The sequence below is a fragment of the Staurois parvus genome, unplaced genomic scaffold (genome assembly GCF_062004578.1).
Source record: "Staurois parvus isolate SC_StPar_1 unplaced genomic scaffold, SC_StPar_1.0 ptg000071l, whole genome shotgun sequence".
Taxonomy (NCBI): Eukaryota; Metazoa; Chordata; class Amphibia; order Anura; family Ranidae; genus Staurois; species Staurois parvus.
In genome coordinates, this window is record NW_028317867.1 from 78,615 (window position 1) to 220,832 (window position 142,218).

Below are 142,218 nucleotides of genomic sequence, written 5' to 3' on the forward strand. Positions count from 1 at the left end.
GTGAACCAAGCCATCTGATGATGTCTAATTTCACAGCCATTAATGGGTACACTGGCCATCTGAGGGTAATTTCTGCAATGACCTTTATAAACAGCACTGCAAAAATAAGCATCACCATTTTTAAAAAAATGTTTGTGACAAAGCATTGGTGATTGTACTAGGAATGGACAAGTGAATATCTTGACTGTAATTTGAATGTGTTCACAAACAATAGTTGTTTGTTGCCTGAATTATTCAGTCTCAGATGGATCAGGTGACAATTGCCAGCTCTATGGTCACTTTCAGATTGAACGCCCCCGGCCAATAGTTCTTGGAGGAAGAGTCCAACTTGACTGGAGTTTCAAAATTGCAATTATTATTCTAAAGTTGGACAAGACCTGACAGCAAAGTTGAGTGTGTAGCCCAGCTGGCTGCCATGGACTTTACGGGAGTAAAGGAGAGGCAGTGACCATTTTGTTGGAGACCAGGGGAGGATTAGCACGTGCGTGTGCGCCCCCTACCTGGAAATGCGAAATGACATATATATACGTGATTTTGTGCACCCATGCTGTCCTGTAGCAGTATTTCTGCTATAGAGCGGTCAGGAAGCTGTTAAGGAGGTTTCCACCACTATTCACTATATATTTATGAATTATTTGAAGAGTGCTAATTTTATTTATTATATTCTTTATTTTTTTTCATGTTGCTTTAAGGTGTAGATTTCATTGATGAAGTACCGTATTTTTCGCTCCATAAGACGCACCTGACCATAAGACGCACCTAGGTTTTAGAGGCAGAAAACAGGAAAAAAAAAATTCTGAACTAATGGACTGCAGACATAGTACAGGAGATGACCAGAGACTGCGGACATAGTAGAGGAGATGACCAGAGACTGCGGACAGTACAGGGATGACCAGTGACTGCGGACAGTACAGGGATGACCAGTGACTGCGGACAGTACCGGGATGACCAGAGACTGCGGACAGTACAGGAGATGACTGCTGACCTTTGGGGAGGGAGGGGGAGCGGGTACCTGAATTTGACAGGTACCCGCTCTTACTTCCGCGGAGTTGTTCTTTGATCTTACCTGTTCCTCTATCCAGCCGCGCGCTGTCTACCTGGCTTCTGCAGTGTGGGCGCTCGGCGGACAGCCGGATGCCCAGTGCGCATGCGCGAGAAGCGCTGCGCTTTGTGATTGGTCCGGCGGCTTCTGGGATCTGTCATGTGTCCCAGGTACCACCTTACCATTCACAAAGAGCACCGCTTCTTGCGCATGCGCACTTGGGACCCGGCTCTCACGCACACTACAGAAGCTGGGAAGACAGCGCGCCGCTGGATAGAGGAACAGGTAAGGTCCCACTGCAGAGCTGAATGGCTGGCCCGGTATTCTGACACGGCGGCGGTGAAAATACCGGACCGGCCGCTCCATATTCGCTCCATAAGACGCACTGACATTTTCCCCCCTTTTTTTGGGGGGAAAAAAGTGCGTCTTATGGAGCGAAAAATACGGTATATATCACATGATACGCTATTATTTTTTTTTGCATAATACTTAATTTATTAGTGAGCTTGAGTTTATTTCTTTAAATTGTGATGTTAAATGATTATCACTGTGATATTAATAATGCCACAAAATGTCCAGTTACAATATGCCCGACATCACCTTGACATGCCTCACAGGGTGTTTGTGTGGCATTGGCACAGTAAAGGCTCCTTTCTGGCAACTCCACAATACAGCTAATTTTTTTTTAAGAATTGTTGTATTATGCTCCTTAAAAACCCTGAGGTTACCTGTGGGTTTTTCTTTGTATCCCAAACATTTCTTCTGGTAGTTTTGGCTGCAATCTTTCTTGGTCTACCTGACCTTGGCTTGGTATTAAGTGATCCCCAAACTTTCCACTTCATAATTATTATTATTATTATACAGTATTTATAAAGCGCCAATAGTTCACTCAGCGCTGTACATTAATAAGTGATTAAACAGTACTAACTGGCATATTCAAGGCTTTGGATATCTTTGTATATCCTTTTTCATCTTTATAAAGTTCCATTACCTTGTTGCGCAGGTTTTTGACAGTTCTTTTCTGCTCCCCATGGCTCAGTATCTAGCCTGTTCAGTGCATCCACACGAGAGCTAACAAACTCACTCACTATTTATATACTGACACTAATTGTAATTTAAAAAGCCAGATGTGGGAAAATAACCTTTGTCATTTTAACCTGTGTCACCTTGTGCATCTGTACCAAACATTCCAGGGTATGTGAACGTTTGATCGGGGCTATTTGAGTGATTTCCGTTATCATTATGATTTTAAAAAGGAGCCAAACCATATGATCACTATCCTTAAATAAAAGACAGGTTTTTTTGTCATGATCAGTCATATTTTCAATATCAATGCCAAAATTTCACAAATTATGCCGGGTATGCAAACATTTGAGCACAACTGTAGGAAACAATTGTTTCCTATGTGTCCCATTCACACTGCAACGCAGCATATGCATGCACAGAAATGCAGACATGCTGCATTTTATCACAGCACACCACACCAAATCGTACGGCTATTTACAGCAATGCGGCTTCGATGTACACTGCCATGAATGAAGTGTAATACATCAGGAGCAGCCTATGATTCAACTACATGGAAGGACCAAGAAATGTTATCTTTTCTCAGGGAAATATGTGGAAGAGTAACACAGACACCCACATAAGGGAAAGGATAAAAGAAGAGACTACAATACAGAAACATAACTTTGGTAGAGGGGAAGATAAAGGGGGGGAGATGATGGGAAGATAAAGGGGGGGGGGAGAGATGAGGGAAAGATAAAGGGGGGGGGAGAGATGAGGGAAAGATAAGGGGGGGAGATGAGGGGAAGATAAGGGGGGGAAATGAGGGGAAGATAAAGGGGGGGGATGAGGGGAAGATAAAGGGGGGGGATGAGGGGAAGATAAAGGGGGGGGGAGATGAGGGAAGATAAAGGGGGGGAAGATAAAGGGGGGGGATGAGGGGAAGATAAGGGGGGGGGAGAGATGAGGGGAAGATAAAGGGGGGGGATGAGGGGAAGATAAAGGGGGGGGGATGAGGGAAGATAAAGGGGGGGAAGATAAGGGGGGGGGGATGAGGGGAAGATAAAGGGGGGGGAGATGAGGGGAAGGTAAAGGGGGGGGATGGCACAAAAAACTATCCTGTGTAATATTGGCAGTGGAAGTCTTGTGTCCTCAGGGATGCACCAGGTCTAGCAGTTATGGAGCAGTAATTTTGGGAGAATGAGAAGGCATTCCCGTAGAACCATGGTTTCCGCTGCCGTTCCTCTTTCCACTTCATAGTGGCGGTGAGTTCCTCCATCAGCTGAATCAATGACACATAGAGGGAGGCTCCATACACTTCCATATCTGGGACATGCAGACCCTGGCTGAGGTGGAGTCTAGTTTTATCTTGGTAGGGGGACATTCCTCTAGATAATTATGCGGTGGTATAAAAATGTTTCGAGATTAGTTCTGTTACATGCCAACAGATGGCAGCAGAAGATTACACGCACAGTCACTGGGAACACCAACCTTCATAAGTCAGTGTGCCAAAAGACATGGTCCTGTGTACATCAGGAGCTGTGCAACTGGTGCTATTGTGACTATGTACATTACCACGTCTGCTATTTCATCATGGACATTAGAACAAAGAGCAAAAGTGAAACCCGTACACCCAAGTTTTGTCACCATTAATGAACCTCGACATGCACAAGTGCTGAATGGTTTTGAGATTTTTGGGGGTTGAGCTCGTTGAATGCCTTCCTGATCTCTCGTCATCTGCCAGTGATGTTCTTCCACTCTTGAAGCGCGCATACCACTTAAAACAGCTCAAGCTACTCATTGCAGCATCACTGTAAACTTGCCAAATCATGTCAAATGTCTCTGCGGCAGAGTTGCCCAGTTTCACACAGAATTTCACGTTTGCTCTTTGTTCTAACTTGCTGTCCATGATGAAATAGCAGACGTGGTAACGCATGTGGTCAGAATAGCACCAGTTGCACATCTCTCCACATACACAGGGCGCTGGCTCTTGGCACACTGACTTATGAAGGCCAGTGATTCCTGTGACTGTGCCTGCACCCTTGTGCCACCATCTGTTGGCATGTTACAAGACTAGTCTAGAAACTTTTTGATACCACCTTGTATACACACTATGGTGGATTTACTACAGGCAAACAGGCTGTGCGCGACACAAAGTGCATTTTCCCCAGAGTTTAGTAAATGAGTGGAAGCTCAGCTGACTTCCAGCATCCAATCAGGTACAAGCAAAAATGCTGTTATTTTCCTTGCATGTGATTGGGGATTCCTTGCAAAGTGAAGCTTCACCTCATAAACTAAACTGTGGAGTATCTGCTCCTGCAGTGTGCACAGTCCAGGTGTCTTCTGTAAATCCCCCATTGATTGTGAATTCATCCCTGTGACTGGAAACCCATCACTGACACCCTCAGACACCCCTAACAAAAACAAGAGGGCGGGACTCGCATCCCCTCCCACTTTCCATACCTACCAATAACAAGGCTCCCACAACAGCTGCTCGTGACGTCACCTCAAGTTAGTCTAGGGGGCTATTATGAGCGGAGCGTCCATCGATGACCGATTTACCAATAGCTTCATCGATTCCTGCTTGTGGGCGGGCCGTCCCTAAACGCGATCATGACGTCACCTACAATTTCGCTCCCCTATCGAAACAATAAGATCCGCCCCGGGTTCCCGCAACCTTCCCAGCCCCGCCTCAATCACTCGCAACCAATCGGGGAGAAAGAGGGGAGGGGGCTCGGGAGCCGTCCACCAATCCGCAGCAGCGGAGGGCCGGGCTGAGCGGTGTGCGTGTGTCCTGCGAAGTGAGTGCGGGTCGAGGAGCTGAAGTGGGGGGACCGGCTGCTTAGTGGCTGTGTGTCTGCGTCACACGAAAATGCACTCGGATGCTGTCAGTAAGTACAGGCCGCGGCCGGCTCCCCTCCACCTACTGGCTGTCATTACAGGGTGCCTGGAGCCGGGGGGCGCTGTGGCACGTAGTTCCGAATCCTGAGCATGGAGGGGCCCCTGAGTGTTAGAATGGGGAGAGAGGTGGTGCGGCGGCTCCGGCTGCTGCGTAATAATAGCGGCCGCCATGGTTGTCTGGCGCTCCCACTCCCCGTGTGGGATGTGAAGCCTGGATCCTCACCCTCCGCCCCAATCACTACCTCAGGGCGCCTCCTGGGGGAGGGGCGGGATAAGGTGCAGGTGCGCCTCCTGCTGGTGGGGTGTGGAGAGGCAGCTGCTGTCAGACTTCTGGTTCAGCTATATAGGATAGTACTGGTATTGGGTATGATATGCCTGCCATGTCTATGGAGGTTAGTGGAGTCTGCTATGATTTATGTACTGGAACAAGAAGCTAATTTAGATGGACGGTGTAAATGGGCTGATCCATGGGTGGTGCATAAAGGGGTCGTTCTATGTGGGGTGGGGGGGGTTTGCACAAGTGGACTGATCCTATGGGCTGGCGCAAATGGGCTGATCCTACTGGGGAGGGGCATAAATGGGCCGATCCTACTGGGGAGGGGCATAAATGGGCCGATCCTACTGGGGAGGGGCATAAATGGGCCAATCCTACTGGGGAGGGGCATAAATGGGCCGATCCTAGTGGGGAGGTGCGTAGATGGGCCGATCCTAGTGGGGAGGTGCGTAGATGGGCCGATCCTAGTGGGGAGGTGCGTAGATGGGCCGATCCTAGTGGGGAGGTGCGTAGATGGGCCGATCCTAGTGGGGAGGTGCGTTAAAGGGGACGATCCTAGTGGGGAGGTGCGTAAATGGGCCGATCCTGGGGAGGTGCGTAAATGGGCCGATCCTGGGGAGGTGCGTAAATGGGCCGATCCTGGGGAGGTGCGTAAATGGGCCGATCCTGGGGGGGTGCGTAAATGGGCCGATCCTGGGGGGGCAGGGGGTGCGTAAATGGGCTGATCCTAGTCGGGAGGTGCGTAAATAGGCTGATCCTAGTGGGGAGGTGCGTAAATGGGCTGATCCTAGTGGGGAGGTGCGTAAATGGGTCGATCCAAGGGGAAGTGCGTAAATGGGTCTATCCGGGGAGAGGTGCGTAAATGGGCCAGTCCTAGTGGGGAGGTGCGTAAATGGGCCGATCCAGGGGGGTGCGTAAATGGTCCAATCATAGCAGGGTGCGTAAATAGGCCCCTCTTATGGGGGGCACGTAAATGATCCAATCTTAGGGGACTGTAAATGGGCTGATCCTAGGGGGGAGGCGCGTAAATGGGGTGATCGTGGGGAGGTGTGTAGATGGGCCGATCCTTGAGGGGGTGCGTAAATGTGCCCGAACCTAGTGGGGAGGTGCGTAAATGGGCCGATCCAGGGGGGTGCGTTAGTGGGCCAGTCCTAGTGGGGAGGTGTGTAAATGGACCATCCTGGGGGGTTCGTAAATGGGCCGATCCTAGAAGGGTGCGTAAATGGTCCTCTCATGGGGGGGCATGTAAATGATCCAATCTTAGGGGGCTGGCATAAATGGGCCGATTTTAGGGGGCTGGTGTAAATGAGCCGGCCCTAGGGGGGAGGTGCGTAAATGGTCCGGTCCTAGTGGGGATGTGCGTAAATAGGCTGATCCTAGAAGGGTGCATAAATAGTCCCCTCTTATGGGGGGGGACATGTAAATGATCCAATCGTAGGGGCTGCGTAAATGGGCCGATCCTAGGGGGGAGGTGCGTAGATGGGCCAATCCTGGGGGGGGTGCGTAAATGAGCCGGCCCTAGTGGGGAGGTGCGTAAATGGTCCGGTCCTAGTGGGGAGGTGCGTAAATGGTCCGGTCCTAGTGGGGAAGTGCGTAAATGGGCCGATCCTGGGGGGTGCGTAAATGGGCCGATCCTAGAAGGGTACATAAATAGTCACCTCTTATGGGGGTGGGGCATGTAAATGATACAATCTTAGGGGGCTGGCGTAAATGGCCCAATCCTAGGGGACTAGTGTAAATAGGCCAATCCTAGTGGGGAGGTGCGTAAATGGGCCGATCCTCGGGAAGGGGGGGTGTAAATGGGCCAATCCTGGAGGGGGTGTGCATAAGTGGGCCGATCCGGGGGGGTGCGTGAATGGGCCGATCCTAACGGGGTGCGTAACTAGTCCCCTCTTAAGGGGGGGCATATAGATGATCCAATCTTAGGAGGCCGCGTAAATGGGCCGATCCTAGGGGGAAGGTACGCAGATGGGCTGATCGTGGGGAGGTGTGTAGATGGGCCGATCCTGGGGGAGGGGGGGGGGGGTGCGTAAATGAGCCGGTCCTAGTGGGAGGTGCGTAAATGGGCTGATCCTGGTGGGGAGGTGCGTAAATGGGCCGGTCCTAGCGGGGAGGTGCGTAAATGGGCTGATCCTAGAAGGGTGCGTAAATAGTCCCCTCTTATGAGGGGGGGCATGTAAATGATCCAATCTTAGGGGACTGTAAATGGCCTGATCCTAGGGGGGAGGTGCGTAAATGGGGTGATCGTGGGGAGGTGTGTAGATGGGCCGATCCTTGGGGGGGGGGGGGGGGGGGCGTAAATGGGCTGATCCTAGAAGGGTGCGTAAGTAGTCCATTCTTATGGGGGGGGCGTAATTGATCCAATGTTAGGGGGCTGGCGTAAATGGGGCGATCCTATTGGCTATGCCTTCCACAGGAATCCCCCCTTCCCAATTGAAAAGGCCCCTTCTGTCTCCCTTGTCCTCAGATTCATTGTGTTTCAGACCATCTAGGTTTACACACTGTAATGATTACTTTGTTGTTTGGTGATTATGGTCATTGTCTCGCTTCTCTATAGTCTATTCCCACTCTCTAAGCTGAGTTCTGCCTTCTTACCTCAGGGTTTCCCTTTCTGCTAAGCTGGGCCTTGTCCCCTGTAAAATGTTGGTGTCGACTCCAGTGGCCACACTCCCCCCTGATCTGGCAGCAGTACACAGATCCCCCTCTCCCACAGAGGAGCCCAGCACTGCTTCTGAAATGAAAGGCCTCTTGAATTCTAGGCAGGAGGAGGCAAATTCAGTCTTTCACTCCTTCAAAGCAGTTTTCTCCAAGCTAGGACCCTCCATATTGTATTTGTTCTGTAGCTAGGCACACCTAGTCAGTCTCAGGTTTAGAGGAAGGAGATTTGGAGAAGATTTCCATTAGAGGACAAATACGTGTCTGAGCAAATTGAAGATTTCATGCCTGCACACTCTGTGTGAGATATGGGGGTTTACAAGAGTGAAATGCTAGGAATTTCCTGTCCATCATTCTCTTAAACATATGTTTTCATATAAATTGTATGTGGCTGCACACTCAGATTCTTAAAGACACAGATCTATCATTTGAGGATCCTGGCCTAACTTCTGCCATGGACTCCTACTAGATCATCTTCATAGATGGGATAATCCGTCAACCAGTTCCTGTGTGGTTCCCCAATGTATCTTTGGCATTCCATAAGTTACAAGAAGGGACTGTCCCAATATTTTGCAGTACTCCGATAAATCAGAGGATAGAACAGCTCAGTGTTTTGTTTTAGATTGTGATGGTATCTTTTGGGATATTTTGGACTCAACAAGGAATTCAGAAGTTCTAATCATATTCCAGTTGCATTTGGTGCCCTGAAAAAGGGGCCCTATAAAGCCGTCAAGGTTCCTTATTCAGATGGATTAGTCAAGCGACTCTTTCACATAAAGTACCATAGGGCTTCAAACTCCAGGTTAGGGTAAGGGACATTCCGGAAGCTCTTTGACGGCAGTATGTGCTGGAGCCTTTTGGAAATACATCTCCAGAGCTTTGGTCTGGTTTACAAACAATGCTTTTTTGAAGCATTACAGAGTAGAATCGTTATCCAGCCAAGATGTGAACTTTGGTTGAAGGTTTTACAGGGTGTTTTTCCTTCTCTAAGTTATGATACTTTTCTAGTTTATCCTCTTGGGTAGCAAAACTACAGTTCGACACCAGTAACTGTATTTCAATGAGTCTTCCAGAACAGCTCTTCTGTTACCACCCCTTGTTTCTGGTTGGTGTTGGTTTATCACAGTTTCCTTCTTTGAATGTTGGGGAATTGTGCAAAGAAATCAACCTGAATTTCCTGTTCGATTACTTTTTGTAATTCAGGGTAGCACACATTGTAGTGCATTACCTGATATTGTGTTGATATGGCACATCAGTGTGAACCTGACTTTCAATCGGAATTAAACCTACTGATGTAAGCCTAGTGTAGATGGCTGTATCAGATTTATACAGGCCCTTGCTGACCGCATGATCTGCACAAAAATGTGTACAGCATCTGATCCTGTATAGACATAAACCCATGTCCATATGAGTGGGAATACATGCATTTTGTGCCGCCACTTATCCACTGTTGACAACCCCCGTTGAATGAGTCACTCATGTGACCTCCTTCAGAATGACTGAAGGCAGTGGTCATTCTGCTCCGCAGCTGAATGGATGACTTATATAAGGGAAGATGTAAGCATCAATAGTGTATAAGCAGCCACAGTGCCTCAGAGTCACCTCAGCCTTCTGTTTTTGAGGATGGCCAAAGGCCAAGGTCTTTCTCCGCCTGCCCTGCTGCCGCCGCTGCCTACAAACTGTTGATGTTTACATATTGTCCCTGAATTCATTATGCAGTGGCGGCACTGGTCAAAATCGGAGCCTGAATGCAATGCTTCTAGTTTTAGAAAGAGAAGCATTTATTTTCATTGCAAAATTAAAATGTACAATAAAATTACATTGCTACTTCTCACTTTGTCTCTCACACCTGTTCACCCCTATGGACCAGAGCAATTTTTAAGTTTCTGCTATGGACTCGTTTATTCAGCAAAAAATTTGTAATTCCTTAAAATAACAAGGTAATACACATATTTTTTTTAAGGATAAACAAGGCTTTCTTGTCATGCTATTGTTTTGCGACAATGATTTTTTTTCTTCTTTTTCACAATCCTTAGACAATAAAATATAACAAAAAAAAACACGCTTGTTCTGAGTAGTGTAAGGTTAAAAATAAATAGTGTTAGTGCACATAAACTGTGCACATTTTATTCTATACTTTGTCCTCTTTAAAATGACACTAGACTTATGATTCTGGTACAAAGCATTGCAAAGTTATTTACAGATGAAGAAAGTGTGCTTTTTTAAAATGGGAAACGTACAACTATATGTTAAATGTGTAAAAATATTAAAACAAAAAATTTAAATTTGAGTTGTTAAAATAGACAAAAAATCAGTAGGAAAATAAGTTTGAGAGAAGACAGGAATTGGTTAGGACTGATTAGAGTAAACTAAGGGTCAATAAGGGGATTGAACATGATAACATTTTATTAAAAAGTAAAGTAAAAAAAAAAAAGTTTTTATTTTTGTCAGGGTGTTTTAATTTTCATCATGTGCAAGTTCATCTCTTTGATCTGCATATGAATGAACACAAATCTAGAAATGTAACACTGTTACATTGTATCTTTGTATGAGCAGTGCTGTGGTAAGGCTCCATGCACACTGGGCTTTTTAATAATGCTGGTAACATTAGATGTGTAAAGTTACGTTAAAAGCGTGAGTTTTTTTTTAGCACATTTGCATTAGCGGTTTCTGTTTACCAAAAACATTTTTTCTTGTGCTAAAAAAAGTCTACAAATGCCAGTTTGCCACATTTTACCGCATTTGCTGTATTTTTCAGCGTTAGAACATTTTTAAAGCTAAAAAAACTCCTCTAGAAACCTACTAGATCTGGGGTTTTTTTCCAGCCAGAAAACACCCCTGCCAAAAAACGCTGATTGCAGTCTATGTGTGCATGGATATATAGGGTAACATGCTGGGGAGTTTACTGGTTGTAGAAAAAAATGCCAAAAGCCAAAAATAGTAGCTGTGAAAATGTCCAGTGTGCATGAGGACTAATACGGAGTCAGGCTGCTTTTTCACTAGTGAGATGGTATGCTGGGAGGGGGGTCGTTCTAGAAGTAGGGCAGCGACAGTAGACCGGGTGTGTGTAGCACTGGATGTGCTACACACACCCTGTGTAGAATGTTTTTTTTTTTTTTTTTTTTGGCGTGTGCAGCACACCCAAAGTCTGCAACTAGTAAAAGTGTAAGTTCATTTTCTCAATCAACATTGACCATTTTGAGTCCTTATGCTGCTTAGTAAATAGATAAGAAAATATACCATATTTACTTGTTTTAAACTTTTCTTTAGTTATTTCCTAGTTTGCAGGCCTAGGCAAATTATGTACATATATCACTGGAGTCTTCAGGAGGGGAGGAGGGTTTTTTTCTTAGCCAAGTACTCTCCTGCCTGCATGCCTCATCTAAGAGCAGATTGATTGCAGGAATTAATTGCTACATGAATCATCTGTCATTACTCAAGATGGCCACGGACAGAAACACTAGGGGGTGTTTTTCTAAGTGATTTCTCAGCAAAATAAAGCATGGAAACATGGATTTATGGGGTAATTTGCTTTGAATAAATGGAGCTTTTGGTTTGTGTTGCTCCGATACAGTGTAGTTCCACTTTAACGTAGAACTACATTGCATCTGAGCACAACAACCCAAAAAGACTATTTTTAATTTATTTTTATTATTCAAAGCAAACTCGCCCATCTATCCATGTCTCCATGCTTTATTTTGTTGCGAAATCGCTTTGAAAAAAACATAGAAAACTATATAAAACGGATTCAACCTAAAAACATCCCATTAACATTTCTAGCTGTGGCCTTCTTGAGTAAGGGCAGATGATTCATGTAGCATTTACTTTCAGGAATCTGTCTGCCCTTAGCTGAGGCATGCAGGCAAGAGGGTGTACTTAACTGAGAAGACCCCTCCTGAAGACTTCTGAAATGTATGACATCATTTGCCCAGACCTGGAAACAAGGAAGTAACTGACTTGTTTACAAAAAAAAAATGTTCAAAAGTGAATATAATATACTTTCCTATCTATTTACTAATGCTAGCAGCAGAACGATTAACTGCCCTATAGTGGAACTACTGCTACAGGGTGGCAGGGCTGTGCAAAATCATGTATGTATACGTGATTTTGTATTTCCAGTAGGGGGCGTGCCGCCATTTGGCGGCTTTAGCTGTAGATCACCGGGTCCCGGCCGGAGATTCCCCGCCGGCGATCGCCGAGTATCACTGATGGGTCTGTATGTAAACAATACAGATCTCTCCCCTGTCAGCTCTAGGACGCTGCTTTGTATGGCTTTACATAGCAGAGCCATACAAAATCGTGTGCTTACATAGTAAAGCACAGCACGCAGTAAAACACACACTGTTAACCTTTTGATCGCCCCAGATGTTAACCCCTTCCTGCCCAGTGTTATTAGTATAGTGTCAGTGCTTTTTATTAGCATTGATCACTGTAGCCATGTCTTTGGGGATGTCTGTTCCCCCACAATGTCAGAATGCCCACTGCAGTCCTGCTATAGGTCGCTGATCGCCGCCATTACTAGTATTAAAAAAATTAATTAATTTACACTTATTGGGATTTTTTAGCAAAGACATGTAGCAGAATACATTTTGGCCTAAATTTACAACTAAATTTGATTTTTGTTAATTTTTTTTACTGGACACGTTTAATAGTAAAAAGTCAAAAATATTGTTTTGTTTTCTCTCAAAATTGTTGGTCTTTCTCTGTTTATAGCGCAAAAAAAAAAAAAAAACGCACAGGCAATCAAATACCACTGAAAGAAAGCTCCATTTGTGGGGAAAACAAAGGACATAAATTTAATTTGGGTGCAGTGTTACATGACCGAACAAATTGCCAGTTAAAGTAACACAGCCCCGTATCACAAACAAATGCCTTGTCAGGAAGGGGGGTAAATCCTCTGGAGGGCAAGTGGTTAAAAAATAGTCAATGTTGATTGAAAGACTGAAGTTCAGATTTAAAAACTTAAACTCAACTCCACCCTTTGACAAATCCCAATGACACAGGCCTGCTAATACTCACCAACTAGATTTAATTTTGTATTTAAAGCCCTTGGAAAGAAGCTATCCCTTTCAGTTTATGCTACTTCTGTGCCATGTGATCCGGTGCTGGCAAATGCACTGCGTGTGCAACCTACGTTTGGGGTGTCATTGACTTAACCACTTGCCTACCGGGCACTTATAACCCCCTTCCTGCCCAGGCCAATTTTCAGCTATCAGCGCTGTCGCACTTTGACCATTGCGCGGTCATGCAACCCTGTACCCATATGAAATTTTTATAATTTTTTTTCACACAAATAGAGATTTCTTTTGGTGGTATTTAATCACTGCTGGGTGTTCTTTTTTGCGCTATAAAAAAAAGCAAAACATTTTTTTTGTTTCTATAATAAAATTTTGCAAACACTGATGTGCGTTGATGGGGCAGCACTGAAGATGATACACTGATATGCAACAATGATGGGCAGCATTTATGGGCACTGATGGGTGGCACTACTGGGCACTGATGGGGGGCACTGGTGGGTGGCACTGCTGGGCACAAGTGGGTGACACTACTAGGCACTGGTGGGCGGCACTAGTGGGTGGCATTGCTGGGCACTGATCAAAAGGGCACTGATCATCGGTGCCAATCCATCCTCTGTCAATTGCCGGTTATCGGCAGTACTTTCCTCATGCTGCGACAGCATAAGGAAAGTGCAGCTGATAACCAGCAACTGCGTTTACCCGATGATCTGCTGTGTCATTGGACACGGCTGATCACGTGGTAAAAGGCTGCAGTGATTGGCCTTTTACCACATCATGTGATCAGCTGTGTCCTTAGGACACAGTGATCACGGAGATCTCCGAGTGCGCGCGGGAGAGGGCATTCTGGGAGGACGTCATATGATGCCCTCCCAGAACTGGACAACCGCGCTGTAGCCATCATTCGGCTATAGCGCGGTTGGCAAGTGTTTAATATTGACACCCACTGCAGAACGCACCTGTTGCATCTGTTGAGATCTTGTCACTTCACTGGGTATATGTAAGGGTTTACAACCACTTTGTCTAGGTTCACACCTAAGCATTTTCCAGAAAGGCACTACAGTCCATTTTACATGATTTCCTATGGGACATATTCACATGCGTTTTCACCGGGTGCATTTTTTGGAAAGGGTCAGGGACTTTTTTTAAACACAAAAAGTTGCATTTTTGGTTCTATAGACTTCAATGGAGACGCTGCAGAAAAGCATGTAGTGCATTTTGCTGTGTTTTGCATTTTAATCTGCCTAGCAACAAGAAAAAAAAAAAAAACGCGGGAAAATGTGTCAAAAGCGCATGTGCAAAAATGCACTGCAGAAACCGATCAAACACAAACTGCATAGGTGTGAACCTAGCCTTAGGGAGTATTTAAATGGTAGTGTGTGCGCCTTAATGAAGTCCTCACCCTGGCCTGTATTCCCAGCCACCTTCTACGGATTTTGTTTTTCTTTTATTTATAAATTCCCCTGAATATGATTCTTTAGAAGTGAAGCAATATTGGCTTCTTAAAAATGTACTCCTTTGGAAAATTGGCCTCTAATACCTGAAGTGGAATGTTTTCTGTTGTGCGTGGTTGCAGTTATAAACAGGAGTGGGTCGTGTATTTGTGTAGAATTGTAGCTATGGTCCACGTTGGTGCTTGCTGTCTGCAGTGTTTGCTTATACAAATTTAGAGTAGTTGGGCTCAGTGTTCTAAAACGTTCGTTGTCTGGAAACGTTTGCCCATTGGGCTGAAAGACTTTTTGACTTTTTAAGGTTAACCTAAGATCTATTGCTAAGCTTTTTTTTTTTTTTTTTTTTTTTTTTACCCGTTGAAGATGTTATTGCACATTTTGCTTCCCATCTTTTACAAATGGCAATTCTGGGAAAAAAAAGCATACATGCCAGTATTACCAGACCACATTATTTTGAGTGTGAACACATTTTCTCATCACATCATGTGGTCTAAAGTTAAATAAAAGATCTCATTATCTTTGGAGAACTGTGGGTGTTTCATATTATTCGAAATGACATATACCGTATTTTCCGGCGTATAAGACGACTGGGCATATAAGACGACCCCCTACTTTTCCTGTTAAAATATAGGGTTTGAGCTATACTCGCCCTATAAGACTACCCCTCTTCCAACGCACACCAAATAAAAATTAAAAAACATCAGATTTTATTTCAATATGGTATGGTATTTCAGTATGGTATTCCAATGATGGGGTGCTATTCCTCCCACTGACACCAATGATGGGGTACGATTCCTCCCACTGGCACCAATGATGGTGTCCCATCATTAGTGTCAGTGTGGGAGGAATAGTGTCCCATCATTGGTGTCAGTGGGAGGAATAGTGGCCCATCATTGGTGTCAGTGGGAGGAATAGTGCCCCATCATTGGTGTCAGTGGGAGGAATAGTGTCCCATCATTGGTTTCAGTGGGAGGAATAGCGTCCCATCATTGGTGTCAGTGGGAGGAATAGCGTCCCATCATTGGTGTCAGTGGGAGGAATAGCGTCCCATCATTGGTGTCAGTGGGAGGAATAGCGTCCCATCATTGGTGTCAGTGGGAGGAATAGCGTCCCATCATTGGTGTCAGTGGGAGGAATAGCGTCCCATCATTGGTGTCAGTGGGAGGAATAGCGTCCCATCATTGGTGTCAGTGGGAGGAATAGCGTCCCATCATTGGTGTCAGTGGGAGGAATAGCGTCCCATCATTGGTGTCAGTGGGAGGAATAGCGGTCCCATCATTGGTGTCAGTGGGAGGAATAGCGGTCCCATCATTGGTGTCAGTGGGAGGAATAGCGCCCCCATCATTGGTGTCAGTGGGAGGAATAGCGCCCCATCATTGGTGTCAGTGGGAGGAATAGCGCCCCATCATTGGTGTCAGTGGGAAGAATCGTGCCCCATCATTGGTATCAGTGGTAGGAATCGCGCCCCATCATTGGTATCGGTGGCAGGAAGAGTGCCCCATCATTGGTGTCAGTGGGAAGAATCGCGCCCCATCATTGGTATCAGTGGTAGGAATCACGCCCCATCATTGGTATCAGTGGCAGGAAAAGTGCCCCATCATTGGTGTCAGTGGGGGGAATAGTGCCCCATCTTTGGTGTCAGTGGGGGGAATAGTGCCCCATCTTTGGTGTCAGTGGGAGGAATAGTGCCCCATCTTTGGTGTCAGTGGGAGGAATAGTGCCCCATCATTGGTATCAGTGGCAGGAATAGTGCCCCATCTTTGGTGTCAGTGGGGGAGGAATAGTGCCCCATCGTTGGTGTCAGTGGGGAGGAGGAATAGTGTCAATAGTGTTCCAGCATGGTGCTGCTGCACACTTACTGGCCGCTCTCTCACTCGATTTTCGCGGGGCGGCTCGGCTCCGCCTCCTCGCCGGTGATTGGCCGCCTGTGTGCTTTTCCTGAGCTACAGTTCTGGTGCCCAATCACCGGTGAGGAGGTGGAGCCGAGCGGACACGCGGACATTCAGCAGCCGAACAGAATGAAGGAGCAGCTGCGCTTCCTGGCCCAGATCGTTACCGGGACCGGAGCCAGGTAAGAAACAGCAGCCCCCTGCCCGCCCCTGTACTTAGTGTCTCTTCTGTTGGAAGGGGGGGGGGCGGCACCGCGCCGCCCGCCCGCCGAAAAAGTGCCGCCCTGACACCGGCTCGCCGTATACCGGCGTATAAGACGACCCCTGACTTTTCAGAAGATTTTCATGGGGTAAAAAGTCGTCTTATACGCCGGAAAATACGGTAATCTATTTTTCATTAGACTTATTGGTCTCCCTGTCTCACTGCGGGGACTGACAATCCTGGGTATGTAATCAACTAATATGGCAGCTCCCATGTAATTACATCATTTTATACTATGCTTAGAAGCCATAGAATCATTCACACAATGGGCACAATTATTTACATGATGATACAAGCACGTGTCTATTTAAGAAACATAAAGTGGTGTTTAAAGGCAAACCTCACATTCGGGAACATGTTACATTTCACACCCATTTTTAGGGTGGAACATGTAACATATTCCCACTCCTGTAGCTCTTTAGCCCTGAATTTTCCAACCACCCCTCCCCCTGTGGCTGTGAATGGGAAAACTACAAGTACTGTCAGCCTTTACGGCTGCCAGCATGTAGTTCTCCATGAACTACCAGGGAACTGGTGAGCACTCTAGGTGGTTCATTGATTCTTCCTGTCAGTGTCTCTCAGCATTTCTCAGGATAACATAGTTACAGCAAGGCAACGTTTCGGAGTCTCGCAGGACCCCTTCATCGGGGTCCTGCGAGACTTCGAAACGTTGCCTTGCTGTAACTATGTGATCGTTCATTAAAAGCTTTGGACCCATATTGGTGATCCTCGGGGTGCTGGTGACATTCTCCCTTGCTGATTCTGTTCGGTTCCAGCCTACGGTCGCTGCAGCACCCACTTATACACACAGTCATTCTTAACGCAGGAATGTGTGCGTTTGGATTGTACACTTGCATATGTAGGAAGAAGCCTAATGACACGTTCCAGCTTTCTCAAAACTGTAATGCCATACTTTTAAATTGTGACCAAAAACATTATGCTTACTTTAAGAATGAATTCTTATCTGAAAGAAATGAGGTTACACTGACTTATTTTTTTTTATATTTAGAAATTAAAATGAAGACTTAATTAAAAGTTACTTTTTGTAACCATTTCATGTTTGTTTATTGATTTTCTTTTTTTCATTTTAATATCACCACATAAAACCACTTTTTTTGCTATTATAAGCGCTTGAATGCATAAATTGGTATAATAGTGATGTAGCGCTATAGATGAACTATTACCTTTTGTACAAGATATACAAAATAATACTCAGATCTATTCAGGTGACATTTGTAGGTATATCCGTGCAATACATATCAAATTACAAGTGCTAATACAAAAATCCAAGTGGCACACAGTGACTCCCTATACAGGGATATAGGTCACCATCTATAGGTGATATTAATGCAAATGTCCACAGCAACCGGTGATTCCACATATAACAATAGCACACACAATTCTTCAAAACATGCTCTTGTGTTGGTGCAGGTGGTAAGAGATAATCCTAAATGGCAGGCATGCCCGCTCACCTTCCCCCTGTGACCCACAGGGGCCACAACGCCTTATGGATCACCCAGGATCCTACACGCTCCTTTCCAGGATACAGATAGCTCCACACGCCTCAATATGCCTTTACTCCACCTTCAGTTGTTTTTTTCATAGACAGATGACACTGTATATACCCTTGTAAACTCGTGATGTGTTGGGATCTTGTACACCAATAGCCAGACTTCTGCTGACTATTTATTTGTCCGTCTTAAGGTGAGGATTGGATGTTAGCAGCTGTTTCTATCTTTAATAGTCATAGCAGCGGAGGAGGATTTACCAAAAGCTTGAATGCATAGCTACGTTTTTTCATTTGACTATAATGCAGTAATTCAACTTCTATGCCTGATAGTGGCGCTCATGGGCAGGTGTTGGAAGTGGCTGATGAAAGTAATCCATACACTTTTTTTTTTTTTTTTTTTATTATTCTTTGGTAATATTCTTCCTTTAAAGCAGAGCTCCAGGCTCCCCCCAAAATATTAAAAGTCAGCAGCTACAAGTACTGTACAGTTGCAAGAAAAAGTATGTGAACCCCTTGGGATTACATGGAGGTTTGCATGAATTGGACATAAAATGTACTCTGAACGTCTCCTAAGTCACAACAATAGAAGAACACAGTCTGCTGAACATAATACAACACAAACATTAGATGTTGCCATGGTTTAATTGCATATAACATGTAAACATTCACAGTGTAGGGAGGAAAAAGTATGTGAGGCCCTAGCTTAATGACTTCTCCCAGAGCTAATTGGAGCCAGGAGTGAGCCAACCTTGACTCCAATCAGTGTGATGATATTGGATGTGTTGCTGACAGCTGTCCTGCCCTTAAAAAACACACACCTGTTTTGGGTTTACTGGTTTCAAGAAGCACTGTCTGATGTGAACCATGCCTCGCAGAAAAGAGCTCTCAGAAGACCTACGATCAAGAATTGTTGACTTGCATGAAGCTGGAAAGGGTTACAAAAGTATCTCCAAAAGCCTTGAAGTTCATGTGTCCACGGTAAGACAGATTTTCTACAAATGGAGAAAGTTTAGCACTGTTGCTACTCTCCCTAGGTGTGGTCGTCCTGTAAAAATGACTGCAAGAGCACAGCGCAGAATGCTGCATGAGGTAAAGAAGAATCCCAGAGTGTCAGCTAAAGACCTACAGAAATCTCTGGCACATGCTAACATTTTTGTTGACACATCTACAATAAGGAAAACATTAAACAAGAATGGAGTACATGGGAGGACACCACGGAGGAAGCCATTGCTGTCCAAAAAAGAATATTGCAGCACGTTTGAAGTTTGCAAATGAACACCTGGATGTTCCACAGCACTGCTGGCAAAATATACCGTGGATAGATGAAACCAAGATTGAGTTGTTTGGGAAGAACACACAACACTGTGTGGAGAAAAAAAGGCACATCACACCAACATCAAAAACTCATCCCCACTGTAAAACATGGCGGAGGGAGCATCATGGTTTGGGGCTGCTTTGCTGCCTCAGGGCCTGGACGGATTGTTGTCATTGATGGGAAAATGAATTCCAGAGTTTATCAAGACATTTTGCAGGAAAACGTACGACCATCTGTCCGCCAACTGGAGCTCCGCAGAGGATGGGTGATGCAACAGGACAATGACCCAAAGCATACAAGTAATTCAACAAAACAATGGCAACAGCACAGAATACACCTTCTGGAGTGGCCCAGTCAGAGTCCTGACCTCAACCCGATTGAAATGCTGTGGCATGACCTTAAGAGAGTGATTCACACCAGACATCCCAAGAATATTGCTACACTGAAACAGTTTTGTGAAGAGGAGTGGTCCACAATTACTCCAGATCGTTGTGCAGGTCTGATCTGAAACTACAGGAAACGTTTGGTTGAGGTTATTGCTGCCAAAGGAGGGTCAACCAGTCATTAAGTCCAAAGGTTCACATACTTTTTCCTCCCTGCACTGTGAATGTTTACATGTTATGTGCAATTAAACCATATCAACATCTAATGTTTGTGTAGTATTATGTTCAGCAGACTGTGTTCTTCTATTGTTGTGACTTAGATGACGTTCAGAGCACATTTTATGCCCAATTCATGCAAAACTCCACGTAATCCCAAGGGGTTCACATTCTTTTTTTTCTGTAGCTGTTAACTTTTAATATAAGCACACTTACCTGTCCCGGGATCCCGCAATGTCCTCGCTCGAGACGATTTTTCAATCAGCTTTGGGTGCAGGAGCTGACGTCTTCAGTAGGGGAAACTGGAAATGAAGCCTTGCGGCTTCACAGCCGGCTTCCTACTGCGTTTGTGCGAAGTGAGCTGCGTTTTGTGAATGTCCACAGAAGACTGCGGGGCAGCAATAACCTCAACCAAACGTTTCCTGTGAAGTATCTCAGAAGGCTGCTGGGGAAGGGGGTGGTGAACTTCCAGCTGAGATCGCCGTGTATCCAACTGGAAGTGGGATCGGGTACCTGTCAAAACCAGGCACATGCTCCCCCTAAAAAGTGCCAAATGTGGCATTTGAGGGGGGAGGAGGCAAACAAGCGGAACGTCCCCTTTTGGGTGAATTTCCGTTTTTAAGTGAATCTGTAAGATTAGAAAAATGGTGACTACCTTTTATAGACTTGATTAAAAAAAAAAAACAAAAAAAAAACAGGATGCTTCCCTTCTTAATGAATTACTGATCAGGCACAAGTATGCAGCCTTTGAACTCTTGCATGCTTGTTCAAGAACACCTATTCAGTAGGTAGTGTGGACTGGACAAATCTTTCAAAAATGTAGGAGCCAGCTATAAAATTTTGGGAATCAGCAACTTTGTATCATTTAATGTCAGGAATGGATTCAGCACTGGTGGTGGGACTCTCCTGCCGTGTGGGCTGCAGTACTAGAGCTGACCAGCGGGTGCTCTCAGCACTGGTGGTGGGACTCTCCTGCCGTGTGGGCTGCAGTACCAGAGCTGACCAGCGGGTGCTCCCAGCACTGGTGGTGGGACTCTCCTGCCGTGTGGGCTGCAGTGCCGGAGCTGACCAGCGGGTGCTCTTTGCAGCCAGAGGCTCACAATCAGCCAAACCTGGGGCTGATAACAGAAAGGTGTATATAAGGCATGACCAGGCCTGTGCTCTGGGCCTTGGTGTATGTTTTCCCATGAGCCCCTGTATCCTGTTCCTAGTTCCTGTGAGAAGATACCTTGTTGCCGACCCTGCCTGATCCTGATTCCTGTTGACCGTCTCCTGTTCTGACTACTGGCTCATCCCTGACCATCCTTCTGCCTGATCCTCTGTACTGCGCTGTCCGTGAGTTACTGAACCCGGCTTGTGACCTTGACCATTCTCTGCCTGCTCCTTTGATACCTTGCTGCCCGCACGTTGCTGACTTGGCCCGTCTGACCACGCTCACTACTCTGCCATCCATCCATCCTGCACGGATCCAGCCGTACCTGCACATACCTCTGGCGGATCCCTCTATCACTAGCAGGTGTACTCAGGGGCCGCGACCTGGTTCCTGTCTGCTCCAAGTCCATCCCCACCATCAGGGGCCCTGGTGAATAGCAGACTGGGACTTAGATTCCGCGCCCTGGGGAATCCTGCCCTGAGGACCGCTAGAGGTACCACCAGGCAGTCGTTACAGAACCCTACGGCCGGCCTGACCATTCCACCTCTCCAGCCCTGACTACGCCTGTGTTCCTGCACCTCCTAAGATTAGTGGAAGGTTAGTTTGCTCACTGTGCGTTTATATATATATATATATATATATATCTGGGTGGCTAATAATAACCTGTATTATACTATACCTGAAACCTGCGTTTCCCTGTGTCAGTCCACACCTTTCTGGTCATTCCTTGATTCCTGACAATTAATCTGTTTTAGCCAGTTCTCTCTTCCACAGCAACTATGTTTTTAGTTTTATATTAGAATACCTGTCTAGTTTTTTATTGCTTTCGGTGTCACCTGCTCTCATTGTCTTCACATGCTCTGTACCTGCTAAGAGTAACTCTCATACCCTGGCCATACAGTTCTAGTAATACCCATCATACCCAACTGTACAGTCTAAGAGTGCAAGGCTTTCCTAGATGACAGCTCTCCCAATGATTAAACTTCTCTGTTCTCCACATTCACTTGGTAGGATACAGTCTATATTGCACCTACCGTATTTGTACAGTTAATATAGAGGTCAGTAAAATGAGATTACCAGTTTGGAGAACTCCAGTGAAATATTTTAAATTAACTCTCCCCACTCCACAGCAAGAACATGAATGCCTAGAACTGACATATATACAGTTAGGTTCATATATATTTAGACAACATTTTAGTTTTTTTCAGGTATTTACCAAAACATATTCCAACTGTAGTTATATAATGGATATGGACTGAACGTGAATATTCTCAGGTTTAATTTGAGGGTATGTATATCCAAATTGGAGGAAGAGTTTAGGAATTACAGTTCTTAAGAGTAGCCATCCCTCCTTTTTTCAAGGGATGAAAAGTAATTGGACAATTGAATCAGAAGCTGTTTCATGGCCAGGTGTGGGCTGCTCCTTCATTATTTCTTCATCAATTAAGCAGGTAAAAGGTCTGGAGTTGATTCTAAGTGTGGTTTTAGCATTAGGAATTGCTGTGAACCTACATCATGCATTCAAAGGAGCTGTCCATGCAAGTGAAACAGGTCATTGTAAGGCTTCAGAAATTAAAGAAATCCATCAGAGAGATAGCAGCAACATTAGGAGAGGTCAAAGCAACCGTTTAGTACTTTCTGAGGAAAGAACGCACTGGCGAGCTCAATAACATAAAAAAGCATGGACGTCCACGGAAGACAACAGTGGTGGATGATCGAAGGATCCTCGCTATGGTAAAGAAAAACCCATTCACAACATCCAGACAAGTGAAGGACGCTTTCCAGGAGGTGGGCATATCATTGTCAAAGTCTACCTTCAAGAGAAAACTTCATAAGAGCAAATACAGAGAGTTCACCACAAGATGCAAACCATTCATAAGCCTAAAGAATAGAAAAGCCAGATTAGACTTTGCCAAAAACATCTAAAAAGCCCGACCAGTTCTGGAAAAGCATTCTTTGGACAGATGAAACTAAGCTTAATCTGTACCAGAATGATGGGAAGAAAAAAGTGTGGAGAAGGCTTAGAACAGCTCATGAACCAAAGCACACAACATCATCTGTAAAACATGGTGGAGGCAGTGTGATAGCATGGGCATGCATGGCTTCTAGTGGCACTGGGTCATTGGTGTTTATTGATGTGACAAAAGCAGCCGGATGAATTCTGCAGTGTTTAGAGGTATACTAAAATCAAAGTGATAGTGAAAAAAGTGGCGCACACACTTATCAATGATAAACTAATAATGATAATGTTAAATAACATTTAATCCAAACAATATGCCAAAAACAATCTCCCAAAAAATCATTAATGTGTAGGAGAGAACTGTCCAAAGTTCAAATGCAGCTCCACATATCCTAAAGTCCACCACGTGATCAAAAAAAAAAAAACAGTGGTAAAAAGACAGTTGTCACAGTGCGCCCCCACGTGGGTGTGCACTTACCAGTGCTCTATTGTCCTCTACTTTAGCAGGTGAAACAGAGGGCTTTAACTGGTAAGCATTATATTCTCTCGTTAGTACAGGAGGTGAAATGCGTCCCCAATATTCACTTATTCAGCCACTTGGACCCAAGGATCTCACAAGGTATCCGATGACACTACATTTGCAAACATGTCATGTAAAATAGAAAAGGAACAAGGCCTGCTCCAATGGTATAGTAAAAATATACCAAATGCTTTATTGCTCTTTAAAATCGCACTCACAATATGAACAAATAAAACAAGCCCAAATGCAGTGTGGAAAGCAGAGACCGCTTAGGTACTCTCACCACCTCCGGAACAACCGCTTCTGACGCATCCCGTCACTTCCGGTTACAGCACCATCACGCCCTGATGCGTTTCGTCATTTCCAACTTACTGATAGGGGTGACGGTGCGGTACGGCTTTATTCTTCCTAAGCTTTAGAATTACTCTTTCTGGAGTTCTTTTTTCACTTAGAACTCCGTTGACAATACAATGCTGCCACAACCTCAGGACATAGGACCCAAAACAGAGCACTATGGGACCGGACGATTCAGTAAGTTCAGTCAGTAGATTACTTCAGATACAGAGAGAACCTGTGAGCGGACACTGCACTGACAGAGGAGCACAGACAAACCCTGACCGTACACTGCTCATAGCGAGGGAGCAGACCACACGGTAGACAATACAGGGAGAGGAGGAGCACACACAAACCTCGACCATACAGTGTCGCCCTTGGAGCACTTACACAGCATTGTATTGTCAACGGAGTCCTAAGTGAAAAAAGAACTCCAGAGTAATTTGAAAGCTTGGGAAGAGTGAATCTGCACCGTCACCCCTATGAGTAAGTTGTAAATGACGAAACGCATCAGGGCGTGATGGTGCGGCAATCGGAAGTGATACGGGACCGTAAGCGGAAGTGACGCAACGGTGTCAGAAGTGGTTGTTTCTGGAGGTGGTGAGAGCACCTAAGCAGTCTCCGCTTTCCACACTGTGTTTGGGCTTGTTTCATTTGTTCATATTGTGAGTGTGATTTTAAAGAGCAATAAAGCATTTGGTATATTTTTACTAAACCATTGGAGCGGGCCTTGTTCCTTTTCTATTTTACATGACTGTTTCGCAAATGGAGTGTCATCGGATACCTTGTGAGATCCTTGGGTCAAAGTGGCTGAATAAGTGAATATTGGGGACTCCTTTCACCTCCTGTATTAACGAGAGAACATAACGCTTACCAGTTAAAGCCATCTGTTTCACCTGCTAAAGTAGAGGATAATAGAGCACTGGTAAGTGTGGGGGCGCACTGTGACCACTTTTTTTTGATCACGTGGTGGATTTTAGGATATGTGGAGCTGTATTTGAACTTTGGACAGTTCTCTCCTACACATTAATGATTTTTTTGGCATGTTGTTTTGGATTAGATATGTTATTTAACATCATTATTAGTTTATCACTTATAAGTGTGCGCCACTTTTTTCACTATCACTGTGTTTTTGTCTGCATTTGGTATTTCACATAGTGGCAGCAAGGGATTTCATGACATTGATATTTTATATTTATTAGTATTTATATATATATATTTATTTTTAACAGTTTTTCACTTAGATTTTTATTTATTTTTTTTGCACCAAGTGCGTTATTTTGTGTTTCACTATAGATTTTTGAAACACATTTATTTATTTAGAGGTATACTGTCAGCACAGATTCAGCCAAATGCAGCAAAGTTGAGTGGACGACACTTCACAGTACAGATGGACAATGATCCAAAAACACACTGTAAAAGCAACCCAGGAGCTTTTGAAGGAAAAGAAGTGGAATATTCTGCAATGGCCAAGTCAATCACCTGATCTCATCCCAACTGAGCATGCATTTCACTTGCTGAAGGCAAAACAAAAGGCAGAAAGACCCACAAACAAAGAACAACTGAAGACAGCTGCAGTTAGAGCTTGGTAAAGCATCAGAAAGGAGGAAACCCAGTCTTTGGTAATGTCCATGGATTCCAGACTTCAGGCAGTTATTGTCAGTAAATATTTCTCAACAAAATATTAGAAATGAACATTTTATTTATGATTATATTCATTTGTCCAATTACAGTTGAGGCCCTGAAAATGGAGGGACTGTGTATAAAAATAGTTGCAGTTCCTAACATTTGTACTTGATATTTACAGGTGAAACTCGAAAAATTAGAATATCATGCAAAAGTTCATTTATTTCAGTAATGCAACTTAAAAGGTGAAACTAATATATGAGATAGACTCCTTACATGCAAAGCAAGATAGTTCAAGCCGTGATTTGTCATAATTGTGATGATTATTGCTTACAGCTCATGAAAACCCCAAATCCACAATCTCAGAAAAAAAGAATATTGTGAAAAGGTGCAATATTCTAGGCTCAAAGTGTCCCACTCTAATCACCTAATTAAGCCATAACACCTGCAAAGGGTTCTTGAGCCTTTAAATGGTCTCTCAGTCTGGTTCAGTAGGAATCACAATCATAAGAAAGACTGCTGCCCTGACAGTTGTGCAGAAAACCATCATTGACACCCTCCATAAGGGGGGAAAGCCTCAAAAGGTAATTGCAAAAGACGTTGGATGTTCCCAAAGTGCTGTATCAAAGCACATTAATAGAAAGTTATGTGGAAGGGAAAAGTGTAGAAGAAAAAGGTGCACAAGCAGCAGGGATGACCGCAGCCTGGAGAGGATTGTCGGGAAAAGGCCATTCAAAAGTGTTGGGGACTTTCACAAGGAGTGGGCTGAGGCTGGATTCAGTGCATCAAGAGCCACCACACACAGATGGATCCTGGACATGGGCTTCAAATGTCGTATTCCTCTTGTAAAGCCGCTCCTGTACAACAATCAATGTCAGAAGCGTCTTACCTGGGCAAAGAAAAACAGACCTGGTCTGTTGCTCAGTGGTCCAAAGTCCTCTTTTCTGATGAGAGCAACTTTTGCATCTCATTTGGAAACCAAGGACCCAGAGTATGGAGGAAGAATGGAGAGGCACACACTGCAAGATGCTTGAAGTCCAGTGTGAAGTTTCCACAGTCTGTTTATTTGGGGAGCCATGTCATCTGCTGGTGTTGGTCCACTGTGCTTCATTAAGTCCAGGGTCAACACAGCCATCTACCAGGAGATTTTGGAGCACTTAATGCTTCCATTTACAGACGAGCTTTATGGGGATGCTGACTTCATTTTCCTGCAGGACTTGGCACCTGCCCACACCGCCAAAAGCACCAAAACCTGGTTCAATGACCGTGGGATTACTGTGCTTGATTGGCCAGCAAACTCGCTTGACTTGAACCCCATAGAGAATCTATGGGACATTGCCAAGAGAAAGATGAGAGACATGAGACCGAACAATGCAGAAGAGCTGAAGGCCGCTATTGAAGCATCCTGGTCTTCCATAACACCTCAGCAGTGCCACAGGCTGATAGCTTCCATGCCACGCCGCATTGAGGCAGTAATTGCTGCAAAAGGGGCCCAAACCAAGTACTGAGTACATATGCATGCTTATACTTTTCAGAGGTCCGATATTGTTCTATGTACAATCCTTGTTTTATTGATTGCATGTAATATTCTAATTTTCTGAGATTGTGGATTTGGGGTTTTCATGAGCTGTAAGCCATAATCATCACAATTATGACAAATCACGGCTTGAACTATCTTGCTTTGCATGTAATGAGTCTATCTCATATATTAGTTTCACCTTTTAAGTTGCGTTACTGAAATAAATGAACTTTTGCACAATATTCCAATTTTTCGAGTTTCACCTGTATGTTCAACCCCTTCAATTAAAGCTGAAAGTCTGCACTTCAAATTCATTTGGATTGTTTTGTTTTAATTTTATTCTGGTGGCATACAGAGCAAAAAGTATGAAAATTGTGCCTGTGTCCAAATATACATATGGACCTAACTACATTTATACCTGAAGCTGGACTGTATAAGCTTATCATCCTCCAGGTACGCACTGAGAAAGCTGTCAGCAAATCTCTCCCCACAGACATTACAATTTCCTAACCTTCAGATGAGCAATCATAATTTCATCCCATGCTTGCTTCAGTCCTGAACTGCTGAACATTTCTGCTTGCTTTGTAGAGGGAGGAGGTATGGTTGGCACACACAAGATTTTCCTTTTGACCGGAAAGGATCATTGACACCTCTGAGTACCACCCTGATGTATGAGCCCTGGCAGACAGTGACATCCTCACCCAGTGGACATGACCAGACTATTGCTTCTTCTATTTGTACCATAGGGAAATAGTTTTGAGACTTTTAAAAGTCTAGTGAGACTTCTTTTTTTAAAGAATATAAAAGCATTTGTACTGCTGATGTGTGCCTGCTGCACCATGTACTTGTATGAAAATATATCCTATTTTCTTTGAATTACTTTGTGTGAAATCACTGGTGTTCTTCCCAGTCCTTCTGCTTTCCTAATAAAAATTGAACACACTAGGCATGAGAGCACAGAGTGGTCAGTTCTCTAGCTGTGCTGGGAACTCAGCCTGCTCTCCTTTAATGATTACACTATTCACTGGGAGGTTCAGTGTACTGCTGTTTCTCCTCCGTGAGCTCCTTATGCAGCTGAGAACAGAGTGTATGCTATCATTTATATAAAAAGGGGGAAGGTATTTTTATTGTTTATACACACACTCTCACTGGCCACTTTTATTAGGGACACCTGTTCATTTGCTTAGTAACACAAATTGTGAATCAACCAATCACATGGCAGCAACTCAATGTATATAGGCATCTAGACGTGGTGAAGACTACTTGCTGAAGTTCAAACTGAGCATCAGCATGGGGAAGAAAGGGGATTTAAGTGACTTTGAACGTGGGATGGTTGTTGGTGCCAGATGGGCTGGTCTGAGTATTTCATAAACTGCTGATCTACTGGGATTTTCATGCACATCCACCTCTAGTGTTTATAGAGAATGGTCTGAAAAAGAGAAAATATCCAGTGAGTGGCAGTTGTATGGACAAAAATGTTTTGTTGATGTCGGAGGAAAATGGGCAGACTGGATTGAAATGAGAGAGAGGCAACAGTAACTCAAATAACTACTCGTTACAAACAAGGTATGCAGAATACCATCTCTGAATGCACAACACATCGAACCCTGAAACAGATGGGCTTCAGCAGTGGAAGACCACACTCTGTACCAGTGTACCCATCTTCTGATTGCTACTTCCAGCAGGATAATGCACCATGTCACTCAAAGCTCAAATCATCTCAAAATGGTTTCTTAAATGTGAGTGAGTTCACTGCACTCCAATGGCCTCCACAGTCACCAGATCTCAATCCAATAGAGCACCTTTTGGAATGTGGTGGAATGGGAGATTTGCATCATTGATGCGCAGCCAACAAATCTGCACCAACTGCTTGATGCTATCATGTCAATATCGACCAAAATCTCTGAGGAATGTTTTTAACACCTTGTTGAATCTATGCCAAGAAGAATTAAGGCAGTTCTGAAGGAAAAAGGGGGTCCAAGCTGGTACTAGCAAGGTGTACATAATAAAGTGGCCGGTGAGTGTGTGTATGTATGTATGTATGTATATATAAATGAATAAATATATACATACACATATTTTTGCTTCCCATTTTAAACTAAATGGGTTGTTTTAAAAGGTGAGGGTTTACATATGCTTTAACCACTTGCCCCCTGGAAGGTTTTACCCCTTCATGACCAGGGCATTTTTTGCTATGTAGCACTGCGTTGGGTTTATGTATTCTGTAAGGGCTTTTTTTAATAAATGATAAAGTGCAAAACACAGTGGAAGTCACATTTTAGTTAAAGCTGAGTTCCAGTCATTTTTGTGTTTATAAAAGTCAGCAGCTACAAAAACTGTTGCTGCTGACTTACACACATTCACCTGTCCCAGGGTCCAGCGATGTGCTCACCCGCTCCATCCCTTTTCTCCCTCTCCTCTCCCCGGTTCCGGCATCGGCATCTCAACTTTGGGCACCAGGCTGTGACAGCTTGTGATTTCACAGCTGGGTGTGCATTGCAATTCGCACTGTGCATCCTGATTGGTCTGGCAGTCTTCTGGGAAGTATCCCAGAAGACTGCAGGAGGAAGGAGGCGGGCTGAACTTCCAGCTCACTTCGCCACGACAAACTGAGCTGGAAGTGGGAGCGGGTACCTGTCAAAACCAGGTATTGCCCCCCCCCCCAAAAAAAAAACAAAAAGTATGGCTGTGTGGGGGTGAGGAGTTAAACAGGCGGAGCTTCCACTTTTGAGTGGAATCCCGCGTTAACTTAAAAAAAAAGCTTAGTTAAGATACATTTTTACGATTGGTTCCTATGAATTACTGCATGTTACATACCATGTGCATATCTTATGCATACTTTTTTTTGCAGAAATGCAAACTGTAAAACTTTACTTTTTAGCATAAATGTTGTCCAAACAGATATTGCCAGCTGTGAGAAATACAGAATCCACATCACCCCCCCTTCTCTCTCTATCTAAATACAGTCAGGTCCATAAATATTGGGACATCGACACAATTCTAACATTTGTGGCTCTATACACCACCACAATGGATTTGAAATGAAACGAACAAGATGTGATTTAACTGCAGACTGTCAGCTTTAATTTGAGGGTATTTACATCCAAATCAAGTGAACGGTGTAGGAATTACAACAGTTTGCATATGTGTCTACCACTTCTTATGAGACGATGGATGGTGTCCTGGGTGTTTCCTCCCAGGTCTGGACCTGGGCATCACTGAGCTCCTGGACAGTCTGAGGTGAGGCGTTGGATGGACCTAAAGCATGATATCCCAGAGGTGTTCTATTGGATTTAAGTCAGATTAGCGTGCGGACCATTTAGTGGTATCAATTCCTTGATCCTCCAGAAACTGCCTGCATACTCTCGCCACATAAGACTGGGCATTGCTGTGCACCAGGAGGATCCCAGGACCCACTGCACCAGTGTAGGGTATGACAATGGATCCAAGGATTTCATCCCGATACCTAATGGTAGTCAGGGTGCCATTGTCTAGCCTGTAGAGGTCTGTGCATCCCTCCATGGATATGCCTCCCCACCACACACCCACCACCAAAATGGTCATGCTGAGGGATGTTGCAGGCAGCATAACATTCTCCACGGCTTCTCTAGCCCCTTTCACATCTGTCACATGTGCTCAGGGTGAACTTACTCTCATCTGTGGAAAGCACAGTGCTCCAGTGGTGGACCTGCCAATTCTGGTGTTCTATGGCAAATGCCAATCGAGCTCTATGGTGCCGGGCAGTGAGCACAGGGCCCATTAGAGGACGTTGGGCCCTCAGGTCACCCTCATGAAGTCTGTTTCTGATACATATGGTCAGAGATCAATATCCCAGGTGTTTAATTGACTTAATGATATACTCTGATTAAAAAGTGTTCCTTTTTTAATTTTTTTTTTTTGTGTGGGATCAATTTTTCACAATATGGTATATAAAAAATAATACAAAAACTTTTACTGATTGCTTAGATGCACAATCAAATGATGCCTGTTTCTATTGCTGGTATCTCCAAAGCATAAAAATTATTGCGGGGTGCAGTCTTGATCATTGCAAACATTAGTGCTGAGAGCCCATTCAGGACTATGCACGTGTGTTATCACAATCAGATTGATGTGCGTTGCTTGATGCATCAGCACATTAGTGTTCTTTACTCCTATTCATTTTATCTGAGTCCACAACATGCCTCCATGCACCAAAAACATTCCTTTTCTTTTTTGTTACCATCACAGTGAATGTTTTCTGGTGTATGTGTTGTGGTGTGTTGAGTTGCTTATTTGATATAAAAGGAAGCACCTCCAAAACATGCATAATGCATTTGGCCAACCCAATCTCCCCTCATCAAGCACAGATATTTTGCCAATTGAGCCCCTGAAAATTTAAGAAATTAGAGTGGTTCAACTCTCTGACATCTCACAAAAAACAGAAATATTAAGTTTGGGAGAACTGACCCTTTACTTGGGGGCTTCAGTATGCATTAGGAGCCCTACGAATTTCTACAGGAATTCAACTTTTCAGAAAATTCTGCATAGACCTCTTTATGTACAGCAGGTACTTCTCAATATTTTGCAAAAGGCAGTTTGCATCTGCGGCGTAGAACAAGGTTTCTCAAACTTTGGAAGCACTGGAGAGTTTTGGTTGCAGGCAATCCACAGCTACAGAGGTCAACACGGGCTTCTTTTACAGTTCATTTAGTGCCTAAAAATGTAAATATTTGAATGTCCATAACCTGGACTGACTTGCATCAAGTGTGTAGTAATTCAGAAGATGAACAGCTCCACAGAAATGTTATGTTCTGTCAATGTTCTAGCTATTGCTGAATAAAATGGCAGAATCTATTAGTTTGAAATATTGTTAGTTTCACCATTAATTTGGTGGGACTTTTTAAGGAATTCTGATTTCACTCCAAATGTATCTACTGTACACTGCCCTTGTTCTAGGCCAGTGACTTAAAGTATTGAAACTAGCATTTTCAGTTCCATAGTGGCATGTGCCAGCTTTCCCTTATTCCATTCTGTTTCTTGCATGTAGAGAAGCAATGTATCCGTGTGTGTTTGTGTGTGTGTGTGTATATCTATATATATTCATTTTTTAAAATCTGTTTTTCAGATTTTCAGCTGAACTCTCACCTATCAACACTGGCAAATATTCACAAGATATATCACACGCTCAACAGGCTGGTAATGAAAAAATATTTAAATACAGTATTACGTATTTGAAAATAAGAATTTTATTTAGGGATTTGTATCTAATTTATTAGATTCTCTGCAGCAGTTTAGTATTAAAATTAAATTTTGTGCAGTAAATACACTTGCACTGTAGTTCATATACTGTAAGTAGGATAAGGTTAGGTTAACTAAATGTGTGTTATTTCATCTTATTAGTCATGGCTATTCAGTTATTACCGAAAACGTATGCATAGAGGCAAAGTTTCACAATGGATTACTGCACAGATCTGGGAAAAAATACATAACACACACCAAGATTCAAATAAGAATACACTTAACAATATTTGTTTATCCTGGAGCTTAAAAATTGAACATTAGATCAGTATTCTAAAAGACCTTTTGCTGCAAAGGTACATGGAATTCCAAATCTCTCAATCTCATCCAGGTCCCTATAGAAGAAAAAATAAGAATGTAAAAAAGGTAAGTAAAAATGTAAAGTAAAAATATATCCCCTTTAACCCCCTAGGTGTTTGTGAACACATTTTGACATTCTGGATGAAATTTGCACTTACTACATGAATGTCAAGGCTTGTACAATAGCATTCAGCTTTTTTGTGGGTGCTAGTTGGCAGTAAAAGGCTGTTGCATGAATTTCACAGACTTTCTAAACTTGTGTGCCTTTTAATGTTGTAAGGGAAATAGGCCCTTCTAAATTGAAAGGTGAACTTTGACTTACCATTCTGCTGTACTGAATAAAAAAGTTGCACTGTCCCTTTTAAAATATCCCAAGTGACACAAATAAACAAATTCATGAAAAACCATACCAAATTTGAATCTAAATATGCAAAGTGCATCTATAAAAATAATTGTAAAAAACCATATATAAACTGAAAGCAGAAGTCCATGTAAGTTTTTTTTTTTTCTTTTTAACCATGCAGTGGGGCTGTGCTATATTTATCCCATCCTCCAATCCTCTGGAAAACCACACTCCCCCATGTCCAGCGGTGGACTGTTCCTTTCGTCCTCATGCCCAGAGCCAGTCTATGGGCGTGATGACGTCAGGAACAGTCCTTTAACAAGACCACTAACGTGCGGGGGGGGGGGGGGGGAGAGGCGGCAGGGACCAGTATTGGGTTCCAAGGACTGGTGGGTTCGGTAAATATATCTTCACTCTTATGACCCCTAGATAAAAACAAGCAGATGGCCCATGCAGTGCTGGCACAGTCCCACTGCTGGTACAAAAAAAGTTCAGTGGCCCTGAACCTCCTCTTCTTGGGCCCCCGCCAGTGCCCCTGACTCCTTCTCATCTTGGTTTGCCACAATAGGAAGCCGCTTTCTATTGTGACACATCTGCGGACCATAGACACAAACAGTGTGGCCCACGAACCCCGCCCATGTCCCCCCTCCCCATCCCTCATCAGAGAATTTGACTGACAGCAAAGCTTGTGAGACCAGGCCGTGAGAGGACAGAGAAGCAAAGTTGCATACGGGCACAGCACTGAACTGAGATGGGAAAGTATTTGGGGGTGAGGGGGTGATACTTTTACCTACATATTTTACCTTAATGTAAGGAATGCATTAAGGTAAAAAATGTTTAGGTTTTAGAACCACTTTAATAAATTACATCTGATACACAATCTGTTTAAATATATCAAATAATATACTTACTTACATATACTTTTGTAGTGAACAATACAACTGTGCATCAAAGTGCAAACATTAAAAAAAGTGCAGTAAAAAAGCCGATATATCATGGGAATACTAATTACACACCAGCTCCTTACTGGATTTAAATGACCTCCCGCACATGAGGCCCTGAATGTTTGATAGAAAAAGAGGCTATGCCTCAAGGATGTTCCCTGTCCATTTAAAGCGCCTTCACTGAGGAAATAAACTCTTCTGCTGTGTTGTGTAAAAATTGCAATTATGTTGTTCCTTTCAATAGAAGAGATGTTGACAATTACATTTCAGGTGATATCTGGGATTGCCCTGATTATGTAAAAGTAGCCTTAGGAAAAATTACTTAGGAATGACAGATGTGTTTTATGCTATCTAGTCTTGTGCCTGTCTGATTTTTTAATTTTTTTTTTTTTTTTCACAGAATTTGACTGAAGACGTGGGCCAAGACGATCACCAAACAGGTAGCCTTTATTTTTACTTCAAAGGAGCAAAGGAATTAATTATATTAGAGGAATTACTAAATACAGCGGGTAAAAAAAGTATGAATGTGTCACCATTTTTCTAGGTAAATATATTTCTAAACTTGCTATTGACATGAAATTTTCACAACATGCTGGTAACAACCCATGCATTCCATACATACAAAGAAACCAAAACAAATAAGTTCAGAAATTAAGTTTATATGTAAAAAAAAAAAAAGAAATAGCACAGGGGAAAAGTATTGAACCCATGAAGAAAGGGAGGTGCAAAAAGGCATGGAAAGCCAAGACACCAGCTAAAATCTTTCAGTAATTAGAACGCAATCCTGCCCCTTTTCAGTGCAAATTAATATCAGCCATTTCAGTCTCAACTGATGGTCTACTAAAAGGTGTCCCACTACCAAGGTGTGCAAATTAAAGCTTCGGACCCTTAACGACTTCAAGTCTGGACATTTTCACCCCCTTGCAGTCCAGACCAATTTTAAGCTTTCAGTGCTATCACTCTGAATGACAATTGCGCGGTCATGCAACACTGTACCCATATGAATTTTTTAGCATTTTTCTGAGACAGATAAAGCTTTATTTTGGTCGTATTTATTCACCACTGGGATTTTTATTTCTTTGCTATGTAAATGAAAAAGTCCAAACATTTTGAAAAAAAAAGTTTTTCTTATAACATTTTGCAAATAATCTTTCTTCATAAATCTTGGCCAAAATGTATTCAGCTATCTTTTTAGTAAAAAAAAAAAAAATAACCCAAATTAGTTTATAAAAAAAATTATAATTTTTCAAAAATATTTTTTACATTTTATTTTTTTTTATATTATTTGTTTTTTTTCTTAGTTTTTTTAACATACCGTCACCCTAGCACAGTACAGTGTCACCATAGTGACTGTGACGGAGCGTAGGCGGGACAGAACACACCGAGAAGATGATAAACACTCAAAGCTTTATTGAATTATGACAATCACTCAATTTGGGTCTGAGGGTAGCGTCCAAGTACTTGGAGCGGGGAAGGGGCCAAAATAATTGTAATCCGGCCCCAGGGAGGGCAAACTTGGAGTCCCCGGTAAATCGTAATCCAGGCAGGGAAGAGTAAGGGGGGAAAGTTCACGGATAGTCCATACAGGGGGAAAACGGGGCAAGGACACTCACAGTTCTGGCAGGGGTTTTTCCTGGTTCACAGCAGCTGACAGCAGGTAGCGACACTTCTCAGCACACAGCAGAGGATCCACACAGCGGGTATTTCCAGCGCACAGCAACACGGGCAATCCTGGCCCCACAGTATTAGGCAGTGTAGCAGCGGGTACTCCTCCTGAGCCCCGAGTATTAGCAGAGTGTTCAGCGGGTAATAATCCTCAATCTCCCGGAGTAGAATGCAGAGTGCCCAGCGGGTAATAGTCCCGACATCTCCCGGAGTATTATGCAGAGCGCCCAACGGGTAATCGTCTCGACATCTCCCGGAGTACTATGCAGAGCGCCCAGCGGGTAATAGTCCTAAAATATCCCGGAGTAGTATGCAGAGTGCCCAGCGGGTAATAGTCCTCAAATTTCCCTGGAGTATTATGCAGAGTGCTCAGCGGGGTTGGCTGCGGATGTCTGGCCTCAGCGCAGACCTCCCAGCAGCTTCAGACAGTGGACGAACAACCGGAGAGTCCTGCGCCAGCCTTCTTAAGGCCGGGCAGGATGCTTCTGGTTTCCCTGGCAACATCCGGCCCAGTGCCGCGTTGCCGGGCAACGAGGCACGCCCCCTTGACACGGGCCACGCTCTCGAGAGGCATCATAGAACAAACATTTCATGATGGGCAAAAGCAAAGAGCTCTCTCAAGACCTTCGCAACCTTATTGCTGCAAGACATACTGATGGCATTGGTTACAGAAGGATTTCTAAACATCTGAATGTTCCAGTGAGCACTGTTGGGGCCATATTCCGGAGTGGAAAGAACATAATTTCACCATAAACCGGCCACAGCCAGGTGCTCCTCCCAAGATTTCTGACAGAGGAGTGAAAAGAATTATCAGAAGAGTTGTCCAAGAGCCAAAGACCACGTGTGGAGAGCTTCAGAAATACCTGGAATTAGCAGATACTATGGTTTGAAAAGAAAACAGTAAGTAGTGCACTCAACCGCCATGGCCTGTATGCACACTCACCACACAATAGAAGAGACCTCCTGCGCTATATGGATGTTCTACTACTAAGCAGCTCACACTTGCCTTAACCACAAGGATGATGAATAAAACAACAAAAGTAAAATAGTGAAGCGCTAATGTTGACTAAAAAACATGCATAATACAATGCTAATCAGTGATTGGCTAGAGACCATAAGGACAAGACTCCATTGCTGAACAAAAAGCATGTTGAAGCTTGTTTAAAGTTTGCTCCACAACATTTAGACAAGCCTGTGAAATACTGGGAGAATATAGTCTGGTCATGCGAGACCAAAATTTAACTCTTTGGATGCCATAATATTCACCATGTTTGGAGGTCAAATGGCACTACACATCACCCCAAAAACACCATACCAACTGTGAAGTTTGGAGGTGGGGACATCATGGTGTGGGGCTGTTTTTCAGCATACAGTAGTGGAAAACTTCATGTTGTAGGAAGGATGAATGGAAGAATGTACCAAGACATTCTTGATAAAAATCTGCTGCCATCTACCACCAGGATGATGAAGATGAAACGTAGGTGGACATTTCAGCAAGACAATGATCTCAAACACAAAGCCAAGGAAACTCTCAGTTGGTTTCAAAGTAAAAAATTAAAGCTGGTAGAATGGCCCAGCCAATCACCTGACTTGAATAAATAGAAAATCTATGGAAAGAACTAAAGATCAGAGCTCATAGCAGAGGCTCATGGAACCTTCAAGATTTGAAGACTGTGGAAGAATGAGCCAAAATCACACCTGAGCAATGCATGCGACTGGTTTCTCCATACTGGGGGCATCTTGAAGCTGTCATTACCAACAAAGGGTTTTGTATGAAATATTAAATAAATTTAAGTTAGCATGTTCATTACTTTTTCCCTGTGTCATTCCATTTTATTACACATAATTTCAATTCTCAACTTATTTGTTTTGGTTTCTTTGCATGTATGGATTGCATGGGTTGTTACTGACTATGTGGTGACAATTTCATGTCATTTACTGAGAGAAATGGTGATGTATTCAATACTATTTTACTATTTAAGTAGAAATATGGCCTCTCGTTAAAAAAATATTGAATGGGACTGTCAGTGAGTCAACAGCCGTTCAGAGGAGGAGCCGCTGCAGGACAGAGATGACAGTTGCTCTTTAAAAATTATGATATAGATTGAGCCTTTTCACTAGTGATTTAAATCAACTTGATTTAAATCAAATCCACCCTGAAGTAAACTCACCCATCCATCCATGTCTCCATGCTTTATTTTGCTGAGAAATCACTTTGAAAGACACCTCTCCTAGCATTTCTGGCCGTGGCCATCTTGAGTAAAGGCAGAAGATTCATGCAGCGTTTACTTCCTGGAATCCATCTGCCCGTAGCTCAATCATCTAGACAGGAGGGTGTGCTTAGCCGAGAAAACCCCTCCTCTCCGCCTAAAGACTTCTGGGATGTATGACATCATTTGCCTAGGACTGGAAACCAGGAAGTAGCTGAAGAAATGTAAAACTGTTTAGAACAAGTACTTATATACTTTCTGATCTTTTTACTAATACTAGCAGCATAAGGATTAAAAATAGTAAATTTTGCTTGAGAGAGTGAAGTTCTGCTTTAAGCCTTAAATGCTCATTGCTTCTCTTAGTAACTCTAAGTAACTTTTAATTCTTCTAGAAATTGTGACATTTAAAGGAGTTTCAGTGCGGTGCATTCCACAAATAAATTATGCTTTCTGCATCTTTGGTTTAGTTTCCAGCAAATTGCAGCTTCCATAGTGATGAATGTTTAGGTATAGTCTTATGCCTGGTATAAGTTCACATTTCAAGAGGCTGTTTTCTGAAAACGGAAGCAAACAAGAGCGGAGCTGTTGCTGTTCTATTCAAAATCTTTGTTTTATTTTCTTGGGTTTCTTATTACAAAATAAAAGATGAAACCTGCTTCTCAATATTCTTCCTTTTTGCTCCAGTTATGGGTGAGTTAGCCCCATAATACACCTTTCTTGTGTAATACCAGTGTAGCACATCTCAGAGGTCTCATGATTATAGAAGGGAAATACAATACTGGCTATATTTGAGCCTTTTCTTGTTTTTTTTTTTTTTTTTTTTTACTATCAATAATTCCTTTTTTCAGGGAGTCTGCGTTCGTGCAGCACTTCAGACTGTTTTAGTAAGACCATGCCACCAAGGAAAAAGAGGAGACCTGCAGCGGGAGATGACCTGTTGGCTAAGAAAAGTAGACATGATGGGTAGGTGTTTAGGATCCAGAGTTTTATCTTCTGTTTCAGTAATTTTATATTTAGCTTAATAGAGGAGTGTTAAGAAACATAGTAGAATGTTGTTAAATTAAAGTGTGTACATCAGCAAATGGTACTTAATGTGGTATTAAACCAAAAAGCAAACATTTGTTATATTGCAGCTTATCAATTCTTAAAGTGGTTCCAAAGCCTGAAGGTTTTTTTCTTTTCCTGCATTCTACTTTCAGTGTGCAGCTCCCCCTCAGTTTCCCCCCTATGCTCACCTGAGCCCGCTCCCAATCCAGCGATGTGCTTGAGAGTAGAAGCTTTCCCGGGTGCCTGCCTCACCATTGGCTGAGAGACAGCAGAGCGGGAGCCATTTGCCTCCTGCTGCTTTCAGTCACAGACAGTGAGGAGAAAGCAGGGGGTGGGGCCACACCGCACTTGCACGAGTTCTTGCTCTGGGGCACTCAGCAGGGGGAAGGGGCTAGGAGCATCAGTGGGGGGACTGAAAAGAGGAGGATCGGGGCTCCTTTTGTGTACAACCATTACACAGAGCAGGTAATTACGACATGTTTGTTTTTTTTTTGTAACCACTTTCCAACAGTGCTATAGCCTATATACAGCTACATCGCAGCCCTCCAGTCGTCGTGCCTCCTGCACACCCCCCCCCCCCTGGAGCGCGCATTGGGAGCTCTCTGTGACCTCTTAATTTTTTCATTTTCCAAAAGAATTGTAGGACAAAAATGACAACTTCAGAAAAATTTACCATGCCTCTTACTAAATCCCCTGGGATGTCTACTTTCCAAAAAGAGGTCATTTGGGGGTATTTGTATTGTCCTGGCATTTTAGGGTCTCAGGAAATGAGATAGACAGTCAGTACCTCAGGACTGATCAGTTTTCATATATATGTACCATAGATGGTAGACTCTATAACTTTCTTACAGAGTAAATCATATACACTAATTTGGGTTAGTTTTACCCCAAAAATTTAGCAGATTAAATTTTGTCCTTAATTTATGAAGAATGATTATTTGCAAACATTTTTATCAGAAACTAAGAAGAACACTTTGTTCAAAATTTCTGGTTGTATTTCATTTATATAGCAAAAAGTAAAAAACCCAGAGGTGATTAAACTCCACCAAAAAAAAGCTCCCAGAAAATGACAAATTTAATTTGGATAGAGTGTTGCATGACTAATTGGCATGAGTGTGACAGCGCTGAAAGCTGAAAATTGGCCTGGGCAGGAAGGGGGTGAAAGTGTACAATATTCAAGTGGTTAAAGAAAAAAAAAATTGTGTCCTTTACAATCCCTTTAACCACTTGCCCCCCTGAGGATTTACCCCCCCTTCCTGACCAAACCTCTTTTTGCTATTCAGCGCTGCACTATTTCAACTGGTAATTGCGCAGTCATGCAATGCTGTACCCAAATGAAACGTACGTCCTTTTTTCACACAAATAGAGCTTTCTTTCGGTGGTATTTGATCACCTGTGCGCTTTTTATTTTTCACGCTATAAACAAAAAAGACCGAAAATTTTGAAGAAAAACAATATTTTTTACTTTTGGCTATAAAAAAAATAGATAGTAAACTCAAATTTCATCATAAATTTAGGCCCAAATGTATTCTGCTGCATGTTTTTGGTAAAAATCCCAATAAGTGTTATTAATTGCTTTGTGTGAAAGTTATAGCATCTACAAACTATGGCATAGATAATGGAATTTACACAGCTTTTACTTTCTGTGAAATAAATTCTCTTTTTTTTTATTTTAATGAACAAAAACACAATATATTGGCCAATTATTTGGTACAATATAAAATATGATGGTATGCCGAGTAAATAGATACCAAACATGACATTTAAAACTGCGCATGCCCCCTGCAATGGTGACAAACTTCATACATTTTTAATATCCATAGGCAATGATTTCAAAGCCTTTACAAGCTACCATTGTAGATTAACAGAGGAGGTCTAGTGCAAGAATTACTGGCCTTGATCTGACGTTTGTGGCAATACCTCACCTGCATGGTGCAACCGCTATTAACATACTGGCACAAGGTCAACGCTCGTGCACACGAGGGTGTTTTTTGTTTTTTTTTTAAGTTATTTTGATTTTTTTAAATTATTTTTACACTGTCCCTTTCATTTTTTTTAATGCTATCACAGGGAAGGCAAATATCTCAAAGATTGAGAAATCTGGGTTCTATCAGACTCTAGATATCTCCTCTGCCCTTACATTATCTAATCTCACCAAGATTGGTGTGATCAGATGCTTTCCCAATTTACAAATGGCGTTGTTTATATCCTTCGAAACTGAAATGATGAAATGCTCGTAGATTCTGATTTCTTAGATTATAGAGATGATTGGCACCATTTCGGTATCCAATCATCTGCATGGTCAGCTGGCTGAAACACCGGCTGCATTCTCAGGTTCCTCCGTTGGCACAGGACTGCCCGGCTGTGGGAGGCAGCAGGGGAGGGGGGGGGGCATCATCTCCCGCTGCTTGCAAAAGCAATCCTGCAGCTAATTAGCCACTAGGATTGCTGTTACATGAAAGCCAATCACCGGCTGAAAAGAAACGATACCAGGATGATGCCTGCAGCTGCCAGCTTCATCCTGGTATAACCACTCAAAGTCCAGTGATGTATCAGTACGTCGGTGGTCCTATATGCTCTTTTTGTAACTGCGGATGAAAAATCTCATCCAACAGCACTGCAAATACCTACTTATGTATATTCTGAGAGCAAGACACTGTTGCTGTCAGAATAAACAAGTTGGTGCTTCAGCTGAATGACATCCTCATTTCTCAAGCAGGCTTTTTCCCCCTTTCTAAGATGGGTATTTGCAAGCCGTTGGGGGAAGCCCTGGCGATTAGGTCGCATAGTGCCACATACGCCAATTCCAAGATTGTACAAATGTCTAAATAGTGGCACTCTTATCTAAAAATTGTTCACGTATAAGTGGTACCCCATATGGAAAAAGGATGACACCAAGTCCCAAACTATCTTGCTACTGCTCCCCATGTAGTCTGGGCATCCGAGGGGCTCCATGTGACTATCTTTTCCCTCGTAAATCAGAAACTTATATGTATAGCCTGTTGGCCTCTCACAGGTCCTAATACATCTTGACCCCATATCTGCCACGCTTGCTGGGGAGTAATTGGTTGAATGCAAGGCGGCCAGAAAATTTAATGAGGGACTCATCAACGCAGATGTTTTGCTGGGGAGTATAGACATCTGCAAATTTTTAGTTAAGGTGATCTACGAGGTGCCGAATTTTGTGGAGCCGGTTAAATTCAGGGTCACTCCGAGGACAACAGTGTATTGTCATTGAAATGCATAAAACACATTATACTCTCATATCTATGCCTGGCCATGGCAGCAGAGAACACGGACATATGCTGAATCGGGTCTGTGGACCAATACAACCGTAATTAATTTTTTTTAGTAATGCCCATGTTGAGGGTTAGACCCAAAAAAACTTTAAATTCGGAAACCGTAATGAGTTTCCATGCGAATGGTCTGGCAAGGTTTGAATTTGGGTTGGCGGCGATAAATTGTTGTGCATATAAATTGCTCTGATCCACAATCAATGCATACAGATCTTCCGTGAAAAGCAGCTCCAAAAAATCAAGGGGAGTGATTAAATTTTCTGTTTCCAATTTTCTGTTTCCACCTTAATTCCGGGTGGGCGGGTTGAATGGGGGAAGTACAAGTGCTAAAATATTTGTGGGATGCCAATAGGGATTTGCAAGCACATCTGGAAGGATACTAAAGACTGTGTGCAAATTTTTGGTGGCTGCGGGACAATACTTGTGCTAGCCATTGCACCAGCTTGTACTGCACTTATGGGACTTGCCACGTCACCAAGTGATACTGCAGTGCTGGTATGTGAAAGACCAGGATGTACTAGGCCGCTGGTGCTCACCAGTTCACCAAAAGGTAGAGCGGCACTAGTACTGGCACTCTGCTGCATATGAGAGTCATCAAATCATCAAAATTTACTGGCAAGTGCTAACAGAGATCAGGCCTGATTCTGCGAACACTGCGGTTTTGTGTGCAATGTATCAAGTGACAGTGAACTACTGAAACTGCACTTGCTGGGGGAGAAGGGGGGGGGGGAAGCGTAGGGGATAAACGCAGGTTCAGGGGCTGATCCCATTAATGCTGCGTTTTTGGGGACAGTATACTAATGTGAACACTGGTATAGTGCTGATCTGATCAAAGATATTGATCCGTTCAGACACTATACTAGCAATGGAGGTTTATTGTGTTAGTGTGTTCCTGGCAATCAAGGGGTTAAATGTGATTACTGGTGTACTGACAGGCAATCTGACGGTATCTTGGAGGGGCACGAAAACCTTGGAAGCGCGAATCACTTATACACGTGATTTTGTGCACCCGTGCCGCCCTGTAGCAGTGTTTCTGTATCAGTTAAAAAAATTTTAAAAGTCAAATTTAGGCCAAAATGTTTTCTGCTACATGTCTTTGCTAAAAAAAAAAATCCCAATACGTGTAAATAAATTGGTTTACATGAAAGTTATAGCATTTACAAATGGCACTATAGATACTGGAATTTTTTTTTTTTCACTAATAATGGCGGCGATTAGCGACTTATAGCAGGATTGTGGCGGGCATTCTGACACTGAGGGGAACTGACTTGGTATCGCTGACATCCCCAGTGACACCAATACAGTGATCAGTGCTTAAAAAAAAAAAAAAAGCACTGACACTGTACTAATGGTACTGGGCAGGAATGTGGTGCGGTTAAATGTTAAGGCTGTATTCATTTTCTTTTTTTTAGGCTTTCTTCAATTTTCATCTGGTGATCCAGCCAGAAAGACTATTGTTTTTCAAAAACACAATCTCTCCAGCAGAATTTTATCAGTTTACATTGATGAGACAATCCTTTTTCATTGGCAGTATGTATAAAATAATCCTCATTTATTTATTAATGTAAAACATTTATCACAAAAGGAAAAACACTGTTTGCTTTAACTGATTATAAAATGTGAGCTGGAGTTTGACTCAGATTTGTTAGTTTATTTAAATCTGCTAATACCTTTAACACTACATCCCCCCCCCAGACTGACAATGTTTGCTGTCTGTTGTGCCTCCTGTGCTCATTCATCCAGAGTGGAGCACAGCCGGTGTGTTTTTGATCACCAGGTGAAAACAATGGGGCAAAAAAAACAAAGAAAAGGAAGCTGATGCAGCCACCACTTTTAATGATTGGTAAGCTGCAATATAATACATTTTTTGTTTTCATACCGTTTTAAGTGATAACATTCATGTTGATTAGGAGTCCTCTATGTGTGTCTGGGTGTAAACAGACTCCCTTGTCTGTTTACAACCAACGACCCTCTGATCTTATCCTCCTGAATGGAAAGGGACATACCCCTTTTCCCCCTCCTTTTTTTTTTTTTTTTTTTTGTTAGCAGATAGGACCCAGAGGTAGGTGGGGGTAAACGGACACAAGGCTGTTTACACCCTCTTTCCATGGTGGTCAATGGACCGTCCAAGCAGCTCCACCTGAAAAACAGGTGGACCTGATCAGACCCTCCGTGTAAAAGGGGCCTAAGACCTTTCTGCATGACCACAGGGATTGCTCCATTGTCACTACAGCTATTCACAGGATGCTTTTGTATTTTTACATTTTTTTTCTTAAATTGAATTACAGGTGTTATCTGATTGGACGAGGCGGAACTTGTGACATTCCTTGCCGTGTATCTTCACTTCATCTAATCAGAGAATGCCTTGTATTCATTAAAAAATACAAGGCGGAACCTTATCCATCTCATATGGAACTATCCCAAATTGATGTGTTATTTCACAGAAATAATACAAAATATTACATTAAGCTGTCCATCACAGCATAAGCATTTATAGATGGCATTTATAATTGAAGCTGGAACATTTAAAGTGGTTGTAAACCCCAGACATGAAATTTGAACAAAGCATATCCCTCTATAGTGTGTACGTGTCTCAATCCAAAGCACTAAGTGTCATCTCTGTCTACTGCTTCATTCCTCTGCTGTCAGCATCAATCACTTTTGACACATTTTCCTGACACCAAGAGAAAAATGGTGACGGAAGGAGCTTCCAACTGATTACAGCCTTAGCTCTGTTCCTTTGGGCTGTGTGGAGAGGGTGTGTCTCTTCCCTCCAATCAGCTCTTAGAGCTCTCCTCGCTAAGCTCTGCAATGTGTAATTTCAGCTCTGCGCCCCTTTTTCTGAACTCTCAGATAAGCTGTATAAATTATGTACTTTGAACAGATGTAGAGAAGAAGCAGATAAACAGGTACAATGTGTGTAGGAGGATTTGTTTCATCTCTGTGTATCATCTGAGACCGGTTACTTCACTGGGTATTTTTAAGGGTTTACAACCACTTTTAGATTTTAACCTTCCCGATACACACAGGGAAGGGCTGTCAGGAAAGTTCTACCCATAGGCATTACAATTACAGGACCTTCAGATGAGTGGTCACAATCTCATTCTGTGTCAGCCTCGGTTCTGCACTGTTGAGCATTTATGTTTGAAATGGATGTCTGGCAAAGGTTTTTCTCCACACTGGAAATGCTGATTGATGCCTGTGAGTGTCGTCCTGATGCATGAGCCCTGCCAGACAGTGACATTTGCATTCATATGGCATGGCACCACAACCAGTGCTTGGGTGGCTCTGGGAAATCTTGCGCAGTTGATTGCAGCTTCTTCCATTTGTAGCATAGGGAAATCTCCTTGAGCAGTTCCATACACTGCACAGCCAGCTGCCACCTATACATACTGATCGATGGCTGCGAGTGCCGCCCTGATGCATGAGCACTGCTAGAAAGTGACATTTTCATTCGGATGACATGGCACCACAGCCAGTGCTTGGGTGACTCTGGGAAGTCTTGCACAGTTGGTTGCTACTTCTTCCATTTGTAGCATAGGGAAATTGCTTTGAGCAGCTGCCACATATACAATGGTGTCTGGGCATGCAGCAGGCACAGCTCCATGTACAGCAGGATATATTGCACTGCTGTCTGGAGTGTTATAAAGGTGTGCCAGGTAGACACACAGCAAGGACAAAAAGTCACCAGCACACCGAGGATCACCAATATGGGTCCAAAGGTTTTAATAAACGATCACATAGTTACAGCAAGGCAACGTTTCGGAGTCTCGCAGGACCCCTTCCTGAGGTCACATGCCTGATGAAGGGGTCCTGTGAGACTCCGAAACGTTGCCTTGCTGTAACTATGTGATCGTTTATTAAAAACTTTGAACCCATATTGGTGATCCTCGGTGTGCTGGTGATATTTTTTCCTTGCTGATTTTGTTCGGTTCCAGCCGACGGTCATTGCAGCACCCACTTATACACACAGCCATGCAGGAACGTGTGCGTTTGGATTATTCACTTGCAGGTAGACACACAGCACAAATTGGCAAAATGGGGTACACAAGTTTATGTGTCAGTTTGAGTGGGAACTTCTGCTAAAAACGTGCCTACTGATAAGTCATATTTAAATTGTATACAAATAATTATTTTTTTGTAGAAAACTGACAAGAAAAAATGAATATTAAATAATGTTGCCATTGTCTTTAACATGGGTATGTATGTTTATTTATGTCTTTAGGATGTATAAAAAATATGATTCCTCCAGAATAAGAGCAGAGGAAGAAGCTTTCTCCAGCAAAAGATGCCTAGAATGGTTCTATGAATATGCAGGTAGGTCATAGTGTACTATGTTTGATTGCCCGATGCCCCACTTTTAGTGGCCCTATCTGCACTCTTTACTTTCATTGTTTTGTACTGGTCACTTTTAGTTGCTTTATTACATGCACCCCACTCTTGAGCATGTGGTGAAAATACATAAGTTGAGTTTACTTTCAGTGAACTGTCTAAAATGTTAGATTAGGTAAACTTGGACTTCTCTTGTAATTGTTTCAGTCGGCCTCACCTACTGAGGCTTCAATATGATGGGCAACCTCAATGACCAGTACTAGAGCAGATCATGAGATTGGAACTAAGCTGAGCATTTTCAGGAAAAATGCATAAAGTGCAAAGATCCTCTCAGGTTGTGAGTGCTACCTGTCTGCTGGCCATCTCTTTCCACTACTCCCTGAACTTTCTGCATGTTTTCTAGCTTTCCCTCTGCTGTTTATTTTCAGTTTCAAGGACTACATATTTCTTGGCACCTTGCTGCCTTCAAGCAGTTATTCCTGCACTGACTCTGCCTCCTGAAACTCCAACTACAAATTTCAATAGTTCAGATTAATAGGAGTAGGCTAGAAATAATTGAAATACAGTATGGAAAGAAATATGATATATAAATATGAGTTTACATTTTGACCATAGATATGCTATAAAGTGGCAGTAAACCCAAAAACATGCATATTACTGCTTACTAATCCTTAAATGTGGTGCTTGCATTAGTTTTTCTTTTTTCAGGCTTTTGGTCCTTTGGACACAACAGCACTGTAAATTGGGGTAATAGATAGTATTTAGATGCACTAGCAAATTTAAAGCGATTCTAAAGAGTCTTTTTTTTTGGAAAATAACAAACAGGATATACATGTGCAGTGGTTTTGCACAGAGCAGCCTGGATCCTCCTCTTCTCGGAACCCCCCGCAGGCTCTCCTTGCTCCTCCTGTCTGTCGGGTGCCCCCACAGCAAACAGCTTGCTATGGGGGCACCCGTTGCTCTGTGTCCATTCACATATGGATCCACAGTGTGGCCCCGTTCCCTCTCTCCTCATTGGCTGACTGGCTGTGATTGACAGCAGCGGGAGCCAATGGCTTCTGCTTGCTGTCTCAGCCAATGAGGAAGCAGAGACCCGGGACAGCCGAGGCTGTCATTCACATTGCTGGATCGCGATGAGGCTCAGGCCAATATTGAGGGGGCTGGGGGAGCTGCTGCACACAGAAGCTTTTTTTACCTTCATGCATAGAATGCATGAAGGTAAAAAAACCTTCAGCCTTTACAACCACTTTAAGTGAACTTGAGTAAGAAATTGTAGCTGAACTCCAGCCACTATTTTTTTTTCCTTTCTGATAAATGTTTTACAGAAATGAATAAAAGGTTACCATTGCAAGTGCTGATGTCAGTGTTAAGTGGTTTGTCCCAACCCTCCAAGTGGCCCTTTTGCTTGGTCTGTTGAAGGATTTTGAACATTAACAGACTTACTAACTGGATCAGGTGAAATGTAGGCAACAAAAATTAAAAGGAAACCTAATGCAGCCTCTTTGATTTTTGAAAAAGTGGAAGCACATTCCTAGTGTAAGCACATAAGATTAATTGACTGATGAGTACCGTATAATTGTTATAAAGAATTTATATAGCACCAACAGTTTACGAAGCACTGGTTGTAAGCCTCAGATGTGTAATATGTACAAAGCATGTAGTGTTTGTCTGTCTCAAATAAGAGCACTATGTGTCATTTCTGCTGCTCTGTTTCTCTGCTATCTGCACAAGTCACTTGTGAATAGTTTTCCTGACACCAACAGGTAAAAAGGTTACAAGGGAGGAAGCTACAGCACACAGTCTATGATTGACAGCCTCAGCTCTTTCTGTGTGCTGTGTGAAGGGGGTGGGGTGTGCTGTGTGAAGGGGGTGTGTCCCTTCTATCCAAACAGCTCTCCTCACTGTGCTCTGCAGAGTGTAACCTCATCTCCCCCCTCCCTGCTCTCTGGAAGCTCAGACAAACTGTAAACTTTCTGGAGTTTGAATTTTGAACAGTTTTAGAGAAGAGAAGGCTGCAGATAAACAGGTACAATTTATGTAGGAGATTCACTGGGTATATATGTGGGTTTACAACCACTTTAAGGCTTGTACAGTACATATATAACACAAAACAGACATATTGACAGAGAGTGCCTAGTCAAGGGGTGCTAGGGAGGGAAGATGAGGAAATGATGGGAAAGGTGGGGGAGGGATAGGTGACAATGAGGAACAGAGCCACCCAAAATTATGACCTTTAACATAGGACTCGACCCACGGTTTTTGGAATTTTTTCATTGTGTCTGTATAGCCATAAGTTTTTAAAAACCTGACCTGAGAAATCTGGCACTTGACTTCCGCAAAGGATAGTATTGGGGACTTCAAGACTCTAGCTATAACCCTTTTGACTTTCATTAGAGTGACCAACCCAAAGTGACTATTAATAAGCAGATCTTCATACAGGTCCTTGCGGAAAGAGATACCAGTAACTACATAGCAGTTGATATACTCTGGTCCAGAAGCGCTTGACCTTCCCGAGATGTGCTGGAACAAACCATTGTTATGACACCCTTGTAAGCAAAGAGAATAGGCTGAGATGGCATGATAGATCCTCGAAGGGACCAGATACAACTGAAGGAGGAGTTTGTAAAATGCTGAGCGTTATGTGCATTTGCAGTTTAGATCATACTATACAGAATAAGACACTAGTCAGAGCTCCCATAATGTATTCCTTACTGTTCCTGCATAACCAGACCATACAGCACAAATCACCTAATGCAATAAGAAATGACGCTGCCTTCATACATACATTCATACAAGTATACAGTTCGCTGCTGTTCCAAGTATTCATTGTGCAGAGGACTTTGCTGAAACTTTTTCAATCGGGTGAAACTCCCAATATCAAAGTTGTCTGCATCACATGGGGCACAGTAGCAGTGAATCCCAGGGACATATCTAGGACAATAAGGAGGTCTTTGGGAAGACTGGGTTTTCAGCAGACAGGAAATGTGATTCCTCCGATACCCTTCAATGAAACCTAAAGACACACAATGAGAGCAATACTATTTTCCACCAGGCATCACAGAGAGAAGAAGAAAAACCTGTTGCCTGTAACTGCTTAAAGAATTAGATAGAAATGGGCTTTCATTTCAGTTTAAATGAATTATTAGCAGACTGCCTCATTTTTTTTGAGCATCCTTCTACTTCATATGCAACTAAAGTAAGTACCTGAAACTTTCTTAAAATCACCCACCTGTGAAATCCTGCATATTAGCACTCGGGTGGGGAGAGGAAGGGTCAGCATTAGAATCCAGTCAGGCTGTACATTTATACATATATGTGTATATCTACACTCACCGGCCTCTTTATTAGGTACACTGGGTTGGACCCTCTTTTGCCTTCAGAACTGCCTTAATTTTTCATGGCATAGATTCAAGTTGTTGGAAACATTCCTCACACTGGTCTATATTGACATGATAGCATCACATACAGTCAGGTCCATAAATATTGGGACATCGACACAATTCTAACATTTTTGGCTCTATACACCACCACAATGGATTTGAAATGAAACGAACAAGATGTGCTTTAACGGCAGACTGTCAGCTTTAATTTGAGGGTATTTACATCCAAATCAGGTGAACGGTGTAGGAATTACAACAGTTTGCATATGTGCCTCCCACTTGTTAAGGGACCAAAAGTAATGGGACAATTGGCTTCTCAGCTGTTCCATGGCCAGGTGTGTGTTATTCCTCATTATCCCAATTACAATGAGCAGATAAAAGGTCCAGAGTTCATATCAAGTGTGCTATTTGCATTTGGAATCTTTTGCTGTCAACTCTCAAGATGAGATCCAAGGAGCTGTCACTATCAGTGAAGCAAGCAATCATTAGGCTGAAAAAACAAAACAAACCCATCAGAGAGATAGCAAAAACATTAGGCGTGGCCAAAACAACTGTTTGGAACATTCTTAAAAAGAAGGAACGCACCGGTGAGCTCAGCAACACCAAAAGACCCGGAAGACCACGGAAAACAACTGTGGTGGATGACCGAAGAATTCTTTCCCTGGTGAAGAAAACACCCTTCACAACGGTTGGCCAGATCAAGAACACTCTCCAGGAGGTAGGTATATGTGTGTCAAAGTCAACAATCAAGAGAAGACTTCACCACAGTGAATACAGAGGGTTCACCACAAGATGGAAACCATTGGTGAGCCTCAAAAACAGGAAGGCCAGATTAGAGTTTGCCAAACGACATCTAAAAAAGCCTTCACAGTTCTGGAACAACATCCTATGGACAGATGAGACCAAGATCAACTTGTACCAGAGTGATGGGAAGAGAAGAGTATGGAGAAGGAAAGGAACTGCTCATGATCCTAAGCATACCACCTCATCAGTGAAGCATGGTGGTGGTAGTGTCATGGCGTGGGCATGTATGGCTGCCAATGGAACTGGTTCTCTTGTATTTATTGATGATGTGACTGCTGACAAAAGCAGCAGGATGAATTCTGAAGTGTTTCGGGAATATTATCTGCTCATATTCAGCCAAATGCTTCACAACTCATTGGACGCTTCACAGTGCAGATGGACAATGACCCAAAGCATACTGCAAAAGCAACCAAAGAGTTTTTTAAGGGAAAGAAGTGGAATGTTCTGCAATGGCCAAGTCAATCACCTGACCTGAATCCGATTGAGCATGCATTTCACTTGCTGAAGACAAAACTGAAGGGAAAATGCCCCAAGAACAAGCAGGAACTGAAGACAGTTGCAGTAGAGGCCTGGCAGAGCATCACCAGGGATGAAACCCAGCGTCTGGTGATGTCTATGCGTTCCAGACTTCAGGCTGTAATTGACTGCAAAGGATTTGCAACCAAGTGAAAGTTTGATTTATGATTATGATTCTGTCCCATTACTTTTGGTCCCTTAACAAGTGGGAGGCACTAATGCAAACTGTTGTAATTCCTACACCGTTCACCTGATTTGGATGTAAATACCCTCAAATTAAAGCTGACATTTCAAATCCATTGTGGTGGTGTATAGAGCCAAAAATGTTAGAATTGTGTCGATGTCCCAATATTTATGGACCTGACTGTAGCTGCTGCATATTTGTTGGCTGCACATCCATGAATCGTTGATACAAGGCAGGATGGATCCATGCTTTTAAGTTGTTTACTCCAAATTCTGACCCTGCCATCTGAATGTTGCAGCTGAAATCGAGACTCATCAGACCAGGCAATATTTTTCCAATCTTCTGTTGTCCAGTTTTGGTGAGCCTGGGCAAGTTGCAGCCTATGTTTCCTGTTCTTATCTCACAGGAGTGGCACCTGGTGTTGCCTTCTGCTGCTATAGCCCATCTGCTTCAAGGTTTGAATTGTGGTGTGTTCAGAGATGGTATTCTGCATACTTTGATTGTAACAAGTGGTTATTTGAGTTACTGTTGCCTTTCTATCATCTCACACCAATCTGCCCATTCTCCTGACTTCAACAAGGCATTTTTGTCTACACAATTGCCACTCACTGGATATTTTTTCTTTTTTGGGCCATTCTTTGTAAACTCTAGAGATGGTTGTGCGTGAAAATCCCAGTAAATCAGCCGTTTTTTTTTAATACTCAGACCGACCCGTCTGGCACCAACAACCATGCCATGTTCAAAGTCACTTAAATCCCCTTTCTTCCCAATTCTGATGCTTGGTTTGAACTTCAGCAAGTCATTTTCACCATGTCTAGATGGGCAAATGCATTGAGTTGCTGCCATATGATTGGCTGATTAGCAAATTTGTGTTACCAAGCAATTGAACAGGTGTACCTAATAAAGTGGTTGGTGTGTGTGTGTGTTAGATGTGTTAATAGCTTGTTTTTATCAGTTAACAAAAATGGAAAGTAAAAAAGCAACAGTTTTTCTAGGTACACTTGCACACAGATCTTATGTGGACGTAAGCTGCCTCAAATCCTTCTGTCTCCTCATGTAATCCCAGACAGACTCCATGATGTTGAGATCAAGGCTCTGTGGGGGCCAAACCATCACTTCCAGGACTCCTTGTACTTACACTGAAAATAGTTTATACGGACATTGGTTGTATTTTTTTAAAAAAAATTTTCTCAATTTTATTGACTGCAAGAATACTTATTACACAGGTAATTGGAATGGCAAGCTATCCATCACAGGTATACATCACACTACAATATTTACAAAAAGTCTTTCTTCTGCTCTTAGCATATGCAAAATTTTTAACTTAAAGTAGAGCTCCACCCAAAAGAGGAAGTTCCGCTTTAAGCCTCTGTCCCCCGCTCCCCATTAAGGATTATCATCTTTGGTGAATGGGGGGGGAACGGGTACCCGAATTTGACAGGTACCCACTTCCGCTGCGATCGCCTAGGCGATCGGAAGCGGAAGTTGTCTTCCCCACCCCCTCCCTCCCGGTAGTCTTCTGGGACACGTGACAGGTCCCAGAAGACTATGGGGCCATTCACCAAACGCAGAGCTTCTTGCGCATTCGCAGTTGGCTCCCAGATGTGAAGCCGCAAGGTGTCACAGCCGGGTGCCCACACTGAAGATGCCGGCGCCAGGGAGAGAAGACGGCCAGTGAAACTAGTGGTGGTAAGGACACCGCTGGACCGAGGTTTTTGTAGCTGCTGACTTTTATTAATTTTTTTTCAGGTGGAACTCCGCTTTAAGCTGGCCATAGATGAAATCTGTCAGCACCACTTTGCCCAGAACATTGTTGCAATTACAGATGTTTCGGCATTCTCATATTTATTTTGTTCTTTTCGTATTGGTATGACACAAACAGTGGAGAAAAAAATGGACTGGACAAAATCATTGGCACCCTCAATGTAATATTTGAAAGCATGCGCTTGGGAAAAAAAAAACTGAAATCAGTTGCTTCCTGTCAGTTAGTTTCTTATACCTCTCTGCTGGAATTTTGGACCACTTTTCTTTTGCCAACTGCTCCAGGTCTCTGATTGGAAGGGTTCCTTCTCCCAACTGCTGTTTTGAGATCTCTCTACAGGTGCTCTATGGGATTGAGATCTGGACTCGTTGCTAGCCAGTTCAGTACTCTCCAGCACTTTGTCTTTTTGCTGGGTGCTTTTTGTCATGTGCTTTGGTTTGGGTCATTGTAAGACCCATGGCCTTTGACTGAGACCCAACTTTCTGACACTGGGCCCTACATTGCACCCCAGAATTCTTTGGTAGTCTTCAGATTTCACAATGCCATGCACACGGTCAAGACATCCACTGCCTGAAGCAGCAAAGCAACTCCAGAACATCAGTGAACCTCCACTATGTGTTACTGTAGGGACTGTATTTTTTCTAACTTCTTTTTCTGAAAACCGTAAAATGATGGGCTTTGCCAAAAAGCTGTAATTTTGTTTTCTGTCCACAGCACATTATCCCAAAAGGATTTTGGCAACCTCAGGTATGTTTTGGCAAACTCCAATCAGGCTTTTTTATGTTTCAGTGTCAGCAGTGGGGTCCTTCTGGGTCTCCTACTATAGCGTCTCTTTTCATTCAGATGGCGACGTATACACATATAGTGTGAGCTGACACTGTTGTACCCTGTGCTTGAAGGTCAGCTTGAGTTGATCGAGGTACCATTCAAACAATGTTTGCAGTCTTTGATCAATTTTTCTCTTTTGTCCACGTCCAGGAAGATTGACTACAGTGCCATGGGCTGTAAACTTTTTGACAATGTTGGGCACAGTGGACACAGGAACATTAAGATCTCTCAAGATAGACTTTGGATGTAACCTTGAGATTTTCCATGCTTTTCCACAATTTTTGTTCTCAAATCCTCAGACAATTCATTGCTACCCAAAAAGGGTTTCTTGTAAAAAAAAAAAAAAATGGAGATGTTTGTCACTATCCAGATTGGAAAGGAGTCTGAGAAGGCACTGCTTCAGGCAGAGGGTTAGTGGGGAGTCCATTCGATCATGCAGGAAGCGTACCGCCTGTGTCAAGTAGCCTTGAATGACAGGAAATGACCACAGCAGATGGTAAAAGGTAGCGTTGGACTCACTACATCTGAGACAGAGGGGGCTTTGATGTGGCTTGTATCTAGATAAGCGGATGGGATTTAGGTACATCTTATGTAAGATAGATAGAGATTATATATACACATATATATATATACAGTTGTGTTCAAAATAATAGCAGTCAGACATCACTAACCTGATCAATCACTGTTTTTGGTATAAATTATATTTCTACATGGCAAATAATTTACTAGCAGGTGTAGTAGAGTAATAGAAATCCAACAGACCCAACAGTCATGACATGCATGCTGCTGATTCTGTGTAATTGAATCACTAATTGAAAGGGGCGTATTCAAAATAATAGCAGTGTGGAGTTCTATTAGTGAGGTCATTCATTCTTTGAAAAACTGGTGGCAATTATTGCCCTTATTTAAGGAAGGAAGGCAGCAAATGTTGTACATGTTGGTTACAGTGCATTTCTCTCTGAAATTCTGAGGAAAATGGGTCGTTCCAGACATTGTTCAGAAGAACAGCGTACCTTGATTAAAAAGTTGATTGGCGAGGGGAAAACATATAAAGAAGTGCAGAAAATGATAGGCTACTCAGCTAAAATGATCGCAAATGCTTTAAAATGGCAACCAAAACCTGAAAGACGTGGAAGAAAGCGAAAAACTAACATTCGAATGGATAGAAGAATAGCCAAAATGGCAAGGACTCAGCCAACAATCAGCTCCAGGAAGATCAAAGAAGGTCTAAAGTTACCTGTGAGTACTATTACAATTAGAGGACGCCTATGTGAAGCCAAGCTATCTGCAAGAAGCCCCCGCAAAGTCCCACTGTTGAAAAAATGACATGTGCTGAAGTGGTTACAATTTGCCAAAGAGCACATTGACTGGCCTAAAGAGAAATGGCGCAACATTTTGTGGACTGATGAAAGTAAGATTGTTCTTTTTGGGTCTAGTGGCCGGAGACAGTTTGCCAGACGACCCCCAAACACTGAATTCAAGCCACAGTACACTGTGAAGACAGTGAAGCATGGTTGCGCAAGCATCATGATATGGGGATGTTTCTCATACTACGGTGTTGGGCCTATTTATCGCATACCAGGGATCATGGATCAGTTTGAATACATCAGAATACTTGAAGAGGTCATGCTGCCTTATGCTGAAGAGGAAATGCCCTTGAAATGGGTGTTCCAACAAGACAACGACCCCAAACACACCAGTAAACGTGCAATATCTTGTTTCCAGACTAACAAGATTGACGTTATGGAGTGGCCAGCCTAATTCCCGGATCTTAATCCAATAGAAAACTTGTTGGGTGACATCAAAAATGCAATTTCTGAGGCAAAAACAAGAAATAGAGAAGTACTGTGGAATGTAGTCCAATCATCCTGGGCTGGAATACCTGTTCACAGGTGCCAGAAGTTGGTTGACTCCATGCAACACAGATGTACAGCAGTTCTCAGAAACAGTGCTTATACAACTAAATATTAATTAAGTGATTCAAAGGAAAGCAAAATCTTCAAACATTTTTCAGTTTATATAGTGAATGTTTGAGTTTGTAAAGAAGAATACAAACACTACTATTTTTTTGAACAGGCTAATATTCACTTTTCTTCAATTTTTGTGAGGAACAACACAAATTTGATATATTTTTCTTCATGTTTTGATTTGGAATAGAATGTGTAGTGTTCCCAATGCATTTGTGTGTATGGAAATAAAAGCTATTAGAAGGATTTTGAGCTTTATTCACTTTTTTCAACACACTGCTAATATTTTGAACACAACTGTGTGTGTGTGTGTATGTATGTATGTATGTATATGTGTATATGTATATATATATATATATATATATATATATATATATATACAGTTGCAAGAAAAAGTATGTGAACCCCTTGGCGATACGTGGAGTTTTGTATGAATTGGGCATAAAATGTGCTCTGAACGTCATCTAAGTCACAACAATAGAAGAACACAGTCTGCTGAACATAATACTACACAAGCATTAGATGTTGCCATGGTTTAATTGCACATAACATGTAAACATTCACAGTGCAGGGAGGAAAAAGTATGTGAACCTTTGGACTTAATAACTGGTTGACCCTCCTTTGGCAGCAATAACCTCAACCAAACGTTTCCTGTAGTTGCAGATCAGACCTGCACAACGATCTGGAGTAATTTTGGACCACTCCTCTTCACAAAACTGTTTTAGTGTAGCAATATTCTTGGGATGTCTGGTGTGAATCGCTCTCTTAAGGTCATGCCACAGCATTTCAATCGGGTTGAGGTCAGGACTCTGACTGGGCCACTCCAGAAGGCGTATTCTGTGCTGTTGCAGCCATTGTTTTGTTGAATTAATTGTATGCTTTGGGTCATTGTCCTGTTGCATCACCCATCCTCTGCGGAGCTTCAGTTGGCGGACAGATGGTTGTACGTTTTCCTGCAAAATGTCTTGATAAACTCTGGAATTCATTTTCCCATCAGTGACAACAATCCGTCCAGGCCCTGAGGCAGCAAAGCAACCCCAAACCATGATGCTCCCTCCGCCATGTTTTACAGTGGGGATGAGGTTTTGATGTTGGTGTGCTGTGCCTTTTTTTCCTCCACACATAGTGTTGTGTGTTCTTCCCAAACAACTCAATCTGGGTTTCATCTGTCCACAGTATATTTTGCCAGTAGTGCTGTGGAACATCCAGGTGCTCTTTTGCAAACTTCAAACGTGCTGCAATATTCTTTTTGGACAGCAATGGCTTCCTCCGTGGTGTCCTCCCATGTACTCCATTCTTGTTTAATGTTTTCCTTATTGTAGATGTGTCAACAAAAATGTTAGCATGTACCAGAGATTTCTGTAGGTCTTTAGCTGACACTCTGGGATTCTTCTTAACCTCATGCAGCATTCTGCGCTGTGCTCTTGCAACCATTTTTACAGGACGACCACGCCTAGGGAGAGTAGCAACAGTGCTAAACTTTCTCCATTTGTAGACAGTCTGTCATACCGTGGACACATGAACATCAAGGCTTTTGGAGATACTTTTGTAACCCTTTCCAGCTTCATGCAAGTCAACAATTCTTGATCATAGGTCTTCTGAGAGCTCTTTTCTGCGAGGCATGGTTCACATCAGACAGTGCTTCTTGAAACCAGTAAACCCAAAACAGGTGTGTGTTTTTTAAGGGCAGGTCAGCTGTCAGCAACACATCCAATAACATCACACTGATTGGAGTCAAGGTTGGCTCACTCCTGGCTCCAATTAGCTCTGGGAGAAGTCAATAAGCTAGGACCTCATATACTTTTTCCTCCCTGCACTGTGAATGTTTACATGTTATGTGCAATTAAACCATGGCAACATCTAATGTTTGTGTAGTATTATGTTCAGCAGACTGTGTTCTTCTATTGTTGTGACTTAGATGACGTTCAGAGCACATTTTATGCCCAATTCATGCAAAACTCCACGTAATCCCAAGGGGTTCACAAACTTTTTCTTGCAACTGTATATATATGTGTGTGTGTGTGTGTGTGTGTGTGTGTGTATATATATATATATATATATATATATATATATAAATAAAATCAGCTAGGTCCATATATATTTGGACACAGGTGCAATTTAGTTTTTTATGTACATCCAAATTGGAGGAAGGGCTTAGGAATTACAGCTCTTAAGAGTAGCCACCCCCCCTTTTTCAAGGGACCAAAAGTAATTAGACAGTTGAATCAAAAGCTGTTTCATGGCCAGTTGCCGGCTACTCCTTCGTTATTTCTTCATCAATTAAGCAGATAAAAAGTCTGGAGTTGATTCTAAGTACTAAGGGACCAAATATAATTGGACAATTTAATATAATCATAAAATAAAATGTTAATTTTTAATATTTTGTTGAGAATACTTTACTGGCAATGACTGTCTGAAGTCTGGAACCCATGGACATTACAAAAGACTGGGTTTCCTCCTTTCTGATGCTGTGTCAGGCTCTAACTGCAGCTGCCTTCAGTGTTCTTTGTTTGTGGGTCTTTCTGCCTTTAGTTTTGCCTTCAGCAAGTGAAATGCATGCTCAATTGGGATGAGATCAGGTGATTGACTCGGCCATTGTAGAACAGTCCACTTCTTTTCCTTCAAAAGTTCCTGGGCTGCTTTTACATTGTGTTTTGGATCATTGTCCATCTGTACTATGAAGCATCGTCCAATCAACTTTGCGGCATTTGGCTATATCTGGGCTAACAGTATATCTCTAAAGACAGCAGAATTCATCCAGCTGCTTCTGTCACATCATCAATAAACACCAATGGCCCAGTGCCACTGGAAGCCGTGCATGCCCTTGCCATCACACTGCCTCCACCATGTTTTACAGATGACATTGTGTGCTTTGGATCATGAGCTGTTCCAAGCCTTCTCCACACTTTTTTCTTCCCATCATTCTGGTACAGATTAATCTTAGTTTCATCTGTCCAAAGAATGCTTTTCCAGAACTGGTCTGGCTTTTTAGATGTTTTTTTTGCAAAGTCTAATCTGGCTTTTCTATTCTTCAGGCTTATGAATTGTTTGCACCTTGTGGTGAACACTCTGTATTTGCTCTTATGAAGTTTTCTCTTGATTGTAGACTTTGACAATGATTTGCCCACCTCCTGGAGAGTGTCCTTCACTTCTCTGGATCTTGTGAATGGGTTTTTCTTTACCATAGAGAGGATCCTGGGGTCATCCACCACTGTTGTCTTCCGTGGACATTCGTGCCTTTTTATGTTGCTGAGCTCACCAGTGCATTCTTCTTTCCTCAGAATGTACCAAACTGTTGATTTGACCACTTCTAATGTTGCTGCTATCTCTCTGATGGATTTGTTTTGTTTTTGAAGCCTTACAATGGCCTGGTTCACTTGCATGGACAGCTCCTTTGAACGAATGATGTAGGTTCACAGCAATAGATTCCAAATGCAAATACCACACTTAGAATCAGCTCCAGACCTTTTACCTGCTTAATTGATGAAGAAATAACGAAGGAGTAGCCCACACTTGGCCATGAAACAGCTTCTGATTCAATTGTCCAATTACTTTTGGTCCCTTGAAAAAGGGGGGGGGGTGGCTACTCTTAAGAGCTGTAATTCCTAAACCCTTCCTCCAATTTGGATGTACATACCCTCAAATTAAACCTGAGTGTGTGCACTTTCAGCCCATATCCATTATAGAACTATAGTTTGAATATATTGTGGTAAATACCTGACAAAATCTAAAATTGTGCCTGTGTCCAAATATACATGGACCTAACTGTATGTGGGTGAGAAAATGTTGGAGAAACAAGCTTGCAGGAGTCCAGTACCTTGTCCCAGTCTTCATCCTCTGACCCTTAGCTTTTACAGTGAGTATAAATATTCTATTATTAACATCTGTATGGAAGGTGTTGTCTCAAGAAGAATAAAATCAATCATGGGTAGTAGTTCTCTTTGGATAGTGCCTCTGTTGTACTGATCTGTCCCAAGCAGCTACAAAGATACATAGAGGTTTTTCCATAGACTTGTAGGGAAGTTTCAGCTGGGAGAACTGGCCTTTGAAACTGAATTGTTTTGACCAACCATGTTCATACCCTCCTCCACCACACTACCACCCCCCTCTCCTCCCAGCCTTTCTAATCCATGTAGTAAAATTGCTTTTTTTTGTTAGTTTATTATAATGCTTTTGTTGCTCAGGATGTCTTAAGCTTTTTCTGGATAGCTCTCATAACAGATTTATCTGTTTAGGAACTGATGATGTAGTTGGCCCAGAAGGGATGGAAAAATTTTGTGAAGATATTGGTGTGGAACCTGAAAATGTAAGGCCTGTTTTTTTTTTCTTGATTTGTTTCATAATTACATAATTATTGAAGTTTCAAAAAGACCGATGGCCATCAAGTTCAAACTCTACTAACTCCTGCAGTTTTAGTACAGAGCAAGGTAGAGCAAAAATCCCCTGCATTGGCCCTAGCTCTGTTCTCTGCATGCCGAGAATGAGTAGGAATGTACACTGCACAGCGCATTCTAAGAAAAAAATTGCTGAGTGTGGGAATTGTTTTGTGACAAAAGAGACTTTGCAAGTTACTTGCCAAAAAAAAAATCAGCACTTTTTCAAAGTATAACATTTAGTTCTGCTTTTAAATGTAGCAGAGAAAAGTCAGGGCACTAGCTTGCCTGCCCTATCTGGCACAGTAGTATAAGACTTGGGACTGGAGGGACGGAATACAAATCCTTAACAAGGGAAGACAGCTTAGTTAATATATTTCAGGGGTTTATCTGTTTTTACTGGAGTTCACCCTAAAAAAGTGAATGTTTTTTTTAATGAATTAAATGGTACTGGCAATAGACTGAGTGCAACCATTTGACCGTTATGTAACCACTGTCCTTCAACACACAGAAAAGAAAATATTGGATTGGATTGCACATACATTTCTCTGCAAGCTATAAAATTTCATTTTTGATAATGAGCATTTTAACAATCAGATGTGCTTGTTGTAGTTACATAAGGAAATCCTATAATGCCTAATTCTTGCCCACAATTCCTAGATGAGAAGCATTAGGCCACCTAAGCCCATCCTTACAGACCTCTGTGGCCTTTGGGTAATAACCATCTTGCCCATGATTTCACTTGATCCTCTAACTCTCTGTGGGTCTGTAAGCTCTAAATTGGTGTATGTGCATTCTGTTGCAAATAAAGCACCAGCAAAAACAAAACTGTACTGAAATGGCTTTGGTCCCTAAGGAACAAAATGATTTCCACTACCTCCCATAGGGGTAGAGGAAAAATAACTATACGAGGAATAGATCAGTGTTAGTTTGCTGGTCATCAAGGATCTCTCTCCCCTCTTCTCTTTCCCTCTCTCCTATCTCCTTTTTTAAGTGATATGTACATTATTGTATCATACTTGCATGTGGGCTATTTTTCTGAAGAATATAGTGTCACAAGTGCCTAAGGGCACTGTGTTTTGAGATTTTCATGGTTGGTTCTCTGCTGTGGCAATGAAATCTCACTTTTATGTTCTAACACTCATTAGCTTGTATTTATTCTATTCCCATAGGTTGTTATGCTTGTTTTAGCCTGGAAATTAGATGCACAGAACATGGGTTACTTTACATTGCAAGAATGGTTAAAAGGAATGACTTCCCTACAGTAAGTAGTTGCCAATTAGTATGTTAACATGTCATTGTTGTTACTACTTTTTTTAGGCCTCCTTCACATGGCCATTTAGCCACATGCACCAGATTCCAGTTCAAAGAATTAGCGGATTCTTGCAGCTGGAATGACAGGTGCATGTCAATGCTTAGATCGTAATCACCTGCACTTAGTACACACCAATCAATGCACACTCAATGTTAATCAATAATGGGCTGCTCCTCCTATAAAGGTACAGCCTTATCAACATAAAACACAAAATAACAGAAGCGCTGCCTCAGTGTTAGTTAACCACATCCCGACGACCCTATAGCAGAAATACTGCTACAGGGCGGCAGGGGTGCGTAAAATCACGTATATACATGATTTTGTATTTCCGGGTAGGGGGTGCGCGCCCGCACCGCCATTCGTGGCCGCAGCTGTCAATCACCGGGTCCCGGCCGGTGATTACCCGCCGGTGATTACCGAGGATCTCTGACAGAGAAGGGCTGCTTTCTTTACGAACAGTCCTCATCCCTGTTGGCTCGGGCACACTGCTCTGGATAGCTGTGCACAGCACAGCCATCCATAACAGTGTGCTTATAATGAAGCGCCAACACGCCACCCCCCAGTAAAACTCCCAGCACACATTTAAGCATTTGATTGCCCCAGATGTTAACCTCTTCCTGCCCAGTGCCATTAGTACAGTGTCGGTGCTTTTTTTTTTTTTTTTTAGCACTGATCACTGCATTGGTGTCACTGGGGATGTCATTGACACCAAGTCAGTTCCTCCCAGTGTCAGAATGCCCGCCGCAGTACCACTGTAAGTTGCTGATTGCCGCCATTACAGTGGGCAGCACAGTGGCTAAATGGTTAGCACCTCCGCCTGGCAGTACTAGGGTCGTTGGTCAAATTCCAACCACAGCACCACCTGCCTGGAATTTGCATGTTCTCCCTGTGACTGCGTGAGTTTCCTATGGGTACTTCGGTTTCCTCCCACACTCCAAAGACATGCCGATAGGTTAATTGGATCCTGTCTAAATTGGCCCTAGTATGTGTATGTATGAATGTACGGTAGGAACTTTAGATTGTATGCCCCTTGAGGGTTAGGGACTGATGTGAATGTACAATATATATGTAAAGCGCTGTGTAAATTGGCGGTGCTATATAAGTATCTGAAATAAATTACTAGTAAAAAAAAATTCCAGTATATATACCGCCATTTGTAAACGCTATAACTTTCACGTAAACTAATTTAAACGTATTAGGATTTTCTTTTTAGCAAAGACATGTAGTAGAATACATTTTGGCCTAAATTTATGATGAAATTTGATTTTTTAAATTTTTTTACTGGACATGTTTAACCACTTGCCTACCGGGCACTTATACCTCCTTCTTTACCAGGCCAATTTTCAGCTTTCAGCGCTGTTGCACTTTGACAATTGCCCGTCAATGCAAGATTGTACCCATATGAAATTTTTATCATTTTTTTCTCACAAATAGAGCTTTCTTTTGGTGGTATTTAATTGCCGCTGGGCACTTTACTTTTTGCCCTATAAACAAACAAATTGCAAAAAATTTGAAAAAAAAAAGTTTCTTTGTTTCTATTATAAAATTTTTTAAACAGGTAATTTTTCTCCTTCGCTGATGTGCGTTGATGACGCAGCACTGATGGGCACTGATAGGTGGCACTGATGGGCACTGATAGGCAGCACTGAAGGGTACTGATAGGCAGCACTAATGAGGTGTCACGGATAGGCGGCACTGATAGGCGACACTGATGATGGGTACTGATAGACATCACTGATAGGTGGCACTGACTGGCGGCACTGCTGGGCACTGACTGGCACAACTGCTGGGCACTGACTGGTGGCACTGACTGGCAGCACTGCTGGGCTGCACTGATTGGCACAGGTGGGTGGCACTGGTGGGCACAGCTGGGTGGCACTGCTGGACTCAGGTAGGTGGCACTTCTGGGCACAGGTGTGTGACACTGCTGGGTGGCACAGGTGGGTGCACTGCTGGGCACAGGTGGGTGCACTGCTGGGCACAGGTGGGCGGAGCTAGTGGGCGCACTGCTGGGCACAGGTGGGCGGAACTTGTGGGTGGCACTGCTGGGCACCGATCATCAGTGCCCTGATCCTCGCTCTAACAACTGCCGGTTCTCGGCAGTACTTTCCTCACGATCTGACAGCGTGAGGAAAGTGCAGCCGAGAACCGGCAATTGCATTTCCCGGTGATCAGCGTGTCATTGGACACGGCTGATCATGTGGTAAAAGGCCGCTGTGATTGGCCTTTTACCACATCACGTGATCACGTGATCAGCAATTGTCAGTTAAAATAATGCAGCGCCGTAATGCAGAAAATGACCTGGTCAGGAAAGGAAGTAAATCCTCAGGAGGGCAAGTGATGAAATCACACAAAATTTGTACTTAAACAATAAATACATAAATTGTGAAATGAAGTCCTTAAAGTGAAATCAATAGGTGCAAAATTTCTTTCACATCCACCGGTGGTAGGTGCTCTGTGCTGCCCGCCTGTGTGCCCCCAAACTCACCAACTATAGTGGACTGTTATGGTGAAGTAAGAGTCATTCATGCTTTTTGTGTGGCATGGGAAATCATACCCAGCATGATTTTCCATGCCACATAAAAAGCGTGAATTGCCCCACAAAAAGCATACCCAGCATGATTTCCCATGCCCCACAAAAAGTGTGCCCAGCATGATTTCCCATGCACCACAAAAAGTGTGCCCAGCATGATTTCCCATGCACCACAAAAAGCGTGAATGACTCTTACTTCACTATAAGAGTCCACTATAGTTGGTGAGTTTGGGGGCACACGGGTGGGGAGCAAAGAGTGGATGTGAAAGAAATTTTGCACCTATTGATTTTACTTTAAGGACTTAATTTCACAATTTATTAATGTATTTATTGTTTTAAGTACAAATTTTGTGTGATTTAACCACTTCAATACCCTCTTCCTGCCCGGCCAATTTTCAGGTTTCAGCGCTCTCACACTTTGAATGACAATTGCTCAGTCATGCAACAGTGTACCAAAATTTAATTTTTATCATTTTGTTCATAGAAATAGAGCTTTCTTTTGGTGATATTTAATAACTACTGGGGTTTTTATTTTTTGCTAAATAAACAAAAAAAGACCGAAAATTTTGAATTTCATAAGAGGCATAGAAAGTTTTTTAAGTTGTAATTTTTTTTGTCATAATTGTTTGGAAATTGAAGAAATTAAAAAAAGTTAAAAAATTTTTTTTCATACTGTCACTAGTGCAGTACAGCGTCATGTAACTGGTGTGGCGGTGATCAGGGACACTGGTAACAGTACTAAAAAAAAAATGTGATAATTTTTATTTTTTTTTTTTATTATATATTTTTTCTCTTTTTTTAAGATTTTCTTTTCATATTACACTATGACCAAAGTAGTATAATGTTACCATAGTAACATTGTACTACTTTGGGGAAGTGATCAGTATTTTTTTTTTACACAATTTGATTGCTTATAGCAAATAATTTATTTGCTATATGTAAGCATTTAACTGAATGAAATCGATTCATTCAGGTTTTTTTGTTGTGATTAGCTGTGATTGGCCACGGCTAATCACATGACACAGATGGGCTGTGAATAGCCCAGCCTGTGCATGTGACCACTGTGACCATTCACAGCTAGACATACTTGTATACAATGGATAGCATGAAAGAAAGCCATCCATTGTCTACAACTGTCATGTGACCTGCTGTGATTGGTCACAGCAGATCACATGGTACTGTCAACAGGGCCGGTACACAGATCTGTCATCGGCCATGTCCGAGGTACACAGCCGGTGACAGATCTAGCCACAGCACGGTCCTGAGGGCACTCGCAAGGCGTGAACCGGGAAGGATGTCATATGACGCGCTTCCGGGTTCGACAAGAGTCCCACCTGGCCATTATTTTACTATTGGTTGGGCGGGAAGTGGTTAACAAACACAGAGACAGTTTTAACAGGCTGAAGCAGCTGTGACTGATTGCATCCTGGTTCAGACACCCATGCCTAACAGCAAGTAGCCACTTGATGTGCGGTTGCATGCGAACAACAGCAAGTGCTGTCAGCGTTTTGTACAGGCTGAGCAGCCACCGCTATGCGCATGCATCTGTCATTCCAGTCGAAAGAATCAGCTGATTCTTGTGACTGAAATCTGATGAAAATGGCTAAACAGCTGTGTGAAGGAGGCCTTAATGTTGCTAGTCTGCTGGTTTCATTTCACACAACTTAAATCAGGTTAGGAATCATTTCTTAACATAAAACATTTAACATTTCTTAACATTTCTTAAAACTGCTAGTATGTTGCTTTTGAAGTTAAGTTTCATGCTAAATGGAACATGTCTGTGCTGACAGCTGTGTTCCTGCATCTTTGCCTGTACCTCAGTCTTTCAGGAACAAACACATACTTTACAGAGATTCTTATTCTAAATCTAGCTTTTTCCTTGACTATCCCCAATTTCAGCCATTAGCCACTTCAATACTGGACACTTTCACCCCCTTTAGCTTTCAGTTCCTTTGCACTTTGAATGGCAATTGCGCGATCATAAATTTTTATTATTTTTTTGAGACCAATAGAGCTTTCTTTTGGTGGTATATAACCGCTTCCCCGCCGCTCTATAGCAGAAATACTGCTTACAGGGTGGCAGGGCTGCGCAAAATCATGTGTATATATACATGATTTGCATTTCTGGGTAAGGGGCATGTGCACGCCGCCCTACCAGCACCGCCATTGGCGGCTACAGATGTCAATCACTGGGTACCGGCCGGAGATTCCCCGCTGGCACCTGGCGGTCGCCAAGAACTAGTGACGGGAGAGACCTGTGTGTAAACAACACAGGTCTCTCTCCTGCCAGCAATAACATGCTTCTGTGTATTTCTTTTTACAGCAGAGAAATACACTGCAGCATGTTTCCCTAGTAAAGCACACACAGTAAAACTTCATAGTTAACCCTTTGATCGCCCCAGATGTTAACCCCTTCCTGTCCATTGTCATTAGTACAGTGTTAGTGCTTTTTATTAGCACTGATCACTGTATTAGTGTCATTGAAATGTCAGTGGCAGTTAGTTCGTCCCGTCCCCCCGAAGTGTCAGATTGCCCACTGCAGTCTCGCTAGAAGTCGCTGATCTCTGCTATTACTAGTATAAAATTCCAGTATGTATACCGCCATTTGTAGTTGCTCTAACTGTTACGTAAGCCAATTATTTTACACATATTGGGATTTTTTTTGTTTTAGAGAAGACATGTAGCAGAATACATTTTGGCCTAAATTTATGATGAAATTAGATTTTTTTTAAATTTTTTACTGGCTATGTTTTATAGCAAAAAGTAAAAAAAATTGTCTTTTTTTGTTTTGTTTTTTCAAAATTGTCGGTCTTTATTTTTTTTATGTTATAACATTTTGCAAATAAGTAATTTTTCTAATTTTTATTCTTCACTGAGCACTGACGGGTATTGATAGGCGTCACTGATGGGGATTCACTGATAATCAGGACACTGATGATCAGTGTAAATGTACCCTGTCAGCCCTGCCAGTTACCAGCTCTCCTTTCCTCACACAGCGACAGCGTGTGAGGAAAGATAATGCCGATAGTTTTGTTTGCATGGGATCAGCTGTGATTGGACACAGCTGATCACATGGTAAAGGGACACTGTGATTGGTCCATTACCTCAATCTGTGTGCAAAGGACACATCGGTCACGGAGCTCGCTGGATGCATGCCCCAGGGGGAGTGCAGGAGGCTCTTTCTGGAAGGGCATCCTTGGATGCCCTCCCAAAACAAGAGAATCATGCTGTAGTCATCTTTCTGCTATGGTGCGGTATTAACCACTTCCAGACCGGACACTTTTACCCCCTTCCTGACCAGGGCAATTTTCAGCTTTCAGCGCTATCACACTTTGAATGACAATTGCGCGGTCATGCAACACTGTACCCAAATGAATTTATTACCATTTTTTTGAGACAGATAAAGCTTTATTTTGGTGGTATTTATTCACTGCTGGGATTTTTATTTTTTTTGCTATTTAAATGAAAAAGTCCAAAAATTTTGAAAAAAAGTGTTTTTTTAAATAAAATTTTGTAAATAAATAATATTTCATCATAAATCTTTGCCAAAATTTATTCCGTTATCTTTAGTAAAAAAAAAAAAATACAAATTAGTTTATAACCAAAAATTATAATTTTTAAACATTTTTTTTTTACATTTTTATTTTATTTTTTTATATTATTATTTTTTATTTTTATTTTTTTTTTTACATACTGTCACCCTAGCAGTACAGTGTCACCATGGTGACACTGTACTACTTGTGAGGGGTGATAAAGATTTTTTTTTTTTTTTTTACACTGATTGCTTTTACACCCATATAGGATGTAAAAGCAATCATTTCTCTTTCTCTCTGTGTGCATTCTTGCAGTCATTGAGAAGTACTGAGTGAGCTGTGATTGGTCACAGCTTGTCACATGGTACAAGGCTGTTGTGAATAGCCTTGTACCATGTGACCTCTGTGATCATTCACAAATTTCACACGTAGTAAGCATGATGTCACAAGTGACATCTTGCTTACTACTTTGCATGTGATCACTGATTGGCCAATCAGTGATCACATGATCCGGACCTCGTACAGAGGTCCCGGCCGACAATTGGTGTTTCACTGTGTCCGGAGGACACAGCGGGCACCGGATCGCGGTGCTGCATGCTCCGAGGGAGCGCGCACAAGCAGGGTGCGGGGAGGCCGTTTATAAATGTTGTTCACAGACAGCTGTTCAACTGAAAAGATCCAAGCCCAAGCAATAGCCTTATTAATGGTGTGGGATCTATATCTGCTCAAGAAAGAGGCCAGTTCCATAAAAATTCTTATCCATATCTGTACAAGCATGGTTGTGGACCCTCATGGTTGTGTGTAGACTTCCCATGTTCCTTTTGGTAGTTTTGTAGCTGGGTGGAGCCCATTGATCATGTGAAAATGTGATGTTGGTGGTCATGTTATGAGCTTGGAGCCATTTAGGATATTCAGTCCCCAAAAGAAGATGAGAGAACAAAGAAAGGTGATATACCTCTGAGGCAACTGGGTGGGGCTGGGGAAACTGAACAGGGGTGTGATCTTAGGACTGCATATGCAGTTGTGGGGGACATCTCTTATTGCCCTAGGACTACTCTGAGTGTGAACCTCTGCCACTAAGGGAACAGTGCTGAAATTTGAGCCACCTATGGCCAGCCTTAGATTTGTACTGAGAAACTGCAGGGCACAATCTCTTTGCAGCACTCTCAAGCAGGAAGAAGATCCTTCCTATGGATGTGAAAATGCCTGCCCCTTTTTTAGACCATATGTACAAAAACATTTTTAAATCTGTAATACTTGTGAGGTAATAACCTGATTGTTATTTTTTTTATCATATTGTTATACAGGATTTGTATAGCGCCAACAGTTTGCACAGTGCTTTGCAACATGAAGGCAAACAGTACAGTGATAATTCAATACAGGAGGAATGAGAGTGCCGTGCTCGTTAGAGCTTACAATCTAAACTGTTTTAAAAATAAAGTGTGGCTGTATAAAGTTAGTAATTTTTGTGTATATTTCAGCAGCCATATTTGGTCATTACATATACAGACATTTCTTAGCAGTACTGATAATCTGCTATTACTGGCAGGATCTCTGGCGGACTAAAATATACACTGCTGTCTATAATTCTATAAAATGCCTGCAAGCTTTTAGTTACAAGACAGCATGTGATTTTTGCCTAGTCTCTAGATCTCGTAAGAGGACAGTTATTTATTTATAACATCAAAAGTGGTTAGTTTTTATCCACAATAATTTTATTGTTTAGAAATGCTGACATCTGTTGATTAATGCAAAATATAAATTTTAACATTTAAATCTGCTTCAACCAACTGTTTTGTCTTTGTTTTTTAGATGTGATACCACTGAGAAACTTAGAAACACTCTGGATTACTTGAGATCTTTATTAAATGAGCCAACAAATTTTAAACTTATTTATAGATATGCTTTTGACTTTGCACGGGTAGGTAAGATTCACTGCCAATAACTGAAAATGTTTTACTTCTAATTACACTGGATAGCTTGTTACTGAGCTTCAGCATTCACCTGGTACTGCTGCCAGGGTATTTCAACAAAACATAGAGATCTGTATTTTCAATGGGAAATATCACTGTCATTTTCCAGTTTGGCATTGACTTAAAACCTGTCTGGGCAAAAAAAAAATGTCCCCATCCAGTGGGTCTGTGCCCCACACTGCATGGGTTGACTGCTCATTTTTGTGGGAGTGAACAGAAAGCTCGTACTGACCTGATCCTTCGGTCCGCTTGAAAACAGCGCTCCCTCGAGGTCAAACAATGAACTGTTCCTGATCTGTAGAGCCTGCTTTGGCAGTGATGACGTCCACAACTCCAGACCATTGGAGAGCGGGGATGCCGGACCGGTCTTGTGCTGTGAGGATCAGGTAAGTATATCTTCACTCTCCTCTCCCCTAGAAAAAAATGAATAGTTAACCCATGCAGTGCGGGCGCAGCCCCACAGCATAGGAAAAATGTTTTTTTTTTTGCCTGGAGTTGACTTTAAAAAGAAACATATTCAGTATCAATGCAGTATGGGCATTTTAACAGAATGGAAACAAAGACTGCTGTAAAACATCAAATGCTGAATGTATGGTGAAAAATTCATATTAATGTGTGGTAATAAATCTTAAACTGCACTTACGTTTTTATAAGTAGTGCCCTTTTTAACATGGAAGAGTTGATTTGCATTGTACAGGATAAGCCCATTGTCTTTGTACATCTGTAAGGGCGTTCTTAGATAGGCGGTAACACCATCTGTGATGGATTGCTTTTCAGAGGGTGGTTGAGTGGCGGCTGGCAGGTGTTTAGGAGGCACTACTGCCATTTCCTTACACTTTTTTTTTTTTTTTTTTCATTGCTGCACAGCAATTTTACATTGCAGCACTATGCCACAACTACAAACCAAGCATTTAGCTTGTGATGTTCCCCACTGATCTGAATGTGCAAGTGTGACAAGTGGTGCCACCTGTCACTTTATGGCCCAAGTTAAAAATGCTGCAGCCGTGAAGCAAAGCATTGCGGCTCTGACCTGTGTACAGCCTTGTTAGGCTTTAATGTTATAATTCCAAGTGAGCGGCGAGGGGTGCAGTAAAACTGCAAATCAGAATTATATTTAAATAGTATTCTATATCAAGTTTATCACTGCAAATAAAAAGCAGAGCTAAAATCTCTGAAGCTGTTCGCCATAATATGCAATCATGAACAGTATACTTGCTTGTAATGGCACACTTACCCTCTAATGTGCTTTCCTGCACTGCAAGGTCCGCACTTCCCCTCATCACTCCATCCGCAGCTGCTGACATCTTTTACAGGTCTTCCAGGCCTGTCATTGGGTGGACACTGATACTTTAACTACTATGTTTCATCTCCCTGGCACCCGACTCTATTTTGCAAATCATGCAGATACTGAGAGTGGGCTTAGAGCGTACAGTAAAGAGATTTATTAGCAGACACATCAAACAATTTTATTTCTTGTTCACTGGCAAGGTATGGGGGAGATTTACTAAAACTGGTGCACACAAAAATCTGGTACTGCTGTGCATGGTATCCAATTCACTTGCTGATATTAAAAGCTGATTGGTTACTATGCACAGCTGCACCAGATTCTCTGTGCACAAATATTAGTAATGGCCGTTTTCACACGGGCGATCTGATCAGTTCGATCAGTTTGTCAGGTCATGCATTTCTGTAGACCAACTGATGTAAATGGACTTGTGTCTGTTTTATATCTGCCTACCTCTGTGTCCATCAGGCCTGTTTGGACAGACCTGATTGGAGACATCCGGGTGTAAACAGACAGCAGAATCTGTTTACTCTCGGCCGCACATAGAGCAGAATGGGTTCTGTCCTTGTCCATTCTGCATAAACTAACTGCACACAGACATGTCACCCATCCCACTCTGCTCTGATCAGCAGAGGATCTATGAACTGATGATTGGAAAGCAAACCGCCTGTGTGAAAGGGGCCTAAATCTCCCCTCTAGAGAGATTGTGGTGTACTGCTGCCTACATGAGGATTTGGACACTGGTTAAAAAAAGAAAAAAAAAAAAAACCTTGTCCATCCCGGTAAAACTCTTCCTACTCCTAGCTTGCCTTATTTTTTTGCTTGAGTCCCAGAAGGGTGCATGCCTTTTTCCTACTATGTAATCCTACAGTACAGGACACAAGCTGAATTTTTATAGACCCTGGGTTATAGGTTGGTACCTTGGGTAATTGAATACTGGCAAGCTTTTAAGGACATGCCCTATGGGTGTCCCCCTATAATCCTACCCCACTCTGTGAGTCCTCAGTTTCTTTGCTAATGTCCTAGGTGATAAACATTTTCTCTCTTTCAGAGAACTCACCCCTAGCCTAAATAGTTTTTTATTTTCTCTTTGGCTTTTTTAATCAACACTTACCTATCTTCTAAAACAGTAGAAGGCATGCTTTTTGGTAAAACCTTGGGAACCATACTTGAACCCCATTCTGTGGGGACAACCTGTAATGTTACTTTGGGCACTTGATCCTGAGTAGGCACTCGCCTTGGCACTTTGTGCAATGTGTGCAGATAGCACGCAGGGTGCTATACAGACCCAGGTCCATGATCCATCCCTATGACCCTGAAAACCCCACCAGGTGTAAGACTACCATGACAGGCGAAGCCTAGACTCTATATAGGGACCAGCGACTTGGACAGGTAAGACAGGGTAACCCTGTAACTCTGTGTTTGAAAATTTAAGTGAATAAATTCCAAACACTACTCTAAAATTCATCCACTTAGTCTCAAGTACATGAGCAGTTGTTACATTACACCACTTGTTGCACACTTTAACATCACTTCCACCTAGAGCCCTTTATAAGGTACTCCAGTGCTTCCTCTCTCACATTTGCCACAAGGACTTCTCTCAAGGATGGTCTGCACCTGGTTGCTGGGTACTCCTTCTTGGACACACTGTGGGTACCCCACAAGGGGAATACCCTTAACCTGGGGCGGACTGACAACTCATGGGGCCTAACTCATGGGGCCCCCGGGCAATCGGGGATCATGGGGCCCCTGTGTCCTTGCCCAAACTCAAAATAGCCTATGAAAAAGGTACCAGGGGCATCTCATGGGGCCCCCTACTGATCCCGGGCTCTCGGGCAGTGCCCGAGTTTCCAAATGGTCAGTCTGTCCCTGCCCTTAACCCTAGCAGTTGTGGAAACCAGGCGAAAGGAAGGCATGGCAAAAGCTCAAGCGAGCATTTGCTCTGCCTGGTGCCCACACAACACCTAATCTCATGATGAGATGCATTGGATTTTAACAGCGGTCTCTGTATTTGATTCCAGCTGTTTCTTAAGCACGCAGCAGGCAGCCTACCTGATTAGGCAGACTTTTAAGTCTGTCAAAATTCCTTTGATAATTAACAGCTTTAATACAGCCATCACTGTATTTTTTTTTAAACATTACATTAGTTTAATTTATGCCATGCCTTCATGTCTAAGGGCAAAACAAATCTTAAAGCCGAAGTACAATTTTTCAACTTTGACATGTGTTAGTAAAACTGTACATATCATCACAACTACTTAGCACATCCAGGTGAATTATACCTTGTTTTTTTTCAAGACAAATTGGGCTGTTTTATAACTTATGTGTGTTTCTTATTACTACCATAACCTACCACCAAAGAACAACCCAAAATAAATTCATATATGTGTATGTTATTTGTTGTTTGTATCTGTAGTACAGCCCAGAAACAATAGTGCACATTTTGTTTTTTCACCTAAAACACAGTGGTACTAACTGACACTGATACCAATTTAAAATTTTTTTTTAAAAATCCTGACCTTGACCCAAATACTAACCCAAACACTAACCCTGGAAACAGTTGTTTCCTTTTTTTTTTTTTTATCTGCAAGGAGAGAGAAAGAGATACATTGTATCTCTCTCCTCCAGTCAAAGAGAGAAAAAGGGGGAAGGGGGGCCGGCTTCACAGTGACTGATCACTGTGATAGCCGATCTCAGGTTATCACAGCAATCATATGATCCGGAATCGAGAGTCCCTGGTCCCAATCGTTAAAACAGGACGCAAGGCTCTCAGTAACACCCCAGTGTTTGTGCTGGGAGCGCGCTGTGCGGCACGCTCCCACCACAAAGACAGGTATGCAGATATGAGGCACCACGGAAAATGCCCAGTTCTGTGAAGCCACATATTTGTGTTACATCAACGCCAAGGGGTTAATGTTGTTGCTCAGAGCAGCTCTATTTTGTTTTGAATTGGTTTTATTTAAGCACTATGCTGATCCTTGTAGTCCTTCCACTTTTTTACTTGTATGCCTCCCATTATTGTAATGTGGTTAGACTTGAGAGTAGGGGGCGGACAGCTCTAAAACATGTTGCCTAAACCGTCCCAATCCCATTTGACCTGTCAGTTCCCCTGCAGCTCTTCAGGTAACGACAGATACCAGTCTTTTAGGCACACAGTTCAGAGAACATGGTTATCGGTGGAAGCCAAGCTCCTCATCAACGTCTTGAGCTCAGAGTGCCAGGATCAGGCTCCTCTAGCACTGGCATCATATGCTTTGATAAATAATAAGGGATCCTCCTGCGCTCATGGGAATAATTGACAAAATACAGCTGCTGTCACTTAGCTGATACCAATAAGTGCAAAATAAAATTAAAAATTAGTGAAGCGCTTGTATCACATGAATACAATCATGTATCTCCATATAGTGTAATTATAAATCAAAGTGACCACTATATATAATAAATGTGTGTTGACTCCCTCTAGTGAAAAGAAAAAATAGTGTCAACCAAAATAGCTAAATAACACACATTAGGAAACTAAATATATAGTGCATAAATCAAATATAATGAACAGAATATATATATACGTGAAAACAGAATATTGGCCACATACAGTGGTATCTAAATTATACATAAATGATATATGCCATAGGTGAACAAGACAATATCAAAGGTGAAAAAAATATTCCATGCATGTGACTGTGCTTTAAGCTGGAACACACACGTGATCTCCACTTCTAAGTGCAAGTACTCTCCTTCAAATGGCAGCAATGCCTGCTCACCTCCCTTCCTCGACCCACACAGGGCCTCAAAGCAGTTACCACCTCAGTGGTGTATTCCTCTGGCAGACTCCTTATTCCTCCTCCTCTCTTATGCAACTCATAAAAAGACAAGAAAGCCTTCCATAGTGTAGTAAATTTAATAGGCAAAGTTAAAAATTACAAAGTATTCCACTCACATGCTCCTTTCCATAAAAAAGCGTTTTTCCCAGCCTGTGGGTAGATATGCATGCACCTGGGGGAATCCAATATGGCCACTGTGTCCGGACATACGTCACCAGGAAGTAGACAAACCGACGCGTAGCGTCACGTGCGTTGTGACTTCATCAGGGTTACCGCCCCCTGGTGACTCAATGGTATTTATAGAGAAAAAAAAAAAAAAAAAAAAAAAAAAAACCTAATTGGATTCCATTGTGAGAGCAGGCATACGGCGGACATCTTATTAGAGTCCTGCACTCACATACATGAATCTATCCCATATACGAATTCTAGTGCTGGATACCAGATATAAATCTCCATATGTCATATTCAAGATATGCACATATAGGAGTAAACAAATTATATATTTAAGCCTATATGAACCACATCTACATCTTTAATGGTGCAATACCACCAAATCATAAACTTTATTAATCATAAATATTAAAACCATTAATCATAGTGGGCTTCCTTATTAAGTAGATATATAAAACAAAACAAAAAAAAAAAAAAAAAAAAAACAAAAAAAAAAAACGCATGAGGGTACATGTTCCCCCATGCGTTTCCAAAAAAAAAAAAAAAAAAAAATATAAATATAAAAAATAAATAAAAATAAAAATAAAATAAAAATAAATAAATAAAAAGTAAATCATTAATAAATAATGAAGGAAAAAAAAAAAAAAAAAAAAAAAAAAAAAAATTAAAAATATATATCTACACGACCATTGTAAATTAATTCGAATGAATGCTCAAAGAGCTCATTAAATACCGATTTAAAAGAACAATTAAAAATAAAAATAAAAATAAATAAAGTGGCATGCACAAATACCAATAGCTTGGGTTTACAAAAATACATTCGTTATATTAACAGAATTAAAAAATATAATATGTGAGTTAATATTACCAGAGATATTTTATATGTAAATTGCTGTTACCAGATCAATTTTCTAACATTTAAAATTCAAATTTAAAAATCGCTAATAAAACAGTTGAGATCAAACTCAATATTAAGGCCATGCGGTGCCTGTGTATGCATGGTATACATCCATCTCGACTCTGCCTGACTAAGGGATTTAATCTTATTACTCCCCCTCCAATGACTCAAAACAGCATAATAAAGACCCTTCAGGACTCAAATTTTGGGGTATACAGAAGTATGTGAGTCATTGGAGGGGGAGTAATAAGATTAAATCCCTTAGTCAGGCAGAGTCGAGATGGATGTATACCATGCATACACAGGCACCGCATGGCCTTAATATTGAGTTTGATCTCAACTGTTTTATTAGCGATTTTTAAATTTGAATTTTAAATGTTAGAAAATTGATCTGGTAACAGCAATTTACATATAAAATATCTCTGGTAATATTAACTCACATATTATATTTTTTAATTCTGTTAATATAACGAATGTATTTTTGTAAACCCAAGCTATTGGTATTTGTGCATGCCACTTTATTTATTTTTATTTTTATTTTTAATTGTTCTTTTAAATCGGTATTTAATGAGCTCTTTGAGCATTCATTCGAATTAATTTACAATGGTCGTGTAGATATATATTTTTAATTTTTTTTTTTTTTTTTTTTTTTTTTTTTCCTTCATTATTTATTAATGATTTACTTTTTATTTATTTATTTTTATTTTATTTTTATTTTTATTTTTATTTATTTTTTATATTTATATTTTTTTTTTTTTTTTTTTTTTTTGGAAACGCATGGGGGAACATGTACCCTCATGCGTTTTTTTTTTTTTTTTTTTTTTTTTTTTTTTTTTGTTTTGTTTTATATATCTACTTAATAAGGAAGCCCACTATGATTAATGGTTTTAATATTTATGATTAATAAAGTTTATGATTTGGTGGTATTGCACCATTAAAGATGTAGATGTGGTTCATATAGGCTTAAATATATAATTTGTTTACTCCTATATGTGCATATCTTGAATATGACATATGGAGATTTATATCTGGTATCCAGCACTAGAATTCGTATATGGGATAGATTCATGTATGTGAGTGCAGGACTCTAATAAGATGTCCGCCGTATGCCTGCTCTCACAATGGAATCCAATTAGGTTTTTTTTTTTTTTTTTTTTTTTTTTTTTTTTTTTTTTTTTTTCTCTATAAATACCATTGAGTCACCAGGGGGCGGTAACCCTGATGAAGTCACGACGCACGTGACGCTACGCGTCGGTTTGTCTACTTCCTGGTGACGTATGTCCGGACACAGTGGCCATATTGGATTCCCCCAGGTGCATGCATATCTACCCACAGGCTGGGAAAAACGCTTTTTTATGGAAAGGAGCATGTGAGTGGAATACTTTGTAATTTTTAACTTTGCCTATTAAATTTACTACACTATGGAAGGCTTTCTTGTCTTTTTATGAGTTGCATAAGAGAGGAGGAGGAATAAGGAGTCTGCCAGAGGAATACACCACTGAGGTGGTAACTGCTTTGAGGCCCTGTGTGGGTCGAGGAAGGGAGGTGAGCAGGCATTGCTGCCATTTGAAGGAGAGTACTTGCACTTAGAAGTGGAGATCACGTGTGTGTTCCAGCTTAAAGCACAGTCACATGCATGGAATATTTTTTTCACCTTTGATATTGTCTTGTTCACCTATGGCATATATCATTTATGTATAATTTAGATACCACTGTATGTGGCCAATATTCTGTTTTCACGTATATATATATTCTGTTCATTATATTTGATTTATGCACTATATATTTAGTTTCCTAATGTGTGTTATTTAGCTATTTTGGTTGACACTATTTTTTCTTTTCACTAGAGGGAGTCAACACACATTTATTATATGCTTTGATAGTTCCCTGGCCTCAGTTCAGGCTAATCTGTGTCTTCCCTCCAATACCAATTTTGCCTTGCCTGCTTTGCAAAAATTGAGCAAGAGAAGAAACTGGTGATTCCCATTGCAACAGACTTGGCCAGAGAAACCTGATACGCACTCAGACTACTAGGAGATGACCCCTTGCCTCTTCCCAACAGCCTAGACCTGCTATTTCAGGGACCTCTATTCCATCCTGCTTCTCAGTCATTAGCTTTAAAGGCTTAGTTGTTGAGGTCCATGTCTGAAAGGACAAAGGGATCTTGGATTCTCTCTGGATTCTGCATTCCTACTTTATTAAAAGCAAGAAAAGCCACTTTCAGAAAGATCTATTGTTGTACCTGAAATCCTTGTTTGCGTGTTGTGCACACAGGCACTTCAACACAGGTACATCACACCAAAAGCTTGCCCTGTGCATCACATTCTGACTTTCTACAACCAGAACTTGGCCTTAGGTAGTCTGAAAGGACAGGTGTTGGTGGCTTTGTCCTGTAAATAACCATTTCTGGTCTTGCACAGAGACAAGTTGGCTTACGCCTTTTACCTCAGCCAGAACATTGTTCTTCTGTCCCTCAGTCTGGCTCCAGTGAATCATAATGTCTACTTTGCAGCCATTTCTTCAATTAGAAAGGCTGACTCTCTCTTTGTCATGCCTAATGCTCCCTGAATAGGGGAACTATTCCATTGGTGGTTCAGACAGAACATCATCCAATCTTTGAAAGGCTGCCACCTGGTCTTTTGTTCATATGTTCCCTAAGTTTTACCAGGATGTTCAGGTTTCTGATTCCAGTTTTGGTCATAAGCTTTAGGTGGCTTATTGAGCTGCAGGCAGCCCCATGTTCTGCTGTCATTGTGTGGACCTGTTAGTGTTTTGTTGCTGTTGACCACCCCATCAATCGTTTTCTTGAAGTTCATTGAGAGACAAAGGGCATACATCCTCTGTGCCTATGATCTATGTCAATAAACTGGGAGTAAAAGAGAATTACAGAGCTGGTAATTTTTTTCCCCTTTTCTTGCCACTGTCCAAATCCTCCTGCAGCTGTCAGTATAACCGAATAGTCTCTGAATTCAGTGTTCTTCAGTGCTTTTTAAGAAATAGATTTTATGGATAGATTTTTAAGTACAAAAATCCTTTTTTTTTTTTTGTCAGAAGAGACTTATAAAGTTTATTCTACAAAAAAATGTGTACTTGCTAACAAAAACATTTTAGCTGGAGTTTGGTTTTTCTAGTGATACTTTAAGGAGCAATTCCTCAGTAAGGACCATTGTGGAAAAGTCACAGGAATAGTATTACATATTTCTGCAACATCCTTTTTAAAGAACAAAGAACAGTGTTGTTTACTCTGGATTTACAGATCAATGACCATCTCTACCAAGCAATGGAATAGGCATTACAGGATAATGGGTAATGTGCATTTTACATGGTTCCGTCCACTGAAAATGTTGGTAAGCCGAGCAAGAAAAAACTAACTTGTTTTCTTACTTTTAAGTCACGTTTTATTGTTTATTTTATTTATTATTTGTTTTGTTTTTTTCTTTTAGGAAAAAGATCAACGGAGTTTAGACATGAATACAGCAAAATGTATGTTAGGACTCTTGTTAGGAAAAACATGGCCACTGTTTCCAGTGTTTCATCAATTTCTAGAGGTATGATTGCATTCATCACTTATCTTCAGATTCTTCATTTAGGGAATATTTAAAAAAAAAAAAAAAAAGATTTAAAGCCAGCAGCTACTACATTTGTCTAAAAGAAACTGTAATAGCAGTCAATTTGTAATTTTGTGAACAATGGTGCTGCTCTCCAGCCACCATCATTCACAACACAAGCTGTCAGCTACTACTGTAGTATTCTCAGAACTAGCTGAAGGCGGTGGATAGCCTTCAAAGAGAGCAGAGTAGAGATAGGGCCAAACAACGAGAAGGGCTGCAGATGTACAGAGGAGGCAAAGGCTCTATATCTGTACTGCCCCCTCCTCCCTTGTGCGCCATCACTCATAAGTCTGTATCCTTGCTGCAGCTCACTGAGCTGCATGGTCAGATAGTGGTGGGAAGAGGGGGCAAGCTATCCAATCGCGCACCTCAGTAAGCACCATACAGATTTTAATTAGGACAAGTTCTTTGTGTACCGGGTCCCCTGTGGGATTTAACAAATCTTTCTAACTTTTGATGAGACCACTTTTTTAAAGCTGGATTGCCCACTGAGCCAAACTTAAAACCCCTCCCTCTACATGGAACTCCAGATTTATGTTCATGTTCTTAGATGATGAACATATTCTTCTCTGGAGATGTGTTTTCCGTTTTTTAAAACCATACAGTTTTTTTTCCCCAAATCAAACAATGATCTCCCTGACACAGTGGCTCTCCAATCCTGCCTTGGAACTAGGGTAGACATTCCTTCACAGGAATTGGAACGTGGTATCAACAGATGCACGTTTTACAGGCTTGGGTGGCATGTACAACTCCCTGACTGTCCAGGAAACATGGTCCCCAGAGGTATCAACACTCTTCATCAGATGTATCTACAGCGTAGGACTTCCCTTCTACTAGGTCACCCAGTCAGAGTGTAGTCAGATAATGCCAGAGTATCCTACATAATCATCAAGGGGGTACCAGAAGCTTAACAGCCCTAATACTCTGAAGGGTATAAACTTACATTCCAGCTCTCTTTTCCATTCACAATGTAGGAGTGGACATATAGCAGTGGAATTCCCAAGCTGCAAATGCCTAGAATCGGGAGTGGTCTCTGCACCGTAAGATCTTTAAAAATCTCTGTTGAAGGTGCTGAAAACCAGATTTGGACATCCTAGCCTCCAGTTTCAACAACAAAGTGAACAAATTTGTGGCGAGGACCAGGAATCCAATAAACTTCACAGTGGGTGTTCTAGTGATTCCTTGGATTCAGTTCCAACTGGTTTATGCCTTTTTTCCGACTGCTGCACAGGATAGAGGAGGAAAGGGTTCCGTTGATTCTCGACACACGAGATTCGCTCAGAAGAACATGGTACACATTCATAGCGGTTGCTTTACTAAAACTGGAGAGTGCAAAATCTGGTGCAGCTGTGCATGGCAGCCAATCGGTGTCTAACTTCAGCTTGTTCAAGTAATCCTTGATGGGAAAAAAAAAACCTGGAACTGATTGGTTTCTCTGCAGAGCTACAACACATTTTGCACTCTCCAGTTTTAGTAAATCAACCGCACAATCAGACTTCTGGTGGATGAGCCCTCTCTTTTCAAAACAGACCAGACTTACAGGCTCAAGGCACCCTGTTCTATCCAGCCTATCAGTTACTGCCTTTAACAGCGTGGCTGTTGAAACCCAAGTCACATAGGGGTATCTTTGATTCTGTTATTTCCACCTTACTCAGCCACAGCCTCCTTTTGCAAGATGGAGTCTTTTTTTTTTTTTTTTTTCTACCATGGTGGTCCTTGTATAGGAATCCCTGCTTCCTGCTCCACCATTACCAGGTGGGTTAGGCAACTAATTTCCAAGGCCTATGCCTTTAAGGAAAAGATTCCTCCCAGTCTTCCGAGAGGTTAAGGTCCTGGTTGTGCTGTTTGGCAGGGGTGCCTGTATATATGAGTGGATGAACAAAATTGGAATACCTTTGACAATGTAAATGATTCATATCAATGTATTTCAGCTGTGTATTTAGTGGTTTGCCTAGATCAGCTTTAAACTAGTTTGTGAAAAATTGGTAATTTATATGTTGTGGCATTCACCTTGAAATCTGGCTTTCATAGCAAAAGCAGGTGATTGATACTTTATATTTCCAATATATATATATATATATATATATATATATATATATACACTACAAATTGATGTTGGTTTGATAGAGATAGTACCTTCTTTAGTGTTTTATTTGCGTACTCTTGAAATCTGTGTGTTAATTTTTTTTTTCAAATAGACTCTGCTTCCCTCCTATAACCTATCAAATGCTTGTTTGCAGCAATCAAAATATAAAGTTATAAACAAGGACCAGTGGTGCAATGTTCTAGAATTCAGCCGCACAATTAATCTTGACCTCAGCAACTATGATGAGGACGGGGCCTGTGAGTAACACCATCAGTTTCCATTATTTTGGGTTCATTCTTCTTGATCTTTCAATAATCTCCTCTGTTTCTTCCACAGGGCCAGTATTGTTGGATGAATTTGTTGAATGGTATAAAGAAAAACAGATGGCATAACACTATAATTATGCATAGCAGCTGAAGAGTCATTGTTAACACACTTGCATCAACCATTAGCCATAAATTGCTGTTTGTATGGAACCGCATGTTGCTTCTTTGCACAGTGTATCCCTCCCGCCAGACCTCTGGGCGCATTCGCTGTTTGACCGGCCGTGCTTTATGTGTAGCATTGTTCTCTTTCCAGGCTGCTCTGCATTTTGTATTGACACTACAGATTGGTGAACTTGCCAATGTCCTCACTGTGATTCTGTGTATATTGCTGTTCATTTTTTGTATATGCTTGTACATAGATGCTTCTCTTAGAGAACTTCTGCTGAAATGTATTGTAAAAATGACCTGCCATTTCTAGTTACTTTTTCTTTTTAAGTTACGAAACTGAAAATATTTGTTGTTAGGAATATCCGTTGATGTTTTTTAGCATTTCTCGCACTGAAATGACAAAACATCTGTTCACAAGTAAATGCACTGTGTTATTTTGTAGCAGAATGTGACATCGCTCCTGTAAATCTTGTTTATGTGTACAGTTTTTCTTTACAGTGTCCATGTCCCTCAAATATTGGTCCAGCCTTTTCAGTTGCCTGGACCAATATATAAGCAAATACAGCCCATGGCACTGCTAGTTTCTTCCAAAATAGTAAGCTGATGTTTCCTTAGTGCACAAAATCAGGGGAAAAAGCATGGTATTAATAGTTAGAATATTGTATGATAAAATCTCCTGGCTATTCCTGACTTTTTACTATTTTGAGAGTTGAAAATTTATTGAGCTGAATGGCTGGGCGTCGGTATGCAGAACTACTTCGTTTTTGTTTCAGTTTTGCATGGATTTGAGATAGGATTAGAATTCTGATTTTTTTTTTTTTAACTGTGTTCCTGATGGAGAGACTTACCCTTTCTATTCGTCCTGGTAACCATAGTCACTGTAACAGAAACTAATTCACCACTGCAAGAGATGAAGGTAAATTTTCCATTGTGACACCTGTTCCGGTGACACTGACAGTTTTTTTGTATGTATGGGATTTTTTTTTTTTTTTTTTTTTAATAACAAACATGTCTATACATACCTACTTTGTGCAATATAATTGCACAGAGTGGCCGCAGTCCTCCTCTTCTTGGGTCCTCCTCTCTTGCTGGTGCCCCCAATAGTAAGCCGATTCACATGGGTGAACTTGTTTGGGTTCGATCCCAAGTCCCGCTGCTGCGTCCATTGACACAGACAGCAGCACTCCCCCCACCCCCCGCTCCCTCGTCACTGAAGTTGATTGATTGGAAGTGAATGGAACTCGCTGCTATCTGTCTGCCCAGTGAAGAGGGACAAAGCCAAGAGAGACGCAGCTCTAATGCACAGCTCTAGATCGCGATGGGACTCCGATATGTATAACTGAGGTGAGGGAGCAAATCTGTGACACAGAAGGTTTTACCTTAATACATAGAATGCACTCAGGTAAAATAAACCTTGAGAGTTTAGAACCACTTTAACTTTTCCCTTCTGTATCCAAAACAAGAAAAAGTTTTGGCTAGACATACACTTGAGGTAAGGTGGTGAGACGGTCCTACACTTTCTCATGAGGGCTCTACGAGTGAAGGACATTACTTTTTTTTTTTAATTGAAGGGTCATGCTGATGAGCTATTTATATTTGCCTGGAAAACCACTGCAAAATGTGTCTGTCATATACTTATAATGGAGGAAGGTAATACTTGGCCTGCAGCAGCTTTTAGGAGCTAAAGGCATCACTTATAAACCATACTCTTTTGACCTTACTGAGCTATTAGTAACATGAAACATGCTAATAGTTGTATCACCTGAATATCATGTTCGCTCTCTACATATTGTGTAAGGTGCAGGTACCCCAGTCTGCCTTTTCTACTAATTTTGGTCATTTAGGGTTTTGCATAGGCACCCGTTGGGTTTCCTGCTGCTTCAAAGCTTAATGCCTCTGGTTGAACAATATCACCAGATATCCTTTTCTGCCTTCTGTGGAGGATTCCTGAACTTCCCAGTTCTTGCTGTCTCAACACTGGTTTTCATAAAGTCCTTGATGCTTTCATTTTAAGTCACCTTTGTATGTAAAACTGGGCAGTAGACATCAGAGGATGCTCAGACTTGCATTTATATTAGGACATGTGCTCGAGTCATACAGGCATTCCTGTTTTAAGGCATATTCAAGAGGGATGCGAATCTTATCCAGCACTTGCTTGCTTAGAGGACACTATTTTGCCAGGGCATTCTAACTTGTCTTTTCACAACCCCTCCTCCTCCAGATATGTCAAACACCTATGTCTGAAGCTGTCTATAGACAGACACCCAAAACCAGCCAGATTGGGGGACAGTAATCTTATGCTTACAGATTCCTTCAAAACAGTAAAATTCAGAAAGCACCTTAGCTCTCTGTTAAGCTGGCCATAGATGGATCGCAATTTAAGTACAACCAGCCTGTTGGGTTGTACAGTGATCATTGTATTCTGATAGCAAGAAAACTTAGTGCATCAGGATGGATTCCCCCATAAGCACCGACTGTGATGATGAGGGAATTAAGATTTTCTTTCCTGCAACCTGTGGGTGCAGGAAAGAAAATTGAATAATCTGTTGCCTGCCTTAGATTAGTCATGAGAAGGTTTAGCAAACCACATGTGTTTGTATCTCTTTTGTAGCAAGCTCTACAAGTTAAAGATGCTAAGAATTAAACTACTTCTCATTTACAGTGTACTTTTTCTGGACTCAGGAAATATAATATAAATGTCAGCACTCCCTTTCTGGCCAATTTCAGCAGCCTGTAGAAAAACAATGTATGTAATATCTCCAGAACAGAACCAGGTAAGAACCTGCAATAAATATGAAAACCCTTACAATATAGACCTATTTTAACAAGGCTGGTGTTTTTCTATAACAGAATTGTTTTCAGTATCCTTCTACATAGCAACCTGTAAAGGTAACATCTATTGTTTGTCTTCCATGTTTTAGTTCTAAATAATTTAAATGACAATGGATACCTAGTTGTGCATTCTCACCCTTAAGGAAGATTCTCCTTAAAGGCTTGAAAGGCATGTAGGGGCTGTCTATTCCAGTGTTTTCAAAACCAGCAACTGGGGACCACTAAGCGGGTTAGCGGTACTTCTTTTACACTGTGATTAGTCCATACAATATAACTTTGCAACTTCTTAAGTTCTGAAAAACATGACTTGCTGGTGGATGTCTTGAACTGGATTTGGAAGAAGTTGGTGCACTTCAAATAGCCATTTTCCAGGTCCACCACATGTGGCCTTTTATAAGTGGGCCATGCTCCCTTCCTGGAATTATTTATTTTTCTTTACTTCGAATGGAGCTTGGTGACTTTGCTTCCCCCTTTCAGGTTTGTATCTTTTAAGTAGTATAGCCTATAAATCTAGTACTAAAGATGTAATGAAACTTGAGGTGTTGTATTGGGAATGCAAGCACAAACTGTAGCAATATATGGGAACTGTTAATGCTTAGAAGGGGATAAGGGAGTGGAATTGCCTTGTGGATATAGTTGACATTTTGAATAAAACTCTTCACTGCTTTGTTGGTGCTTGAATGCACATCATTGGAAATGCCTTCTTAAACTAAGGCATTTATCTTAATATGAAATTTTAACTACTTCCTTGTTATTAGATCATTTGGTATTCCTTGTCTCCACAGGTATTTGGTATTATGTACACACATGGTGGTCAACTTTCATGATATGGGGGCTGCACATAAATAATTAAGTGCATATTCAGTCTGAGATAGCAGATACACATCAAAATGGTCAAAGAATTCAGACATGATACAAGAGATAGTCAGAGACTGTGGACATGACACAAGAGATGGTCAGAGGCTGCGGGCATGATACAAGAGATGTTTAGAAACTGTGGGCATTATATGATAGAGATGGTTAGAAATTGCAGCCATGATACCAGAGATGATCAGCAACTATGAGAGACTATGGACAAAAGACATGGTCAGAAGCTGTGGATATGTTGCAGGAAACTGGACATGATAAAGGAGTTGCTGGAGACTGGTAACCTGTTTCAGGAGACTGGTAACCTGTTTCAGGAGACAGTTGTAGACTAGAGACATTAAACAAGACTGCTAGAGGTCACTGCTATAACAGGGCAATGAGGAAACACAGATTAGTGTCTGTGACCTAAAGTAGGACCCTAGTATTTTTAAAATATGTTCTGGCTTCCCTCCTGTATTAATAAAAAACAAAAAGAAACAAAAAAAAGTATGTCATGGTCTTTTAATCCTTACCATGCTGCAGCACTTTCCCCATCTTACTTCTCTGTCCAATACTGCCAGTCCTTTTCTAGGCTAAAAAAAAAAAGTTTTGGCTCATTCACACCAGAATGTGGTGTGGAAACCCGCCTTCTATGTGAGTTTCCTACACCATGTTCAAAACGCACTAGGTTTGCAGTCTGCTGTGGATGTCAATATATTGCTAACGCTCCAAACGCATGTTACAAATGCAGTACGTTTGCCTGCACCAGATCATATGGTACCATTTGGTGCAGTGTGTTTTTCAAAAGTAATGCATGCACTACTTTTTGTGTGATCCAGTACAATATCAGTCCATTCAAATGAATGGTCTGTAATCCCAACACAACGAATAGCACAGGAATGCAGGTCACATTCTTGTGTGATTCTGGTGTGAACCAGCCCTTAGTGTCATTCAACCTATCTTCCATGAGTGCAGCCTGTCCCCAAGAGGTGTCTCATCATGAAACCTTGGCTTAGAAGGACTTGTAACATCATCAAAGCAGTTTAGATGATTGCAGGGACAACAGTGATTTTTTTTTTTTTTTAGGGGCTTTTTTGGAGGTGATTAGGATTAAGTGTTTTGCACACATGTGGATGAGGTTCTGCTTGAAGTACTGAAGCCTGTGGCAGCCAGGACATGAATACTTTTAGAAGGTGGTACGCAAATTCTTTTAGTACAGGTTTACTTTAGGTAAATGAAAGAGTGACAAGTGTGTGCTTGCTTCATGATGTGAACACTTGGGCAGGGGTTCAGAGATGGGAGCTATATAATTATTATCTTTTGGCTGGTGTCCCAGATAGAACCTACCAAACTCTTTTGAACCAAAAGGATATATTGTGGACTGGGTTGAGGGGAGTATAATGAGCATGTGTATGTACTTGAGGAAACCTGATGAAAGCAGGGCATACACAAATGGGAGAAATTTAAACTGGTGCAGACAGAACCTGGTGCAGCTCCAGGTTTTATTGTTCAAGCTTAATTGAACAAGCTGAAGTTAGATGCCGATTGGTTAATATGTACAGATGCACCAGATTCTTTGTGCACCAGTTTTAGTAAATCTCACACATTGCATTTTTTTTTAGTGGAAAAAAACTCACAAATCCTCACTTCCACACACTACACAATTGTGTTCTGACATCTAGGGCTTCCACCTGTTAGAATACACTGACCAGAGCTGCAGCCATTGGCATCAAGTGTTGATTCAGTGCTGGTTTTCCGGCAGGACCGTGTTCTGTTGAACAGACAGGAGTACACATGTATCAAAGGTCGTCCAGTTCGTGCTGAAGTGGCCAATTTTTGGTACGCGTGTACCTGGCTGTAGGAGGTAACCCATGCTCATTACATCAGACAGCAGAAAGTGTGAGAATACTCAATGAGGATTGTGGCTGGGTCAATGCACCACATCAACTGTTATTACTGTTTAGAATTCCAGATACGTACAAACATGCTGGGACATTTCAGGTGCTACAAAGATGTTTTAAATATATAACTCATAAAAAAGTCTTTCATTTAATAATTAAAAGTCTTTTCATTTCTCAAAAGAAAAGAAAGGGCAAGCAACTTTCCCTATGAGGCCTATTTAAGACCTTGATGCATCAATGAGCATAAATGTCTCAAAATATACAATACATTTTCACAAAGCATCCTGGTTGCCCCACCCGTGAGCAATTTACATACTGTATACTAGGTAGCTATTTTATTTTTGCATGCTGATTGTGGTGATGTGGTCATGGTAAGTTCAATGCATTTCTCAAGTCAGTTTACCCTTCACCAGGAACTGTGAAAAAGGCAACGTGAATAATCAGAAAAATGTTAAAGGCCTCAAATTCCTTATGAACCTTCACCATTCCCACCACCAGGTAAAAGGAAAGTAGGAGATAGTGTCCAAGGGTATTGCTCTGTGCACTAGTGGGATCTTTAACCATCCTAAAAGCCAAGTTTCCTCCTCAATCACTTATCCAACTACACTGCTCAATAGTGACTGCAGGGCTGCTCCAGGGTGTTGCAGCTTTTTTTTTTTTCAGCTGGTTGATTCATGCCTGCAGCATGGTCAATTAAATTCTGGATTATTTTCAGCCAGCTAATGAGTATCGGTAGATTAATGCCAGATATTTTAAATCCTGGAAGTTTCCCCGGTCCACCAAGCACAGGTTTTCCTAGTTCTATTGGGGATAGTCCTTCATGCCTGGCGATGAAAACCCCATCTGTTTTCCAGCAATCAAGAATTGATAATTAAAGTGTATCTAAAATCAAAAGCAAAAATGTAAATGTTGCAACATACCAATCATCAAATGTGGTGGCTGCATTATTTATTTTTCAAGCTGGTGATCTGGTCAGTAAGCCTGTTAATTTTAAACTTCTTTTAACAGACCAAGCTGTCCAATAAAAGAAGGCAGTTAGAGAATTGAAACAAACCATTAAACACCTACGGGTTGCTTGCAGTGGTTAGTATTTATTACTTAATTTAAAATTTGAAACTTTTATTGCGAAAGTTAAAAACTGTTTCCATAACTGTTGAAAGTGTGTTATCTAGAGTTCAGCTTTAATTTGTTAGTCAAGTCCATCCAAACCAAAAGTGTGGGGAAGGGTCCCCAAGAAAGTGTATAGAAATTTTTTTCCCCCAGAAAATACCAAGGTGGATGGAGAGAGGGCAAGGGTCCACTTAAATGGTTGGAAAGCTGCAATATGCAAAACTTTTGTTTTTGGGTTTAGATATGCTTTAAGATTAGACCAGTATTGTCTGGGCATTCCTTTTTGAATATCAGAACCAGAGCCATAGAATATTGTATGTGCAACCCATTCTGTGTTCAGTTTCACAGAACTCTGCAGAATCCCCAAAATACAGTCCTTCTTTATAGCAGAGTGTTGCTTCAGGTTAGAGCTGTGACAATGCTCCAACTATCCCTGTCTGTTGGTTCATCCTTTGGGTGAGCTGCACGCCTTATTCTTGCTATGCTAAATGGGGGAACCCTGCTTTTTTTTTTTTTTTGTACTAGGGCTTTTTAATTCTTGACTTCAGCTATTTGGCGTCTTTGTATCTGCTGGGAATGCTGGTGAGGTCACTGATAGTCTTGGTGTACTAGTCTGCTGTACTAATTGATGTACTTTATATTTGGGGTCCATGAGTTTTCTGGGGAGCCTCCTTTACCACTTGTACTCTAGCTGCTGCTGTTTAGCATGTCTTGCCCTCATTGTGAGGTTGGCCACCCTGCAGCTGTGGGTGACCGGTTTCATCAGGACCCTGTTATGCTCTTTGAATGTTTGAGCTTCCTCTTTCTGTTAGGCAGTGTTTTATGTCTTTGTTGGTACACATCATACATTCACATGCTTCCAGGGGCTTCTAACACTCACTGCCATTTTTTGCAGCAAGTCCTGATACAGTAATGGCTTATATTGATTGATTCCATCAGAAATCCTTTTCATGTTTAAAAGTTTGCACTATTCCATCCTTTTCTTATAGGAACATTGCACTGCTGGCTGATTGAAGACTCTGTTGCAGAGTTCCTTTCTAGGGTGGAAATGTGTTTCACTTTGCAGTTGGCAGACACATCCATTCTATCTTCTAGCTCGTGATTTCTTTGTGAATTTATTCTTAAACATGACTTCTATGCCCTCTTTAAAGGAAGGATTGATTACACCCACATCTGAACCTTTACTTTCTTGTTATTGTGCTGGCCTGATTACTATTTGAATTAGTGGTTTAAAGGCTTCTGCTTGTAATTGTACCTTGTCTAACCATGGAGTAGGAATGGATAAGTGGTTGTAATTTTATATTTCAGCTGTGCCAACCTGTTAAAGGATTTCCAACTTTGCTAGTGCATGTTCTCTTGACAGTACCCATGTTTGGGGACCCTCGTTAGGGTGCTGAACTGTATCGGAAGCATTTGTTTTGTATGGTCTTTGTGGGACCACTACTTTTCAGTTTGTTCCTAGATACATCCAGGATGCTATTGAAGGAGAGCCCTTCTTCCTCAGTCTAGTCCTGCATACAACTCAGGCCATAAGGTTTCTTCCACAGGAAAAATGTCAGATTTTCTAGTCTCTGAAGTTTCCAGTCCAGGAGTCGCCTGACTTGCCACTTTTGTATGAGTGTCCTGGTGGTTGTCTGCTCTGAGACTGTACCAATTCCCCAGTTTACTTCAAATTTCTACTTAGCTTTGTTCTTTCATCATTCAACAGGTTAATGGTGTCTCTAAATAGATAAGATTGAGAAAGAGGGCCACGTTCTCCTTGGCCTTGTGGCTCAATAAGCCAGATGTGGAATCCCATATTTTGGAAGATCTTCATAATGAATAACAGCCTGGGGCAAAAGTCCTAGGCAGCCTGTTGCTGCAAGTAACTTTGGACATTGTTGGAGTAAAAAAATATCTTTCTCTTACATTCATCAATGCACAGAGCTCTTAACCATAGGGTTGTAGTGCCACCTACAGGAGTAGGACACTAGGCAAAAATAGGGTCTTCCTCCTAGGATCCTGTGTTCTGCTCTGTTTACCTTTTGCCAGGTAGGCATTCAGCCTGTTGGCTGTGGCCCTGGTGTCTCTGACACCTTCTGTATGGACCAAGATTCTGCATCATGGTCTGCGTACTGGACAGTTGTCCCAGGTGTATGTTAGACTGACAACCCAGTTGGTACATATGTGACCTATTCCTAGATGCAGCCCTGGGAGAATGTCTCTTCAGTGCTTCCTGGGGCAAACTAGTCAAGAACCTTGCAATGGCAAGAGTTTCTTCCTCTCACTGACTTAGAAGGAATAGGACTGTGTCAGTAGTTCGGGTCCTCCCAAGGGGTTTTTGGTTTCTCTGTCTCCTCTGTCAAGGGCTTCTTTGTCATGAAGGTTTGCCTCACCTGTCTCCTGGTTGGGGGTGGGCGCTGGTTCTTGGGATTGCCCTGGTTCCCAACAAGTGGGTTTGCGAGGTGGTGGCGTTTGGCTACACATTGGTGTTTCATTCTTATTCCCCTGAGGGACCTGCCTTTTCAGGGATTGTTTGTCCTAGTGCCATCACTGGAGGGTTTTGGGGGGTTTACTTCCATCTGTTCTCAGTTCTGAGGGAGGGCAAGATTTGCTTAATCCTATATTTCCAGGTCCTGGATTGCTTGTGCTGGTACAGAAGTTAAAGCTGGAATTCATCTGTTTGGTAGTAAGGGGATTTTTTTATGCCCGTAGACATCTAGGGGGCATTTCTGCACATTCCCTTTTGCAAAGGACATTAGGATCCCTATGCATGGCAGTTGGGGATGCACATTATACATTATTCTTCTGCCCGCTGGGTATTCTCCAAGGCGTTAGCCCCAGTCCTTGAGTTACTGAGAGAACGGGGGATCATCATGAATGACTACCTGAGCAGCCTGCCTCGGTGAGTGCCTACTCATTTTTCACTGATGGACAGCATGGAAATCACGATGTGCTTCTTGTCCAACTCCAGATGGATCTTGAACCTCAAGAAGTCTGCTTTGACCCTGACCAGGAGGCTGGAAGGGTCCTGTCCCTGGCAGCATCATGTTGTGGGGATGCTTTTCTTCAGCATGGACAGGGAAGCTGGTCAGAGTTGATGGGAAGATGGATGGAGCCAAATACAGGGCAATCTTAGAAGAAAACTTGTTAGAGTCTGCAGAAGAATTGAGACTGGGGCTAAGGTTCACCTTCCAGCAGGACAATGACCCTAAACATACAGCCAGAGCTACAATGGAATGCTTTAAATCAAAGCATTTTCATGTGTTAGAATGGTCCAGTCAAATTCCAGACCTAAATTCAAATTGAAATTTGTGGCAAGACTTGAAAATTGGTGTTCACAGACACTCTCCAGCTAATCTGACAGAGCTATTTTGCAAAGAAGGATGGGCAGAAATGTCACTCTCTCTAGATGTGCAAAGCTGGTAGAGACATACACAAAAAGACTTGCAGCTGTAATTTCAATGAAAGGTGGTTCTACAAAGTATTGACTCGGGGGCTCAATACAAATGCACGTCCCACTTTTAAGATATTTATTTGTAAAAAAATTTTGAAAACCATTTATCATTTTCCTTCCACTTCACAATTATGTGCCACTTTTTGTTGGTCTATCACATAAAATCCCAATAAAATACATTTACGTTTTTGGTTGTAACATGACAAAATGTGGAAAATTTCAAGGGGTATGAATACTTTTTCAAGGCACTGTAGTTAGTGTCTGGAAGTGCTGGACGGATCTTCTTAGAGGGTGCCAGACAGGATCCTATCAGTCTACATCACCGTAATGCCACCAAGGCGGTGCAAGTAGTGTGGCAGTGACTTTAGTGGCTTCCCATTTTCTTCAGAAGGCAGAGAAACTAGTTCTGGCTCTCTCTGCCATACGCTTTCCCAGCAGCAAGATGTGGCAGGCGGTTTCCTCACTCGTCAGATGCTGGATCGGGAAGTGTGCGGAGGGGGCGATGTCCCCTGCATGCGGAAGTGTTCATTCAGAGTTGCTTACGCTGAGGGACTTCGCACGTGGATCTTCTGGCGACTCGCCTCCACAGGAAGGTACCAAGGTTCATGACGGGAGCTAGGGCCCCCCTGACGGATGCACTGGTGACACCGTTGGATTGGTATCACCTCCTCTACCAGTTTCTCACAAGCTGCTCTCTTGCCTGCTGTGCAGTATAGAGGACAACAAAATTTTAGTCATTCTGGTGGGCCCAGTCTGGTCTGGTCAGCTGTGGTATGTCCGCGTGGTGTGGCCGATTGCCAACGCTCCCTGACATTGGCCTTTTCAAGGGGACTTTCTGTCCTAGGGTGTAGTCTATCACCCTGCTTTACCTTCTGGGGCTTGGATGGCATGGCCATTGCAGCCAGGTTTTTGGGTACAGGGTTGTCAGATCCGTGATCCCTACAGTGTTGAAGGTCCGCAAGCCTACATCTCAGAAGGTATATCGTCGCACCTATAAGGCTTACAATAAATTCATACATAAATTTTACATGTGTCGCATCTTTGGATGCTTGTTTTGGCAGCAACAGTTATACAGGCTGCTGTTTAATATTCCTTGTTTTTGGTTTTCCCACCCCTTCTTTGGGTCGTCTCTATGGTCAAGAATCAGATGAGCTGTGTCTGTCAATGAATGTAATGTTTGTTACTCACTGTAAAATCCCTTTCACTGAGTTCACTGACTGAAATTTTAACCATCCTGCTGGACAGCCATCCCATTTGAATTCAGTCAGACAAGGCCAGCTTTGTACAAAGGTGGCATACACCAACCACCAGAGAGAAATCAAATAGGTAGTTTGGATCTTGCTTTGATTGAACTTTACATTTCCGTTTTTTCTGCCCAGGTGTAGACAGTTGCCAAGTGGAATTCCTCAGCCAGCAGCACCTGGATCCAGGGGAGTAGTGCAAGGATCCTCCTAACAAAAGCTCTGGATGCTCTACTGACTCTGTGGAATCAGTACATCTTAAATTGAAAACGTCTTCCTTGTTTGCTTTGCAGGCTTAAGATGGGGAGAGTGAGGGCATTCCCATGATCCTCACTGCTTTGGATTGGCCCAGGCACATATGGCACTCTATCCTTGTATACTGCCTGCTAAACATTCTTTGGGCCCTGTCAGATTACCTGGAACTTCAGTCCCAAGGACCCTTTTGCCATCCTACTTCACAGTCTTTGACTTTAATAGCATGGCTGTTGAAGCCCATGTTCTGAGGGGCAGGGGCATCAAAAAGTTAGTTTTTTTTCCTCATTGTGCTAAAAGCTAGGAAACTACTTCCCTTAAGGTCTGTCACTGGACATGAACGGCACACTTCACTTGGTGGAGTCTTGGGGCTTCCACTGTAGGAGTCTCTTCATTGGACAAATCCTCTCTTTTCTGCTGCTGGGTCTCGATCAGAGTTTGTCGCTCAGGATTTTCAAAGGCCAGTTTTCTACCTGATCAATTTTGATTCTTCTTGCCTTGATTTGGACCTTTGTACAAGGAGTCTTCCTTTATAGCTTCTGCTGTTTATTTCTCTGTGATTCTGTGCCATCTGAATGCAGTTCTCTCCAATCACTTCTAGGAGGCAATTGTTTGATCTGGTAGCCTTATCCTGTAAGGAACCCTTTCTGGTTTTGCTTAGGATCAAGGTGGTATTGAGGCCCAAGATTTCATTTTTGGGTAAGGGTATTTTTGTTTTTTGTCTTCCACTTCAACCAGGACATTGCTCTTCCATCCCTCTGTCCAGCTGCGAATCACCAAAGGGAAACTTCCATGCATTAGATGTGGATTGGGCCGTGAGAGTGTCAGTTTCTTTTTAGCAATTACTTTTTAAAGAAGACAGTTGGTTTTTGCAATCCGTATGAACCGTGCAAGGGTACCCTGCCTTCTCTGTTCAGCATCTTTAGATGACTCAAGCAGACCAGCAACCAAACCTATGGTCTTATGGATCAGGTTCTCCTTTTTTCTATCAAGGTGCAGTTGTCTTGCTGTGGAAGTGCCTCTTGTTCTTTTTGGCATCATGCAACTTTTCCCAGTTTGCAAGGATACCAATTGGTACTCTGCTTTTGTTTCATAAAGCAGTTGTAAAGGGTGAAGGTTTTTTTTTTTTTTTACCTTCATGCATTCTATGCATGAAGGTAAGAAAACATTTAGTGTGCAGCTCTCCCCCCACAATGCTTCCCTGAGCCCAATCTATATCCAGCGATGTGCACGAGAGCAGCGGCTCTCCTGGGTTTCTCTCTTCATTGACACAGCCATGGGAGCCATTGACAGAAGGGGACCCAAGACAAAGAGGATCGGGGCTGCTGTGTGCAAAACCATTGCACAGAGCAGGTAAGTATGATGTGTTTAATATTTTAGAGAAAAAAAATCAAATCTTAAGAACCACTTTAAAGTGATATTAAAGGCAAATAAAAAAAAAATTAATTCTTACCAGCTCTGTGCAGTGGTTTTGCACAGAGCAGCCCCAATCCTCCTCTTTTTGGGTCCTCCAAGGGTGCTCTTGGTGCATCCAGAGCAACTTGATCTGACGGCACCCAAGAAGGCTCACTTCTGAGCTGCTGCTCTGCATGTCTATTCACACAGAGCTGTGGCTCGGCCCCGGCCCCCCTCTGCTAAATTGACTCACTGGCTGTGATTGACCGTAGCGGGAGCCAATGGCTCCTGCTGCTGTCTCAGCAAATGTGCTGCTATCATGCATACCACTCACTGGATCGAGATGGGGCCCAGGTAAGTATGGGGGGGGGGGGGAGTGTGCTGCATACAGAAGGTTTTTTACCTTCATGCATAAAATGCATGAAGATTAAAAATCTTGAGCCTTTACAACCACTTTAGGTTTTACAAGGTGTATATTCAGGCATCATCTAATGCCAGCTCGGAGTGCTAGGTCCTTCTGGCGGCTGTTTGAGCTGCATGCAGTTCCCATTTTTTTTTATAGTTTTTCCTGGACCTCTTAGTCTTTTTTGCTATATTGCCCACCCTTTGTTAGACTGCTTTTGAGTGTTTTGGCAATCTAAGTATTCTAAAGAATTAGAAGGAGAAAGAAAATAAGATTTTTGTACTGTAAATTTGTTTTTTTTTAAGGTACATTGTGGTCTTTCCCTATTATTTCCTTGCTCTTGGTACTACTTTATACAAACCAGAAGGATAATGATAGTTAAATTCGACAAAATCAAAAAACTGAGTGAAAAAAGGAAAATTAAAATGTGTTGCTCCACCCCATATATGAATAAACCTTTGCTCTTGTCTCAAGCTGAACTCAAAGCTGGTTCCTCATCTCAAATCGTCATTCATACTGGTGCATTTGCTACCTTACTGCATGTTGTGAAAAAATGTTTATGTATTGGCTTTGGATGTGTCACACTGCTGGTCCCATTCAGTTTACCTAAATGTATTCCTTTTAAAACAGATTTACAAATGAATGGCAATACATATTGCTCTGTTCATTAGAGTCCATCAAGAGAAACATAGCATAATTTGCCTACAAGCACAAAGGCAGGATCACCTTGATAAGTATTTTGGTTTGGGAGTGGTTTTTGCCTGGAAAAAATGCATTTTTTCCATTCCAAGTGCAGTATGCAACACTATATGTGTAAGCAGGTCTTTTAACAATGTGTGTAGAAAAGTAGTTGATTAATTAACACTGGTCCATAAAATAGGTACAGCACTGGATCTGGTACCAGTATCACATCTTCAGATTTATTGTGTCCTGCATCTGCACATGGGAAAATGAAAGCTGTCTAAAGGCAATAATTCTGCTTTGCTACAGTTTTGAAAAATGAGCCTCGGCATAGATAATATTTATAGCTAAGCTCACCACTGTCATGTTATATCTCACTATAGCTGTGTGACCTGTTTACACTGTCAGAGGCAGTCTCACTTTCATCAGTTGGTCACAAGACAGTTGCACAGAGATTTCTAGCTGCTATTTCATGGGCTTTTGATACCCATATTAGATGGATTCTCTTATTCAATTTCCAGGGAAGCATTGGAGTTAAATGGTTAAAACATAATGGACTAATTTAATAATTCAGGACTAAAGGCAATAGTGTGAAGTCATATGTGGCAACCAGTGACTGGACATAAATCATTTTTTCTTGCTCATTGAGGGACACAGGATTCAGAGACAATTCTGCCACCTACAGGAAGATTTGAGCATCATTGTCTCTGAATTCCATGTCCATCAGTGAACTCCAAGAAAAGGATTTTATGGTGAGTACAAAAGTCCACTTTTTGTGTATGTGTGTGTTTTTCATGTGACCTAATGGATATTTCAAATGATGTTTACGTAATTTTCCATTACCACCTGCTTCTATAAAGGACCAAAGTTCTGTCATGTTCATGTGTGCTTTAAAAATGTCAACATTTCAGCAGCACAGAATTACTTGATTTTGTTTGCTCTGAAATATTGTATCCTGCAAATAACCACATGGAGAGAACTTCCTTCTTGAAAAGGAAATGTTACACCTTTCTAACTTTGTTCACTGTAACCTCTTATCCCGATAGCTGCTACGATAACTCCACAAGCCTTAGAAGTAATTTAGCCTTATAACAGTTTTTGTTTTCAGTGTAAATATGGAATTTTGTTCTGTTCACCAACAAAACAATCTGAAATCAAACCAAAATATGGGTTGATTTTTCTAATTCGAAAGCATTGTTTCTTCCAAAGCTGCTACTTTGCCATCGTGGAAAGCAGTTTACCTACAATCACAAATGCTTCTGTGTTGAAACCATTTCATTGTGTACACGCTGTGTACGAAAGCTATGTAACTCAGACTGTTCTTCTGTGTGAAATGATTTGGCATCTTAAGTTCTGTTTCCAAACATTACCAACTGTACCCACAAATAAAATATATTTGTGATGATAAGTCCCTGTGTATATAGTTCTGTAGCCTTACTTTATTAATTTCTGCAGTTTGGGGTTTTGGGAAGCCCTTTAATCCATCCAAACCCCAAATATTATGGAGTTGTCCATAATGATCCATGATGTTCCTTGGTTCACCCTCTTAGAGAATAAAATATGAAACCATGTTGGTTCCTCTGGACCACAAATCTAATTTTTTTTTCCACAGTTCCCTATTCTACAACTTTCCTAAATAGGCACCAATGGCTTGGAGATTGTTAAAAAAAAAGGTGCTTTATCAGAACTAAAGCCTAACTTCTTTGCTCCCTTTCCCTTTTTTAGGCTGCCAGGGAACCTTGAAAAATAAATTATCCTGGAGCTGAGTTTTAAATCAAAGAAAAGTTGAGCTGATGCCTACCTTAATGATTGTTCATGTATTTCTCTGGAGAATACACTAGAGGGTGCAAGGTAGAGAAAGTAGTTCATGATAGTTCTAGTGCATTCTTACTAGGAATATATGAAGAACCTAAACTGAAATTAAGGGCAAAATCACATACTGTATATGACACAATCTGTTACTAGCATTAAAAAAACCATGTTACACAGCTTTATTATCTGTTGATCCTGACAGTAAGTAAGTAAGTCTTTTGGGTTTTTTTTCATGTGCTTTAACAGGCTAGACTGTTCAGCGCAAGTTGCAGGGGTTGGAAAAAAATAATTCACGCTGACAGGTGTGTTCACAAAAGCTTTTATTTAAATGTCTTACACCTTTTCCAACAGAAAAAAAAGCTCCTGCAATTCTTTACGTTAGTATGTCACCTAAAATCTATTTCAAACTTTATGTCCATCTAAGACTACCGTGTCTACAGGGTAACGATCCTGCAGTACAATTTTACTGCAGAAAAGACAGCACTGTCCCCCTTTTACAGAAATAGAAAAAATAACAGATCTACCTGTTGACAGGATCATCGGGTAATAAAACTGTTACAGGAGGGATTGGGTACTCAGGAAAAAATGCTGCAATGTTAATGCTAGCGTCAGGCTGCATTATATAGTATGTCTTTTTTATTTTATCCATAATTCCACTTTATGTTCCTGAAGGGATAAACTAGTCAAACTTTGGGCTCTGGTAGACATTCTGCCAACTACTGTGACAAGGCCTGCCATGCACTGCTTACTGAAGGTGAAGAGTTCTAAAATGTATAATACAATATGTACTACTACAGTTTAATTAAACCTTGTGTAATTTAACAGAAAAACTGTGAGTTCAACCTTACATTTTTTTAAAGATAATATTTATTGAATTTCTAAATTGTACAAGACACAAATACCATAACAATAAACTTAACATCCTTTTACAGAGTCGGTGTCCTGTTTAACTCGCATACATATCCATTATAAAGTGAGAGTTCAAGCTTACATTTTAATAGCTGTGTGATGGAACACTGGATTTTAAACTTTTCTACAATTAAATCAAATTATTAAAATTTAAAAGACAAAAACATGAGACAAACACAACATAATAAATATAACATGTAAATTGAATTGTACCCCCCTGTGGAAGACAAAAATATTCTACCAAAGTATTGGATATGTGGCCTCACCAAAAGTGTGTGTTTTGACCAGACATATAATAAATAGTATATATTAACAATTGTGAAATGCTCACAAATTTTTTTTCTTATTAATGTTTCCTCTTTATAGATTTATATTAAAGTGTAACCAAATGCAAAAAAAAATGTTTTGCCTTTAGTTACACTTTAATATTTTACTTACATTTTGTAAACCTTTACTGGGAAAATTCAGAACAATGTTAAACCCATCTCTGATGCCCACTAAAAATGCTAGTTCTCATGCTGACCTGGATACAGTCATATCAAGTATGCAAATCTAGGCTTATGACTTTACTTGATACGTGCTTGTTTCAGGCCAGTGGCTCAGAAAGTACTGAGTCAGAGACAACCCTGGCAGTTAGCATTTTCAGGAGAAGGCCAGTAATGGCAGACCATATACATCTCAAGTTTGCTTGAAGTCCGTTTGAACTTTCAGTATAAATCAACAAAATACATTTTACATTAATCAAAACAAAGGTGTTCAGTCTTTTTTTCAGGAAGCAGCCACAGTCTGAGTAGAAAAGCCTGTCCTCTGGCAGCATGCTGTAGAAAAGGATTCTTGCTCTCTGTGAATGCAATGGTCTCTCTGCCAAGGTGGAACAAACCCCCAGTGAGTCAGAGCTAGAGTTCTGCAGCTTATGCTACCTGCTGACTGGATAGCTCTAACCCTGATTCAGCAGGGGGTGTGTTGCACCTTTGCAGAGAGACCACTGCTTCCACAAACAGAGCAAGGGTCCTTTTATACAGCATGCTGGCTGTGGACAAAAATTTGTACACAGGTTGTACCAAAAAAAGTATTTTACCATCAATATAAATGTGCAAACAATATTTTCATGGAGATATAAAGCTCAATTGAACTTTTGGTTTAAAGTATAAGATTTCTGTGTTAGTAATGTGTTAATATGTAATTAATGTACATGTTTTGTGAGATTTTTATTTGTGCATCATGTAATTAATTGTCCATGACAGAAATATGGACTTCTAAAACGTCCTACAGACTTTGAAAGCCCAGATATTGTAGGCATGATCTGAACAGCTGACAAAACATGTTGGAATTGTGCCTTCAGATTATTTTTTAGCTGTCTAAGTATAAGACCCATCCCAGCCACTGTCAAAAGTCTGTCCTTGGAATTATCATAGAGAACATTTATCACAGTACTAATGAAAATTATGGGGTGAAGGGACCAGGAGAATGGATAACACCTCTAATAAGTAGAGGAGATATGATTCACGTGTTTGCCAGAAATCATACCACCCTTGATCTTAAGTTGTTAAGCTGAAACTGTACAACCAATTGACCACTTTAATACGGTTTATTGAAAGATCAAGTTGAAATGAAACCAAGACTAAATTATTCTACTGAATTTTCCCATGGTACTTTCAATTTCATTTCCTTGCGGGATATTAAAGCCACCTTTTTATGTTTTATTTCGCTTTGAGATTTTGAAAAAAAAAATGGAATTGAAAGTTCAATCATTCTACAAATTTCCATAGGTATGGCCAACTTTAGGGTCAAGCACACATAAGGAGCTCAGCAAAGAAAGAGTTAGAACTAGCAAATAAACATGAAGCCTGTAATGAGAAAACATCCAAGAGAAAGAGTTGTGGAAGTGCATTGCTGTGAAAAAGAAAAAAGAATGGCAGCAGGCATATCCATTTGCTGCAGTGATCAGATGGTAGAAGGTGGAATGAAGAGGTGAACAGATGGAAAAGAAGAGATAATAAGCTTATGCATGTCCTTAATAAACTACACTCCATCATAGTCATGCACATTCTTGATTTGACAAGAATCCTTGAAACCCTGCCGAGATTTTTTAATTCAATGTCTGTGTGTTGTTGGTTGATCATTGTGGTAAAGGTTTCTTCTTGCTTACTGTCATCCACTGAACAGCAGAGTGTCTGAGACCCTCATTCCACCTCTCCTACCTCCCATTCCTGACTTGCTAGGATGCTGTGAATTGGACGTTGGTTCCTTCTATAAGCTGGGTGGGGCAGGGTTGTGTGTGATTTAAATAGCAAAAAGTAATAATGATGGGACTTGGAAAAAACTGTTTAAGAATAAGGGGGCTATTTTTTAGATTTCTTTATTTAGGACACAAAATACAGGTGAGTATACTGTAGACAAGTCACACAGTTCACACAGGTGAGGTATTACTGTAAAAGAGCCCCATATATCTGTTGTATATGTTCTTACAAAACATAGCTGTGGAATTAGTGGAACAATGATATTAATACAATCTGTTACCATAGGGCCTGGTATAGGCCAAAATTTTGAAGAACAACAAAGCAAAGGGTACACAGAGGCAAGACCTGTATGGTCCTCAATTTTCAAGTATATAAAGCAAATAGAGTTGATTTGATAACCTAGTTGATGGTTAAACCATGAATACCTGCCTCCCCAATATTACACATATGTGACTGCAAATGTTACACACAAGCTACATGAACACAAGGCAATAATCAAAAAAAATATGAATAATAAAAAAAGAACTTAAAATATTGAAAGTGAATGCGTAAATAAAGAAGTATCCATTTAAATCAAAGGTAAGCATCAGCTCTTCAAAATATGTTGATGTGCCAAACCTTTTTTCCCACGTCCGTGCTCCACCAAACCACACTGTGCACCACTGCTACCAGGCGTACTCTCGCCTTAGCACTATGACTAAGTGTTCGGTCATAAAGCGCATGTCTTTAAATGGTCTATGGTCCCCTCTACACAAAAAGCCAAATATTGGTGAAGCTCTCCTGCTGCCTCCACCCCACAACATGCAAACAAAATACTGATGATAGTACTTAAACCTTAAACATTTTTTTATAGTCTCCCACAAACAGATAAAATACCACTCACATAGTGTAGGTGCTAGATTGCACCACATATATACAGCCCTAAAATAGATGTAGCAGTCTTATGCAGTAGCGCTTTATTAGATTCCACACTTGTATTGATTGAGTGCTGTGATGCCATCCAAGCCCAGCTCCAGTGCGTTTCGTCATGGCACGTGATTTTCTCGGGATTGATTGGACCGGCCACTGCTCATGCTTTATATAGTACTAGTGGGCACCATATTTTGGTTGCTAATAATCTCCATATGGAAGCTATTTTGTTGTGGTTCAAGATGGATCCTCTGCTAAAACATTTCACTTCCCCTCATTAGAAACCATGACAGGATATGCTATATAAACTACTAATGAGGCACCATGTCTTTGTAGCTAGCAAACTCCATACGGGCGACATTTTTTGAAACGGATCAAATCCCTATTTTTGTTCCATAATTAAAAAAAACTGAAGGGATGTAAATGGACAAACAGTGCATTTTTGCATTGGTAGTGGATGTAAAACCTGATGTAAACGTCATCTGTTTTTTCTTTGAAAAAACGTGACTGAACTGATGAAATTAACGGTGTGTTAAGGGGCCTTATTGACAACTAGTAGTTTCTTTCCCCTCACCTTGGATAGATTTGCTCTTACTTTCTGTTATCTCTTGGCCAGGAACTGAGGGGAAATCTCCCCAATGGGACATGGACAGCATAAAAAATGTAAAAGGCTCTAACTATTCCATTCTCTATCCAACACAAAAAAAATGGTTATGCATACCCTTTAAGGCAGTGATGGCGAACCTTTTTGAGCCCGAGTGCCCAAAACTGCAACACAAACCAACTTTTTTATTTCAAAGTGCCAACACTGCAATTAACCACTTGCCTACCTGGACGCACTGACAGACGGCACTGATCGGTGGCACTGCTGGGCATCATTGATGGGTCGCACTGATGGGCGACACTGCTGGGCACTGACAGGTGGCACTGCTGGGCAGCACTGACAGGTGGCACTGCTGGGCAGCACTGACAGGCGACACTGCTGGGCACTGATGGATGGCACTGCTGGGCATCATTGATGGATGGCACTGATGGGCAGCACTGATGGGCGACACTGCTGGGCACTGACAGGCGACACTGCAAGCAGTTAATCTCACCTCTGGCAGCGTCGGTGTGGCTTCCAACCCAGCAGCTCATTCCCATCCACTCTGAACACATTGCCCCTGGCCCCGGAGCAGTGTGGGAGCCTCTTCCTCTCTTCCGCACCAATCCCCGGGTACATCACCCCTGGTGCCAGAGCCGCATTGGAGCCGTTTCCTCTCGTCCACGCCCACCCTGGCCTCAGAGACATGTGGGAAATGTAGTTTGATGGGGATCCAGTGTGGACGAGATCTGGATGGCCGGTCCATGCGCGCTCATCATGCTCTTCTTCCTGGCGTGCCCACTGAGATGGCTCTGCGTGGCAGCTCTGGCACGTGTGCCATAGGTTCGCCATCACTGCTTTAAGGGGTTAGGGTGCCAAGGAATAGGATAAGTATTGAGTAGGAGGTGTTAGATGTTATGGGATTATGGTTAAATTTGTAGACGGAAGTGTTAAAGTGGCTGTAAACCTTTACATATACCCAGTGAAGTGACTGGCCTTAGGCAATACACAGGGCTTAAACAAATCCTACTACATAAGTTGTACCTGTCTGTCTGCAGTCTTCTCTACTCTAAATTTGGTCAAAGTGCTGAATTTATACAACTTGCCTGAGAGCTCAGTAAAGGGGCAGAGAACTGAAATTACACACTGTAAAGTTCAGTGAGGAGAACCCTGAGAGCTGATTGGAGGGAAGAGATACACACCCTCCCCACAGCTCACAGGAACAGCTGAGGCTGTCAATCTGCTGGAGGTACACCCCCATCACCATTTTTCTCTTGGTGTCCGGAAAACTTGTTAGAGGTGATTCATGCTGATAGCAGAGGAATTAAGCAGCAGACAGAAATGACACATGTTCATGTAGAGTAACGAAATCCATTCGAAAACAAAACGTGATATTTTTGTCATAGTTGTTTAAATGACGCTTGTGGTGAAGTAGTGTAGAGTCTGCCATCTGACCTCGCCTGAAAATACTAACTTTCATGCTGCAAAGGTCCACGTACTTTCTGAGTCACTGACATTAACTGCTTCCCAACTGCCCTATAGCAGAAATACTGCTACAGGGCGACAGGGCTGCTCAAAATCGTGTATATATACATGATTTTGTATTCCCAGGTAGGGAGCATGTGTGCCCTCCTACCTGCACAGCCATTGGTGGCTTCAGCTATCGATCACCGGTTCCCGGCTTGAGATTCCTGCCGGCACCTGTCGATTGCCAAGGAAAACTGACAGAGGAGTGATCTGTATGTCAACAACACAGATCTCTCCCCTGTCAGCACCAGCATGCTGTAGCAGAGCAAAACAAAGCAGCATGCTTACACAGTAAAACAGCATATAATGTGGAAAAACACACAGCACACAGTTAACCCTTTCATCTCCCCAGATGTTATCCTCTTTCTGCCCAGTGTCATTAGTACAGTGTCAGTGCTTTTTATTAGCACTGATCACTGTATTAGTGTCAGTGGGGATGTCAATGACAGTCAGTTTCCCCCAGTGTCAGAGTGCCCGCTGAAATCCCGTTATAAATCGCCGCCATTACTAGTATAAAAAATAAAAATTCCAGTATATATACCGCCATTTGTAGATGCTATAACTTTTATGTAAACCAGTTAATTTACCCATATTGGGATTATTTTTAGCAAAGACGTAGCAGAATACATTTTGGCCTAAACTTATGGCTAAGCATTTTTTAAATTATTTTACTGGACATGTTTTATAGCAAAATGTCTAAAATATTAGGGGGGGTTCAAAATTGTTGGTCTTTTTTTGTTTATAGCACAAAAAATAAAAAACGTACAGGCGATTAAATACCACCAGAATAAATCTCAATTTGTGGGGAAAAAAAGGACATAAATTTCATTTGGGTGCAGCATTGCATGACCGTGCAATTGTCAGTTACGGTAACGCAGCGCCATATTGCAAAAAGTGCCTGGCCAGGAAGGGGGGTAAATCCTTTGGAGGGCAAGTGGTTAAAGAAACATAAACAAGTATTTTGTTTTCCCCAATTTCAGATAGTGCCACTCTACCCAATAATACAAGCAAGGAAGATATACTATGTACATTGACAAAAAGTCCCAAACAACAGTGTGAAACAATATTGTGTCATGGAGTATATGTAAACTAGAATATGTAATAGCCAGAAACTAATTTCTTCATTAAATGTCTTTATTGGCACACAGTAGAAGATATAAAATCCATGACTACCACCGAAATGCGTCATGGATTTTATATCTTTTACTGTGTACCAATAAAGACATTTTGATGAAATGAGTTGCTGGCTCTTTTGCTACATATTCTAGATTGAAAGGACAGCCTGAGCACCAGCCCCCCACTCACATTTCTCTGATTAGCAGTAGAGCTTGGGTGAGTTTATATGCAAAACATAAAAGGATATAAAAAAAGGAAGACCAGGAGTGCTCTGTATGAAAGCCTTTAAGTGTTACTACAACTCCTGGCAAAAAGTATGGAATCGCCCTTCTTGGAAAATGTTCTTTTAATTATGTAGAAATAAAAACTAATCAGAGACATGCCACAGAACTATTATCATTTAATATTCTAACCTTCTGGCTTTAAGAAACACTTAAAAAAGTAAAAAGGAAAGAAAACTGTAGTCACAACTGTTTTTGAGGCTTGTCTGTGATTAGTTTCTTTTCTACACAATTAAACAATTGAATGAACATTTTCCAAGAAGGGTGATTGCATACTGTTTGCTAGGGGTTGTAAACATAGGACCCTGCATTCACTATATCTGGTCTCCCACAGTACACAGAACATGGAAGTGCAATTATTTTAGTACATATAAACTGCTAAATACCTTTTCTCATCAGCAATTAGAGCAGTCTTGTGACTTCTATCAGTGTTCAGCAGAGCACTGGTTAAAGCTTGTAGGAGGAGTTTTCTTTCTATTCTAGAATGATGCAGACCTGACCTTTGGACGGTGGTGATTGGCCCTGTGCTGATCACATGCACTCTCCAAGAAAAAAAAAACCTTTAGCAACACACACCAAACTGATCATGCACAGAGTGACTCCACAGCTGTGTTTTATAAGGAGATAGGGGGATACTGGAAGGAGGATTAGAGAAGTCAGGATCAAACAGCATTTTTACATAATGCAGAGGATTAACTCCTTAGGTTCCACAGTGAGTATAAAAAGCATGCTTTACTGCATATACAGACTGATATTACTGTTGTAGGTTTAGTAACCTGTTTTAGTCTCCTTAAGATGTCAATCCTCAGAGCAGGGTGGAAGCCCATTGCTCATCGCACTCTATGGCATATGGCTGACAGCTCCAATCTGCAAACAGGATGGGTTGCGGCTGATGGTAAAGACACCTCTGCTCTGGACTCTTGGAAAGACTGGCTCCACCCTACATATTACATCAGTAAACCACTTCTTCAGAGAGGATCAGAACTTCACTACATAGTTATTTATATAAACTAACTGCAGCCTGCCCCTGGAATCACAACATATAAACAATGATACATGGTGGGTATTCATTAACAAAAGCCAAGCTGCATGCAAATCAATCCAAGAAAGCACACTACAGAAAAGGCTCCACTGCAGTGTTTTATACTATTAAATATACAAATGGACATTATTATCTTGGCAATGTACCTCTTTACTATTATTGTTCTGTACTTTATTACTGTTATTTTATATTTTTCATTTTGGCATATTAATTGAATAGGCGAGTATGAAAATTTATAGTTAATAAATATGTTATCTTCTTGATAAGTGCAAAAAAATACCCATTGATTCTGCCTGAAATCTTGTGAGCTGTTAATTTCATTTACCAACTGTAATCATTTTGTTTTAAGTTATCTTTGTGGACTGCACAGCTCCTCCCTATATTATATTGAAGAAAAGATTTGGAGGTGTTGTGTAGTGCTAACACTGTCACCCTGGGACAGCAAGTGTGTTACCTGCAGGATCAAAAGGTGAAAATAGAGGTAGAAATGCATAAAAACGAATACAGACACAACATCTACGAACTAGTAAGCTACAATATAATATATTTTTTTCTTGGGTTTTGATACACTTTATAGTGCACACTAACAAAAACGTGAATAAATGCTTATGTAACTAAATACGGAAGAGAGGATAAGCAATTTAATGAAGACAGTTTAAATATTATACGATGGAGCTTTTTTAAGCATTTTAGTTTTTAACAGAGTTAGTTGGATTAAAATACCTGTCAGGTCTATCTTGCTACCTCTACACCCTCTCTGTTTGTTTTCGTCAAAAGTGAAGGAAAATTCCAAATTGCAGGTTGTTCGCAGAATAGTAATAGAGGGGAAATCTTCCAATGGGGACATTAGTTCTGGGGGCCCCAATGGATTACCTTATTTGTGGGGATTTCCTCACTTCCTTTTTTTTGCCTATGGGATACAGATGGCAAAAACTAACGGGGGTTATAACCCTCCCTTACTCGGTCCGAAATAAAAAAAAAAGTTTTGCCTATAGTTCTACTTTAAGGGCTTACAATTTGAAGTGTTTGACAGTTCTATCACTGTGCCATGCAGAATGCCATCTATTAGGTTCCTTCAATGGAATTACAGCAAAGGAAGTCTGGATGTGGGAAATGTTCCTCCCACTATGCCAAATTTCTCTTTAAAATCATGTATAATCCTGAGTCTGCTACTGCCACATTTTTATTACAAATATTGTTTAAGAAAACTATAGCATATTTCAGTGAGCATGGTTTTCTACTATTGTAATGTTTTAAAAAAGTAATTTTGGTTTAACTTGTTTATTTTTATATGATTGCTGTACATTTTACCATTTTATTACAAATTCAATTTTGTAAAATCTCAATCTAGTGGCTCCCTGGCAACTATTACTCAGTCTTCCTAATCAATGCCTGTGGACATAGGGCACTGGCTAAAGACACACCTGAGAGAGAGGAATAGAAGACACAACCATTGTGCAGCACTCTGATGTACAGTATAAGGAAATATGGCGGTCCGTGTACATATATACAAACTGCACTGCTCAAAAAAATGTAAGGAACACTTTGAAAACAAATCAGATCTTAATGGGGAAAAATATCATGCTGGATATCTATACTGATGTGGATTGGGTAATGTGTTAGGAACATAAGGATGCCTCACTGTTTGATGGAAATGAAAATGATCAACCTAAAGAGGACTGAATTCAGACACCCCGACAATCAAAGTGAAAAAACGCAGCAGGCTAGTCCATTTTGCTGAAATTGCATTGCAGCAACTTCAAATGGTACTCACTAGTTTGTATGGCCCCCACATGCTTGTATGCATGCCTGACAAAGTTGGGGTATGCTCCTAATGAGACAACGGATGGTGTCCTGGGGTATTTCCTTCCAGATCTGGATCAGGGCATCACTGAGCTCCTGGAAAGTCTGAGGTGCAACCTGGTGGCATCAGATGAACCGAAACATAACATCCCAGAGGCGTTCTATTGGATTTAGGTCAGGCAAGCATGGGGGCCATTCAATGGTATCAGTTCCTTCATCCTCTAGGAACTGCCTGCTTACTCTCACCACATAAGGCTGGGCATTGTCGTGCACCAGGAGGAACCCAGGACCCACTGCACCAGCGTAGGGTCTGACAATGGTTCCAAGGATTTCATCCTGATACCTAATGACAGTCAGGGTGCCATTGTCTAGCTTGTAGAAGTCTGTGCGTCCCTCCATGGTATGTCTCCCCAGACCATCACTGACCCACCACCAAAACAGTCATGCTGAATGATGTTACAGGCAGCATAACATTCTCCAGGGCTTCTCCAGACCCTTTCACGTCTGTCACGTGCTCAGGGTGAACCTGTTCTCATGTGTGATAAGCACAGGGCACCAGTAGCAGACCTGCCAATTCTGGCGTTCAATGGCAAATGCTAATCGAGCTCTGTGGTGCTGGGCAGTGAGCACTAGAGGACGTCAGGCCCTCAGGCCACCCTCATGAAGTCTGTTTCTGATTGGTCAGAGACATTCACACCAGTGGCCTGCTTGAGATCATTTTGTAGGGCTCTGGCAGTGCTCATCCTATTCCTCTTTGCACAAAGGAGCAGATACTGGCCCTGCTGATGGGTTAGCCACATGCCACCCAGCCACTGTAGAAATACGGCGGCAGGGCGGCATGGCTGGGCAAAACCACATTTTTAAACGTGTGTTTGCAAAACAGGTAGAGGGCGCGCGCGAGACACGCCAACGCCCTACCTGTCCCGCCAATCACGGCCGCGGATGTCAGTTGCTGGGTCACAGCCATTTGTTACCGGTTGTGTCCCGACGATTAGCAGGAATCACTGGCAGAGAGCAGGGCTGCAGTAGCTCTGCTTTCTGTCAGTTCCCTGTCAGCTCCTGACATGCTGAGCTGGAGAGAAGAGTTTATCTCTCCGAGTCAGCATGTCCCCGTGCAGTACACACCCCTGCCCCCTAGTAAAACACTCCCCTCACACAGTTAACCCTTTCAGTAAATAAAAAAGTTAACCCCCTCCTCCCCAGTGCCATTAGTATAGTGTAAGTGGGTTTTTTTTTGCACTGATCACTGTATTGGTGTCACTGGGGATGTCAGTGACCCCAAGTCAGCCCCCCCCATGTCAGAATGTCTGCCGCAGTCCCGCCATAAGTCGCTGATCGCCGCCATATGTTGCTGATTGCCGCCATTATTAGTATAAAAAAAAATTAAAAATCCTAGTATCTTTGTGCCATTCTGGAGGAGTTGGACTGCCTGTGCAACCTCTGTAGGGTCCAGTTATCGCCTTATGCTACCAGTAGTGACACTTACCCTAGCCAAATGCAAGAAATGTCAGAAAAGATGAGTAGGGAAAAAATGTCAGTGCTGCCCATCTAGTGCACCTGTTGTTAATTTCATTAACACCAAAGCAACGTAAACTGATTAACAACCCCCTCTGCTACTTAACTGACCAGATCAATATCCCAGGAGTTTATTGACTTGATTAAAAAGTATTCCTTTAATTTTTTTGAGCAGTGCATATACAGAAACAATGTTTTAAAATAAAATCACACATGGATGTATTTACATTAAGCTAATTAGAATACTTTTGGGATAAGGATAGTTAAAGAAACTTTTTCTGTTATGTAGTAATACATACTGTAATATAAAAGGAAAACAGTAGTATTAACATAAATATAAATTAGAGACTTGGGAAGGGTGCCATGACTCATATCAATTGTCCAGATTTCATGTGATCAGAAAAAGCATTAACCGCTTCCCATTTGCTGATTGCCTATAGACGGTGGATGGGAAGCTTTGCCGATGAGGGCTAACATACCTGTACATCAGCTGCTCCTGCATGGCTCACAGAGCACACACCTTGGAGCCCAGTGATTGGTATGTCACCCGGACACAGTGGATCACATTACCACTGTGTCCATGCAATCAAATGGTGTTTGTGACCAATCACAGCAATCACATAGTAAACACTGAAAGTGAAACTAAAGAACGGTTCTCTCTGCTCTTACTGTGAGAGCAGAGAGAGCCAATGCAGCAGCCTGTGAGTGTACAGCAGCCTGTCAGGCTGCTGGTACACTCACAGACTGCTGTGCCAGCCACCTCAGTGTCCCAGATCACTGCCCATTGTAGTCAATAATAAACATGCAGCCAGCCCCTGTCACCTGTCCCAGTGTTCACAATAGCACAGCCATACACCATACCAATGACCTGATCACCGCCATACCAGCGAGCGTCCTGATCACCTCTATACATCCTACCAGCACCCTGAACACCGCCATATGCCATACCAGCGTTCTGATCATCGCCATATGCCATACCAGCACCCTGATCACTACCATACCCAATACCAGCATCCTGATCACCACCATACCAGTGCCCTGATCATTGCCATACCCCATACCAGCTTCCTGATCATTGCCATACCCGCATCTTGATCACCCCATATCACTGTCCTGATCACCACCATACCAGCGTCCTGATCACCGCCATACCAGCATCCTGATCACTTCCATACCCCATACCAGCGTCCAGCATTTTAAGGTCTCAACTGATCAATTTTCAAATATATATTCCATAGTTTGTAGACTCTATAGCTTTCACACAGACTAAATAATATAAACTGTTTTGGGTTATTTTTACCCCAAAAATGTAGTAGAATACATTTTGACCATTTTTTTATATCAAAAACTAAGCAAAAATAATTTTTTTCAAAAATTTTCAGAATTTTTAAATTTATATACAAAAAAATAAAAAACCCAGTGGTGATCAAATACCACCAATAGAAAGCTCTGTCTAAAAAAAAATGACAAAAGTTCCATATGGGTACAGTGTTGCATGACTGAGCAATTGTCACTCGAAGTGTGATAGTGCTGAAAGCTGGACTGGAAGGGGGTTAAAGTATCCGGACTTGAAGTGGTTAAAGTGCAACTTCTTCACTGGAATCCATGTCCAATTTGATCAGATCACTCTGTGATAAGTCTTTGAAAACTGTAGAGTATTGTACAGGGAATCTTGATGTCATTGGCTTTTCATGAAAGCTGGGGGATGATTGTTCCTGCAACTTTTTTCTAGACTTTCTTGGTGGTATGGGGGGAGGATGTTTAACTAGCTTAGTCGTCGTTAATTCTGGATAAACAATTCTAACTGGTTTTATTAACGACATCACATGTTTTAGATTAACCACAGCAGAATCGTTTTTGTTACTTGCCTGAGCAGCCAACTTTGATTTAAGGAGATCAGAATTTGTTGTATCACTTTTGTTTAATCCTTTATGACTCCATTCATCAATGTTATCTGATCTTTTGCTTGCTAACATTTTCTTATATGAGGTTAAGATGACATTTTTATCTTTGCTGGGATTCTTGAAAGCATATGAATAATGTTTATAATGTTTATTATGGAACTTAATTTTAGGTTGGCTGAAAGAATGGCTGACCGGTTGATGTTTATTAAAATCATCTGTTTGATTTTCTTTATATCCAGTGCTGCTTGAGAAATATGACTGCCACGTTGGCACTCGAGGTACTGCAGATTCTGGAGCTACTATACTTATTGGTTTAAGTAAAGATGTTACATTTTTGAGATTTACTGTAGGATAGACAATCTCAGTGCTTGACCATTCTGTCAGTGTTGGTTTGGCCAAATTAGAACTCATATTTTTATTGGAATTTTCATGTTCTGAATCAGCAGAATCCTTTGAACTTTCATCAGATGAACTGTTTTCAAAGTGGTTTTCAGCAGTAACCTTGTTTTTCTTCTTTGAACTCCTATAAGTATCCAAATAGTGAGCTGAATCTGGAACTTTGATCTGAGCAGGTTTTACTAAGGATGTCAAATGTTTTAAATTCACTGTGGGATAAACATGCCTTTGTCTCTCCCGTTCTGTTCTCCTTTCCATATATTCAACAGAGCCTTCATGCTCAGAATCTGCAAAGTAATTTGAATGTTCATCAGGTAGGCTGATATCATTGGTTGTTTTTGAAGTAACCTCTATATTCTTCTTTGAAGTCAAGAGAGTATCTTCATACTGCTTTGATTCTGGAACTGAAATTTGGATGGGTTTCAGTGCAGATATTACATGTTTGAGGTTCACCGTAGGATAGGCATTCCCATTTGTTGCCTTTTCTGTTGGTGTTAGTTTTGGCAATGAAGAGCTCTTTATCACATATTTATCTGGATATCCATGTTCTGAATCTGAAGAACTATTATCATTTGAGCTATTTTCATACTCTTCCTGGGTAATCTCTGTATTCCTCTTTGGAGGATCTGAATGATAGGGTGGGTCCTGAACTTGGATTTTAATGGGTTTTAATAAAGATATTAAATGTCTGAAATTTACTGTAGGACTGAGGTTCTCATTTCTTGCCCATTCCGTTGGTGTTGGCTCAGTTAAAGTAGAATTCTTAACTAATAGAATGCCTTCATGTGAATCTTGCAGCATTGAATCTTCATCAGTTGAATCTTCCTCAGTTGAACTGGTATTGTGCATCCTCTGACTAATTACTTCATATGAGTCCTCGTGTCCTGATTCAGCAGAACTTTCATCAGATGAGCTGTTTATATATAGTTCCTTGGATACTTCTACAGCCTTCAAGGGTATTATGAATGAATCTGAATAATTTGTTGAATCTGGAAGTTTAATACAAATGGGTTTTAATGAAGAGATTACATTCTTGAGATTCACCGTTGTATAGACCTTCTCATTACTTGATAATTTTGTTGACATTGTGTCAAGTAAGTTAGAAATGACCACATCTTCAGAACGTTTACTGTCTGAATTATCAGAATCTTTTGGAATTGTATCAGTTACAATGTTACCATACAGCTTTTGTATAACTTCTGCATCTGTTTTTGGGCTCATAGGAGTACCAGAATATTTGGCTGAATTTGCAACTGTTATATCAAGTGGTTTAAAAGTAGATATTACATGCCTCAGGTTCACTGTACAACTAAGATTTTCATTTCTTGCCCATGTTGGAATAAGTTTGGGTATATCAGTGCTTCTGTTAATATCCTCATTTGAACTTTCATGTTCGGAATCAACAGAATCATTTATACTTTCATCTGAAGAATCGTAGTCAGTCAGATTCGGTTTAGTAATCCCTATATTCTCCTTAGGACTTGTGAGGATATCTAGATAGCATGTTGTGTCTGGAACTTTGATTTGTATAGGGTTTAATAAAGATATCAAATGCTTTAGGTTCACTGTAGAACAGACATTCACATTACTTTCTTGTCCTGTCTGTATTGCTTTAGGCAAAGGAAAAGATATCAAGTGTTCACTTGAACATTCATGTTCCATATCAGCAGAAGCATTTGAACTTTCATCAAATGAACTGTTGTCATACAGGTCTGGGGTAACCACGGTAGTCAGCTTGTATGAATCTTCAACTACAAAGCAAATGGGTTTAAATGAAGATATTACATGTTTGAAGTTTACTGTAGGAGTATGGTTCTTGTTGTTTGACCAGTCAGTTGGTTGTTCAAGCAAAGCTGGACTCATCACTTCTTCATCTGAACCCTCATACCTTGAATGTGAAGAATCATTTGACTCTTCATCAGATGAAACATTGTCATCCAAATTCTTGGCAATGTCCTCTATATTTTTCTGTGAATGCACAAGAGTACCTGAAAATTGAGTTGAATCTGAGAGAGCAAAACTAATGGGTTTTAGTGAAGATATTACATGTTTGAGGTTTATTGTAGCATACACATTTTCATTGTTTGCTGCTTCTTCCAAGGGTGGTTTAAGTAAAATGGCACTCCTTATTTCACCATCTGAACCTTCACATTCTAAGTCAGATGATTCATTTGAATCTGCATCAGATGAACTGCTGCCATAGTGCTTTGGAGTACTTTCTGCTGCTTCTGCTAGATAATATCCACCCATATCTTCACCTGGATTAACAGAGTTGTTTGAGCTGCCATTATATAAAATATCATTCAGCTTCTGGGTGACATTTGTATCTTTATTATATCTTACAAAAACACCTGGGTACTCTGTTGAATCTGAAACTGTGATATTAAGGGGTTTAAAAAAAGACATAACGTGCTTCAGGTTCACTGTAGGACTAGGATTGCTATTGCTTTCCAATGTTGTTGGAATTAATTTGGGTATGATATAACTTCTTTTATCATCCGCATCTGAATTTTCTGAATCAACAGAATCATTTGAACTTTCAGCAGATAAAGTACTGTCATACAGTTGATGGTTATCCTTTGTATTTATATTTGCTTGGAAGGGAATAATTGAATAATGTACTGGAACTTTGATATGAATAGGTTTTAGCAAAGATATTACATGTTTAAGGTCCAGTGTAGCAGTAGGATAGTCATGGTTTTTCCATTCTGTTGTTGCTTCAGGCAAAATAATACTCTCTTTAACTTCTTCATCTGAATCTTCATGTTCTGAGTCTGCAGACTCATTAGAACTATCAGATGCTGTACTATCAGAGATACTAAAGTCATACAGCTTTTGGGTAACATCTGTATCCTTCTTAACAAGAATATCTGAATTACATTTTGTATCAGGAATGGCAATATGAATTGGTTTTAATGAAGAGATTATATGCTTGAGGTTAACTGTAGGAGAAAGGTCCTTACTGCTCGCCCATTCTGTTCCTGTTGTTGCAAGGAAAGCAGGAGTTTTTATCGCCTCTTCATCTGAATTTTCATACTTTGAATTAAAAGGATCATTTGAACTTTCATTGGATGAAGTGCTATCAAACCGTTTCTGGGTAGTCTCTATATTTTGCTTTGGACACGCGTCATGGGTTGAGTCTAGAACGTTGATATGAAAGGGCTTTAATGAAGATATTACTTGTTTGAGGTTCACTGTAGCAGTAGGATAGTCATGGTTTTTCCATTCTGTTGTTGCTTCAGGCAAAATAATACTCTCTTTAACTTCTTCATCTGAATCTTCATGTTCTGAGTCTGCAGACTCATTAGAACTATCAGATGCTGTACTATCAGAGATACTAAAGTCATACAGCTTTTGGGTAACATCTGTATCCTTCTTAACAAGAATATCTGAATTACATTTTGTATCAGGAATGGCAATATGAATTGGTTTTAATGAAGAGATTATATGCTTGAGGTTAACTGTAGGAGAAAGGTCCTTACTGCTCGCCCATTCTGTTCCTGTTGTTGCAAGGAAAGCAGGAGTTTTTATCGCCTCTTCATCTGAATTTTCATACTTTGAATTAAAAGGATCATTTGAACTTTCATTGGATGAAGTGCTATCAAACCGTTTCTGGGTAGTCTCTATATTTTGCTTTGGACACGCGTCATGGGTTGAGTCTAGAACGTTGATATGAAAGGGCTTTAATGAAGATATTACTTGTTTGAGGTTCACTGTAGCAGTAGGATAGTCATGGTTTTTCCATTCTGTTGTTGCTTCAGGCAAAATAATACTCTCTTTAACTTCTTCATCTGAATCTTCATGTTCTGAGTCAGCAGAATCAATCGAACTTTCAGACTCTGTAGTATCAGAGATACTAAAGTCATACAGCTTTTGGGTAACATCTGTATCCTTAAGAATATCTGAATTACAGGTTGTACCAGGAATCTTAATGTGAATTGGTTTTAATGTAGAGATTACCTGCTTGAGGTTTACTGTAGCAGGAAGTTCCTCATTGCTTGCCCATTCTGTTCCTGTTGTTGCAAGCAAAGCAGGAGTCCTTATCGCCTCTTCATCTGAACTTCCATACTCTGAATCTAAAGAATCATTTGATCTCTCATCGGAAGAGGTACTTTCAAACAGATTCTGCATAACCTCTATATTTTTCTTTAGACACATTTGAGGTTCTGAATCATGAGTTGAGTCTGGAACGTTGATATGAAAGGGCTTTAATGACAATATTATGTATTGAAGATTCACTGTAGGATAAACATTTATACTTTTTTCCCAGTCTGCTGGCATTGCTGTAGTCAAGTTAGGTTGAGATATGACATCTTCTTTTGAACCATCATATTCTGAATCATCTGAACTTTCATTTGATGAGCAGTTATCATACAGATGTGGTATAGTAACCCCTGTGCTTCTCTTTGGACTCATGGAAACATCTGAACAATCTGTGTCTGAAACATTGATTTGAATGGGTTTTAAAGAGCATATTATCTGACTAAGATTCACTGTAGGATAGAAAGTCTCACTGCTTGTACATTCCGTTGATACTGGTTTTGGTAAGCTTGGCCCCCTTATCACATTTCTGTAGGAACCTTCATGTCCTAAATCATACAAATCATTGAATTCTTCATCATATGAACTTCTGTCACACACCTTAACTTCGTTATTCGTATCTGAATTCACAAGAAGAGCAGAATATTGCGTTGTGTCTGGATGTTTGATATTGATAGGTTTTAATGATGAAATTATATATTTGAGGTTGACCATTGGAGTAAGATCCTCATGATTTTTCACTTCTGTTGGCATTGGTTTAGAAACATTAGGACTTATTATGACCTGTTCATCAAAACCTTCATGGTCTGAATCAGCAGAATCATTAGAACTCTCAGATAAACTAGCGTCGTACAAGTTCTGGGTAACCTCTGTATCTTTCTTAGGCGTTACTAGAGTATCTGAATAATGGGATAAATCTGGAATTTTTATACAAATAGGTTTTAATGAAGATATTATATGTTTGAGGTCCACACTTGGATAAACCTTTTCACTGCCTGTCCTTTTTCTTGGTGTTGGTACAGGGAAAGTAGAACTCTTAGTCACATATTCAACTTTACTGTCATGGTCAGAATCAGAAGAGTCATTTGAATGTTCATCAGATGAAGAGTAATAAGACAGTTTCTGGAAATTAAGCTCAAAATCCTCCTTTGGACTTGTGAGGCTATCTGAATAATGGATAACATCTGGAACTTTGATTTGAATGGGTTTTAAAGTAGATATGATTTGTCTGAGGTTCACTGTAGGATATACATTGCTTATCCATTTTCTTGGTAATGGTTTATTCAGAACAGAACTTATATCTTGATCAGAATCATCAGTATCATTTGAACTATCCTCAGATGAACTACTGTCAAATACTGGCCAGGTATCTGAATATTGATTTCTCTGATCAGTACTTTGTAAATGACTTTCACTTTGCTCTACGGGTATACTGCTGTCTTTATCATGATTATCAGAAGAAATGTTAGCATTTTCCATTGTGTTCTCTGGACATCCAGATATGTTAATTGGAAACAACTGCTGTTGTGTAGAATTTCGAACGACTGTAGGTATGGTGGAATCTGGAATTGTGATGTTAATGGGTTTTAATAAGGATATCAAATGTTTTAGGTTTACTGTAGGACTAAGAGTCTTATTGGCCAACTGTGTTTGGGTTTTTAGGAAATAAGAATCAATAAATGCATCCTCAGCTGAAAAATAGTGTTCTGAATTGTTTGACTCTTCATCAGAAGTACTGCTATAATTTTGTGCAGCTGTATAATGGATTTCAGATATATCAGGCAACTGAGGTTTGCACTGATCATTTGTTATTTGTTTGTCCTGATCATGAATATAAGGACAATGTTGCAAATTCTCAAATCTGTTTTCTGGATATTTAGACATGGTCAACGGGAAAAACTGCTTTTGTTTAGGACTCTTTACTATTTGGGTTGTGGTTGACTCTGGAACTATGATATTAATTGGTTTTAACAAAGACATAACATATTTAAGGTTCACTGTAGGACTGTTATTTTTATTGCTTTTCTTTGTTTTCAGTATATTAAAATTTCGTATTTCGTCTTCGTCTGAAAGGTCATATTCTGAATCAAAAGCGTATATATAACTTTCATCAGATGAACTGGTATCATACAATGTCTTCAAAGTATCTTTATTTTTCTTGTGCTTGTTCACTGAACCTGAAGAACAGTTTTCACATGGCACCGCCTCCACATTGATGCCTTGAAGATGATTTTGAGGTGAGTTGTCCACATTTTGCATTCTGTTATCTGGATATGTTGATATGCTCAGTGGAAACAACTGCTTTTGCTTGGGACTTTTTGCTATTGCAGGAGCTGTAGAGTCTGGAACTATGATGCGAATAGGTTTTAATAAAGATGTCACATGTTTGAGGTTTATTGTCAGACTCACATTGTCATTGCAATCCTGTCTTCCATGTTTTGACTCTTGCAAATCTGCGTTTATTATACTATCGTCATCTGAAATGTCATACTCTGAACCCAAAGAAAAACTTGAACCTTCATCAGAAGAACAGATGTCCTCTGACATCTTGATACTGTCTTTTTTGTCTGTGTGGTCACTGATGCTATTAAAGTTCTCAGAGATTGTAGTATGTGATTGATGGTCATATACCATATCTGGCATAGAGGAGTCTGAAACTATGAAATTGATAGGTTTTAATAAAGACATACAAAATTTAAGGTTCACGTTTGCACTAAAGTCTTCATTGCTGGCCCACTTCACTCGTTTTGTTTTAGGTAGTCTGTTAGTAGGCTTATTTACATCTTCACCTATTTCTTGAACAGCATAGTATGTGGGGATTTGAATGTCTATAGCACGCTCCTGTCTTTGTGTAATGTTTTCTGTTTCCAGATTGTAATTATCAGGCTTTTCAAAAGTTTGTATTGTTTCGTGTTGTGAAAAACTGCTCACATCACTATTCACACCATGTTTTCTTGTTGTTAAGTCTGGAGTGAACCCTTCATTTTCATAAACTGCAACTGAATGTTGTGCTTCTGCATTTTTTGACTTGCAACACTTTCTCCATGAACTCTCCAGGTATGGTCTTATGAATACACCCAGAAAAAAGGCAATCAGGAATGTTATTATAACTGAAAGGGAAACTGCTAGATCAAAGTTGTATTGAGTTTGCATTCGAACATTTCTCAGTTGTAGATCTCTTGGACTCCTCCTTATACTTTTTAGGTTATTTACTTGTGTGCCCACCTGATATGCAATCCTTGCAGCATTTGTAAGGCAAACATACAGACCTTTATCAGAATCATCAGGCTGGCTTATTATTAGACTATTTGTGTTGCTGAGATAATAATTGGCATTTTGTCTTTCTTTTGAAATAATACCATGTGGAGTCCACCAGAGTATATCCTTATTTCCTGCAAAATAGTGACAAATCATAAACACATGAAAATTAATATTAGCTTTTATAACATAACATTTGTATTTATGTTTCTGTATAAAGAGTCTATTTGTAAGGATCTGCTCTGCAATTCACACAGCTAATGTCTGATGCATATTTGGTCATTTGTATTTTTCAGCATTTGGCCAACATTTTCAACAATTTTGAAAGAAGATTCATCCATAAATATACAACAAAATAGAGGGACTCCAATTCCAAAGGTTCACCAGTTACATTTAAAATCAAACAAAATTTGCCAATTAACCTTAGCATGCAACATAATAGAGAGTTTTAAATTACAAACAAGATTAACCTATCACATGAAGGATGCATTCACACATGAGGAGGGCAATTTTATTTGAGTGTTTTTGTGAAAATATATGAGCACTTTAGAAGCTTATGTGCATTCAAGCTTCAGGTGTTTTTGTTTTAGCCAATGGAAAGCACTATGGGGAGGAGACCAGTTCCTACAGCTTAAACAACACTCACAAATGCTTGGTTTAAGATTTTACAGGCATTCCCATTTATTTGGGACAAAAATGCCCAAATCTGCCACAAAAGTAACTCATGTAGTTGGAGCATGAGGTTACGAACTACAGGTGTCTGAATGCTGAGTGCCCCTATAGCAAGCTGCTAGATCCCGAGCCACACTGTGTGTGTGTGTATTGAATCACAGAGTATGGCACAACCCCGCCCCCCACTCTCTGCTCACAGGATTTGATTGACAGCAGCAGAAGTCAATGGCTCCTGCTGCTGCCAAGCCTCCTGGGAGAAGAGGGGAGAGAAGGGCAGCTCTTCTGCAGATGGGCACAGCATTTGGATCACAACTGGGGTCTGGTAAGAATTCCTGGGGGAGCTGACATGGAAAGGTTTTTACCTTAATGCAGGGAATGTAAAACCTTTTACATTTACAGCCACTTTAAGTGTTATTTTAAAATTGGAAAACTGTTTCAATTGGTTTTGGTAGATGAGAGTGAAGTGAGTCTGATATGGTAAAATCATGCAACTATTGTACTCCATTCTATTGCTCAGAAGTCCAAAACTATGGAGATCGGGCACCACACCGCCTATGGCACCTCCTCCAAACTGTAAAGCATATACGTTGTAGAACAGGTTTTTAAAAAACTGCATTGGTAAAGACATGGATAAAAGCCTTAACAGTGCCCAAGGGTTTCAAGGATAGTAATTAGCAAATATATTCTCAAATCAGCAAATTGCAAATATTTATAGTTGCTTCAATATATGCATGTAAGTCATGAAATCAGTATTGCCTGATATGTGATTTTTATTCTTTTATTTGTATTTATTTTTGTGAATCTTACATTAGTGAATCGCAGATTCTCCTGATTGATCACCACTCTTTAGCCCCAATCCCCACATAAAGCATTTATTTGAATTTCCTTTTCATGTGTTCAACAACAATTGAAAAATCAACTTCTATCTTTCAGTGTCAAAGCTTAAAGTCCAGCTTTAGGCAAAAAGTTTAGTGTTTGTTTTGTCCAGAGGAGAGGAGTTAACCATATACTCACCTAATCGTCTGCCCCACCAGCAACTGGTGCGTACATACAATCCATCAGTGGACTGTTTCTGGCATCCTCACATCAACAGCAGGTCTATGGAGCCCACTGATGTTATAGAGCAGGACAAGGGACAGATTACCAAGCCATTTGAATAGCATGATAGATGGGAGACTTCTTATCAGGATACCAGGCAAACTTCTGCCCAACATATTGGGGAGAAAGCCTGCAGCTGAGCGAAGTGTATTAGGCAGATGCATTGGAAACTCCACCCTCTTCACACCACACTGCAGAGCCTTCTGCACCAAGCATCCCTCACATCCCACTTCAATGTGTCATTTCCACACTGATATTATACTCTGCATGCTTTTTACCCATCCCACTTGTATCCAGCTCTGTATTCTGCCCTTCATTGTATATTCTACTGTTTCATTCCTCTTATAAAGTTTGTATATTGTGATCCCACTACACCCTAAGTGTACCGTGTAAGTGCTATTCCAAAAGCGTTAGTAAATGGAGGAAAACAAAATCCTGGGCCCTCTGCAAAGTAATGTCATAATGTGCTAGTATGCATCTCATACTAGCATATTATGAGAGACTTGCCTGAAAACAAAGCCCTCCAGCAGTGTGCTGTCATCACTGACAGGGCTTCCATCTTCATCCAGTCTTCCGTCTGGGTTCGGGAGCTCCTGACATTTGAATGGCCGAGTCACATAACATCACTCCCCACACATGCATGCAGAAGCCGTGGCACAGTGATCTGAATGGACTGCATGCTGTCTCTGACTGCAGAAGTGAATATCTCCTAAATGGCGCACATTTAGGTGATATGAATTTTTACCTACAGGTTAGCTTTATTATAAGCCCACCTATAGCTAAAAGTTGCTGAAAACAGTTTACTAAACCCAAAACCATAAAATGTAATATTGCAGCTTACCAATCATTAGATGTGGTGGCTGCATCAGTTTTAATTTTTTAGGTGTTTTCACCTGGTAATCTATTCCCTGTGCTTGAGATCCTGGCATTTTTATGCAGACAGAAGGCATAGGTGCACAGCCCAGCCACACTGCCAGCAACTTCAAAAACTCTATATAGAGACTGAATGCTGCTGTGTCTAGACAGTGCATGATGCAATAAGTCTGCATTCTATGCATTTGTCCCTGGGCCCTAAGCGTTAGTACCACTCGTTGCACTGCCCAGACCCATCCAGCTTCTCATGACGTTTTACAGACTGATGACAACAGGGCTGGACAGTGCACCTGTGCCTTCTGTCTGCACTGAAATGCTAAATGCCCAGAGGTCTAAGTCTGTAGTCTCTGACCATCTCCTTCGGTATTCCCTGAAATGCTATGCAACAACATAAAACAGATGGTCAGAGACTACAGACTTAGACCTCTGGACATTTAGCATTTTAGTGCAGACAGTCCTTGAAGTTGCGCCCCTCACACACTCAAGAGAAAGCAGAAATGGAAAAATAAAGACCCACTCCATTTAAGAATAAAAATTCAGCTCAGTAGGCCTATATGTCTCCTGACACGCTAGGACACCAAGTTTAACTAAATGTGTAATTGATGATCAAACAGAGAGTAACTGTAATTTGCAGTTTATCAAAGAGGTGCAACATTAGAAGCAATAATACAAAACAAGATCAGGATGGCAAAAAATATGCAGAATAGGGAACACTATACAAACATGAAAGCTGCACAAAAATTGGACTCTTCACTGCAGTGTCACTGTGACTCAGTCAGGGTAACGTAGCTATATAGCCACAATAACAATCTCTATAACAATAGAGAGTCAAGCTGAGAATAACTGCTTTAGTAAAACAACACAGAATACAACTACTTGCGATTATCCTCATGGACAGTATTCCCTACTGTGAAATCCAGGTTAAGGCTCCATTCACACTTGTATGACTCCAAAGTTGCCCAACTTTCGAGTTCAACTTTGACACAACTTTCAATGGGTATGACTTGGATGCGACTTGTCCCTCTGCAAAGTTGGACCCACTGTTGCATGAAAAATATTCAGGTATGACTGTCATGCAACTTTTGAGGGTTAACATTGAAGTCTATGAGTCTCAAGTTGCATGAAAGTTGGACCAAAGTAGTGCATGAACTACACTGAAGTTCAGCAACTTTGAGTTGCACATATACTATATTGCCAAAAGTATTGGGACGCCTGCCTTTACACTTTAATGGCATCCCAGTCTTAGTCTGTAGGGTTCAATATTGAGTTGACCTACCCTTTGCAGCTATAACAGCTTCAACTCTTCTGGGAAAGCTGTCCACAAGGTTTAGGAGTGTGTGAGAAGGCTTGGCTGGTAGTCTGTGCTCTAATTCATCCCAAAAGTGTTCTATCTGGTTGAGGTCAGGACTCTGTGCAGGCCAATCAAGTTCCTCCACCCCAAACTCACTCATCCATGTTTTTATAGACCTTGCTTTGTTCATTGGTGCAGTCATGTTGGAACAGGAAGGGGCCATCCCCAAACTGTTCCCAAAAGTTGGGAGAATGAAATTGTCCAAAATGTCTTGGTATGCTGACATCTTAAAAGTTCCCTTCACTGGAACTAAGGGGCCAAGCCCAACCCCTGAAAAACAACCCCACATCATAATCCCCCCTCCACCAAACTTTAAAACTTGGCACAATGCAATCAGGCAAGTACCGTTCTCCTGGCAAATGCCAAACCCAGACATGTCCATCAGATTGCCAGACAGAGAAGCGTGATTCATCATTCCAGAGAACACATCTCCACATGTGTGAATGGGGTCTAAGTTTGATAGCACAGGTGAATAGCTGAAGCAATCCAAGCCAAAGGAAGACGTGTCACCCCACTGGAACTAGAGTGCAATGGTACAATGGTAGCAGTAAGGGAGAGGCTCCCCACAGCTTAGAGAAACTGCATTCTATTAGGCTCTGGCCTGACTGCCTGGCTGCAGATCACTTGCCCTGTTACCTCTACCTTATCAAGCGTGGTCTCTCAGAGCTGCTGTCCAAGAACTCAGGGAGTTGTGGGAATGGGACTCTTTGTCTCCATCTGAGTATGGTAAGTAAATAGGCACTCCACTACAGAAGCTTGTATAGAAAGACAGTAAGCATGTACTGTATTATCTGTGTTTAGCAATCCCAAATCTGAAGGGTACTATAAAAGAGAAGTAGGGGAATAAAAACAAACATACTACCCCAAATGGTTGCAGCATAGAGTCGGCCTGCAGCTGTCCCCTGTAAGCTGTAAGACTGAGAAACGGGCAATCACATGAACATTGATCGCTTAGTTCTCAGTCCTCAGAGAGTGGTGAGTGTCAGACACTGGCTCTCTGCTCTGCCCCTTCAGCACTCACTGAAATGCTGGGCTGTGCAGTGAAAGGGGCGGGAGCAACTGGCTCAGGCTGTCAGCACACAAGAGGCTGAGCCAGCTGCCAGGAAGGTAGCTGGGTGGATCCTGACATTATTGTTGGGATCCCTGCAGAGCCAGTACTGCCTCTGTGATGTCAGCCAACAGGGGACTTTAGCCCATTGTTGGCTGAATCTGGGTCACAGGGATGCAAAACTAAGTGCACTCCTGTGATCCATAGGAAAGTGTGGCCAAAAGAGCATTAACCATACTTTGCCTCTAAAGGTGTTGCAAATGGTAAACCCTTGTACATACTGCCCTTTAGGCTGAAGCCTGTGTGTACAAGGCCTTAAAGTGAATTTTAAATCTAATTTAAAATGGTAAAGTTTCTCTTTACATCTGAATGATAAAGCTAATTAAAAAAACTGTAGATATGATATCTAGTTCTGTTTGTGACATTAAATTTAGACATGACTTTTAAATGGTATTACTTACTCAACTGGTTGAAAGATTCACAGACCAAAGTAGTCTCTTCCCCAGCAGTGATTATTAGTGTCTTGGCATTGACATAGCTGTAATCAGATGTCTGGCAGGATTTGCTGTTTTCAACAGAAAGGATGTGCTGTCCTGCTTTAGAGAAAGGTGTACGGCATGTAACATTCCATGATTTCCCCACTCCCGTAGATAGAGATGAAATTACATCTTGTAAAGGTTGAAGACTGCAATCACAAGCCCATGGATTGTCTGACAAATCAATATCTGCTTTCAGGACATGTTTGAATAAAAAAACCAGGGGTGAGAGGTTAAATAGGGTATTGCTATGTAGCTTCAGAATCTGTAAAAATAAATTGCGATAATTACATATTTAAAATACATTTTTTGATACTGCTTTTAATGTATGTTTCTTATGCTAACAATAGCCCTTCTTTATCCAGCCTAAAAGATTTCACGTTTCTGTGATTTTATTACAGTAAATGAAAAACTATTTATTTATATACATTTACTTTTCTGACTGTGACTATTTATATACATTTACTTTTCTGACTGTGATTAAAAAAGCAACCTAGTCTAAATGTGTGACCAGCTATAGTATATAATCTTCTTACATATGAAAACAATTACCATGGAATTATCAAGCAGGAGCCTGTGTTCAATATGTGATTTCCTTAATAACCTATTCTGTTTTCTAATTAGTTAGATTTGGTTTTAAATAACCCAAATAAAACAAGTCACCTGTAGATTTCTGAGATCCCGAAATGAATCTGGATGTATGTTGCTGATCCTGTTCTCCCCCAGATCTGCGTGCTGGAGGTTTGTGCAGTTTTCAAAGTCATCTCTTTGAATATACAGAATTCTGTTGGCTGATAAGCTAAGAGTCTGTAAAGATTTCAGTTTGCACAGTCCTGTATGGGAAAATAAAGTGTAGGTAAACAATGTTATCTGATATAGGTGGTGCTCTTTTTCCACGCTGACTGCTTTGAAAATGTAGTTTGATTTCATGCATGCATCTTATTGATCAGTGGGCAAAAACAAGATAGAAGACCGTGTTTTGTTTCACTGAAAGGTCTCTGACCACTGGAAGCACTTTTTTCATCCCATACAGGGGGCATTCACACTATCATGTTGCAGTAACGTGCAGTAAAATGCACTTTTTATGGTGCGTTACTACAACACACATCTCTCTTTGTGGTTGAGTTTTATCGATCCTTTACACACCACAATGCAGTGCGTACTTTTAATGAGCCCAGGCTACAGGAAAGACTAAAGAAGTGTTAACTGTATATACTGTATATAGCACAAGTCCATCCACCAAACCACAAGGTTTATATTATATAAGCTTTGTGAGCTGGTAGGATAAAAATAAACCAAAATAAATATGAATAGTATATTAATCAATCCATGGTGCCTGTGCCACGCCAAAATAATTCTTTACCGAACTAAAAAGTGAGAAAAATGTATAATTATTACCATAAACTAAGTGTCACCATTTCTCAGCAGCTATGCACCCATTGCCACTCTCATACTTTATAACTAAACCAAATAATATAACCAAAATTGTGCAGCGCTGATTAATGGAAATAACTTAATCCCATATAACATAAAATTGTGTATAAATATTCATAAATGCTACTAAACAATAAATAAATATAAAATGTAAATATATAAAAATCCTCTGTTATTAATTAAACCAAGGCCCTAAATATGCGCCACCGCTTTGTGCAAGATCCAATTACATTCAATGACTGCAGGATCTCTCAACATGCCTTTTGTCCCTTAAATGGACCATGAAGATCTCCTGAGTATATCCAAAAAACACTGTTCACATTTATATGTTGTTTTTTTTAAAATAAAGTTCCACTTTAACCACTTGCCGACCGCAGATAGCCGAATGACGGCTTCACTGCGGCCTGCCAGTTCTGGGAGGGCGTCATATGGCGTCCTCCCAGAACGCGCTCTCCTGCGCGCCCCCGGCGATCTCCATGATCGCTATGTCCTATGGTCAATCACAACGGCCTTTTACCATGTGATCAGCTGTGTCCAATGACACACTGATCACCGGGAAATGCAATTTCAGTTGTCAGAGGAGGGATCAGCACCGATCACCAGGGAATCATCCCAGAACTACATGTGAGGATCTTGTCAATGATCTCCAGGCAGCTGGGACCACAGTCACCAAGCAAACAGTTGGTAACACACTACATTGACAAGGATTGAAATCCTGCACTGCCCACAAGGTCCCTCTGCTTAAGAAAGCACATGTCTAGGCCCATCTGAAGTTTGCCACTGAACATCTGAATGATGCAGAGGAGGACTTGTTGAAAGTGTTGTGGCCAGATGAAACCAAAATCGAGCTCTTTGGCATCAATTCAAGCTGCTGTGTTTGGAAGAGGAATGCTGCCTATGACCCCAAGAACACCATTCCAACTGTCAAACATGGTGGTGGAAACATTCTGCTTTGGGGGTGTTTTTCTGCTAAGGGGACAGGACAACTGCACCGCATCAAAGGGACGATGGACAGGGCAATCAAATCTTGGGTGAGAACCTTCTTCCCTCAGCCAGGGCATTGAAAATGGGTCATGGATGAGTGTTCCAACATGACAGTGACCCAAAACACACAGTCAAGGCAACAAAGGAGTGGCTCAAGAAGAAGCACATTAAGGTCCTGGAGTGGCCTAGCCAGTCTCCAGACCTTAATCCGATTGAAAATCTGTGGAGGGAGCTGAAAATTTGAGTTGCCAAACGCCAGCCACCAAACCTTAATGACTTGGAAAGGATCTGCCAAGAGGAGTGGGCCAAAATCCCTCCTGAGATGTGTGCAAACCTGGTGGCCAACTACAGGAAACGTTTGACCTCTATGATTGCCAACAAGGGATTTGCCACCAAGTACTAAGTAATGTTTTGTGAAGAGGATCAAATACTTATTTCCCTCATGAACATGCAAATCAGTGCATAATTTTTCAGACATGCATTTCTTTTGAATTTTTTTTTGCTATTCTGTCTCTCAGTGTTACAATACACCTACCAATCGATTTTTAGACTGATCATTTCTTTGTGAGTGGGCAAACATTCAAAATCAGCAGGGGATCAAATACTTATTTCCTTCACTGTGTATGTATATGTGTGTATATATATATATATATATATGTATATGTTCCACTGTCACACTCTCCAATCTTGCTAATGATCACTCGTTCAAACATCATTCATGGAAAAGAAGCAATGCAAGTTGCACCGTCAGCAGTGGACCCAGGTTACAACTTTTTCTAATAAAGATAATTTAACTTCACAGACTACTTTTGTGCAGATCTAAGTGAATTAAAATAAATAAACATAAAGGTGAAGTTAAAGTACACCATAAAGCCAAACGTTTGGACACATAACTATCGCACCTAGGATGAACTTGTTGGACATCCCATTTCAATACCATAGGTCTTAATATGGAGTCGACCTCTATAACAGCCTCCACTGTTCATTTCTGGGAAGGATTTACTCAGGGATTTGTGTCAATTTACCCCAAAAAACACTTGTGAGGTTTGGTCTGGAGATGGAAAAGAATACAATTTGCACTATAAAAATGGATATAAAAATTGCATCTGCGCCAAAAGTGACAGCTTTTGGAATATGATGTACTCACCTGTCAAACTTAATAGGCTCAGCTTTCCAGATCTACCTCACACAAAGATTCTTATAGGCCACTAATGTAATATTTGCCTTGGGCACACTTGGATCATATAGTGGACCTGAATAGGGTTATAACATTTGCTGCAGTTATTTCTTACCTTTTGGAATAGCAATCAGCCTGTTTCCATTTAATACAAGTGTCTGTAATGAAGTCAGGAGGGCACCTTTCTCATTTATTGACACTTTGTAGATCTGGTTATTGGTGATGTTTAAAGTTTCCAGAGATGCAAACTTGTAGAAGACATTTAAATGTAATGCTGACATCATATTATAACTAAGATCGATGTGTGTGGTGGTCCTCATGTATCTTTGTAAATGGTTTGAAGATGTCACATTCTTAGTCTCCTGATCCAGAAAGAAGAGTTCTCCAAGAGTGGTAATTCCTGTGGATCTGCAGTCCAGAAAGTGGACATTGTTCCACTGACATCCAGAATAAACAGACATGGTTTCATGGCATCTGACACAGCCAGCAAGAAGGGAAGCAATCACCATGAATATGCAGGGACTTTCCATAATTGTTACTGTGTAAAGGGAAAACAAACCTCTGATATTAAGATAAACTTGACATCAACCAAAATAATGAATTTAGACATGTTATTTTTCCCAAAAACTTACTCTCTATTATTTTTGTAGCAAATATCTAATACCTGACTCATATCTGATCTTCACACCTGAACTAAATTTTATGTCTAGTTCTAAGTGGACTTGAGGAGAACATCTGATGTCTAAAGCAGTGAGTGAGTGAACTTAGATATTTAAAGCGGCATTAGGCCAAAAAAACAAAATGTGTTATATTGCACCTTACCAGTTGTTGCATTATTTTTTTTTTTATATTCTTTTTTCCTTTAGGCATCATCCCCATGTGCATATTAAAGCATACACTCATGTGCAGGGCTGCATTTTCCCACACAGGATGTACAGGTGTTCTGTGCATCCGCATGCAAGCAGTTCTGTTTATATCAATTGGTCTGCAACACCTGAACAGACAGTCACTGGTCCCAATTTGACATCCCAGTGGGTGCAGGTGCATGTACCCAAATGCAGGCAGTGTAAGTTTGGGGATACACACCTGTACGGTTGTGAAATTGGGAGCAGCGACTGTGTCCCAGTTGACATGAACGGAACTGCATGCCGGTGGATGCATGAAGCTCCTGGGTATCCTATGTAGGTAAACATGGTCTTTCGAATGGGTGTATGAGGAATTAATTAATGTGGTAATCCAGCCAGTAAAGCTGGGTATACATGTAGTGAAATGCAGCCAGGTCAGCATGAACTGGCCAAATTGCGGTACTTGTCCACTGCTCTCAGTTCAACAGTAGCCAGTTGATAGAGCAAGCTGAATTGTCCTGTTGGCTTGTGTGGATGCAGGGATCTGTATTTTTGTTCAACACATTGGTTGAATGGAAAAAAAAAACTCTACATGTATACCCTGCTTAAAGCGGAGCCCCACCCAAAAGGGGAAGGACTGGTCCTCCACTCTCCGTTAAGGAGTGGCACCTTTGGGGAGCGAGGGGTGGGAGTGGGTACCCAAATTTGACAGGTACCCACTTCCGCTGCGATCGCCTAGGCAATCCATAGCGGAAGTTGTCCTCCCTGCCTCCCTCCCCGTAGACTTCTGGGACATGTGACAGATCCCAGAAAACTGCGGGATTATTCAAAAAGCACAGCGCTACTTGCGCATGCGCAGTGAGCACCCGGCTGTGAAGCTGCATTTTGTATTTACTCAGGTTATCTTTATGTAATATTAACATTTGTTTGATGATCTAAATCATTTAAGTGTGACAAATATGCAAAAACAATTAGGAATGGGGCAAATAATTTTGCACAGCACTGTATGTTACAGTCCCAACTGTATGCCATTTACATCTAAATCAGGTAGCTGTTGAATTCAGTGTAACGTTAGGTAAGGCCGGCCATACATGGGCCGATTTTCGCTCTGTTAGTAGGGCAATGGCACCGGACGATTTTTGTGGTTCCTCCCCATTTCGTTTATCGGGCACGCTGGAAAATTTGTGAAAAACAACTGATTTTCTAAATCATTGGTGGCTCCATCAGATTACAGAATGACCCATGTATGGCCTGCTTAAGTGTATAAAAAATCATACTTTACAATATATGCTGTGAATCCAGGTGTGAGATCAAGCTGTCCTAGGTATAGCATGATAACAATGTCACACTAAAGCAGGCCATATATGGGTTGAATTCCGATCGATTTTTCGATTGAAAACCGGAAACATCGTTCATTCTGTAATCCGATGGTACCACCAATGATTTCGAAAATCGGTCGTTTTTCATGAATTTTCCAGCATGCCCACAAAATGGGGAGGAACCACGAAAATCGGCCGGTGCCATTGCCCCACTAACAGAGCGAAAATCAGCCGATTATTCTTAGGTCCAATTTTCGAACGAAAAATCATTCAGAAATCGACCCATGTGTGGCCAGCCTAACCTGCCAACTTTATTAGGAGCCCACTACAAGTTTGCTAAAATGAGCACCAAAATTCCCTAGAAACCAGCAAGGCACACAAATGAATGTGAAATCTTGTGGATATATTTAAAAGCAGGATAGGCCCCAGAATCAGTGACACCCTTCTGTATTAGCAGTATTGTGGGGAAAATGCTATAAATAAAAACAGTCTGTTATGAAGTGTATAGTTTAGAAAGCAAGGCAGGAATACCTGTAGGTTGTAGCCTCGGTCCTCTGGATTGCACAGGTCCTTAGGACTTCTCACATTGTTTGTTTACATCCAGATATTCCATGCTGTAAATCAAGACTTAATCCTTGGACCAAAAACAATATATATTGTTAAAAAAGAATAAGCACTTCATTAGCCTTTTAAAGGTAGTAAATGGCTGCTGCTCTGAGAATCTCATCATCTAGACTAAGTACAGTGTGATGGGTGTGAAGCAGACCACAATTCCCAGTCTTGCTCATTTTATTACTGTACAAAGTCTACAGAATTTATTACTTGGGATGCACATAGTGAATGCGTAATCATTCGCATACTTGTACCTAATAAACTTTTAGATGATGGCAGGTAATTATTAGCTAATATGCCCAAGAACCAAATGAGGCCACAACTTACATTCTACTAGAATGCAAGAGGCTTTAATAAATATGGCTTTAAGGATTACACTCTTGAGGTAGAAACACTCTATCAATATTTACTGTATATAAAACTGTATAAATGTATATAGATAGTAGGCCTCGACCAAACAGCTCATTTTTGTTCAAGTATCACCGTATTGTACTCCTTAAAAACAACCACACTATCTTTTTCCAGAGCAGCCTGTATTTCTTTTGAGGTTGCCTGTGGGTTTTTCTTTGAATCCCGGACAATTCTTCTTGCAGTTATGGCTGCAATATTTCTTGGTCTACCTGACCTTGGCTTGGTATCAAGAGATTCCCAAACTTTCCACTTCTTAATAGGTGATTTAACAGCACCGATTGGCATATTCAAGGCTTTGGACATCTTTATATGTCCTGTTCCATCTTTATAAAGTTCCATTATCTTGTTACGCAGGACTTTTGACAGTTCTTTTCTGATCCCCATGGCTCAGTATCTAGCCTAGTCAGTGCTTCCACGTAAGAGCTAAGAAACTCATTGACTATTTATACACTGACACTATATAGATAAATATCGTGCTGCGCTCCTCTATTATTATCATCAAAGACACATTGATTACGTGTAAAAAATAAACTAAAATAAAATCTAATATAAATAAAGTGTGAAAAAAACTAAACAAAATGTGAAAAAAACAAATGTCCACTGTGCTTCTACAATCCCTTTATACTATGGAAACAAATGTATCATTGTATATCCAGAGACTGATACATAAGAGTCCTCTTTCTTTTTGAGAAATCTGTGCTAATTAGATGAATACACTCCAGGTTCCAAAAACTTTTGCAGCATACATACAGCTCTATCATGCGCTCACCTCCGTCTCCAGCCTCAACAGGCTAAATCACGCAGTTTATCCTATAAAAGGATGACGTATGCTTGGCTGCTTATCACCTTCAAACAATCTCTCCAAACCGCAGTTTTCCTGGTTAACCTGGTGTCACTCCTCTCCTCATTATCTTGTATGGATCTATGGGTGTGTGGATGGTTGGGTGAATCTTCCCTCCTTCTCCCCTCCAGGGGAACAGTCCTCCAGAATTACTCCAGCAAACTCCACATATATAATTGCAAAGAAAAACAGAAGATAGTGCTTTATCCTTATAAAACTCCTTTTATTGCCAAACTCTGTCTGTCACACTCACATTTTCATTAAAATAAACAAGCCTTTAAGAAGAAAAGGTAGCAGTGTGTTAACACACACTGTGTCTGTACTCGCCAGAAAAGCCGACTGCACACGATGACGTCAGAGCCCCTCCCCTATGTGTTACGCCACCGGTCACGTGGCTTCTTCAGGGGGAAAATCCTGACCGGTGGCGTAAATCACTTAAAAAAAACACTCCATAACCAGGCCTTGCAACACATGTTAACTGCAACTCAACAAAATTCCATTGCCCATTCAAATCTTTGAGAACCATTACCGCTCCTCTAGCATTACATGTGGCGGTGCATTTCAAGGGATGCATTTGACCTGCATTGTGCTGCTCTGCCTCTTTCTTTTGATGCAGCATGCCCTGTTGAAGTGCAATTGAACTGTAGACAAAACAAGTCAAACAGACTATTCTTGTCAAACGCTGCATTTTCCATTCTAACACAGCGTTGGACAAGAATGTAAGTCAAAATGAAACCTAAGTATTACTAGTATGAGATACATTTGTATTGTACAGCAACCAGACTCCTGCTGTCCTTGTCAATTTCAGGCTGCTAGAGGAGTGGTAATGGTTCTTTTTTTTTAGATGGGCATGCATTGCTAGCAAAATACATTATGATCTGATTTGTATACAGTTTCCTGCCAGTCAAGTCAAAGTCTACAGGCCAAAGTCTCGCAATGACAGGGAAATATTGCCAGGTGCATTACTAATCTGAGATGTACAGTGAAGGAAATAAGTATTTGATCCCTTGCTGATTTTGAATGTTTGCCCACTCACAAAGAAACGATCAGTCTAAAAATCGAATAGTAGGTGTATTGTAACACTGAGAGACAGACTAGCAACAAAAAATTCAAAAGAAATGCATGTCTAACAAATTATGCACTGATTTGCATGTTCATGAGGGAAATAAGTATTTCATCTCCTTCACAAAACATGACTTAGTACCTCGTGGCAAATCACAGAGGTCAGGCGTTTCCTGTAGTTGGCCACCAGGTTTGCACGCATCTCAGGAGGGATTTTGGCCCACTCCTCTTGGCAGATCCTTTCCAAGTCATTAAGGTTTGGTGGCCAACGTTTGGCAACTCAAATTTTCAGCTCCCTCCACAGATTTTCAATTGGATTAAGGTCTGGAGACTGGCTAGGCCACTCCAGGACCTTAATGTGCTTCTTTTTGAGCCACTCCTTTGTTGCCTTGACTGTGTGTTTTGGGTCACTGTCATGCTGGAACACCCATCCACGACCCATTTTCAATGCCCTGGCTGAGGGAAGAAGGTTCTCAAGATTTGACAGTACATTGCCCCGTCCATCGTCCTTTTAATGTGGTGCAGTTGTCCTGTCCCCTTATCAGAAAATCACCCCCAAAGCAGAATGTTTCCACCACCATGTTTGACAGTTGGGATGGTGTTCTTGGGGTCATAGGCAGCATTCCTCCTCCTCCAAACACGGTGAGTTGAGTTGATGCCAAAGAATTTTGGTCTCATCTGACCAGAACACTTTCAACCAGTCCTCCTCTGCATCATTCAAATGTTCAGTGGCAAGCTTCAGATGGGCCTGGACATGTGCTTTCTTGAGCAGAGGAACCTTGCAGGTAGTGCAGGATTTCATTCCTTGTCGGCGTAGTGTTACCAATTGTTTTCTTGGTGACTGTGGTCCCAGCTGCCTGGAGATCATTGACAAGATCCTCACGTGTAGTTCTGGGATGATTCCTCACTGTTCTCATGATCATTGACACTCCAGGAGGTGAGATCTTGCATGGTGCACCAGACCTAGGGAGACTGACAGTTGTTTTGTGTTTCTTCCATTTGCGAATGATTGCACCAACTGTTGTCACCTTCTCACCAAACAAAAGTGAAATTACCTGTGAGCCACTAGGAGTATATAGTATATATAGTATAATAGAAAATGAGTTCGCAGGCTCCTCTTTACATCCTCATATATATCTATATTTGTAATGACTAAATAAAAATATGGTGCTGCGCCCTCTGTGTGAACAGGTGTCTAAATATAAAATAATAGTAAATTGAAGGTGAGAGGTTAACTAAAAAAAAAAAAATGTGTGAAAGTGTCCAACTAATAAAAAAGTCCAGCCACGTTTAGAGTTCCATCATGGAACAAAACATGCTTTAAATATAATTGCTTGTGAAGTACTCACACTTTCCGGACAGTCTGTGAGTGAAAGGTCTGGGTTAAACAGCAAAAAATTGCTCTGGTATGATTGTTGAGAGCTGAATGGATTAATCTCCTCTTCGTTCCTGAGTGTGATATTGTAGGTGATTGCGGAGTATGAATCCTCCCTTCCACAGGCTATATATTCCTTCTCCCTAATACTCCACGTGTATACCGGGAAGAAAAGAGAAAGGGATAGTGCCTTATCCTTGATAAAAATCAATCTTTAATTGTGCCCAATATGCACTCACATATTTAAAAACATTTTGCGCTTTTGTGAAAATCCACTGCCAGTGAAAAACGGTGTGACCAGCCTGAGCGGCGTGTGGACACACACTGCCTATACTCGCCGTTCCAAGGAGTCGGGTACGTGGTGACGCCACAGGGTCACGGGGCTTCGTCCGGGGGATGTGTCACAAGCAATTATATTTAAAGCATGTTTTGTTCCATGATGGAACTCTAAACGTGGCTGGACTTTATTAGTTGGACAGTTTCACACATTTTTTTTTTTTTTATATTTTTTTGATTTTTACTTTCATTTCTGTCTTCTGTCAAATTTATCTTTGATCACCATTCATAGTATGCAGTGTAACTGATTTGAGGACTGTAATATATATGCATATTATCTGGATATTTTGCACTAGTTAACCTCTCACCTTCAATTCACTATTATTTTATATTTAGACACCTGTTCACACAGAGGGCGCGGCCCTATATTTTTATTTAGTCACCTTCTCACCAAGCTGCTTGGCGATAGTTTGGTAGCCCAGTCCAGCCTTGTGTAGGTCTACAATCTTGTCCCTGACATCCTTGGACAGCTCTTTGGTCTTTGCCATGGTGGAGAGTTTGGAATCTGATTGTTTGATTGCTCCTGTGGACAGGTGTATTTTATACAGATAACAAAATGAGATTATCAGCACTCCCTTTAAGAGACTGCTTCTAATCTCAGCTTGTTGCCTGTATGAAAGACACCTGGTAGCCAGAAATCCTGCTGAATGAGAGGGGATCAAATACTTATTTCCTCATGAACATGCAAATCAGTGCATCATTTGTTATACATGCATTTCTTTTGAATTTTTTCTTGCTATTCTGTCTCTCAGTATTACAATACACCTACCATTCGATTTTTAGACTGATCATTTCTTTGTGAGTGGGCAAACATTCAAAATCAGCAGGGGATCAAATACTTATTTCCTTCACTGTATATTTCCATGAAAGAAAACAACACAGGCACTTGTAAGGCACAAATCTTGATGGTTTCATGGTACAATGAGCAGTTTTATGGCACATACTGGATGGTTTAATAATGTATCCACATCTTTATGTTAATTAGGGTTCCGCTGATGCTAAGCATTTGCACAAGTGCTTGTACTTGGCCCCAAATATATTCTGCAGCAGGACAACGACCCCAAACATAGAGACCCCAAACATACAGCCAATGTCATTAGGAACTATATTCAGTGTAAAGAACAATAAAGCATGGTTCATATATGTGTGGGTGGTGCCGCTGCGGATCCGCACGAAAATCCGTGCAGCCGCACCACTCGTACAGAGGAATGTGGACCCGCGGGCGGGTGACATTAGTTCTAATGGCACACCGCCCACACTGGAAAACGCAACCATACTGGGAACCAAGGTTCCCATGCGGGCTGCATTTTCAGAAGAAGTGCAGGAACTTCTTCCCAGCGTGTCACGGGACACAGGAGTCCATTTAAATGAATGGGCTCTCGTGCCCACGCAAAAGGCGGCCCGGACAGCCACATATATGTAAACCAGGATTGAAAATCAAGAGCAAGGAGTCTTGGAAGTGATGGTTTGGCCCCCACAGAGCCCTGATCTCAACATCACTGAGTCTGTCTGGGATTACATAAAGACACAGGACGAGTTGACAAAAATCAATGAAAACTCTGTACCACAGGCAAAACCAAAAGAAATAAAAAAAACAAGGAAACACAGATGAATGTGATTATGGCTGCTGTAGTCTCCAAAATGTGACAGAAGGATTTGAGGCAGCCTACATCCACAAATGATCTGTGCTTAGTTCTTCAAGAAGCAACCTGATGGGTACCTTCAAAAACTGTTTGCAAGTGTGCCTAGAAGAATTGATGCTGTTTTGAAGGCAAAGGGTGGTCACACTAAATATTGATTTGATTTGGATTTATCTTCTTTTTTTTAACTTTCTGTTTTGTTAATTGATAAAAAATAAACCATTAACACTATTTCTGAAAGATTTATTAATTTACGGCATTTTTTCACACCCGCCTAAAACCTTTGCACATTAGTGTACTTTAGCACAACAGCTGATAATATTGTTATATGCTTTTATCTGGGTTCAGGCAAAAAAGGCAAACAGTGAAATAATAGGAGGTTGTCAGAAATGTTCTTTCTGCAGACGTAACAACCCTGCCACATTATCAAATTCCTTACATTGCTTAGTGATAATCATTCACGATTAGTAATGCTTAATGTGTTGAAATGTGTATTGACATTGAGGCATGAATACTACTAGTGGGTTCCCTAGCTGTTCAGTAGAAGAAAAACTTCTGCAGAGTGGACCGAGAACTGAGTCTTATGCAGGCCATAGACGGGGAGAAAACCGGTCGAAAATTTGTCGAAAAAAATAATTGGCCAATTTTCGGATCGTTAGTGGCTGAATTAGTCGGCCGGTTTTCTTGATTTTGACACATTTTTTTAATTGTTCATGTTGGGAAAAAAAACGGCCGATTTTGCCCATCGGCCAATTTTCACGGCAATGATGGGCAAATCGGACAATCTTTTTCCTGATTAAAAAAATGCGCATGAGCCTTGACCAAGGAAAAAGAAGAAGAACATCTGTATCTATTTGTATCCATACAAATAGATACAATGTTTGCAACCACAATACTTAGAAATGTCAAATCTATTAGCGGTGTCCCTGCAGAGAGCTCCGCTATGATATTTGACATTTAAAAGTATAAGGGTTGCAACATTGTATCTATTTGTATCCGAATAGAAACATCTGTATCCGAAATGGATACGAATAGATACAGTGTTGCAACTTTTTCTTCTTATTATTATTCATATTCTATTTCTTCTTCTTTTAAATGTCAAATATAGCGGAGCTCTCTGCAGGGATACCGCTATTATATTAATTGCTGGCCGTAGACGGGACGAAAATCAGCCGACTTTTTATTACCAATGGTGGTAACGTCGGCTGATTGAACGACCGATTTTTCTCCCCATCTATGGCCTGCATTAGAGCTTGCGGGGGACAGCTGCAACATCAAACCAATGGTGCAGCCATAAAGGTGAGTATGTATATTTATTTTTTTATTTCCTGCACTTCTCTTTTAACCGCTTGACAACCGCATCATTTACATGTGCGGCGGCAAAGCGTCTCTCCTGTGCTGGATCACGTATCTAGTACGTGATCCAGCTCTAACGGGTAGGAGGCACGCGCCTCCCCAGCTCTGCTGTGATTAGACACAGCATAAAACAATCAGCGGCACAATGATTGATGGTGGGACCCAGTGATCAGCAAAGATCAGGACAGTGCTCTGTGTATATAAAGAGTTTTGCCTTGTCAGCTGGAATGTGCTGATTGTTTTCCTGCATAGCAGGGAATAAAAACCAGTTAATCCCTTAGTAAAAGTACACACACAAAGCACTGTTAGGCATACATTTAACCCTTTGATCGCCTGGGCTGGGACTCGGTGATCATCAGTGGAGCTGAGAGGTCTGTGTGTAAACAACACAGATCTCTCCCGTCAGCACAAATAAGCTGCTTTGTATTGCTCTGCACAGCAAAGCAATACAAAGCAGCTTGTCTACATAGTAAAACACACACAGCACACTATATTAAAACAACACAGCACACTGTTAACCCTTTGATCGCCCCAGATGTTAACCCTTTCCTGCCCAGTGTAATTAGTACAGTGTCAGTGCTTTTTTATTTGTACTGGTCACTAGATTGTCACTGGGGATGTCAGTGGCAGTTAATCAGTTCCCACCCAGTGTCAGAATGCCCGCCACAGTTCTGCTATTAGTCGCTGATCACCACCATTACAAGTAAAAACAATATAAAAATGAAAATTACAGTATATATACCGCCATTTGTAGATGCTAGAACGTTCACGTAAACCTATTAATTTACACATATTGGGATTTTTTTTAGCAAAGACATGTAGCAGAATACAGTTTGGCCTAAATTTATGATGAATCTTGATTTTAAATTTTTTTTACTGGATATGTTTTATAGCAAAAAGTAAAAAATAGTTTTTGTTTTTCAAAATTTTCAGTCTTTTTTTTTATAGCACAAAAAATTAAAAAACACACAGCTTTTCAAATACCACCAAAAGAAAGCTATATTTGTGGGAAAAAAGGACATAAATTGTATTTATGTACAATGTTGCATAACTGCGCAATTGTTAAAGTAATGCAGCGCCGTATTGCAAAAAATGGCCTGGTCTGGAAGGGGGGTAAATCCTCTGGAGGGCAAGTGGTTAAACAAAAACCAATAGTGTTGTATAAAAGACAGAGTATAAAAGAAAGCTCAGTTTGTATGAATAAATTCTGTACATTTCATGTGGGTACAGTGCTGCATGACCAATTAACCCCTCCCCTTAATTAGCAGACTGAAGGAAGGAAAGGAAGAAAAAAAAAATTGTATTTAACCACTTCAATACCAGGCACTTTTACCCCCTTCCTGACCAGGCCAATTTTCAGGTTTCAGCTCTGTCACTTTGAATGACAATTGCGCGGTCATACAACACTGTACCCAAACTAAATTTTTATCATTTTGTTCACACAACTAGGGGTTTCTTTTGGTGGTATTTAACCACCACTGGGGTTTTTATTTTTTGCTATATTAACAAAAAAATACCAACAATTTTGAAAAAAAAAAACAAATTTTTTCTTTGTTTCTGTTATAAAAATTTGCAAATAAATGTTCTTCATAAATTTAGGCCGAGATGTATTCTGCTACATTTCTTTGGTGAAAATAACCCAAATCAGTGTATACTATTCAGGTGTCTGTTTATGAACCAGCGGTAAATGATCGCTGCTCAGTTCTTCGGAATTCTCGGAGAACACAGTTCTCCTACGAATGCCTTTTATGAAGCAGTGTAGATCAGTTCTCGGAGCAAAGGGAGAACGGTCTACAAACGCTGGAAAACTGCTGCTTTTACTATAATCTCACAAGATTACAGTAAAAGATCAGTTTACTAAGCAGAGGTAAATTATCGTTGCTTAGTTTGCGGTTCCTCCGATTCTCTAGCTCTGAGCTGGAGAATCTGGAGGGAGAACACAGATCTCCAGTGAAGGGCTGAACATGTTCTCTGCTGATCTCCTGAGTGTCATAAACTTTGAATGACCAGAGAATAGCTGCGATCCTCTGAATCGCAGCTATTCTCTGTGTCATAAACGGACACCTTAGTCTGTAGGAAAGTTCTACACAAACTATGGGATATATCTGAAAATTGTTCAATCCTGAAGTACTGACAGCCAATCTAATTTCTTGAGGCCCAAAAATGTCATATATTGCTGATGGATAAAATACTTGGACCAATATTGCCTAGTTCACCTAGATTTGTATATAGGAGGACACGTAATTTTGTTGAGAAGATAGTAAAGAAGATTTTGGATCCCCCAGGGAAGTTATCATTGTTCCTTCAGATGAAAGGCTTTGCAGCATGTAAAAAATAAAAAAACTTGTTGCACAGCAACTAATGACATAACTAAACGTAATTCTTTTTTCTCTAAAATTTTGGGACGGGAATTTGACATTCCTGAGTTTAGCACTTGTGATACAATGCATGTGGTTCACGCTCTTCAGTGTCCATGTGGGCTAATTTATATTGGACGTACTAAATGTCCCTTAAAAGTAAAAATAGCAGAACACATGAAAAATATCAGAAAAGGATAGTTATAGTGTATCTGACCACTTCTCGTGTTATCACGTGAGAGACCCTTCTAAATTGTTATTTTGGGGGGTAGAGTTGTTCCCTCTTGGAGGGGGTCCAATAGAGTGAGGGACCTCTCTAAGAGGGAAACTAAGTGGATCGATCGGCTTCATTCTTTGGCACCAGGTGGCCTTAATATTGAGCTGGACATTAACTGCTTTATTAGTAATCTATAAGGATGACATTATGGGAATTTTTTTGGGCTGATTTTATTATATTTTATTTTAATGTATTATTATACAATTTTAATTTTATTTTATTATTTAATTTAGTTGCATTTTATTCATTTATGTATTAAAATATATATATTCATGTTTACGTATATGTATATTTATAATGCGTGTAAATGTATGTTTTGTAAAGTTTTGATGATGAGTCATTATGAAGAGAGGTTAACTGCTTCCTGACCGCCCTATAGCCGAAATACTGCTACAGAGCGGCATGGGTGTGATTTTGCATTCCCGAGTAGGGGGCGCAAGAGAGCCGCGCACGAGCCCTACCCGCACTGCCATTCGAGGCCACGGCTGTCAATCATCGGGTCCTTGCTGGTTTCCGAAGATCTCCGACAGGGAGGAGGACTGTTTTGTTTATTAACCGTTCTCTTCCCTGTCAGCTCGGGCACACTGCTCTGGATGGCTGTGCACAGCACAGCCATCCAGAGCAGTGTGATTACAGTGACGCACACTGACACAGCCCCATAGTAAAACATTCTCTGCACACAGTTAACCCTTTGATCGCCCCTCATGTTAACCCCTTCCTGCCCATTGCCATTAGTACAGTGTCCGTGCTTTTTTTTTTTAGCACTGATTACTGTATTGGTGTCACTGGGGATTTCAGTGACACCAAGTCAGTTCCACCCAGTGTCAGAATGTCTGCTGCAGTCCTGCTATAAGTTGCTGATCGCCACCATTACTAGTAAAAATAAAAAATGTAAAAAATCCAGTAAATATACCGCCATTTGAAAATGCTACAACTTTCACGTAGACCAATTAATTTACACGTATTGGGATTTTTTTTTAGCAAAGACATGTAGCAGAATACATTTTGGCGTAAATTCATGATGAAATTAATTTTTAAAATTTTTTTACTGGACATGTTTAATAGCAAAAAGTCAAAAATATTGTTTTTTTTTTTAAATTGTCGGTCTTTTTTTTATAATGCAAAAAAGAAAAAAACGCACGGGTGATCAAATACCATCGAAAGAAAGCTCAATTCATGGGAAAAAAAGGACGTACATTTCATTAGGGCGCAGCGTTGCATGACCGCACAATTGTCAAAGTAACACACTGCTGTAACGCAAAAAATG

At 41.2% G+C, this 142,218-nt stretch overlaps 2 protein-coding genes across 2 annotated transcripts; one reads left to right on the top strand and one right to left on the bottom strand.

Moving 5' to 3' along the window:
* The first annotated feature begins 4,784 nt into the window (after positions 1-4,784).
* On the top strand, positions 4,785-98,756 carry DCUN1D4 (defective in cullin neddylation 1 domain containing 4). The gene is made up of 11 exons (XM_089669245.1): positions 4,785-4,935; positions 32,131-32,201; positions 34,291-34,330; positions 38,614-38,728; positions 46,334-46,425; positions 60,117-60,187; positions 61,427-61,518; positions 69,448-69,556; positions 79,227-79,331; positions 81,635-81,737; positions 81,817-98,756. Exons 1-11 carry the CDS (start codon positions 4,917-4,919, stop codon positions 81,870-81,872), a joined length of 873 nt encoding a protein of 290 aa, XP_089525371.1. The 5' UTR covers positions 4,785-4,916; the 3' UTR covers positions 81,873-98,756.
* Positions 98,757-111,026: 12,270 nt separating this feature from the next.
* LRRC66 (leucine rich repeat containing 66) lies at positions 111,027-129,056 on the bottom strand. The gene is made up of 4 exons (XM_089669246.1): positions 128,636-129,056; positions 125,589-125,758; positions 124,851-125,190; positions 111,027-119,481 (listed from the first exon to the last, which is right to left on the bottom strand). The coding sequence occupies exons 1-4, from the start codon at positions 129,048-129,050 to the stop codon at positions 111,326-111,328; spliced, it is 9,081 nt and encodes a 3,026-aa protein (XP_089525372.1). The 5' UTR covers positions 129,051-129,056; the 3' UTR covers positions 111,027-111,325.
* Positions 129,057-142,218: the final 13,162 nt, after the last annotated feature.

Coding starts and splice junctions, on each gene's coding strand:
- DCUN1D4 (XM_089669245.1), top strand. Junction 79,332..81,634: donor TGTTTCATCAATTTCTAGAG/GTATGATTGCAT, acceptor GCTTGTTTGCAG/CAATCAAAATATAAAGTTAT. Junction 81,738..81,816: donor CTATGATGAGGACGGGGCCT/GTGAGTAACACC, acceptor TTTCTTCCACAG/GGCCAGTATTGTTGGATGAA.
- LRRC66 (XM_089669246.1), bottom strand. CDS start 129,050: ATGGAAAGTCCCTGCATATTCATGGTGATTGCTTCCCTTCTTGCTGGC. Junction 125,759..128,635: donor GCTGATTGCTATTCCAAAAG/GTAAGAAATAAC, acceptor TTTCCCATACAG/GACTGTGCAAACTGAAATCT. Junction 125,191..125,588: donor GGGATCTCAGAAATCTACAG/GTGACTTGTTTT, acceptor TTATTTTTACAG/ATTCTGAAGCTACATAGCAA.